Source organism: Telmatherina bonti (assembly GCF_933228915.1).
Source record: "Telmatherina bonti genome assembly, chromosome: 23".
In the NCBI taxonomy this organism is placed as follows: domain Eukaryota; kingdom Metazoa; phylum Chordata; class Actinopteri; order Atheriniformes; family Telmatherinidae; genus Telmatherina; species Telmatherina bonti.
In genome coordinates this window covers 16854658-16996797 of record NC_136632.1, presented here as the reverse complement: position 1 = coordinate 16996797, position 142140 = coordinate 16854658, and the positions used below count along the sequence as shown (strand labels likewise).

Below are 142140 nucleotides of genomic sequence, written 5' to 3'. Positions count from 1 at the left end.
CCAGATTTAATTTCACTTCAAAGCATAAGTGCCTTTTAAAAATCAGATAAATGTAAACATTGTATACATACATACATACATATGTTTTATGCATGAACCTACTAAAGCAAGCTTTCTGAACTACTCTAAACTATGCAGAATATATATTTTGTACTACATAAAAGAAGCTTAATAAAGGAGTAACATTAAAAGCACACTATGTGCATAATTTCCACCACATAAATAAATACAAAAAATGTGCACTTTAGCTGAGACAATACAAGATAACATGAAGGGACCATCCTGATTTCTATGCAGGAGATTGAGCTCAATCTTAGTGCTTTATAAAAAATAAAAAAACACATTTCTCTACTGAGAACCAATTTAAATAATGTTTATCATATCAAACAACCTCAGGTTATAAGTTTTAACCTGAATAGCTCAGGTTACACCATATATATTGTAAGCAAAGATTTCCCACAAGGATTGTTAAAATGTTCAGTCTACAGTTTGACCAACCAGACTAAAAGGACACAATATACTTTGTGACCAAACTAGAGCTAAACCATCAGCTCGTATGGAGCTTCTCAAAGTCTATCCACAAAGATCCCCCTTAATGCAGATGTATGAGATGTGATAATGGTAGTGTGCCATAAACAGAGAAAATGGGGTTAATGCAACTTTATCATTGCATATTTTAAGCAGGGGGATTTGAGTTGACAGTTTTGTTGATCAGGTGAAACACTTGAAGATTAAAGTCAAAATGTTCAAAAAGACACAATTTAGACACCAGTTACTTGTCTAATGACAAGAACTTCTGCGGCAGAACATATTAAAGCAGTATCCTTGGTGGTGTGTTGAGGTTGGCAGCAGACCTTAACTTCTGCATCATTTGGTTTAAATCCTGCGACTCGTACCCAAATAATTAGGTCCACTCGTCTTTTTTTGTTTTTATGGTTTTATAGCCCAAAGACTACTTTGATGGCTACATGCCTGAAGCGTGTGTGGACATGAAATCAGTCTGTTTATTGTAAGACTGCTCAGCTAATGTGGGTCTAAAGCTTATGTTTGATGGAAATGAAAGTGTAAGAGATGCTCCAAAGGCACCTAAGCTGAGTGAGAGAATAGCTCAGGATGATGAAGAACAGGCAGAGAATGTAGAAGCTGCAGCTTCAATTCCATGTTGGGGAAGTGGGCAAGTTTGAGCCTGCCACTCCAAGAAAATAGAAATGTCAAGATGAAAGTGTATCCTGGAAGTCTTCAAAGTTTGTTGCTTGCAGTCAAGTTTAAAATAAAGAGTGGAAGTCTTCATATTGAAGATATGACATGTCAGGAAGATTAGCCGAGTCTGGAAGGAGAAAGATCTCTGCTGTGGAAGACTTGGATTGGGTTCAAACCTGAAGATTTAAGTGATCGGTTTTCACGTCCACCAGCCTAGATTAAAAAAGATTAAAGCACCAGGAGAAAGTTTACATAATTGAAGGGTCCTTGGTGGGGTTGAGAGTAGACTTTAACTTGTGCATCAGCTGATTCAAATGCTGCTACTAGTATTCAAATACTAAAGTCCACTTGTGTATTTTTTTTTCTCACAATTTTATTGCCCAATGACTAAATTGAAGGTAAAAAAAAACTTCCTCGATGGACAGTTCTAATGTCTGACTAAGTATCTAAAAGGTTAGAAGAATAAGGCTACACACCTGGAGCGTGTGAACATTAGATCAAATCTCCTAACTTTAAGACTTTAGAACGTTGGATGGTAAATGAAAGAGTAAGAGATGCTTCAAAGGAACCTGCACCAGCTGTGTGAGCAGATGGCTCAGGTTGATGAAGAACTGGCTGAAGTTGTACAAGCTGGAGGTTCAACTCCCTATTAGGTTGGTGGGAAAGTTTCTGAAAGTCTTAGTTGTGTGAAGGGCTGTTGCTTTCAAAGAATCAAAGTAAAGAGTGAAAGCCTTCATAGTGAATGTGCAACATGCCAGGAAGATTAGTTCAGTCTGATTGGAGGATACTCTTGGGTGTGGACAACAAGGGATCAAACCTTATTAAGTTTTCAAGTCCACGGGCCCAAATGAAGAAGATAAAAGCACAAGGAGAATGTTGAGAAGCACGGCGGGGTTGGCAGAGAACCAAGCTTGCTTGCTTTGGGTGGACAGGAAAATAGATGAAAGGAAAAGAGTGAAGCGTAGGAACATATTTGTTGTTTTGGTTAGTTTAGTGATTCTATGACTATCCTTTTGTGTTTATCATTATTTTTATTCATGCGGGTTGTGCTGTGGTTTTAGTAGTTTTTATTTAAGGGCAAGGCAGCTAATTAGCAATTGGCAACACCTGGTATCTCCTCTCCCTGCCATGAGACTGGAGTGTGGCAGAAGTAAATGGAGGAGACGGACACCTATCAAGAGCAAGAACAGGATGGATACGAAGCAGCTTGGGCAGAAGAAAATTACTGCCAGTGACAGACTGGTGGATTGGAGTGGTGCTGGAGGAATTGCCAGCTGTGCGAGGGAGAAAGAGGAGTAATTCTACGAAACAGATGAGTCTAAAGAAAAGTCTACACATCTTGCCTTGACATCCTAAAAGTGTCTTAGTGCCTCTTGTGTTTTCTAACAGCAACCAACCAGACCAGGGCAGACGATGGTGTTGGTACCATGGCACTTTAGGGAGGACATGTCACTGGATCTTCTGGAGAACATGTTTAAATTTCATTTGGTTTGCAGCTCAAATGAAGGACGGCTACAGTTCAGTCAAAATGTTTCCATGACTAAATGAACTACTTTATAATGAAGCTGCATTTGTTCTGCACGAGAGAACTTACTTTTGATCACGATAGGTTCCCAAACATTAACCTTTAAAATGACCCTTCATCTAAGATTGTCTTCACCAGCTGCTACCTTCATGTGCTGTTTTAGCAGACATTCAGAGTCCATCAGGGCTGAAAATGCTATGGATTTGTAAGAAAGAAATTACACTGTTCATTTGAATCTGGCCACTGATTCACTGTTAATAGTGATAAAGCAGTTTTGTTTTATGCTGTGAAAGCATCTGTTTGGCGGGAGCTCATGTTTGGTGTGTGTTGTCCCATAAGATGATTAAAATGTGAAGCAAAGCATAATTGGTGTGTTCAGCGGCTACAAACCGAGCTGTGACACCCGTAAGTGTTTCTACTAATGTCAGCATAGAAATGCAACAGAGAAAAGCCCCAGTTATAGCAACAAAAATCTGGAACAGCCTCCTTCTGTAGGTTAGACAGGCTAACTCCCTTGCTGTTTTTAAAAGCTGTTTAAAAACATTTTTATTCTTTGGCATTTTAGCAAGACTGAGTTGTCATCTTTGTCCTTGTAGTTTATTTTTAACTGTTCTTTTTCATGTATCTGTCTTGCCATTTTATTTTCTAAAGCTGTTTAAAAACATACAGCTGACCAAAGTGCTGTAGAGATTCAGCAAGTGAATTAAAAGTGCTTTATAAATATGGTAAAAGACTGGAAGTTGGACATAGCAGGTCTGATATGGTTAAAATCCACTGTGCTGAAATGAATTTCCAGATATTTTTATTGATCTGATATTTTTGAATGGTTGTCACATTGGTCTGTTTTTCCACACTGAGGTTTTCCAGACCATGGCTGAATGAGAGGACATAGTTTTATCTGGCAGTGATAATTTCCTCAAAGTTGTCATACAGTCAATTTGAGGCAACCTGAGGTGTCAGACTGCAACAACACCACCAAAGTCTGGTTCATTTGTTAAACCTGGAATCTGTTCTCCATCTTGGAAGATGGATATGCCTCAAGTGGATACAAAGTTTAAAAAAAAAAAAAAAAACTTTCATGTCTCAGTATCAAGCCCCAAGAGAAGCAGAAACATTGGCAAGGCCACCAGAATAAAAGTGTCACTTTCCTTCTATGGGTTTGGAATTTACTCAATTTGTCAACATGTCTCTCCTGCAGTGAATTGAACTAGTGGAAACAGCTGTGGATGATTGAGGCCAAAAGGACTGTCCTGCTATTCATTGATCTTTTCTGCATCTGGGTTCTGGTGCCGCATTAAGTCTGTGGCACGTAGCCACCTGTGTCTAGCTACCACAAGGATTTTGATCTGCTTTTGTGAGCGTGCTGGTCTCTTGTGCAAAATGAACTGTGTGGACTTTAAGATTTCAGCCCGTAAGGTTGCTGCTGGGTCCAAGGACCCAATTGATACATCTGGGAGCCCTCTGACCAGCCTCCATGTGGAGGCTGTGAAAGGTTCACTGCAGCTGGAGCTCCAACCAGTGTAGATGAAGGGAACCAAACAGTCAATAATGGCAAAAGATTTATAAAAACTATTGTGATACTGTTGGCTCCAAGCAGGTAGGTTTAGTCTACTTTAGTTTGACTTTCAGGGTTGTCTCCAGCCTTTAAGGACACCCTGGGCTCTGCCCAGACATAATTTGAAATGAGAACTTCAGGCACTTAATATAAAGTAGCTAATAACACTACTATCCAAGCCTGCATGCTGGAGACGTGCAGAACAATGCTGTTGTGCAGGTTGAAAGTGTTTAAGATGCAAGACCTCATTTTACTGCATTTGTGTATTGAAATTGTAATGAGGGATCCTTAAGGACACAAGATAATCAGCCACATCCACACACAAAGCAATGAAAGTCCAAAGCAAGGTTTTATTAAAAACAGTCTGGTTCAAAGTGGCAGTCCTGAAAAGCTGTTGGAATACAAGATGTGGTTGTTAGACAGGCAGGATACAACAAAGACAAATCAATTCCAACAAGTGCAAGACAAGATAAATCCAGGTAACAAGCCTGGTTTAAAAACAGGAATGCAAAGACTAAAGCTCCATGCTGTATCAAGTTGAGCTCTGCCAACCATCTAGCAGGGAACCAGAAACAGGAGGTTTAACAGTGGAGTATGTAAGATTTTCCCTGTTAGGGTGCATTCATTCCTTTCCAAGTTTCTTGATCTTTCAAAGAGCCACACTTAAAAAACAGTTAAGTCTTTAGTGAAGCTGTATCATGCTAGGAAGAATAGTACAGTTTGATAAGAGGGTGTTCTCTACTGTAGACAGCATAGATTCAAAACTTATCCTTTACAAGCAAATGAACAAGATACAAGCACCAGGACAAGAGCTGGCAACTAAAGAGTCCTCAGTGGTGCAGGTTGGGGTTGGCAGAATGTGCATAGGTCAAACCCAGTGGTGCAGGGAGTAGTTCAAAGCCTGCCTGTTTGCTGGAACCTAGAACTAAAACAAGCTTCCCTCTGTTGTAGACTTAAAAACTAGACCTTTGTGATTTGAACAATTAGGTTTATCAACTCAAACAGGCCAAATGAAAAAAAAGTACCAGAATTGAAAGTTGACTGAAAGCATGCAGGGGTAGTCTCAGTGGTGCATAGGAAGAATCATCCAACAAACAGGAGCCATGGTGCAGGGACTAATGCATTGTATGTGTCTAATGTCTGACTAGTGCAGTTAGTGGCATTAAGGCAGATGGAATACAACAATAACATGCGTCAAAGTGTGGCACCATCAAACTTTAATTTGTACTATACTAGTGTATATACACTAGTATGTAGCATAGATATAATCATCTAGTGTATACAATAGTGTCAGAGAAACTACAATGCAGTTGTTGTGTCCTGATTCATAACCCCTGCTATACAGAGTCCCAGAATTCGGGGAGGGGACACGGCCCCCTCCCCTACCCACATCAGTGAGAAGGTTTTTTTTGATCCAGGTTCCAGCAACAGGCAGGATTCAAACTAGACCATGCACCTACTGGCGACTTACAGATCTTCGGCAATGCCACCATGCCACCAAGGACCCTTCACATTTCTCAATTTTCTCCTGGTGCTTTTATCTTTTTCATTTGGGGTGTTGGCCTTGAAAAGAAATGGTTTGAATCTTAAAGTGTGTTGCCAGGTCACAGGAGAGGGAAGCTTGTTTTGTTCCAGGTTCTTGCACCAAGCAGGATTCAAACTCATGCCATACACCATTGATGACTTGTGCACACCTGCCAACCCCACTACACCACTGAGGATGCTTCAGCTGATAATATTCTCCTAGTGATTTTATCTTGCTCATTTGGGCTGATGCAGTTGAAAAGCAATCGCTTAAAGGATAAGGTTTGCACCCATGTTGTCTACACTACGGAGCACCCTCCTATCAGACTGTGCTAGTCTTCCTAGCGTGAGATACCTTCACTATAAAGACTTTTAACTGTGTTTTAAATGTGACTTCTTGAAACATCAAGAAATTGATAAGGAAGTTACCCTAACAGGGAGTTGAACATGTTTCTAGAACAGCCTTTTCTTCATCACCCTGAGCTATCCTCTCATGCAGCTGTGCTGTCTTTGGAGCATGTTACTCTTTCATTTGCTTCTCCTCTTGTTTGTGTCATGATTACTTCTCTCATCAAGTTCATCTGCTCCACCTGAGCTCCTTGGTTGCTCATCATTTTCACCTGCTTCCTGCTCTACTTAAACCTTCTCCTGTTTCTGGTTCACTACCAGATGGTTGGCAGAGCTCATCTTGTTGATACAGCGTGGAGTTTTTGTCTCCAGATTTCTGTCATCATCCTGGGATTGTTCCCTGGATTTATCTTGTCTGGTACTTGTTGGAATTTGTCTTGTGTTGCCTTTGTTGTATCATGCTCGCCACATGGTCTTGCCTGGGTTTGGACCCGTGCTCAGAACTACCACAGACTATTGCCTTCTCTGCTGGGAAGCAGCTGTTTTCTGCCTCTTGTAATGACCCATGCCTGTCTAACAACCACTTCTCTGTATTCCAGCAGCTTTTCAGGACCACCACTTTGGGCCAGACCCTAATTTTACACTGAACCTCTGTTTTAATAAACCTTACTTTATTAGGACCTTCATTGCTTTGTGTGTGTGTGCGGCTTTTTTACTTTTTTTTTTTTTTTTTTTTTTTGCTTTTTCGCAGGGGGAGGTCCTCAAGGATCCCTCCATTGCAACTTCAATATTTTTTTTTTTTTTTTTTTTTGTCTTACTAAATGTATTTAAAAAAAAAAAAAAAGTCACCTGAAACCTCCACAGCAACACTTGACGCATCTCTTGCATAGAGGCTAGAATAGCATTATTGGCTATTTTATGGTGAGTGCCTGAAGTTATTTATTTAAACAAATATAAAATGGTAGAACCAAACTGCAGACAAACTTGATATATCTGACCCAGTATACCACAGCTCACCACTTTCCACCAGAAATTGTTTCTCCCACCTCTTGCACTGGTGGCCGCCTTTAATCTCATCTCCCGCATCCTATTAACTCTCATCAACCTGTGGCTGCTGAAAAATCCACCACCACCAGTGAGCGTTATTGCAACACATTTGGCTAAATTTGCCTCAAGGGCTGGTCTTGTCAACTTTTTTTTTTTTTTAAATCTCACTTCTTTCTGACGTGAAACCCATGGCCTACTATTGGGACAGGCATTGGCCCTTGGTTGTAATTGGTCCAGCCAAGGATCGCTATGCTGTTCACCCAGTCATGATCACCTTCCATACAGCTTTTCACTTTTTACTTGTTGACCTATGAACAAACAAAACAGGTAACCTGCTCGTTACAGTACTGTTGTTAATGTGATACATGTAACGACTAAAGTGTTCAACAGGTGACTGCCTGCTGTGAAGTCGTATCGCAACCCCAGACTTCGACTGCAATGCTGTGAAGGAAACGTTTAGGCAGAGAAGTTTCTAAATGTTCTGGTGAAAGAGTTTTATTCAGTCCCTGCGCATATTCGTACAGTTAAGATCCCAAATAACGTAAACCCTATAAAGAGTGGATTCATTTTAAGCTGTAATACAACCTAGAAATAAATACAATGGTGGTAGATACCTGTCCCACTGTGTGGAGAAAAAGTAGTTTCACCTCTGAAAAAAAACATGAATGGGTTAGGATCATAAGGTACAGGGGTAGGTGTGTCTTCTTAGAGTCAGTAAGAAGACTTCAGGAGCCTGATTGCAGTTGGATACGGCTGGATACAGATTTATTCCAGTATTCCTGTACAGAGGTATGACATATGTAAGCATGGTCTAGGATAAAGAATAATGCAGTACTCAGTACAAATAAAATACTGATTAAGCTATTTGTATTAAACACAATGAGGTATACAAATGATTAACAAGCATCAGGCCTGATCTGGTGTACTTTGAAATAATAGTAAAACAATGTTGCCATCTACTGGCAGACTTAAACCGAGTGGCCAGATTAGCAAAGTTTTAAGCTAATATTACAACAGAAAAAATAACCTATTTGACTGCACGTATGATGTAGATACCGACGAGTGTAAATATAACGCACAATCATATAAACAGAACAGTCAGAAAACTAACTGCTGCATTAACTATACAGGCTTCAGGAACCTAGCGAAAATACCAGCTACATGCGAGTCAAACAGATAACACAGGAAATTACAAGAATGGTTTTAACTTCCTGTAGGAGATACTGAACTTACATATCATCAGTGACGCACTTTGTGATGTACGCTTATAAACAATACTGCTGAGTGAACTAAGCTTCTGCTTGCAGACTACGTTCACTCCACAGCCAGGTTCCAGACCACGGTGACGCTGTCTCTCTCTATCTGCAGTAGGGTGAAGTGCAGTGCGGTTACAGATTAATCCCTGCCTACAAATAGTTCTGTCTGCTTGGAACATTTGTCTTTCCAACATCACTGCCCCCACATTGGTATGCAATGTGCACTATTCTGCTCCATTGGTCTAGTCACTTGGCATCTCAGGCAATGAGGCAGACAATCAGCCTGCTGTATACTTTGTCTTTTATCTGAATATCCTCTGTCCTGATATGGTCATCGGGTCCTGGGAATACTTTCAACTACTTTCTAATCTGCCAAAGAGATTGAGGTAACTGCGGCTGCACCATCATTACAACTGATTGAACTGTAACAGCAGAAGCAGGAGATCTCCATTTGCCTCTTGTCTGCAAGTTGGGGAAGTAATTTGTTGTAAAAAACAGTCCAAAACTTGTCTGCCAAAACCTGTGAGTGTCTCCGCCTCTGACATTCAAGGATCTCTGACTGCGGTTAAACAACTTGTGGCAATGAACCATCAGGCCGCCCCCTAAACAGACAGTTTGGGGTTACCGGGTCCAAATCAGCTACATTGGCTGATGTGTAGCCCAGGGGCTTGGAGTTGGGTATGGCCTAGGGCTGGGCGATATGACCTTTTAGTAATATCCCGATATTTTTATGCCATGTCACGATGTACGATATATATCTCGATATTTACCTTAGCCTTGAATTAATGCTTTGGTGCATACAATCACATCAGTAAGATGATTTTGTGTCTCCATTAAAACATAATTGTTCATACTGCATTAAGATGTGCTGATTTTAAACATTTATGCCAAAAGGATGAAATTGTAACGAAGCAAACTGATCAAAACCGCATTTATTGAACAGTTAAAGCAGTGGCAGAAACATGTCATTTTAAAACAAAATAAAGTGCCTTTGCATGATGTAATAAATGCAACGTATGAAAATAGGTGCTCTAGGGGGGGACTTTTCAAATGATGAACTATTATAAGGCTTTGCTTTATGGATACGTTTTTGAGTTGTCGTGTATTTTTTTTAATCGCAGAGTTTAGCATAGAAATCAGTCTTATAATACAGGCAGAATGTCCTCGTGTCGTCTCCAATAAACGGCTTCAGCCAGTTTTTAATTCAGGATTTGATTCCCACTGCTTTCTGTACTTTCTAGAAACATGACGAGCTAGATAAATATGCTCGTGTCACACACACAGTGGATGAGGTGAGTAAGTGACAGAGGTTGTGAATGTAAACAAATATAATTAATTATTTTTGCGTGACGTGAAAAACTTTGCAATTTACATCCCGCTCTGCAATCCAGAGCGGGATTAGTGGCGGATTTGGCTGTTCATTGTGACTGTAGGTGGAGTCGTGCAGGTGTCCTCTCTGCTCCTCTGACTGGCTGCAGCTGCAGCCGGAGCGACTGAGTGCTTTAGGACGGGGAGAGACTCTCGTTCTGACAATAACTTTCCAATATGTGCTCTAAAGTCAGTCGCCAAAACACCAGGAAAGTCTCCAATAACTCCTGTAAAAGTTGCTAGATTTGTCGCTAGTCGCTTTTCACAAGAAGTCGCCAGATTTAGCGAGAAAGTGGCTACACGCTGCCTCTCACGACATAGCTCACATTATGTACGTAACTAGGTGCGCTTGCTTTAACTCTCCGTGCAAAGCGGTGCAGAGTCAAAGAGGAGTGAGAAAACCCCGCCCACAGCTAAAAACAACTGCGTGACAACAGGATACTCGAATGTGGCAAATATAGGCATTTTCTATATCGCGCAGGGGACTAACCACGATATCTCGATTATATTCGATATATCGCCCAGCCCTAGTATGGCCTCTGCTTCAATGAGGATCGTCATAAGTACCTCCTCAATTACTGCTTGTAAAACCAATTGTAATATAGAGAGCCGACTTCACCGAGTGGATTTCTCTTTCCTAAGTCCAACCAAAGTTGGGTGCAGCCAGTGGGTTGAAGTGAAATGAGATCAGCTGAGTAGCAAGCTGTTGCTGGAGATCAGGACTTAGGTTGTAAAAAGCTTCTTTTAACTCTCTTACCTCCTCTAAAGTATGTTCCTTGATCCAAGTATAACTTGTACGGTTTGCAGTGTCAAGCTATGAACCTTTGCAAAGCAATGAGGAAGGCTTCTAAATCAAGGGAACCCTTTCATATGTACAGCCGGAGTGGTGAGCTATTTAAAGATAACTCCCCATCTCTTCTCTATCCTTCAGCCCATCTTCACTTGAAGCGGACCAAAGCAGTCAATGCTGCAGGAGTAAAAGGCTGGTTTGAATAATCTAAGTCGAGGTGGTCGTAGGTCAGTCATCACTGCCGTCTTAGATCTCTATCTGTGACGTTCAGGGCATCTGTGCTGATGAAATTTCACTACCTTTCATCCTCTAAGGATCCAAACTTTGCGTCTCGGTTCAGAAAATACCCGTTCAGGCCCAGGATGGCAAAGTTTAGCATCGTATTCCTGGATGAGTAGCTTTGTTAAATGGGGTGCACAGTAGCAGGATCTGGTCTGCTCACACGGCACAACTTTCCTCCCGCTATAATGACTTGATGCGAACATATCAAACTTGGCGAAAAGGCAAAGTAGATGTAGCCTGTACCATCTACGACTTGTAGATGGTACAGGTTTGCACTTTTTGAGGAGTTTGCAGTCATTTGCAAAACTGTCCTGCTGGGCTTTACTGTAAGCGAGCTTCTCTACTGCCTCATATGCACCAGCCGTTGGAGGTACAGTCTAATTAGTAATGCAATTATCTCCCGAGCTAATGATTCCACCAATTCTTGCCATGTGTTGAAAGCCTGGAAACTGAGGGGTGTATTGACTCCACAGAAAACTGAACGCTTGAGTTAAGGTGTGCCCTCAGTGTTATTTAATGAAAGGAATTGTAGAAAAGCCTGCCTAAAGGTTGACACGCTGGCTCTTTAAGGGGCGGAGCCTGGACTACCGTGAGCAGCTTGCCAGGCCAGAGGGGAGAAAAGAAGAGATGAGAAGAGGATTTTCTTCCAGTTAAAGTGTAGTTCGGCACTTTAAGACTTTTTCAGTTTGTTTGTAACCCCACTTGGATGTTTTTGTGCGTGAAGTCCAGTAAGTCAAGTCTAAGTTTGTAACGCAGTTTATTTAGTGGAAGTCTATATTCTTTTGCTTAATTGATGCCATGCACTGTTCACATGAGCAAATCATCCATGGCACAGAGGCAGCTTCATGCACATATAGAAAGCCTGTTTGTGCATTTATGCTAAAACTGTAATATTTTGCATGATTATTTAGTTGCTGATATTTCATTTTTGTCCTTGAACCATACAAGACATGTCAAGTGTAAAGAGGACAAATTGGAACCTTCAGTTGGTTTAATAAACGCTGTTGAAGTTCAAGTGACTCGTTCTTTGGAGTTCTAACCGGACTCACAACAGTGGTTTGAACACTCCAACCAGCACAGCACCGTCACTATCTTTTAAATGGTCCTTCGAGCCGGAGATGACAATTCACTGTTTAAAGATGCAGAACCCAGAGTCAACGGCAACAGACACACGACCTAAACGGAAAGGGGCAGTTCCTTCCTACTTGTATGATTATGACCTGAGTGGTCCAGGATCGCAGGACAAAGTCCGAGCCGCAGTGGAGCCAACAACGTTGGAGCAGCTAACTACAAGATCATCATCACCACCAGCTAGTCAGAGCTTGGATATGGTGAACTTGGAGGATGTAGAGGATTCTTTGGAGTTCTAACCGGACTCACAACAGTGGTTTGAACACTCCAACCAGCACAGCACCGTCACTATCTTTCAGGAGTGCTGGCCACTCCTGAAGAGCTGACCCCAGGAATTTGGGCCCGCAACTCCACTCATTGGGTTCCAAGAGCTCATGCAATGCCTTGCCTCAAGTGAGCTCATCAGCGGGGTTACTTGGAGACTCAATATCTCGCCAAGCAGTAAGATCTGTAAGCTCCTGTATCTCTGCCATGATGGTGTCCATGAATACCTTAAACCTGCATGACTCTGGAGCCATGAGAGGACAGCGGTTGAATCACTCTACGGTATGCTGTGACAAATGGCAAAGGTGAGCTTGGTCTTCAGCAACTTTATTTGGTGAGCCCCTGTCACTGCTGCACACAGCTCTAACTGAAGTATCAATAGTTGTTTCTGAGGTGCTACTCTTGAGCGTGCAAGGAGGAAACTTACATGTACCATCCTGTGAGAATCGTCCCACTGTAGATAGGCGACTGCTCGTTAAACACAAAATATGTGAACGTCTCTCTTGGTCTCAGTCCAGTCCATGTATCACAGAGAGATTTTACTTGAGGCAAATGGTTCAGCTCCTCCTCCCAGCTGTGCCAGGAAATCAACAGATCTTGGGGTAGGTTAATGTCATCCCAGTCTCTCTGTCTGTCCCAAAGCTGTTGGACCAGTACTTTTGCTCATGTGGTGGAGGGAAGTATGTACCCAAGAGGGTTGTACTGACCAGCCCAAACAAAATAGATGTTGCGCATGGTGACAGTGTTACAGGGAACTGATCTGTGCTTGAAGCCAAAGGTATCGGCATCACATTGCCAACTTAGCCCTCAAGTTGACTCAGATTCTTCTGACTTGTTGTGTGCCAACCACAGTTCTAACTCACTTGACCTGATATCTTTTTTTTTTTTGTCATTTAGGTTTTTATTAAGTGTTTTCAATTTCTCAATCAACAAACCAAACAATGATAACAACAATAAATAATAAAAATAAAAAAATAAAAAAAAAGAAATAAAATAAAAGTAATGGCACAATCATGGTATTGTAATCACAGCAAAGTCTTGATTTTTAAGGAATGACATGAAAAAAGTCCATGTTTTGTTAGCTTTGTCCTGGATGTTATGTACCTTAGAAATGAAGATCTCATATGCAGCCGTCTCAGTCATCAGTTTGATCCAATCCTCAAATTTTGGTCTATGAGGACTCTTCCAAATCCGTAGAATCAATCTGAGCGCCACTACAAATGCAGCCACCACAAATCCAAACATTTCCTTTGTAAATGTAGATGGCATAATTGTCTTGTCTCCAAGCAAGCACAACTGTGGCACTGCTGGGATAGGCAAGCCAGTCCATTTTTTCAAATTGCTGATAACCCCCATCCAAAATGGATAGACCAGAGGACATTCCCAGAAACAATGAAGGTATGTCCCAACATCAGTTCCACATTTCCAACATGTATCACTCTGTACTAGTCCCATTTTAAAAAGCTTTGATGGAGTAAAATAATAGCGATGAATAGTTTTGTAGTGAATAAATCTGCTTCTAGTGTCTCTAGTTGCCCAACCCAAATTTGAAATAATGTTGCTCCACACCTCTTCACTAATTTCAGTATGTAAATCTTTTTGCCATGTTTATCTTAGACCATCACATATTGTGGCTTTACTACTCAAAAGATTTTTATAAAACATTGATGCCGACTGAACATTACCTGGCTTATTCAACCATTCTTGTAATGTACTCTCTGTCCGTAATTGATTTAGGCTAACAACTGAGCCCACACTACTTCTAACCTGCAAGTATTTCCAAAAGTCTCCCTTGTCAGTCAAATTAAACGTTTCTTTTAACATACTAAATGACAAAGTCATTATCTCTATACAGATGACCTATTTTATGCACCCCTAGTTCAAGCCATTTCCGCCACAAAATAGGAGACTTTCCAATACGCACTAGAGGGTTATTCCAGACAGAAGAGTAAGTCTGTTTATATGGAGAGAGTCCTAACATTTTATGGGCTTTCGCCCATGCCCATTGAGAGTGTTGTAAGATTGGATTCTGTTGTATTGAATTTGTTGATTTCTGAGAAAGAAACTGGATGATATTAAAGGGATGTACAATTTTCTTTTCAATATTAACCCACCTAAAGTTTGAACCCCCTTTCCAATGCTTAGACAATTTATTCATTTCAAATGCAAGATTATACAGCTCCAGGTCTGGGAGGGCCAGGCCTCCACAAGCCTTCAAAGCTGTGAGTTTTCTTACTCCAATTCTCGCTTTCTTACCATTCCACAGAAATTCCTTGATTAGTGAATTGTATTGTTTAAAAAAGGCATTACTTACTGTTATTGGTATCATCATTGATATGTAGTTAAACTGTGGAGCAACCAGCATTTTAATAGTGTTAATTTTACCCCACAAAGTAAGGTTAAGTAATTTCCACTTATCCAAATTTGTTTTCAGTTTTTTTTTTTAGCAATGGTTCTATATTTATCGAGATGATGTTAGTCAACTCGGAACACAACTTCACACCAAGGTATTTCATTCCCACAGGCACCCATCTGAACTGGAATGGAGAAAGAAGAGGTTGGAAACATCCCTTTGATATCGGCATGGCTTCTGACTTTTGCCAGTTAATATTATAGCCCGATAGTTTTGAAAAATTTTCAATTGTTGATAAAACCTTTGGAACAGAAGAGGAAGGATCTCTAATAAGAAGCAAAATATCATCAGCATAGAGAAACATTTTGTGCTCTTCCGAACTATGTATAACACCTCCAATATTCTTGTTTATTCTAATTGTGGCTGCCAAGGGCTCAAGGAATAAAATGAATAACAGGGGGCTTAACGGGTCACCCTGCTTTGTCCCGCGCTTCAGGCTAAAAAATGGAGACCTGAAACCGTTTGTCAAAACTGCCGCCCTAGGATCTGAGTAGATAACACTCACCCATCGAATTAAGCCCTCTCCAAATCCAAATGCTCTAAGAGTATATTGAAGGAAGCTCCATTCTACTCTATCAAAGGCCTTATGGGCATCCAATGATAAAGCGACAACTGGAGTATGATTATTTTTGTTTAGCCACATAAGGTGCAGAAGACGTCTAATATTATCGGATGATGTTCTACCTTTCACAAACCCTACCTGGTCTGAGTGAACCAAGCATGGTAATATTTTTTCCATTCTAAGGGCAATAACTTTAGTCAATATTTTACAGTCTACATTAATCAGGCTCACTGGCCTATAACTACCTGGATCAGTGGGATCCTTGTCTTTTTTGTAAATAAGAGAGATCAGAGCCTCATTAAATGTATCTGGCATCTTTCCCAATGAAAAGAATTCCTTATAAACTTCTGTTAAAATAGGAGCCAATTTGTCCACAAACTTTTTATAATATTCTGATGGAAACCCATCTAATCCAGGTGATTTTCCCGTTTTCATTAGAGATATAGCCTTTTTCACCTCTTCCACAGTAATGGGACTATCTAAACCTTCCTGTTGGTCCGTAGTCAGTTTTGGCAGGTTAAATTTTGAAAAAAAATCATCACACTTCTGTTTGTCAAATATTACCTCAGATTCATAAAGTTTCTTGTAAAATTCTAAAAATACTTTATTTATGTCACCAGTGCTGGTCTTGAGTTCACCTGTCTCATCTTTAATAGCAGGGATTGTATAGCTCGCCTCTTTTTTTTTAAGCTGTCTTGCTAATAGCCGTCCTGCTTTTTCTCCACTCTCGTAAAAATTGCTATTAAGTCTAAATAGAGCATATTCAACTTTCTTATTGTATATTTCATTAATCTGCAATTTTAAGTCACAAATATGTTTCAATGTAACATCTGAATATTGTAATGATAGCTTCCTCTCCAGTTCCATTAGTTCACTTTCCAAAGCTAAAATCTTTTTTGACTGTTCTCTTTTTTGATTACTGGCATAAGCAATAATCTTACCCCTAATGTAAGCTTTTGATGCCTCCCAAACTGTGGCAATCCTTTCTACTGAACCCATGTTAAATTCAAAAAAGTTATCCAACTCGCCTTCCAATAACTTAAAAAAATTAGGGCTTTGAAGCAAAGACACATTGAGTCTCCATCTACCCTTTTTGACAAGGTCTGGCTCCAAAACTACACCAAAGTGCACAGGGGCATGATCAGTTAAGGCTATAGGTCCTATCGTGCAATCAGAAATATTCTCAACCATATTTTTACTTATTAAAAAATAATCGATTCTAGAGTGTGATTTGTGCTTATGTGAATAAAATGTATATTCTCTATCCCTTGGGTTGACAGTTCTCCATATGTCAACTAATCCAAGGTCTTTCATCATTAATTTAATAGCCATTCTATCTTTCGGTTTGTTTCTGGAGAAAGCGGTTTTATCTATTGCTGCATCTAAAACTTGGTTAAAATCACCGGCAATTATTGTGTTATCACCTGATATGTCTCCCATTATTTTGTTTATTTTATGGAAAAAAATTGCGTCGTCGATATTGGGAGCATAAATATTACATAAATTAATTTTGACTCCATTGATTTTAGCTTCCAAACATATCACTCGGCCTTCAGAATCCTTTTGTTCTTTGATAAAGGAAAAATTTACTTTTTGTGTACTAAGATAGCCACACCATGCTTCTTACTTGTATATGAGCTGTAAAACACCTGCCCAACCCAATCTCGTCTCAACTTGAGCGCCTCTGAATCTGACAAATGTGTTTCTTGTATGAGAGCTATTTGTGTCCGCTGTGATTTTAAATAAGCTAAACATTTTTTAAGCTTAATAGGATTCTGAAGACCATTTACATTCCAGGACGTCACCTTTATACAATTAGCCAATATAAATTACATAATATAATTATAGACCTTGCTGCCCATGCAAAAAGTGAATTGTGCCAAAATTTCGGTGCCAGAAAAAACAACAAACAGAAATAACAACTGACATATACAAACAAAAGAAAAGAACCAATAACTTTGAACATCCCCAAAACTCTCTTTCTAGAGAGAAACCTCCCATAAACACGGCCCATGTGACACACGAGTGGTCGCTCTCAGAGATCTCCTATATCCCTCCATCCCAAACATAACGTAACTCTTCTTTGGTAGCTTTTACCAAGTAATCATAAAATAAAAAATTGGCCCACGGCCACAAAAAGCCATTAATAAAATATAACCATGAAATAAAAACAGCTCGAAAGAGTAGTGTACATATATCACTTACATCTGTATCAAACATTCACATATTCAAAGGAGAGATATAATAAATTGAACACTTTTGATGCTATTGTTCCTCCTGTGAGTGAACAAATAAACGCAAAAAAAAAGATAAAATAAAAGACTACTCACTGTAGACTGTCTGATATGTCCACGTCCAAAATCTCAATGCGAGCAACAAAACTGTGAAGTTTAAGAGTAATTTTGTAATTGCCAGAAAGCCAACTGCTACTACTGCTCCGCTGCCGTGTCCTCCGTTGTTTCCTCTTCATCGTTGTTGTTTAAAAAGGACATGACTTGGCGATGATCGGTAAACTTCATTCGTTTACCTCTCCATGTGAAGCGTAGCTCGGCTGGATATGCCAGTGTAAAACGCACATCCAACGCATGTAACTTCTGCCGAGCCTCGGTGAACTTCTTCCTCTTTTCCGCTGTTTCCCTGGTCATATCAGGAAAAAATGAAAGCTTACATCCCTTCCAGATGATGTTCTCCTTCCTCTTATACTTCTCCCTCGCGGCTGCCAGGACTCGCTCCCGTTCCAGGTAGCTTAAAAACCTCACGATGATAGGCCTCGGAGCCTTGTGGTCCTCTGGCATCGGTACTGGGGTACGGTGCACGCGCTGTAGCTGCACTGGGTCAAGCTCAACACCAAGCACCTCGGCGATTATGTTGCGCACACATTCCCCCACTTTTCCATCTTCCATCTTCTCTTTCACTCCAATCAAACGTAGATTTTGACGCCTGTCTCTGTTAGCCGCGTCTTCGATAGCCTGGTGAAGTTCCACGCATCTTTTAGTGCTTTTATCTGCAGAGTGGCGGAGCTCTCTGTTGTCATCTTCCAGCTCGGAAATGCGGCGCTCTGCCTCGTTCAGCCGCAATAGGACCCCATCCATATCGCTGCGCAGCTCTACTTGACCTGATATCTGCAGGCAACTGGATTATGACATCTGATTCATTGCTGGCCCACTGCCGGATGTTGAATCCTCCACCGTCTAGGAGGCTTCTGAGGTGAAGGACCAACTCCTTTGCTTCTTGTATGGAGGACAGACTCTGTAAACAGTTGTCAATATAGAAACATCTTTCAACAGAGAAATGTTCTTTACTCTCAATGCAAGGATTCAAATTTGAGGGGTCTCATCAGCTCCCCTGAAGTACTGTTGCCAGGTAAGTGAATTTGGGATTATGTTTCAAATCAACCTTTCTCTTCCCATCTAGCTTGTTGTCTTTGAGGCTTAATTGGCTCTAGCTGTCTTGGCACTAGGTTCTCTCTGTAGGGCAAAATGGGGGCATTTTGGGTTGCTGAGGCATATCATATGAAACACTAGGTGGCTCATACTTAGGTTAACACGTCAAAGGCAAAGGTGATGGCTTAATAACTAGATGTTCACCCTGTACAGACCTTGGAGGGTTTCTGCTCAAAGCAGGCTGTGGTGGGGGGTCATGGATTGGGAGTTGGTGACCTGCAGCAGGAACACAGAACCTCATTGGATCTAATGAAGGTGGAGGTTGTACTTTGTGGTTTCTCAAGTGCACAGGTGAGACTGGTGCTCAGGGCATGCAGACAACACTGCAGTGCTCCCATCAGGTAAAGGATGCTGCATCCTGAAGGCTCAAAAGTCCAAAAGGACAACTAATCCAGTTTAAAGGACCAATGAAAAATCCAGAAATGGGTTAGTATTATAAAGCAAGTTTCAAGTGTGGGGGTGTTGTCTTGGAGTGTCAATAAGAAAACTTCAGCAGCCTGATTGCGGTTGCATACTGCTGGATGCAGATTTTTTCTAGTATTACCGTACAGTATATGAAGTACAGAGGTATGATGTATATGTAGGTGTGGTCCAAAGAGGATAAAGAATAATGCAGCACTCAGTACAAATGAAATAATACATATTAAGCAATTTGCATTAAACACAATGAGGTAAACAAGAATTAAACAAGCACCAGGCCTGATCAGGTGTACTTTGAAAGAATAGCAGACTTCAACTGAATGGTGAGGTTAGCAATGTTTTAAGCTAATATTACAACAGAACAAATAACTTCTACTTGACTGCATGTACATTATAGAGATTGGCAGGTGCAAATATAACACACAATCATATAAACAGTGGAACAGTCAGAAAACTAACAATGTACAATAACTGTACATGCTTCAGAAGCCTAGTGAAAATACCAGCTACATGCTAGTCAAACAGATAACACGGGAAAATTACAAAAAGGGGTACTAACATATCGACAGTGATGTCCACCAGCATAAACAATACTGCTGAGTTCACTCAGCTTCTGCTTGCCGACTATTTTGTTTAAAAGTCCACAGGTAGGCTCCAGACCAAGGAGACTGTCTCTACATGCAGCAGAGTGAAGTGCAGTCACAGATTAATCTGTCAGAGTACAAAACAAAACAGCACACAGTCACTCCCAGCAAAAGCCCACCCATCAAAAACAAAGTGTGCGAAACAAAACTAAATACTGTCCAAAATGTGGAAAAGACTCCAAACACAAGTGGAATCAGGGAAAGTGTCCAGCAAAAGGCTCAATATGCTCCTGTTGTAATAAACCAAATCACTGGGCGTCTGTTTGCCGCAATCGCTCTGTAAGTGCAGTTAAAGTGGAGAATGACACAAGTGAAGAAGAAATTCTGGACATTAACTTGACAACAGATGCTGTTTCCATTTCAATGGTGGATGATAAGTGGTTAGTGGACATTGACATTCTGTCTCAAAAAGTGCAGTTTCGGATAGATACAGGTGCAAAGTGCAACACACTGACTCTGACCTGTTATCAATCAGTTGACCACACAGGTGATCTGAAGATGTCCAAAAGAGTTCTCAGAACCTACTCCAACCACAAAATAAAGCCTGTTGCAGCAGTTGACTTCCCACTACAGTACAAAGAGCGCAAGGCCAAAGCTGAGTGTGAAATAGTAGACATTGCACAGGAGAATGTGCTCAGCGGCACATCAGCAGAAGTCTTAGGACTGATTTTGAGACTGGACTCCTTACAAGACAGCAGTATAGCAAAGAAGTCGAGCGAGATTTGTGATACTCCCACAAATCCAAGCACACCTGCTGGTCTAGAAAACTTCCCGGGGCTCGTATGCACCACAGGAACTCTGCCAGGTAAATACACAATAAAAATTGATCCCGATGCAAAACCTGTTGTTCATCCAGTGCGTCGACAGCCAGTTGCTCTGCGAACCAAAATCGTTGCAAAGCTTCATGAGATGGTGAAGGACGGCCACATTGCAAAAGTTGACCAGCCAACGGAGTGGGTCAGCTCCATGGTTGTGGTCACAAACAAGGACAAACTGAGAATCTGCATTAATCCTAGTGACCTGAACAGTGCCATCAAACGGGAGCACTATCCAATGAGAACAATTGAGGAAGTTGTGTCGACTATGCCCAATGCAAAAGTGTTCTCTGTGCTTGATGCAAAGTCAGGATTTCTCCAGATTGAACTAGACGAGGCTTCATCTTTCCTGATGACCTTCAACACTCCAATAGGAAGATACAGATGGCTGAGACTACCTTTCGGCATAAAATGTTCACCAGAGATTTTTCAGCACATCATGGATCAAATGCTTGAGGGCATCTGCGGAGCTACCGGCATCATGGATGACATCCTCATAGCAGCGCCAACCATCAAAGAGCATGACCAAATCCTCAAAAGGGTTGTGGAGAGAGCCACAAGCTATAATCTGAGACTAAACTTCAACAAATGCCACATTCGTCAAACAGCAGTGCCATATGTGGGACATTTGATAACAGCTGATGGACTAAAACCAGACCCTGCAAAGGCTGAGGCTGTAAGGTGCATGCCGCCACCTACAGACAAAGAGGGCGTACGTTGCTTTCTGGGATTTGTTACGGATTTGTCCAAGTTTATTCCCAACTTGAGTGACATCGACGCCCCACTCAGACAGCTTACAAAAGGTGACGTGGAGTTCGCATGGCAACCTGCACAACAGCAGGCATTTGACAAGCTCAAGCATCTGTGCACTCATCACCCAGTACTGAAGTTCTATGATGTGTCCAAACCAGTGGAAATCTATTGTGATGCCAGCAGCACTGGACTGGGAGCCATGCTGGTACAGGACCACCAGCCTGTGGCCTTCTCATCTAGATCTATGACTGACGCTGAGACGCGCTACGCGCAGATTGAGAAGGGAATGCTCTCCATCGTCCATGCCTGCACCAAGTTTCACCACTACATATCCGGGAAACATGTCACTGTGTTTAATGATCACAAACCACTTGAGGATATTTACAGGAAACCATTGCTGTCTACTCCAATGCGCATCCAGAGAATGCGTCTGCGACTTCAGTGGTATGACATCTCTGTCAAGTACAGGAGAGGAAAGGACATGGAGCTTCCGGACACACTGTCGAGAGCACAACTGTCAGACAAAACACCAGAGGCAGGTACATTAGAGTGTGTTTCTATGCTAAGCTTCCTGTCTGTAAGTGATGAGAAATACACTGAGTTACAGCAACACACAAGCGATGAACTGGGCATTCTCCAACAGGTGATACAGCAAGGCTGGCCAGACCACAGGAAAGAAGTGCCCATTCCAGTTCAGCCGTACTGGGACTCAAGAAGTCAACTAGCTGTAACTGATGGAGTTGTCTACAAAGGGATGAGGATTGTAGTTCCCCCCACCATGAGAAAACACATGTTGAATTTCATACATCAGTCTCACCTAGGAATGGTGAAAAGCAAGCAGCGTGCACGTGAGGTATTATATTGGCCAGGTGTGAGTGCAGAGATTGAAAACGTGATCAGAAACTGTGCCACGTGTGCCGAACTTCAGAACAGACTTCCTAAATTGCCTTTAATGACTACAGAAACGCCTGAGCTCCCATTTGAAGTTGTTGCTTCTGATCTGTTCGAGTTTGAGAACAAGCAGTACGTGTTACTAGTGGACTATTACTCTAAGTACATCGAAGTTGACTGGCTAAAAGATCAACGCTGCCACACAACTATAGAGACTCTGAAATCTCAGTTCAGCAGGCATGGCATCCCTGCCATTCTGCGGACCGACAATGGCCCACAGTACATGTCAGAACAGTTCAGAGAGTTCTGCCTGAGCTATGGCATCCAGCACAAAACGTCTTCACCTCACACTCCGCACTCCAACGGTGAAGCAGAGCGGGCAGTGCAAACGGTCAAGAGACTGTGGAGCAAAGCACCGGACAAACATCTTGCACTGTTGGACTACAGAACAACACCACTTGAGTCAGTTGGACTATCACCCGCTCAGCTGCTTATGGGCAGGAGGCCACGCAACAAACTGCCTACTGCTCATGCACTACTCAAACCTATGAACTATGACCCTCTTCAAGTTAAACACCTTGTGGACAAAACCAAGTGCACTCAGAAAAACTACTATGACAGAAGAGCAGCACGTCCCCGCCAATATCTACAACCCGGAGATGAAGTCAGGATGGTACCATATCCTGGAAGTCAGAAGTGGTCCCCTGCAGTCGTTGTACAGCGACACAGTGCTCCTCGGTCCTATCTGGTGGACAGTGGAGGCAAGCTTTATCATTGCACCACCCAACATCTCCACACCAGCACTGCGACTGCCAACCAGTCTCGTCACATCTCAACTGATGAAGAGCCCTGGCAAGAAACACCACAGGTACCAGAAGCTGAGGTGCAGCCACCCTCTTTACCACCTATAACACCCCAACTCTCGCAGGCCCGACCAGATGAACTCTATCGCACCAGGCGTGGCAGAGCAGTGAAACATATGGACAGACTGAAGAAGTATGTGCTAGTAACCTCTGCTTCCAAGTTTAGCTGTGTTATTGGGGGGGGGGAAAAAAAAAAAAAAAAAGTTTGTTTATAGAAAATGTTCAGTCATACAAGCTAATGAGAAAATAAAATTTATTCGCATCTCTAAAGATAAGCTAAATAATAAAGGAAGAAATGTGTCATTGCACTGTTCTACTGTTAAAAAGCTAAGCAATAATATGGGATGGGTATTGAAATATTCTTAGATTATTTTTATTACTGAGAAAGGGAAATGTAATGTATGCATGTAAAGTCACACCTGCCGTTTGGTCCCTTGCCGCTGCCCATAGTTGGGACTGTTCATTAAATGCTTCTTGCTAAAGCCACACGTCTCCTCCGGCTCCCGTACGTACAAATAAGTACATTACACTACATACCTAACAGGTACTTAGGCTACTACAGTATGACAAAATAAAATACCAATTAATCAAAATAAGAGAGTAAAACAGGAAACATACAGGCCATGTTGAGTTGCAGTTCAAAAAATAACATTTTACTGACACCAAAGCCAAACAAGTCAAACCAAATCAATAAACCACTTCTCCCCCCAATTTACCTGTACAAGCTAAATCACAGGTTGCCTTTACTGTTCAAATATGACTGAAATCCTGACCACATCCAGATGTCAAGATTTTGTCAGCCCTAGTCCCACGCTCTGAAAAAAGGAAGGCAAGCCTAAATGGCAGAAGATAATTGCTGTACTGCCTCATGTAACTCATGATTTTGAACAGTTACAATAGCATTCACAAAAACTGAAATGCTGTATTTACTATTTTTCTCTAAAACGACCAAGTACAAAAGACAATACAGTAAAATTGTCATATTATGCCCTTTCTCAATCGTAAAACTATTATTAAAAAAAACACTGTAATAACTCTTCATTCCAGGTTTTCTGAAAGAAACTGAAATAAACATATTCTCAATAAGACCATTTATTTTGTACATTGCAGTAGCTTTTTTTTTTTTAAAAAATCACTACTTGAAATGAAACTATTTCACCTGTCAGTGCGTGGCTGAGAGATGAACAGGCGTCAGGGATACCAGGTCACTATTATAAAATTTGACTCACAAATTGTTTTTGTTTTTTTTTCTTTCATATAACTTTGACAAAAGTGTCTGTTATTGCCGTTTAAAAGGGACTACAAGACAAGAGAGAGAGAGAGAGAGAGAGAGAGAGAGAGAGAGAGAGAGAGAGAGATATGCTTTATTTTGAAATCCGGAAGTAATTGTTGGTGGTGGAGTTGGCTGTGCCACAATATTGATAGTAAAGGCGCACTTGAAATACAGCGTTTTGGCAAGGCTGGCTTTACCACCGATACGGAAGGTATGAAGATGCGGTTAGCATGCCAGTCCGCCCATGTTAACGGCACCAGGTACATCCGTAGATAATTACAAATCAGGGCAATAACTGCATAATAAAGCTTTTCCTAACTATTTATAAAGGTTGCATTTAGTTTTAAATCTACATAACCAATGGTACTTTTCAACCTTAGCTTTTAAAATCTTTAATTTCTGGTAACCATAAATTTAATGCTGTCGAGAGGGCAACTTCTTCGACTAATGCGAGCTGCATTCAAAATCATTAATTGTCCCATTCCCACAATAAATTATAGCTGTTGAACACATCGGAACGCGACTTTTTTTCTGGCGTCTTGAATGTACCCTAATGTAGCGTCACCAACCGGTCCGCTACTATGGTTGCATTTCACCAGCCACACATTCGTTTAAAAAAAAAAAAAAAAAAAGCAGCTCATCAAGTCTTGTGTTTATAAATACCAAATAAAGTAAAATAAAATAAAATGTAAGGACTGACATTTGTAGTTTTTTGGATTATTTGTCATTGTTAATATTTTACAACAAACGATGTTAGTGTGTGTCGAATGTTGCAGACATAAATTCCAACGTTGGTTGATGACATCATCCAACGACACGTCAACCACACGGAAGACGAGGCGACTTCTGTACAGAAACCTGTCAGAGTTTTGTGACTCGTGGATCGTGGTCTAACCGAGATGGGTGAGTGATTTTAAATTACAACTCTCAAAAGTATGTATTCTCCATAGGTACGAATAAACTTGTTAAAAAAATATTAAACACTAAAAATTCCCTGTTTTGTGTCTGCTAATGTTTAACATGAAGAGCTGTTCCCACATAGCCTGCTAATGCTCGCTATTACTAGCGTATCATTTTTTAATGTTTATGCTAAGCTTCAAAGCACATCGGCGCGAAACACTCACAAAATATAGGTGCCAGTATTTAGGACATAGCTATAATTTTGCAATATTAAGAAATAATTTTACAATAACATCGTAAAGCCACTGTAAGCCAACCTCGGCTAGCTTGCTCAACTACATGCTAAATTCTGATTGTGAATCAATGACTTTTTTTGTTTTTTTTTTAATGTTTTTGCGTTGTTTTGACATGAGTGGTTACCACAGATCAGAGTGATTTATTCCAACAAACTTGTTTTGGTCCATCCATTTGTTCAGTCTGTTTCCACTGATTTTTCCACCCGTGTCTGTCCTCTCTAGGTGGCTTCTTCTCCAGTCTCTTTTCTGGCCTGTTTGGCACCAGGGAGATGAGAATTTTGATCCTGGGTTTGGACGGTGCAGGAAAAACAACCATTCTGTACAGGCTTCAGGTTGGAGAAGTGGTCACCACAATTCCCAGTATGTACTGGTCTCCTCTCCTTTACATATTTGTCTTATCAGCTGTTTGATAATCCGACAGTCTAACTGATATTTAAAGCCCCTTTCTGACAAATACCTGATAATGCATGATAATTACAAGCTCAAAAGATAGACAAGATATACATGAAGATGGCATACTTTTTGGGATTCTCAGGAATTAAGTTTTTAGTTTTCAAGCATTTCTTTTTGTCTGAAATACTGCTTGAAACCACAGATTATCTATTAGTGTTTTATGGATTACCAAACTAGATTAAATGAGTGAAGATCAGAGGAAGTTTGAAAACTACAACAGAGACACTTCACAAATAAACACTGATATGGTCATGAGCATGTCATGTCATCTGTGACTATATTCAAGATTAACTTTATTCTCCTACTAGAGGACATGTGTCTTAGACTTTCCCTCTTGCTGCAGACATGGTATTGACAGTACTCGAATTACACACATAGTTACAAGTCCAAGAATAACAACAGACTAATACAATAAATGTAATCACATGTGTAAATGTGTTGTTAAGTAACTATAAAACATCAATTGTAAATGATTTATAAACAGTTGTTAAGAACTAAATAACTGATCTGTCCATGAATGTATCTGTTTATACTTAGATGTTGAATTAACGCATAGATAAAAGATTTCCTCAGTCTATTAAACTTGCAACAAAGTACTGTATCTCCTCCACACCAGAAATTCTTAGTTTTATTATTAGTTGCTGTTTGCTGCAGAAGCAGTCAACTTGAGTGCTCTTTGTAAATGAGCTATCAATTAAAAACAAAGACATTTGTTCGATAAAGCTTAATGCTCTGTATGATACACAAGGGTGAACTGCTCTTTGGGTTGTGGAGCAACATGGCATTATATTTATCATTTAAATGTTTTAAAACCAATGTAAATATTGATCATGAGTTTTGAGCTTTCTAAAAGTGTGAGAGGACACCATGCACTTTGTCATGTGTGGACAAAGTTGTGCAGAGCAACAGTTTTTGTGTGCAGTAAGACAGAAGTACGAGTCAGCATATTTGCTTCAAGCAAAAGATGGCAGGTCTTTTCTGTAGATCAACGCTCTGCCTCTCCTAATGCATGGATAAACTTCTGAAAATGCTTTCTACATGCAGGATATCAGGGCAGATTGTTGTTTCAGTAAGACTAGTTATACTGTTTACAGTGGAGAGGTTTTGGATGAAAATGTGGAAATGATTTGTCATGCTTCCCATAATCAGTATGGAGCAAAAGCATTGTGCACCTGTTAGGCTGATGCCAGCTCATCAGAGGATGTAATGGCAGTGGGATTAAGTGCACATTTTGCGCTTGTGTAGGCTATATTTCTCTTCACGGATTATATTTGGAGCTGTATTGGTGAAGTATGTAGGTAATCAGCTGCACTATACGTAGCTTAGCTGAATTGGAAAAACTGGTTCTTTTACAGGTATTTGAATGACAAATTGCATTCTCCACTAAATCTCCATCCTAAAGTTTCAGGCTTACGAACACTAATCTGGTCAACATTCCTTTTTCAAAACATGCTTTTGAAATGGAGAGCAGCCAAACACGGTTCACCAGTTCTTACTCTGCAGATTTTAATGCATCTAATTTAATATGTACTGTAATGTCAATACCCTGGGGTCTTCCCAGCAACTGTGAAATTAAACAAACCTCTGTTTGACAAATGTCAACAAGGATATCTGTGGTTACATTTCAGCTATTTGTGTTACCTAAACATTTATGTAAATTTAAGTGTAAAGTTGGATAGGTGCAGCATGCTTTGTTTAGCTTGAAGAGTGAATCATTTGCATCGTTTTAATAACCTAACCTTCCTTTTTTTGAGTGTAGCTGGCCTCACTTATCTTATACTTTACAGTGTTCTTGTGTTTGGTAGATGCTACACTGTCGACAAAGCTCAGATCCTTGATGTGCATGTTGTCACAGAGGTTTGGTTCATTTTAAAGTGTTTGCTGAACTCTGTGTTGAATTTCCCATTAACGGTGTGAATCAAGCTGTAGTTTCTCGGCAGAAATAACAAAATAATATCACAGTATTTGCACCACTCTATTTCTTTATTATATCCCTCATGAAGTCATCAGCTGTACAGCAGAAATTAAGCCGTGTTTTCTCTTCACAGCCATTGGTTTTAACGTGGAAACGGTCACATACAAGAACCTGAAGTTCCAGGTGTGGGATCTGGGAGGTCAAACAAGTATCAGGTGGGTGGTAGCTTCACAAACCATCCTGAAGGTTTGTCTCTTACTGGGAATGGCAAGCTTTTGTTGACATTTTTAAACTGTCCAGTTTTGTTTCAGCAAGTTGTCTCCAGTTGATATTTTTCCTCACAAAGAAAATCTCCTTTCATATAATTTTATTCTTGTATTACTTGATTCTCACACCGGCAATTCTTTACTTTTCTGTGCTTCAGACCCTACTGGCGGTGTTATTACTCCAACACAGACGCAGTTATCTACGTTGTTGACAGCAGCGACCGGGACAGAATGGGCATATCAAAGTCTGAACTGGTAGCCATGTTGGAGGTATCCATCTTTTTTTCTAAGCCTCTGTATATTTACCATTGATAGTATTTAAATATTCCATCTTTTTAGGGGTTCATTTGTAAATTGGACCGAAAAAACAGTAAACTTCTCAAGGGATAATTTTGTGATGCCTCGATTGCAGGAAGAAGAACTGAAGAAGGCGATCCTCGTGGTGTTTGCCAACAAACAGGACATGGACCAGGCAATGACGCCAACTGAAGTCGCCAATGCTCTGGGTCTTCCTGCCCTCAAAGATAGAAAATGGCAGATCTTTAAAACCTCGGCGACAAAGGGAACCGGCTTGGATGAAGCTATGGAGTGGTAAGCTACACTAGCTTTAATGGGGTTAGGTTATTAACATGTCTAAAATAAATGGAAAAGGCCAAGGAAACATTCACATTGCTTTTTAATGACACTTGGAAGAGATAGATCTGATAGATCTTGCAGGACCAGCTCACATTTCATTCATCTTCTCTCCTTTTGTATTTACTTTTGCTGAATTATATTTGCTCTGTCTCTTTGCTCATAGGTTGGTGGATTCTCTGAAGACTCGGCAGTAAAGGCTGCCACCCAGTCTGTATATACTCGACCTTTTTCCCCTCTGTCTGACTGACCCATTCCCATTGCCCACTTTCCTTTGGACCAGTTCTTGCACTCCTCTTCTGTCCCAATCTACCTGAAGCCTTGGCTAAGTCCTCCCAATGCCCATTGCCTTTCAAGCTCGGGACTGAGAAAGAAATGCTGCAGTAACGTCTAAACCACAAACATATGAAGATTTTGAGAGAACTGTGCAACAGCATCAGTGGATGATTTGGAAATAAATCCAAGTGCCAGTTGACACCTGCAAACAAACCAGTTAGATCCTGTTATTTTTACAAATCTGTCATTTAAAGAAATTCTCCTTGTTTAAGAAGAATCAATACAAGTCGGATGCATGACAAACAGTAATCACCAGACATGAATGAATATTTTCATGCAGTTATTTGCATTTGGTTTGTACTCGCGTGTGTGAAAACTTGCAGCCAAAATCCATCAGGAGGCAGCGTTTTGCCACGCAAGCACAGACAGGTTAGACGGCACAAGTTTCAGCTCTGCCTCTGAGCTCACGTGTTTGTAATTCTGAGTTGTCAGAAATAACTACTCCGTTTATGTGCAGTTATAGTTTGAATTGATGAAACTTACTTTGTAAATTATACTCTCATTTTCATCAACATATTGCTAAGTTTAAAAAAAAAAAAAAAAAAGCTTTTTTTTCCTCTGCTGTCCTCTAGCCAAATGTTACTACAGCCTGGACTGTTTGTTTAGATCTAGTCTGTCTTGATCCTGTTTTTTTCTTCAATTGATTTATTTGAATAATTACGTGGTAATTTGTTTTTTTCCTTCATTGAAATCCTTGAGTGCAGCTTTGGCATATTAGTGAATGAGTTACTGAACACGAAGTATATGCTCAAAGTTTGATGGTTGCATATTTATATCTGCTTGTACAGTAAAATTGATTCTCAGTAAAGAATGCAATTGTACACATTTTGACACTTGATTTTATATGATATTGGAGGCAAATAACCGAGTCAAAGACTTCACACTCTGCAAGTAAGAATATCAAAGTGGTTTATCAGGAAACCTGTCTGATCTTATTGAAAAAATGATCCATTTAACTGCAGGAATAAATCTGTCGACAATCCTACAGCTGGTTCATGGCAGGGAAAAGTTCAGTTTTAATAGCAATTCACATAAATTAAGAATGAAAAATAAGCTTTCACATGATGTACCATTTCTCTTCTTACACAAGTTGGTTGGATCTCGAGCATGTCTTTTCCACAAACTGACAACCACCAGGGCAGAGTAAGTCTGTGTCTTTTAATTTTATTTCCATTAACCTGGAAATTATTTGGAATAGTAAAACTCATAATGTAACATCATAAGGTAATATCCATGGAAAATGCTACTGATTCACACCCAGTGTCCACCTGTGTCACTCACTGAACCATGGCTAGATCTTTGAGTGCGTGGCTTCGATGCTTCTTGGCTTTATATCCAGGCCGGAGAATCTCGATTTTTCTCTTTTTGGCTTCAATTTTATTCTTGTGCTTCTTGAGTTTCTTCTTTGCAGCGATGTCTGGGTTCGCCACCGCCTGGAGGGAACAAGGACAAAGGAAAAAGCTTGCCATGCCTGTCCATCTTGACACCAATATGTGACTGGATCATAGACCGTATATGAAAGATGGACGGAGCCTCCGGCAGTTTAAAGTGAAGCCTATGAGGAAGTGCATAAAACTGCAGTTCTCCCTTCATCCACTAGGGGCTGGCTCCAAAACAGAGCAAATCCCAATAGACTCCCATGTTAAAAAGGCCAACTTCACAGCAGAAATAAACATGTTTACAGCCTGGTTCAAAAATCCATTTTCCGTTTAATAGACCAGGTTTACCTTCATGACAACTGTGGGGGGAGTGAATTTTTTTCTAACTCACCCGTTTAAAAATAATCTCTAAATTTGGCACATTTAGGGGCGTGTCTTTTTGATTGACAGGTACACAATCTACTGCTTCAAGTTTTTAACCGGTTAACAATGTGATTTAGCTTTAATCTGCTTACCTCCGTTAGCTGGTTAGCTCCTGTTATCTCCAGGTTAGCGCGGTAAGCTCTCAGCCACAGAAAGGTTGGAGTTCACTCGATGTCAATAATCCACCATGACGCTCACATGCCCCCCCCTCTCAGCTCTACCTCTTTGCCCATATTTGTATTTTCCGGACAAGACGACATGTGTGCCCCTGTCAAGGAACCGTAGGAACTGGTAGGAACCGCCCACGAGCTTCAATTTAGCTCTTCAGAAAGCTACAGGTGACGTCACGCAGGCTCCGTCCATCTTTCTATATACAGTCTATGGACTGGTACATGGGAGCTGTTGCTGTTTGGAGTCTGTGTGAACCGTACCTGCATGGCTCTGTGTCGTTTCCGTGCCACTCGCCTCACTGTAAACTCCTTCTGGACAGCCGAGAAGGCCAGTGAGAATCTCTCCAGGCCCACTTGCTTTTTGAGCAGCTCGATCAGTTCCTGCGCCAGGTTCTTCAGCGTGGGATCTGGATGGAGAAAACACCAGTTAAAATCCAGATGAGGAGCTTTTCCCAACCTTTTTCCTCCATGCATGCTCCATTAAGACCTTGGTCTGCGTATGTGCTGTCCAGCTCTCTGTAGAGAGGGGTGATGATGGTTGTCAGATAGGGGCTGAGACGTTCTTTCCCAAGGTCTATGGCCATTGCTCCCAGGAATTTAAACACACATGTTCGCTGTAAAACACCACAAAAAATGATCAGAACAAGGGATCCTCCAACTTGGACACTAGAAAGTCTGGAGTTGATGAAAAGTGGAAATCTTAACTCCTGATTTCATTGCCGACCTTTAGGGGAACTTTAGGAGAATGCGCCGCCTCCCTCTTTGCCATCAGACACAGTTTTTTCATTAACCACAGAAGAGACGGAAGCCTGTCTTCTTTGTCATCATCCTCTTCATCCTCTTCCTTTTCTTTCTCATCCTGATCTTCATCTTCATGCTTCCTGTGCTCCTCTTCCTCCTGCTCCGACTCATCTTCCTGAGCAGTGACTTGAGACTCGGGGGAAATGAGGTAAATTACCTTCCCGACAAACAGCAGGTTCTTGATCACCTGCAGGCGGAGCACAAGATTCCCGTCACATGAAAACATCTGCAGATTTGAAACCATGCTGGGTTGCATCTCGGAGGTTTACGAGCACCTGCTCTCCTGACGACGTGTCTAAGAACTTGGACTGCAGCTGATGGCAGAACGATAACGCCAGCTCTCTTATCTAGAGAGAAAAAGGGGAAGAAATAAGACACAGAACTGAGACTGTTGCACAAAAACAAGCCATCTTTGGCCTTACTTTCTTGTCCAGGTTGCTGCTGATGAAGTCAGTGGCAGCTGGCCGAGATGAAGCATCTCCTCCTCCTCCTCTCCAAATGGAGATCAGCTGCTCCGCCTGCTGAGCTGCAAACAGCTGACCAAAGAGCTGTGAGGCGGTCAGCCACACCCAGCAGTGGGGGTGTCGCAGGTGGGCTTCGATGTGACCTGAACAAGTCAAAGAAAGAAGAGGAGCAAAAATATTTCGATTGTGGAAAGTGGGTGTGTATGAAGATAAATAGGTAATGTGTGTTTACCCCAGAGCCGGCAGAGTGTGTGGTTCGGCTTGCTGAACTCCAGCAGCCTGCAGTGTGTGTTCAGTTTGGAGATGAGAGTCAGATAACTGAACAACAGCCGGTCGGCTCCTTTCTCATCCTCCTCCTCTTCGATCTGAGAATGGCGCATCTTTAGAAATGTTCTTGCTTTTCATTGTGACCTGACTTTGCTTCTGTGGTTACTCACATCTTCATAGTTGTCAGGGTTGAGCTCTCTTTCCAGCAGAGGAAGCAGGTCATCCAGTCGACCGGTGAACTTTTCTTCCTCTACCTCCACAAACAGACCGCACATCTGAGCACCGAGTCGCCGCAAGCTGACCTGGAGCGAAGGGACATTTCACAATTTAAAACTTTGACTGATAGTCTCACAAATAGGGAATAACATTCAAAATAAAATCCCTTTTTCAGTACTTGAAGCAGCTTTTTGATTCTATGATCAGATCAGTCTTGTTACATGCAGTCGAGGGGGTTTGGGGTTTTAAAGTTGTTCCTGAGTGTGATCGAGTTAAGAACAGAGCAATCGGATCTTTTCTTGGATTGCATAGGTTGACCCCGAGAGCAGCACTAGAGGGAGACATGAGCTGGGAGTCTTGTATAGTGAAGCAAAAGATCTGAATGGTTAGATTATGTAATCATTAGGGATGTGACGATATGCTTTTGTCCTGATTGGATCAGATTTTTTCAGTGCCAATTCGATTTGAATTGCGATTCTCACAATTCTTAGTTATTGCTGATTTTGTAGATAAGAAAAAAAAAATGCATAAAACTTTTTTGCTCGTCATTTTTACTTGATTTCCATTAAGAAAAAACAACACAGTTGCCAGATCATAGTTCTGCTGATATAATTCCCAAGATGACAAGTAAAAAGATCAATAAAAATGCTAAAAAATGACAAATTTTAGAATGGATTATTTTGATTTATTTGAAAGAAAAAGAAAAGTTTTTTTTTTTAATTAAAAATTTTTTTTTAAATTTAATTGTAATCATCTTGTTTACCTGAAGATAGACTGTCAAAATCTTTTGATTTTTTTTTTTAAAAAGTCACATGTATCCCTGATCAAGAGAGGTTCTAGAAATGGATCTCCTCAGCAAACGGACAGTATGTATTCAGGAAAAGTTTAACTCTGCTCAGACAGACTGACTTTTAAAAAGAGCAAAAGAAGTGACAGGTATTACAGAAACCCAAATTAAGGAGTATAATTCAATATAAAAATGCTTTTTTTTTTTTTTTATAAACAGAGCCCTATAAAAACTGATATAAGAGTACAGAGTACTGAGTAGGTGTACTGCCTTTGTGGGTGGAAGTGGGACGTTATAAAAGCATCCCAGAAGAAGACAGAGGATGAATGACATTTTCTGTTTTATTGTCCTTCATATCAGGAGATCAGAATTGTGCTGTTTGGGAAAATTCAATGTAAAAAGCCTGATTTGTTCAGGATGGCTGATTCTAGAAACTTAGACAAAGGAATCTGTATCCAGATCAAAAACGATTTTTTTGAGTGCTTTTGTGGTAGTTTCGAATTTATATAGCATATATGGTCATCTTCTTGCTTTGAATGTTAGTAGTGTCATGTAGGCCTAGCGGGCTGGGCACTTAAATAAATTCAATCCATCATGAAGCAGATATACACACCAAAAAAACTCATAACAGGACTTTTTTAGGCCTCCAAGCAAAATATTTAACTGAGGCCATTTCAGCAAAGAAATCTTCATCTCCATCCAAATCTCTAACAGTGAACAGTTAACATTTAATGGTAAAATCGAACAGCTGAGCCCAACTTTTATGGAGGCTACATGTGATGTAATGTGATTTTGGTGTGTCTCGCATAAAACATGCTTTATGGTTACGGAGTGCAGTTTGGAGCCAAATTTTATACTTCCATGAAAGCTTGGAGCTGTTAGTTCTCATGTACCTTTTTTGCATTCAGCCAGGTGTTGACAAAAGAGAAAAGGGTGTTTTGGTGGTTCAGGTCCAGCTTGGTGAGAAGGGTCTTGATGGCCATGGCAGCCATTTTCTTACATCGTGGAGAGTTGTCATTCACCACGACAAGAGCCAGCGGGGTGAAGAACATGCTGCTGTATGTAAACAGCAGTTTCTGAAAGACAAAGTAAACAGGATGCACCGCTTTAAACTGAACAACCGAATCATGTGATATGAGCGAGGGGTCAGAATTTACGAGGCTGATTATGGTTCCTCTTATTTTGGTTGACTTGCATACCTGGGGGAAGGTCTGGAAGATGAACGCCAGCATCTCCAGCGCAGACTCCCTGCCTGTGTCATGCTCATACTGCAGCTGAGCCACCACAAAGTTCAGGTGCCCATTCAGTTTCTTCCCAAGTGGGTAGTCCAAAAGGTACTTCAGATAGATCTGAAACACACAAACACTGGGTTTTTTTCTTTCTTTCTTCCCTTAACCATTAAGAACCCAGCCTGACATATACGATGCATATGTGAGACATTTGGCATCACTTTATGGTTCAAACTTTGCTCAAAATCCTGTGGAACACAATGTTTTTTTTTTTTCTTTCTGTTGACTCCTAATGGACACCAGAAAGATAAAGAATACACTATAAAAATGTTAAAATATCACATGGAAATAAAAACAGTAAATAAATATCCCTAAAAACATTGGTACTTTTTTACTTGACATTTTTGTTGAAGGGACTAATAAAGACGTTCAAAAATTGGACTTATCTGATCATTTTTTTCATGGGTTGGGTCTTTATAGTCTATCAAGGCTGATGTATTGATTTCAGCGTTGCAACCGATCAGAGAAGACATCTGAGTTTTTTACCTGTCGACAGTGGATTCGGATCATAGCGTTGCTGCCGGTCACAGACATATTGGCCACCTTTTTCAGCACCTCCTCCATCTCTGGGACGATGAGCTTCCTGGACAGGATCGCCTGGTGTTCATATAAACACACATGTAAACATACAGCTCATTGGGTGGGACCTTTTATCTTCAGCTCTGCTGGTTACCTTCAGCAGGCCGAAGGCAGTGGCCTGGCGGGACTGGTCGTAGATGTCCTCCTCAGCGTATCCTAGCAGCACTTGAAGTTGGGTCTCAGAGATCTTGTTGCTTTTGATGTTCTTCACCAAAATAGTCATCGTCTGAGAGACGGAATGAATGATAATGTTTCATTTCATGAGGTTTCCTGAATTTAGTGACCTGCAGTTACATGCAACATCTTAAACGTACGAACATCTGTTATAGGAACTGGATTACATGAGGTACCTTGAAGCAGTTCTGGACCAGGTGGTAGTTCTCCCCACGCGCAGCTCCAGCCTTGGAGTAATCCTTCAGCAGGACAAAGAGCTGCTTTGTCATTTGGCCAGCGTTCCGCTCCACAGCTGGCAGAGGGAACTTTAACAGCCAGGTGAATGCCACCAGAGCTTCTGTGATCACCTGTGGGAGTGGGGTGAAGATGGAGAATATGTTTATAAAAAGATAAGCGAGGCTTTAAGCAACCAGGTCAACATCAAATGCTTGTACCTTGACGTGCATGGAGTCGAGACATTCTAGCAATAGCAGAACAAAAGGATCCAGCATCTCCAAAGATGACGCCTCAGATGAATTCACTTTGGATTTCTTCAGACTCAGATGCAGCAGCTGAGAAGCAGATCAACAAATTAGCCTGAAAGATGACAATACGGATAAATAAGTAGTTCTGAAGGAGTGTGCACCTTGAGGCCGGCATCCACCAGGATGTGCATGTTGGTTCGGCTGCTAACTGGAGCTTTCTGACCTCCTCTCTTTGGAGTTGGAGGAAGGAGCAGGCAGCTTGGGGGAGGCAGTCTGGGATTTGGGGGAGGTTTCGCTGATTTCTTATCTCTACAAACAAACACACCACAGGGAATTAGTCGTGCCAGAGCTATTGTGGAAGCCGGTGTTTGCTGCTGTACGCACCGGTCTCTCTTGGTGAGGAGCGGCAGGCTCTGGCTGACCAGGCCGTGGCTCAGCAGTAGGATATCCTGAGATGTCATGCCGCTGTTGTCAAGCAGACCTGCAACCAGTCGCCGCAGTACAGCAGCCACTCGGTTACACACCTTCAAACTGGATGTTGTCTCGAGGATCTGGAGAAAGGAAATGGAAAGAATTGTCATAAAATCTAATATGTTTATTTTTCTAGATCTTTTTTTTTTTTGCTCCAGCATGCCTGCTTCAATCTAGCCTCACCTCTTTCAGTGGCAGGATGAGCTTGGTGATGCTCTCCTTGCTGCAGAACCGCGCCAGAAGCTCATACGAGTCCATGCTCTTGCTGTGCCGGGCCTCCATCAGCTTGGAAACGATGCCCTTAACTTCCTTCTCTTCAGCCACCGACCCAAACAGCTCGTTGTTAAAAATCTGCAAAAAGTAGCAAAGAAAAAGAGGTTACAGATGATAAAGATGGATATAAAAAAGAAAATCTAAAGATTTAAGTTCTAAGTTCTTACATCTATAAGCATTTTCATGCAGGGGTCCAAATCGCCGCTCTTCAGGGTCGGACTGAGTGCGCACAAAAGCTGGTAAACTGTAAATGTCAGCACGTGGACCTGATTAAAGGGAATGAAGAAAGACACAAATGTTTCATTGAGCACTCATTTATGATGTTCTTTGTGACAGTTTCCTGTTTGCGTGTTCCCACCTGATAGCCTTTGACCAGAACAGTCTGCATTTCTTTGAGCAGATACTGCAGATACCTGCAGCCTAAAGTCTCAATGATCTTCACTAGAGTTCCTCTGGCTACGTCCCGGACCTCCTGGAAGCGGTTCCTCAGTATCACACAAACCTTGATCAGAATCCTGGATAAGAAGAAGATGCAAAAGTCATTTTTACCCAATGATCACCCCCCCCCTACTTGGAGGATTCTGCACATGCACAACAGATTCAGCATCACTTGTTATTTTTCCTCCTCTTTCTTGCATGAAATAAAACACACGGACACACACACGGCTGCATACCCGGGCAGGTTGGCCTCCATGATGTGTGGAGGCAGAGTCTGCAACAGTTTGACCATAGCGAAAGCGATTGGTATCCGCACCACCTCTTCATCCTTTACATCCTTTGACTTCACTGCCTTGTGCTCCTCATCACGCTTCACCTAAAGAGAATAAAACACTCCACTGATTTACTGCAGATTAGATATTTTAGCACAACTTCAAATCTCTGAGTGAATATTCATCCTACCTTCGCATTCAGACACTTGTGCAGGCGAGGCAGCACGCTGTTGTTAACAGTCTGGTGGATCATACTGATCAGACTCTCCAGTTCCTCTCTGCTCTGCGGCAGCCCACACGCCACCGCAGCTACCTTAGGGGCTGTCCCTCTTCTGGTTTTAGCTGTGGCCGACCCAGCTGAGATGTCATCCTTTTCACCTTGTGCTGTGTCCGTTTCCATGGGGACGTCAGAAGCAGCAGCCTTACCGTCAACTTCCATGACTTCTTCATCATTACTGGAGTCCAGTTCGTCGGCTGCAGCTTCATTGTCGTCATCGGCTTCAGTCGCAGCGGTTCCAGCTTGTCAAAGAAAGTAGTTTTGGAATTAAACAAAAGCTTTCAGTGATAAAAGACAATAAAGCTGTAAGCAAGAAAAAAATTGAGCATGCAAAGTTATTTAAAATAAATACACAGCAGACAGAAAATGATAAGACTAAAAGACACACCTTCTCTTGCTTTGGCAGCTTCCATTTCTCTGCTGAGAGTTTGGTGGTCGAAGTGGAAAGCCTCCAGCACCGTCACGAGCAAACTGGAATAAAGGATGTGTTGGAAATGACAGAAAAGAAAGCAATTAAAACTTATTTTTTAAAAAAACAAACAAACAAACAAACAAGAAAAGGTAGAGTCATGAAATGAAACACAGAAATAATCCTTTAATAGCAGGCATCCATAAAAAACCCAACCTGACAGCTAGTTTTTGTTCCGCCTGTGCCGTCTGCAGGATGTGGATGAAGTGCTTCAGGTAGTAGAGGTATTTGGACCAGGTCAGCCTGCGGCACACCGCTCCCACCAAATCTACCGACGCCGATGTCATGTTCTCATGCTGCAGAGTGGGAGGAAGGAAAAGTCTAAGCAGTCGAGCTAAGAAACAAGACATAACCTGCACTTTGAAATGAAAAAGGCGTTCCACCTTCAGCATCTTTTCATCCATCAGCGCCGTCATGGCGTATGGCATGATGTAATTCTGAAGAGACCGCGGCGTCATCAACACCGTGCCCTCGGTCAGCTTTTTGGCCAATTTCCTCAGGGCACGACCTCGCCGGTGGATCTACGCAAAAAGGACACATCCACCTGTTAGCACTCGGATACATGAGGGAGAGGAAGGAGGAGCAGAGCCTCATACCTGGATGTGCTTCATGTGCTCAAAGAAATCAGACTCTGGGTCGTTGTAGTCGGTGAGCTGCACCAGATCTCGAAACTCTTTCTTGGAGGGAAAAGTTTTCACAAGGCAGGCAAGGATGGTGGTGTATTCATTCTGCACAGTCTGCTCAAAAACAAGAAATTTTGTTGTTGCTTTTTTTAATTAAAAAAAAGAAAAAGGATAAATTATTTCTAATCTCGGTAAAATGTGTGTAATTTTACCTCGGTCTTGCTGCGGAGCCCCTTGTGGACAGCGTCCAGGATGGTGTGCTGAATTAAATCCTTGTAGATCTTCTCTCCAGCACCGACCGCTGCCAGCTGGCTGATCACTGCAGACATGCACAAGGTGGCATTGTCTGCCAGTGACATGTCACCGATCTGCATCAAAGCAATGGAGAGAGGCAGAAAGAATAAAAAAATAAACAACATGAGGTTGTAGCCAGTAGTTCACACAGTACAATGCTGTATGAATGTACTCACCTCATATGTGTGGAAACTGTTGTATATGACAGTGCTGATGTAGTCCAGGTCCAGACTCTGCATGTCTTTGACTCGCTTGGTGGCATCTTGGAAAGCCATTAGACGCACATCAAAGTAGATTTCATCCAGGTGTCGACTATCGAAGGCGTTAAGCTGGAAAGTGTTGTTGCAGATTTATTACTCTGACTCAGTCTCATAATTTTTTTTGCTAATCTCTTGCATAAATGTCTAAATAACAGATTTTACATGAATGGAAAGAATGAGCTTACCTTTGTTGCTAAATCGGTGATGTATGTGAGCGAAGGGTCCAGATCTGAGAGAGTCTGATAACAAAGCAGTGAAGACAACAGTAAAAAAAAAAGAGCCTTAATTTGTTCATAATTTCGTAAAGTATGGAAAAAGATATTAGTTTAAAATTAGGTGAGTAACTTACAACTATATCCTTTCTCTAAAATCAGTGCAAGGCTTTGTGTCATTGCTAAAGCAAGTAATATAATTGACACACAGACCAAGTGTAGGCTACATAAGATCATTAGAATAAAGTATAATCTTTATAAATCCTGAAGTACATAATAATTTGGTCTTAAAATGTTTTGAATAAACTCAGAATATCAAAAAACATCATGAACAAGTAGGGCTAGCTTGGAAAGGCTGCCTGTTTCCTCTCAACATGGTTTCATGGCTAGTATCTGAATAAACCAGATGACTAGTGGAACAATGTTCTCTGGACATATAAGATCAGAACGGAGATGTTTGGTCATTATATAGAACATTATGTGTGGTGAAAACCAAGGAAAACACACAAACACCTCATGCCATCTATCACACAAAGTAGTTGAGGAATGATGATGCGATGATGAGTGAAAACACGTCAAATCTCCCAAAAACAGAAAAGTCAAGGTGCTGCAGTCGGCTGATCAAAGTCCAGACCAAAAACCAACTGAAAAGTTATGGCAGGACCTTCAGAGAGCTGTGCATAAAAAAATGATGCAAACCTTTATGAACTGAAGCAACACTGTGAGGAAGAACGGACCACAAGTCCCTCCACAATGATGTGTGACTGATATGATCACAGAGAACATGATTACTTCAGGGTACTGCTGCTTTTGGTGGTTCTTCAAGCTGTTGAATCATGGTTTTACCTTTTCGGCATATTTTTTGCATTCTGGCTTATTTTGTGGATATATAACGGCACAGTATTATAAGTCACGTGTTGCTGTTCTACCAGAGGTTGTATTAACCTGATTTTAGCACCTGGAAAAAAGCTAAATTTACATTTTTCTTTTTATTTATTCTTTACTTTTCCTGATAAGTAAAACATTACAACTAAAAAAGGATTAACTTTCTTTTTTTTTCTTCTTTTTTTGAACGACTTTACATAAAGATGAACACGCTGAGTGACGCCGGACTGTTGGCAGAACTGAGACTCCACAACTTTACTTTCAGCTCCACATTTAATAACTTGAATAGAAACTCCAGAAAATACAAGTTCCCTGCCGTACCTGAAAGGTGGTAGTGAGGGCCTTTCTGGGCAGCTTGTTGTGAATGATGGCAAAGAGTTTGCTGAGTGGCCGCAGGAAAGCGGAGGGCTGCTCACACCGCCGCAGCAGGTTCTGTACAGTGGCCAAGATGTCGATCTCCGTCTCCTGAAGAAAAACACACAAAAAAATCTGCTTTTAGAGATCATCTTTAAGCACACACTCAACACCAGACATACATTTGACCCCATTTTTAATCTTTTTTTTTCATGAAAAAATGCTGTAAATTTTTTAAAAAATGAGAAAGTGTGATGAAAGACGTCTTATTGTCTGTGTCGAAAATGAGACGGCAAGTCTTACTTGGGGGTTGTTTCCTCTCTGGAGATAAGGGAGCAGCAAGCTGATAAGCACGGAGCTCTGTTCCTTGTCACTCACAAATCGACTTATCCTGACAGGAAGAGGGAGACATATCAAGCACTGGTGAGATGAGGCATTATGTTGAGCTAGTGCTGATTCAGGAGAACATCTCAGGAACAGTCAACCCAAACTATACATCTCTTTTCTTTTTTTTCCTTTTTTTTTTTAAATAGATATTTTAAATGGCCAAAAGAGCAAACAGCACAGGTAAGTCTGATCCCATCAAGCTGGCGCAGTTTGCTTCAGTGTCCTTATAAACCAGAGGTGTCCAAAGTCGATCCTGAAGGACAGCTGCCCAGCAGGTTTTTGACGTATCCCAGTTCTAACACACCTGCCTTCCATTAAAATGGATCCAGCAGCCAATCAGGTTCTGCCTAATGTCTGATTCTTTGAGTCAGGTGTGTTGGAGCAGGGATGCATGAAAAACCTGCAGGACTGTTGACCCTCGAGACCATGAGAACTGACCAACGTGCAGAGCTGCAGCACCTCTCCCAACGAAATGCAGCAGTTATGAACCCAACATTAAAAACATCTGTGGCCGATGATAAACTCACTTGGAGAGGATGTTGAGCTCTCTGGCCACCTGTGCTCTGAACTTCTTCTTCTTGAGCCGGTCTGTGTTGCATACGACTCCGCCGAGGTAGCGCAGCAGGGTGGAGATGTGAGGCAGCAGCAGTCTGGAGCCTTGAGTTATTGATTCTGAAAAGAAGTAACAAAGTGGACATTTAATAACAAGCAGCAATACTGAGCTTAAAACTGAAGTCGGGGGTTATCTGCAAACCTTCATTGACGACAGCTCCCTGTTCAGGCTGTGGGAACACACAGGCGTTCACAAGGAGCTCAGGCTCGGACTCGGAGGCGACAAAGTCTTCAGTTGTTGCTAGGGACTCAGCTATGTCCATGACAACAGTGATAGTAGCTGGGGATGCGTTTTTAGCGGAGAGGAGGGCAAAGACGTTTAGAAGGATGTCACATTCTGGGTGGTCCGGTCTCTGCTTGGCGAGGAGCGGGAAGTACCTGAAACAGACAAGAAAACGGGAGCAGAAGTCAAACCACTGTATATACTGGTTACCATCTGTAGAAAGATCCAGAATAGATGGACAGATAATGTGATGGAAATAAAGCAGATTTACACCGACCTGGGATTTTTGCACCATACGTGGATGAGTTTGAGCAGAGGTGTGGGGGAGTAGGGGCTCTCTGTGGGGAGGCGACACACCTGCAAATCAAAGAAATAAAAGGTTTTTAGTAAAACTAAGCTGTTTGGTTACAGACAACAAATGCAATGACATCTAAAGTTTAACTAAAGGATGCACCTGAGGCCAGATCACAGCCCGGAACACGGCATCAATCTCATCCGGGCTGAAAGCGTACGAGTCAAAGCCGTCAAAGAAGTCTTGGATTCTCAGGATCCCGAGTCTCCTCAGGTTCTTCAGAGGACTTATGCATCCCGCTCGCAGCTGTCAGAGTAGACACGATGCTCTTTAAAAGTTCATACTGTACAGAGAAGAATAAGGAATAAAAAAATAACCCCATTTACCTGATCCCTGGTGTCCAGGATGGTGGATACAGAAGCAGTGACACACAGAAGGATCTGCAGCAATTTGGGCAGGTAGATGTGGATCAGGTGGCCCAGTTTCTCGATCAACACATTGATGATGTTCAGCAGGCTGTGCTGACGGCCCAGTGGCAGAACGGCAGCCATGTCTGTCTCAGATACAGCCCTGTCCACTGCAGCCAGGCATGAACCTGGAGATACAGGGAGAGGAGACTATGGATCAAATGTGGATTTTTTTCTTGTTTTAAATTTTTACCATATAAGCCAGTAAAGGACTTTAATTACTACATGAAATAGTTTGCTTCACATCTACAGGAATTTATAAAGAGTAAATATTTGTCCTTTTTTTTTTTTTCTTTTTATATGTTAAATTTTTAGCCTTTCATAAGTTCTTGAACCATTTGATCAGTTCCCAAACTGACTGCTGCATGACAACACACATCCTTTCCAACACACAACTCTTTCCTGTCCTCTCCACCACAACCGGTCGAGGCAGATGGCTGCCCTCCCTGACCGGGTTGTGCCAGAGGTTTTTCCTTCCTGTTAAAAAGGAGTGTTTTCTTTTCAACCGTGACGTTGTGCATGATCAGGATGAGGTCTTGGATTGAAGTCAAGATTTAATGCAGTCTGTTGGGTTTTCCTTAACTAGGCTATTTATCATGAACTGGCACGAACTGACGTGTTTGTGAAGGTGTCCTGAGACGCACTGCTGTGAAGTGGCGCGATACAAATAGAGCTGAATTGAATCCAGTCATAAAAAATCCAATACAAACACACAGTAGTTGTAGTTTCTTGAACAAAGTGTTAATTTTCTACCACCAAAGTGTCCTACCTTGGCTATGATGGCAGACGGGCTCCAGAAGTAGGTCAATGAACATTCCCAACTCCTCAGCCTGGCAGCCTGCCAGGAAACGCAAGATGATCGAGGAGCGGGAGGCAGAACTTGCCTTTCCTTGAAACTTGCTGCCAGCTTTACTCCGCAGACGGCCAAACAGGATCCTGTGTCACACACAGCAAACAAGTGGCTGTTAAAAGTTTTAAAAACTATAGCTATGACATTAATTTGTTTAAATAAAAAGAAAAAACAAAGGGAAATTACTTAAATGTCAATGATGTATAATTAAGATGATCTAGAAATTATCTATTATTTATCCGGAACAAAATGTGAAAGGGGAGGTAATGTTGCCAAAGATATTGAAAAATAAAGTAAGACAAAAACAGCTATTTAATCATTTCAAGTGGCCTCATGAAAAGCTTTCTATAAAAGTAACAGCAGCAGCAGAGGATGAGATTGACTTTATATAAGCTGTTAAAAAGTCTATATGACTATAGGAAGCAATCGAGGCTGGGAAAACAACTGCAAGACTCATATCTCCAACAAAAAAAAAAAGCCATAAGTAAAGTGAATATACTTAATATATGAATTTGGAAATTTAAAGATCTATACATTTTCTGTACAAAATATATGCTGAAATAAGGTCCATCGCATCTTTTGTAAACAATGCTGCTTCTCACGAGTAGAACAAGTTAATCTATGAGCATGCTTGTTTTTTTGTTTTTATTTATGTGTAACTTGAAAGGAGTTATTTTATAATCCAGTAAATAATAAACAACTTCTCATGTTGCTATGGTAACTATGACGCTACAGCTCACAGCTAGCTTGGTATAGACTAGCATAGCAACTGGAAATAAGTGAAATTAGAGAATAAGTGTTATTAGAAAGACTAGAATGAATAAAAAAAAAAGTGTTTAAACTCAGAGGTAAAAGTTAAGGACAAAGTTTAATAGCCATTTATCCACTTTTAGCTTTTACACTGGTATAGCTAACCAACTGTTAGCATTACTTTTATATTTGTGTTCATGTTAAGATTGGCCAAATATTTTACATACATATTTATTTTTACAAATCAGGATCTGACAGGTTAGTGTGCTATAAAACAAAAATAAAAAAAATAAAAGTGCTTCTCCATTGGATCCTCCCAGTTACCCACAGGGAGTTTAACAAACTGCTTGGTGTGACATGAAAGCAGAACTTTATGTACAGTCCATGTTTTCAAATATGTACTGTACCTCATGAGAAGTGGTATAAGTCTCTCCCTGTGGGATGCATCAACGACTCCGGTCTCCTCAGAAATGTTAAAATGAACAATCTCTTCTTTGAAGTGCTTATCTTCAAGTAGCCTCTCAAGGTTCTCCCTGTACAGACAGAAACACAGATATGAAGGCTGAAATACTTAGGTCTCAAAACAGTCTTCCCACGCAGTCACCATCCTGAAAGTAGGTCGGTGTCACAACAAGATCTGGAACAAAGCTCAACTCATGGAGGAATCAGTGACGGGAACCACTCTTCTGTCTCCAGCTTGGTTAATGTGTGGTAAAATGATAGTTTAATAACATTCAATAGAGGCTGGAATCCTTGACAATATGAGTATTCAGGTGGGAGTTGGCATTCCTACATCTGTAATCATAGAGGGTTGATGATAAGAGCCATAAGTTAGCAAAGAGACCAACAATGACTCTACTGAAGTATAGAAGGAACTGTAGATCACTGCTGCCAGTGAAATAATACTGTACATTTGTTCTCCTCGATCATAGCCCCTGAAACATTCGGAAACAGACTCATCAGTAATGCTCTGGCAACCAATGACTGTGAAATTAGAAACATAAAGAGCAAGCAACAGAAATATGTCAGATTGGTTGCAAAGAGCCTGACAGTGCTGCATCAAATACCTCCTTTCATTAGTTTGGCTGCAAGCATGTTTACATGGTAGTGCTTCATTTGTATGGAAGTCAGTGACTCTGGCAACTATAGTTGACAACCTAACCGGGATCTTTGCATCTGGTACAGGGGTGGGCAACTCCAGTCCTTGAGGGCTGCAGTCCTGCAAGTGTACAAACTTTCCCTGCTGCAACACACTGGACTCAAATCAATGGCTAATTAGCAGACCGGAGCAGAGATTAATGTAAAGCGCTGTACTAGTCTGCTTATAAGATCTGATGGGAGTCAACTGTGTTGCAGCAGGGAAACACCAAACACTTGCAGGACTGCAGCACTCAAGGACTGGAGTTGTCCACCCCTGATTTGGTTTAAATAAACATCAAATTTGCCCTGGTCAACCTTTTTGTTGTTAGTTGTGTAGCAGTATGTCTCACATTAAATCAAACTTTATTTGTATAGCACCTTTCATACACAAGCATATCAAAGTGCTTAACATAAAAATAAAAGCAGTTTCACACTTAAAAACACACACACACACACACAACCCAACCCTCCCCCTGACCATTAATGCCAAAACAAAAAATAACTTTAGGATTTTGTCATCTGTATCTGGTTTACACAACCTCCTGTCAAAGAAAAGTCCTGACCACCAAACCACCAATCTGCCAGTAATAACAGGGAACAGACAACAAGTCAGCAACGACAAACAGTGTTGATCTCTGATCAACATCATTTGACAACCTCTTGCAAACATTTAGTGCCAGCATGCTGACCCCTTGTTTACTGTTGCAGAAACACACACAACCTGATGTGAGCTGGTTGCCAAACAACAAGCCAATGAAAATTTACATTTCAGTTGCCTAGCAATGTTGGTTGCTAGTGGTAACCAATCAGTCTACACTCCAGTGACTGAAGCCTAAAGTCATTTTCTTACTTGTAAGGTACAATGTTAGGATCTTTGTATGTGAGAACACAGTCCAGTGCTACTCGCTGAATTTGCTGATCCTGATGGCAGATCAACTGAAAACCAAGTCAGAGAAGAAGAAAGTCATTATGCTGCTTTTATGCCTGGAAAATATTCAACTTAGTGTGTTGTAATTAGAAAAATGATGAGATTTATGTTCAAGCATCTAGTTTGAAAACAGGAAATGTGTGTTATAAGCTGGAGGACTACCTGGTGATAAAGCTCACTAAGGCTGCTTTCCAAATAGAGAGCCCGAGGGTTGGTGAATTTGGCAAAAACCTTCAGATGGGAAATAAGCTGTCTGTGGAAGAGAAGACAAAAACAAACAATCGAAATTTTTGCGGTGACGCGGCATTTTCACATGCAAAACACTGATAGGATTAAAATGTTTGCAACCAAAAACGCAAACGAGAAACTGATAATGCAAAGTTTTTTTTAGCTTGAAGAAAAATTGAAATGATGTTGTAAAGATAACAATCAGAGTCTTATCACTCAGAATAATGAAGTTATTGTGTATGAAAAAGGCTTCACTGGTTTCAGATGTCTCACTTTGCAGCAACCCTTCTTGGAAGCGCCTTCTTCTGTTCTGCACTTCCCTCCTCTGCATCCTTTTCCTCTTCCTTCTCATCTTCCAGCTCCACGGCCATTTCCGAATCCTCCTGAGCAGCATCGCTTCTTTTCCTCAAGTCCTGAGTGGGAGCCACCAGCAGGTCGGCTGGGTAAAACTCGTTCCTGTCCAAGAAACATCCACATCCAATACTTTGCACCACAGTTCAGGAAATTACATCTTTTGCCCCCCCCCCCCCCCCCCCCCCCATCCTCCCCCCTATATGGCAAAAACTCAATACTGACTTGATAAATCTGAGCAGCAGCGGGCTCAGTTCTCGGCTGCGAGGTTCCACCCTTTCAGGGAACTGGGCCATGGCTCGCCACAGCAGGCTGCGGAAGTTAGGGAAGTCGGTTCTTTCATTGGGATCCGAGGTCAACTTGAGCTGCTCTAAGAACAGCACCCCCACATCGCCACTGTCAATGACATCACAGCCTGGCTCGCTCTGCAGGTTTAACTCCTCTTTCCTCTCATCTTCATCGTCCTCTTGCAATTCCTCTTCTATTGCAAAAAGCACAAAGGGAATCTGGTTTCAAAGTATTCACGACTGAATATATCCACCAGGGTGACATGAAAGATAAAGACTTAAAATCTAACTTGTGCTGCACCAAAGTACAAGTCATGCAGGCTTCCTTACCAGCCAGCCCTGCCACCATCTCCAGATGTTCATAGTAGACACTCCAGAAGTCCTTATTCTCCATCCCTTTGGCATGGCTCCTGTTGAGAAAAGAAACTCATTTATGCTAATTATAGTGAATGCACACTATATTATATTAATATCTGTACAATAACATAAGGAAATGTTTGTAAAAGTGCTGCGCTTTCCCTCTAAGTCCTATTAGCACTTCTTCATAAAGATCGCTTTGGAGCATGTTATGTCTCTTACTCTTGAGATTGCCCCATGAACACAGCCTCTTTATTGTTTCAGCATGCCCTTGCATAATAAACCCATTCACTCTGTAATTTTGTTAGTAGCACATATTTCTTTGTTGTTGTTGTCGTCCCTTTTTTTTTTTTGTCTGGTTGTTTTTGTTTTCACTCTTGTCTCAATTTCCATTTTATTTTGTTTTAATTTTTTAAAAAATTTTTTATTATTATTATTTTATTTTTATTTATTTTTTATCTTTTTTTTCTCCTCTTTCTTTCTCTTTTGTTGTCCTGGTGTATGTATCAGATGTGTATGATAATACTTAGTATGTGCAGCTATGCGCCCCATAACTTCTTCTGATACTGTCATCGTCTTTCAATGTTTCATATTTGTACTTGGAAAAAATTATAAATAAATCATACATAAAGATCGCTTTGCTCAAATATAGAGAAAAAGACAATGCACAGCACTGTAAATACTCAGTAATGTCTGACATGAAAAGGCATGAACAACAACCATCCTGTGATGCATTTAAACATTATGAACGTGTGTGTACAGGATTCCTTAATACTCACACAAGAAGTTCAATGACTGCATCCCACAGAGGTCTGAAGTTGACAAACAGCATTGCAATAAGATATCGCAGCGGCACCTGAGGTGGAGAAACATCGAGAACAGCCTGAGCAACGCTGTGTGCAGCGGAAACCACTGGATGGGATCAGAAATGCTTCACAGTTTGTCACTTTATTAATTAATGCAAGTCAACATCACAAATTTTTAAAAGATACATAAAGTCATGTTACAACAGCAGGAATTTGGGTGATCAACTCTCCTTTAAAAGAATATATTAGACGTCACATCAAAGCAGCAAATTGTCAGTGTCTTCTGCTTGTCTGTACCTGCTGGAAGGTGCCCGGTGGTCCCTGTGGAAGGCTGCGCTGAACCAGGTCGTGTCTCAGTTTCCGCAGGTGAAGCAGCTTTTCTCTGTAGTCCTGCACCGAGGCTGGGACCAGCTCCGCCTGTAGGCAGACTGCAAACACTGGCTGCACCTCCACGCTTTCTTCACCCTGGATGGATGCGGCAGACATTTGCACAAATAAATACACCGGCTGATTGTTTATCACCACCAGCTTTAATGAGAGCGAGTGCATGGAGTATCAGACATACCTCAGCCTGTGGGGGGAGCTTGGCTTCAAACTGGGAGAAGATCCTCAGAGTCAGCAGGCGAATCTGAACGGGAACAATCAGTTCCACAACATTAAGCAGCAACCAAACAAAGTCCAGAAAAGGTTATAGAAAATAACTTGTCATTTCAGTAAAAACATCCCAACTTTGAGTTTAAGTGATGTTGCTCCTTTCCTTTGACCAACCTTTGAAATGTTGGAGGAGAGGTTGGTTTGAAGCATCTCATGGAGTTCCAGCAAGGCACTGTGGGATAGGTACTCGGAGACGCCGCTGAGTGACAGGCGGGTGTAGTACAAGTCTCCCAGAAGCAAAGCCGACAGATCAGTCGGGAACTTCCTGTAATGATCATGAAGACAGTGACTAAAAGTTAGAGGAACTATTAAGGTATGGTCGATCTGAAAAAAAAAAAAAACAACAACAACAATTGCATCAACACATTTCTTACCGTAAGATTGAGTTGACTTTGTCCACAGCAACCAGTAAGAGAAGCTGGGCAGAGCTGTCCAGAGAGAGGAGGCAGCTAAGTGCCTGTCTGGCTACAAAAAGAGCAGCTGTAGGGCGGAGGGGAGCAGAGAGAAGTTTTCATCTTAGATACATTCATTTTATTTCCAACTTCATATCTTTGTTGAATTACACCCTTTTTTTCAAGGATATACGATCAACAATGATAAATAATAAACAATCTGCCAGTACACACATTGACACAACCCCACTGGAAAGTGCTGTAGTGGAACAATAACTGTGTTTGTATTGTGTGCGACAGCAACTTTAACAGTCTACAGTATTTTTATCATCGCCACGCTGTCACTGGGAGACAACTAAACACTATCTGCACAAAAGCTGCGGTGTTCTAACGCAGAAATACAACCGATCATTGGAGATAAATACATCCCTACACATTTCTACTGGATTATAACACATAATCGAGAGGGACAACATCAGGGGTGTCCAAAGTCAGTCCTCAAAGGACGCTGTCCTGCAGGTTTTCCATGTATTCCTCCTTCCAGCAAACCTGGCTTTCACTAAATGGATCCAACAACCAATCAGGTTCTGCACAATGAGTGATTAATTTGAGTCAGATGTGTTGGAAAAGGGGTAAAACCTGGGGGATTGTTAGTCCTCGAGGACTGGAGCCGGGGCATGCCTGGACTACATAGTCACAGACCTTTAAAAAAAAAAAACAAAAAAAAAAACACAACATCAAAAAACAAAACAAAACAGGAAATCACAAACCTTTCCCCATTTTCCCAGTCTCAATTTCACACAGGAGGTGGTTTAGGAAAGCTGCTACAGCAGGAACAACAACAGAAGGAGGCAGAGGTCTGGGAAAGGAGGAGCAGCAGGTTCAACAACCAGAAACAATTTTTCATACATTAAAATATAACAAAAAAAAACCATTCTGTGATTAAAATGTGACCACTATAAACCAACATCTCTTCACTTTAGTTCGTAATATTATGTCAAATGATACATCATGGATATATTATGTATCTAAGTATTAGAGGGGTCTTACCTGAGGTGTGGCAGTAGCACCAGCGCGGCCCACGGCAGCGACAGGTTAGTGATGGACTGGTTCTGCTCATCTGGAAGCTTGATGAGTGACAGCACCAGCTCTGGAACAGCTGTTTGCTCCGATGGTCCACTGCTCGCCTCACCAGACTCCTTACAGACTCCTCTGCAGGAGGAGAAAATATATTCACCACACAAAATAACCTAATCATGCTTGTTCTTTTCTTTTTTTTTTTTTAAGTGGGTAAAACAAAATCTCACCCTGCGGTCTGTCCTGTGAAGAGCAATGAGTAGGTCTCAAACGCCATGGAGCCATCAGTAGGGGGTGGGGCTTTGGCGAGGATTAGATTGACCAGCACATCCAGACCACAGTGGCGAGTCAGATCATCACCACGAGTAATCAGACCAGTGGTGAAGTGCAGCAGGCTGGGTAGGAACAGCTGAAGGAGAGAGAGAGGGTTAGTCAGGGGCAACACAAGAAACTGATAGTGTGAACCATACTGGTGTGGACTTACCAGTTCAAACTGCTTCATGGTGAACATCTCCTTGGTAAACTCCAGAATCAGATCATGCCCCAAAGAGCTGTTAAAGACCTGATGGAGAGGTAACCAGAACGTCAACAAAATTACTAGGGGTGGGAAAATTGAATCGAACAATCGGAAATCTGGATTTTTTTCCTTCACAATATATTTTTTTGTTTAAAAAAATTATTATTTTTCAAATAAAAAATAATCCACTATAAAATGTGTCATTTAATTGATCCTTTTACTTGTCTTCTTGGGCATTATAGCAGAATGATGATCTGGCTACTGTGTTGTTTTTGCCTCATTGAAATGAAGAGAAATGACAAGCAAAAAAAAAAAAAAAAGTTTTACACATTTTTGTTTTGTTTTTAATCTGCAAAAATCAGCAATATTCGAGAATTGTGAGAATTGCAATTTAAATTGAATCGGCACCCAAAAAATTGGAATCGGATTGAAACAAAAGCATATTGTCACAGCCCTACAAATTACACACTCATTTAAAGCTGATTGTGTGTGTGTGTGTGTGTGTGTGTGTGTGTGTGTACGCTGCATAAGAGGTCCATGCAGTTTCTTACAACTAAGACTCTGATTGGCTACCGCAGCTTGGTCTCAAATCAGCTGTCGACCAAATCAACGAGCCAGACGTGAGCACACAGGGTCAGCTCTGTCAACTTAAGACTGGATGCACAGTAAAAGCAGCAAGCTGCTTCAGAGCGCCCACAACACACACACACCTTTTGGACAGTCTCCTGTATTAGCGCTGTGGGCAAGCTGATGTTCTCCCCCAGCAGCAGAGAGGAGGTGATCTGAAGGAGAAGGCGGGAGCAGGAGGCTGACAGCGATGAGTTCTGAATCAGCTGCAGCGCTGTCTGTAGATTGAACGATGCAGAATTTTACACAAGCTGCATGAGGCACCATTGCAGCTTCAATAAGAAAACACACCAGCTGCAGTGAAATTCTACACATCTGGAGTTTCCTCTTACCTGGCAGACCGCCTCTGGCTTGGTGACTTTGGTTCCATCCCTGTGGGACACTAGGGTATGGAGGATGAACAGTAGCCTCTCCAGCTGCTCCATGGCAAGCTCAGCGTCTTCTCCCTTCGCCTTTACGACAGCCAGGACCTCCCCAACACTAATCTGCACACAGGGGACATCAACCAAGACTCAGACGGGAGTGATCATGAGCAGCTATGTAGCTTTCTAAGTGCTTGTCCTGTTTTCCTAACCGTAACTACAAAAGCCAGACAGTTGTTTGTATGAAGCCTCACCTGTAGGGATTCCCAAAAAACCAGGAAGTGCTCCCTGTCCACATGACTCGCAGCAGCCTGTGCCATGTGATCCAGAGCGTCCCTTACAGCATCCCAAGGTAGAGCGACTCCTTGGCTGGTTATTGGACCAAGCTTGCGCAATGCAACAGAGAGAGCCTGGAAAGATTTACAGCACAGAAACAAACATTGTCATTTCACACCGTATCTGATCAGGTATTCAAAAAAAAAAAAGCTGTGTATCAAGGATCCTCGGCAATATTACAGCTGGGTTGGAAGGATCAATGAATTGATCTGCATCCATTTAAAATTTTTACAGATGGGAGGTGAGGTCTTCCCTCTAAAATCAGCTTCTCTCTCTCAGAGTTAATATCAAATTGTGTTTTTTCATTTACCATTGGATTACATTAACCTGTGACGTGTTTAGCAGCTTAATACCCCTCATATGATCAACCACCGCTAAGACACTGAGCTCTGCCATGGTACATAAACACAGAATGATTTCATGTCTAAATAAATCGATGACAGACTGGTAAATGCAGACAAGGCTCTTTGGAACATTATATTCCACAAGTGCACATCATATCAGATTATTATAGTAATCTGATTACTCCCAGATATCTGATCAAGATGGCTGTGTAAACAGGCTCAGTGTTTTTATAAAAATGGTTATTTAAGAATGTCTTTATTATTCATAAAAAATTAGAACAAATCAAATTAAGCCATTCTGAATCAAATCCATCTATTGTCAGAGCTGCTTTGTCCATATCAGGGTAGCGGGAAAATAGAGCCTATCCCAGCAATCATTGGGTGAGAGGCAGGATACACCCTGGACATGTCACCAGTCCATCATAGTGTGAACAAAATCAATGCAGAAAAATTAGCTCTACACAGTTCCACTGTGTCATTTACACAATAGATTTCCACTCTGCATATCAAAAAACTCACTGCTGCAGTACAGGAGTGGAACATATTTCGGACTCCTTTGCACATCTCAAACAGCAGCTGACCGGCTCCCTCGACCTTGTCAGGGTGCTGCTCCAGGTCTGAGAACACGTCCGTCAGCAAGGTGTCAAAATCTGGAACCTGAAGGACGACATGAAATGTTGCTTTAACAATAAATACAGACACAGTTTTATATTTTATACAAAAATAATTACCAGACAACAGCTGCACACAATCCAAACTTACAAGAAAGGAAGCCATTAATTCATGATTTCATTATATCTGATCAGGGTTGAATAACCCACCTTTCTCATCAAAAAGGAGAAGCTCTCAGCTGCAAACTTGCGGATGTGTTCCTTCTTGTGGGCCAACAGTGTGCTGTACAAACTGCAGAGAAGATACATGCATTCTTTTCAAGGCATAGTCACACATTTTGCTTCATAATTTCCTTCATCTACAAACAGTGTACACTGCAACACAGACGTGTACATCATGGAAAAATGCTCACCAGGTGTCTCCACTGTTAAACTCACCTGTAGATATTGGTCATGTCCTTCACCATGACCCTCCACAAGTACTTATAGAGGTAGGAGAGGCAAGTGAAAGCCCACTCCAGCAGCTCTGTGTCCTTTGTGTCGAGAAGTGAGGTGATCAGAATGAAGAAGTCAGGGAAATGTGGGTAGAAGTCTGTCTGCAGGTCCCTGGCCAACTGAACTACCAAGCTGGGGGAAGAATAAACCAAACTTTACCACCATGACACAAATATTGTAAAATCTTCTTGGTAACTATATAAAAATGAACGACTGAAAAAAAACAAAAAAAAAAACCCCAGCATCGATATGAAAGACTTACTCCAGCAGGGGTTGGTAAGCCAAGCTGTTTTTGACAGCCAGATGTGTCTTCAGACTCTCTACTATGGCCTTCTGATGGAAAACCAGCATGTTGAATGACTGGCTCTTGCTGGATACCTCTTTCAGAAAGGCAGCTATGAGGGGGAAAAAAAATGCATCAGATTTTTGAGAAGCAAACACAAACCTCCCCTCCTGTTCTGCATGCTGCCTACTTCCAGGTGAAAACATCGCAAATATGCGGCATTTATACATACTAAAATGTTCTGTCAGGTTCAGGTCTCTCCATTTTGTCAGCCCTTCAGAAAAATATGTTTCTACTTCCTGCAAAGGGAGAAAAACCAATCTGCTTCAGGAACACAGAACATGCATTTACCAGTATTCCCATATTAAAGAGAAGAGCAATAGTTTACAAACCTCGTCGTAAGATCCAGTTCTATCAATCCGATGGATGACATCAATATTGACATTGGCAAGTCTTTCAGCAAAAGTGAGAAACTGATAGAAACAAGGCAGAAGTTTTACAAACCTGGATTACAAGTCATGTCTTCAGATTTTGTCGAATTAAACGCAATTTTATCATAAAAAGTACATCAGTCATCTTGATATCTTTTTTAATCTGTGAGATTTTATTGGCAACATCACTTTTTATCTACATAGGTTTTAGTATAAGGCTGGATTACGTTTCTGAATCCTCACCCTGAAGGTGTTCTCTGACTTGTGATACGAAGACTTGGATTTAATCTTCATCTTTGCTTCAGACCTCAAATGGAAGAAAAAAGTATTCCGAAAACCGGCGCTGGATTTAAAAAAGTCATGTAAACAATAGTTTGTTGCTTCTTTATACTGTGGTTAATACTACAACTGTTTATACACACGCCGACACACGGGTGTAGCCATGATGAGCAAAGCATCATGGGAAAATATCACCGCGTGGTTGACCCACCAAAGAAGAAAGAAATAGAGAGAAGACGCTTCATAGTACTTCCGGCTTCGTTTTCCAGCTTCCGCTTCTCGTTATTTCAATAATTTACCTGTAAAATTGATAAATAAATACTTATATAAATAAACGCTGACATACATATTTGTGCATGTTAAACATATGTGAAAAAAGAATTGGTTGTAATATTGGGTGTCATCCTGCATCAGGGTAAATCAGTCTTTACGCTTCAGCCTACCAACCCCACATCTTGATCGATGGAGTTGAACAAGATTCCCAGTACACTGCAATTAAAAGTCCCATTTCCCACTCGATTACTCAGAGGTTTGTGTCTTTCCATGTGAAAGTGTTGAACTATTCTATTTATATTTTGTTTCAAAGAAGGCAGGATATACTGTTTTAAAGTCATCCAATAGTTTTCGATGTTTTCTGAAGGTTTTCTCCAGTATTTCTTCTTTACATTTCTTAGACTTTTTGCACTCATTTCCAGTCCAGTTTTTAACACTCACTATAATCTTTCATTATCATTTTTTTTATTTTCTTCATCTTAAACTATTGTTTTGGCATAAACTATAGAGAGTTTAAAACACACACACACATACACACACACAATTGGAGCCACTGCTAAAGAAGGAAAAGATGTCTAGTTTCGTCAAATGACAAGAATTGGACAGGGACAGCAGGGGTGACTGGTGTTATGGAGGGATAAAACCTTTTCCTAGGCAAACACATCAAATACGTCTTGGAAAGTCCTTCAAGAACTCTTGAAAACTCATCTTGAAGGTGAAGAAATGACAGGAAAGATTGTCTGAGATGCTTCAGACTTAATGAAGCATCAAGGTTTTCATTTCAAAAACAGATTCTCAAGATAATCAGAAATGGAAGCAATAGCTTCATATTATGCATTTCATTCACAATATCCTTTTCAATAAAGAAGCATAAAGCTTAAGAGCTTGATGCAGCACTGTTACTAGAAAGTAAATACAAAAGTACCTTAATAAGATTTATGTTACAAACAGGCTTCTTTTAAATATTTATTCCAACCTCTTTAAATAAAGGCATGATTTGTAAAACTATTTAGATTATTATTGTTAAAAAAAAAAAGCAGCTGATATCCCAAATATTTTCTGCCCATTTGGTTACACATGTACCTTTTCTGGATCTCTTCCCTCTCCTTCTTTCTCTCCCTCACATAAGAACACACACACACACTTAAAAGGTTTCGGTCTGTGGTCCTCCTCTCAGCTCAGTGTTGAGTGAGCAGGTGATGTGCCAGGACTTCCATTTAGTTACAGTGGACAGTTTGAGTTGTTTTTTTCAAATAGTCTGATTTTATTTGAAGTTTTCCACTAAAATGTCAGGGCACTCGCCGGTCGTTGGCACCTTTGCCATAGCAGATTATGTGGTTTTTGCTCTCATGTTAGTGGTGTCTGCTGCCGTTGGGGTCTACTACGCCTGGACTGACAGGAACCAGACAAGCTCTAGGGACTTTTTAATGGGGGGCCGCAGGCTGACAGCACTCCCGGTCTCACTGTCCCTGAGTGCCAGCTTCATGTCAGCCATCACTGTGCTCTCTAACCCTGCTGAGGTAAGAAAGACTGACCAGACACAAAAAATGCTAAATCCTAAATATCCCATTCACTGAACACAAACATTGCATCAGTAATTCATTATTGCTGTGTAGGTATACCGTTATGGAGCCAACATTGGATTTTATGCTCTCTCGTATACAATAACAATGCTGATCACCTCTGAGGTCTTTCTCCCTGTGTTCTACAAGCTAGCCATCACCAGTACTTATGAGGTCAGTATGGTTTGGTTTTTAAGATGCTTTGTGTTAGTATGTGTCTGTGAGTGTGTATGGTGTGTAAATTTCAAAAGTTTTGCAACTCCATTTAACTTAGTTTGTGTAAAAAAAAAAAAAAAAACAGTTTACGGTCAGAGATACCGAGTTCCAGTATTTGACTGCTGTTTTCTTACTGTACAAATAATAGACTGATAATAGTGTTGGCAAAAATGTAACTCAAACACAAAAGAGCTTGGAATGATCTGCCTGATATGAAATCAGCTAAAAATATGAGAAAAAAGATCGAAAGAAAAAAAAAGAAAAAAGTGGATGTTATAGAGTGGGCTATGAATCTCCTGAGTCATAAAATAAGGAGTAAAAGCAGTTAAAATTAGAGTAAGAAGTGAGATAATCAATGAGTATAAAAAATTTTTTGCTAAAATTATCAGAGATATCTTGTGATTGGCTGCCTAAGAAACAGAGACTCAAAGTGGGGTTCCTATTTGAGGTCAACAGCTGGTCATCAAGATTTTGCAACTAGAAAAAAATGAATAAAAACAGTAAAGATCAGAAAGACTTTCTGTATATGAATGTGAGAAATAAGTTTACATGCTAGTTTGACAATGATGTCACAATTGTAACCACATACTGGTAACTGACTGGTGTCTTTCCAGACATGATAAAATATCCCAGATATTACCTGATACTATCTTTAGCTAATAACTTTAGATATCATCTCTAGCTTTGAACATGTTCACTAGCTAACTTACCTGAAGTCATCAGCTACAGTCATTAAACAATTAATGCCCAATTAATGTGGTCACAATTACTGAGACCCTGAAGTTGAGTAAGTAAGTATATAAGGTGGATGGATGGATGGATGGATGGATGGATGGATAACACAATGGTGACATAATAAAATGACACCTGAACAAACTGTACAAACTTTTCCACAACTTCGTACATTTTAAAATATCAGTTGTTCTGTTTGGTTTGCAATTGAATGTAAAAAGACATGAAAAGTGTTCATAGATGTTCAGACTGAGTTCATTACAAAGTAAATAGAAAGTATCATGTCAACCTACATAAGAGTGTAAACCACAACAGAATATTAACCCTTTATTAGACAAGTGACTGTTTTTTGTCACTTTGTTTTCTTTCATTTTCAGCATAAAACAATTTAAAAATGTAACAACAGAATGGAGGTCTTGGTACATACCAGAAGGACGATTTTAGGTTAAAATGTCTAATTTCAAGGTATTTCATTGAGTATTTCATTGAGAAGCAGCACAAACTTGAACAACATGAGTTGTTTTGACTTATAGATGTAAGCTGACCTAAATATATAACTGAGTTGAATTTGAGATCCTACTTTGAGTTACCATCTTAATTTAGGTTCACAACAAAGCTCTTATTTGAGTCTGCTCAAAACATTCTTTGCAGCTGCTTGTTATAATTTTACAAATTCACTTGACTTTTTTTTTTTTTTTTAATTTTGAATTGCAAAATGGCTGATGAAATTCTTATCTTTCTGATTCTGTCACATTGTCTGTTCATGTTGGTCTGTTTCTACCAAGTATCTGGAGCTGCGTTTCAACAGAGCAACCCGTCTGCTGGGAACGGTGCTCTTCATTGTTCAGACGGTGAGTAAGAGGCCAGTCATCAAATAATAACAGCACTTTGACCTCTGAGTAAAACCACAAAACTTGTCACCTGCTGATGTTTTTTTTCTTATCTTTTGTCATAGATCCTCTACACAGGAATTGTCATTTATGCTCCAGCTCTTGCTTTAAACCAAGGTATGCTGGTTTCAATCCACAATGGTCATACATTCCCACATAAAGATATTTTAAGCAACTTGGTTTTGCCCTGTTGACTAAACCATGATTTGTAATATTTCCCCCAGTGACTGGCATGGATCTGTGGGGCGCGGTCATTTCAACTGGTGTGGTTTGTACCTTTTACTGCACAATGGTAGGTAACAAAATTAGCAAGTGAACAAAGTTAAAAAAAAAATTTAAAAAAAAAGTGATACCACTTTGTGCGCTTTAACCCAGTACACACATCTCATGTGGTTTACTTTATTGCAGGGTGGTCTGAAGGCAGTGGTGTGGACAGATGTAATCCAAGTAAGCCTCAATATGGAAAATGCCATAATGTGTGGTTGGTGCAGTTAAGCCATTTTCACAGCAGATATTGTGACTTACAGTCGTGGGACAAGCAAAGATGTACTTTTAAAGGTTGCATCAATGTGGTATGTTTAGTTTTTTTTGTGCAGGTTCTACAACAAACATCTGCAGGTACAGAAATAGAAAGAAAACCTCATTGATATGCCTCAGATTATTTTACTACTTCTAGTCAAAGTCTCTGCTATAAATAATATTATAGCCTATGTTACAATAAATTATTAGATCAGGACTTGCTGATCTCCCCTTTTTAACGACACTGCAGAACTTTTGTCATTTTCTGCGTCACGCGCCCCCTATCTACGACTCATTCAGCATCCATCTCCCATCCCTGCCCGACCTGTTGTCTCTCTCCGGCCCGCAAAAGACGATCTTACACTGACTCTCATTTAGTCTCTTTCTCTCTTTTAATCTTCTTTCCTTTTTTTTTTTTTTTTTACTTAAACTGCAACAGTGCGCATTTAAAACAGGCAGTGTGTTTACATCCATTTTCTCGTGTGTGAAGTGAAACTCTGCTGAAAAAGTTGTATAGTGTGATTTCCCAGCCTCGGGACGCTGCAGAAATGCATATGATAGATGTCACTGTGTCTTTAAACAAATCCAGGAATCACAATGCTTAACATGGTATCGTTTTGATTGTTTGAAGCAAGATTTAAACTGGGGCATGAATCAGATCAAGTATAAATAATTACTAATTTTCCCTTTCAGCTTGATGTCATGCTTTCAGGCTTCATAACTGTAATAATCATGTCTGGTCGGACAAGCTGGGTTAGTGGCTCTGAAACTGTCTAGCTTTGGGACATGGGGCCACCAGATTACTTTGCAGAGTGTTACAGTAGCTCTTGAAGCTTTCACTCCGAAAGACAGCTAGAGCTACTATCGTCCAAATGTGTCATACTGCTTGTCTGGAAGCTCCCGAAACCACCAGGACCTTTAGAGCCAGCCTCCCAAGGCTCACATGAGCTCTTACGTCTCAGAAAATCCAAGCAGTTTTGATAAGCAGTCAATAATAAATAACTTTCCCCACCAGCTTGGTGTCATGCTTGCAGGTTTCATAGCTGTGATCATCCGGTCTGTGGTCTTACAAGGTGGAGTCATCAACATAATCTCAGACTCTCAACATGGAGGAAGACTAAATTTTTGGGAGTGAGTATGTCAGAAAATACGAAATTGAATGATTTTATAAAAGAGCTTTATAGAAGATTAAGGCGTGCCATGCTTACCATAACAAGATGTTTGTACTGAAACCCAACCAGATAGTTTTTAATGTCTAACCAAATAAGGTGAAATTGAAAAGCATGAAAACAAAAATCTAATTGACAAAGTTCAGAGTTGCCGATACCATGTTAGTCCTTGACCCAATTTATAGACCATTGTTAGTGGCTGATAAGAGCCTTAAACATTTATATGATAAATTTGGTTACTTTTCACTTAACTACTGTCAGAAGTGGTCCACTATACAGTATTTACACTTTGACCCAAAGACCCACAAACACAATGGGCAGGAATGTCAATAATTCACATGTTAACTCCTGGATCTTCAAAGTTCAAACATCCCCATGAAGATCTGATTGTCATTTAACCATTGCATTAACCATTGCATTGTGCCACTGAACAATAAACAAAATGGTATAAGATTTCAAACATACATGAAAAAAAAGTACTAAGTTTACCTCAGTGATAAACAGGACAAGAAAATGATACCAGTCAATTTCTAAAAAATAATTATATTGCATAAATATGACAGTATAATGTTTTATACATATTTCTTTAGAATAGTTTAAGTTAAGTGTGTCTGCACATATCTATAGAGATAAAATATTGCATGTAAAAAATGTAACACAGATTTTTATTAATTTATTCATCAAAAAAGATTTTTAAAAAAATGAAAGACTAATGAAAAAACCCCATAGAAATGTGGAACATGCACAGACTTTTTGTACTAATATAACTGATGTACATTTCCTTGTTGGCAGGCTGGGCTAAAGGGAAGAATGCCGCCTCTGTAGCAAACAACCCACAACACCTTTGTGGATAACAGCAAAATATAAATCTTTTTTAGAATATGCCATAAAGTTAGTATTAAGTTAGTATTAAGTTGTTATTAAGTTGGTACTTAAAATAATGACACATTTGTGATTAGCCATGAACTAACCTCACTTTTGAAAATGCCCCAAACAATGCTCAAAATCCTCAAATATACAAACTAATCTTCTTTGTTTTCACCAGTTTTGATGCAAACCCTCTGAGGAGAAACACATTTTGGACTTTAACTATTGGAGGGACATTTATTTGGACAAGTGTCTATGGGATCAACCAAGCCCAGGTTCAGAGATACATCTCCTGCAAGACTATGACTCATGCCAGACTGTAAGTTCACAAAACAGGGTTATTTAGGTGACGCAACTCGTTCTTAAAGAAAAGACACACATACAGACAATAAAGTGATCAACTTCACATCAAAATATACTGTCATAAGAGACTAAGATGACCATTTGTCTAGGTTTTCATGTATGTTTACCATCCTTTACTATGTGTCCTTTATTATTTCTAGCTCCTTGTACATCAACCTGTTAGGCCTGTGGTCCATCTTGCTGTCCTCAGTGTTTGCAGGAATGTGCCTCTACTCAGTCTATAAGAGCTGTGATCCATGGTCCACAGGACTCATTTCTGCTCCTGATCAGGTACAAATCTGCTGGGACTTTTTTCTACATTAGAATTTCAGGTTTCATCTTGTGACTTTCAAAACATCAGCATCAACTTTAGTGATCATGTCTGCATGTCAAGAACCATTGAAGGAGCCGGCTTATTATTTACAGTTGTGCTCATATGTATTCATCCCCTTTCATTGAAGAAAAATCTGAATTTACAACAGTCCCTCAAATAACTGGAGACTTAAAAAAGGAACAATAACTAAAAATGTGCAAAAATATAAATATATAGAACAAAAATATAATATATAATATAATATATATATATCATATAAGACACTGTTTTTTCATTTAATTGAGTTGAAGAAAGAAAGAAAAAACAAATTGGTCCTGGACAAATTAGAGCACTTTTCTGTTGAACAGTGGGACAAAATACCTGTCAACAGTTGCAGAAGTCTGACTGAGAGGAACAGAAAACACCTGACTGTAGCGGAAACATTAAAGGAATGTTCAGCAAAATATTCATTTATGAGTGATGTAATAGGTAATAAATTATCTTATTTGTTTGCCTTTAAAAAGAAACATTTCTATTGAACCAGAATTAGAAAATAATTAAATGATTTTCAAAATTTTTTTTATTTATAATTGCTTTAGTCAAATTCAGCTTATTTTACAGGCAGCTCTTTTTTCCTTCTTCAATGAAAGAGTGTGAATAAATGTGAGCACAACTGTATGTAAACTCACTTTGACTCTTCCTCTGCAGCTGATGCCATATTTGGTGATGGACATCTTGGCGGACTACCCTGGCCTTCCTGGATTATTTGTCGCAGCAGCATATAGTGGATCCCTAAGGTACTATTTAAGATAAATGCTATTTATTTTCAACAAACCCACAATGTTTAACATGATAACTGCATTCCCTTTTACTTTAGCAGTTTGTGTTATTGCTATTTGCATGAGCAGGATGGTTGTATATTAGTTCTTTGACTAAACTGCTTTGGGGCAATTGAAACCCTCAGCACAGTGTCGTCCAGTATCAATGCACTGGCTGCGGTGACAGTAGAGGACATCATTAAACCGTACACCAGCATGTCTGAGAAACATCTGTCGTGGATTTCAAAAGGGATGAGTGAGTGAATAACCTGCATCTACAGTGTATTAACTAAATAATTTGTCAAAAGCTCACCTGCAAGGTAACAAAATCTCTTAAAGTCTTTCCAATGAATGTTGTTTGCAGGTCTTTTCTATGGAGTTTTGTGCATTGGGATGGCTGGACTGGCCTCCCTGATGGGGGGCATCCTGCAGGTAGAATGGATCTGGAACACATTAAATCATGGTTAATTATATATATTTTTTGTAGCTTTATAATTTTATGTGAGACTTGGTTTGCAATTCACATGTATTTCCTCACATAAAGGCAACCATCAGTATTTTTGGGGTCATTGGTGGTCCGCTGCTCGGCTTGTTCACACTGGGCATCCTCTGTCCGTTTGCCAACTCCAAAGTAAGTCTATCCTCCGTTAATTGTAGGTTTTAGTGTCAGTCGCAGCGACCAATGCCAAGATTTTAAAGGACATCAGCCTGCTCTCTCTCCTGCTGAATCGTTTTAGCATCTAAATTGTCTTGTAGGGAGCTTTGTCAGGTCTTGTGTCAGGGCTGGTTGTGTCTCTGTGGTTGGGAATCGGGGCCCAGATATACCCTCCCCCGCATACGATGAGCCGGCCTCTCCCGTTGGCCACTAACGGCTGTAACTTCACCTCAAGCAGCATCAACTGGACCTTCACCGCTCTCCCAACACAACAAAGCTCCACCACTGCAACTCCAGTTCACATTGATGCCAAGTCAGTGTCACAATAATTATGGTTATTAGTAATTAGTAATAATTATTAGTGATTATTGATTTGACGTTAACGTTTGAGCAGCTTTGGTTTAAGGACACTAATGTTAATAATCAGAGGTGTATAAAGTAGAAGTAAAAGTAAATTAAAAGTCAGACGTTGATTTTGGACCTACTTGTGTATCGAGAGCAGGTGTTTTCACTAAAAAGCTCACCTACTTTGCAGCAGCTGGATTATACACCTCTGTTCATACAAAGTAATTCATGGAAATTCTGCAGAAGTAGAATGCAAATTAAGATATCTGTGATAAAGAGTTAAACATATTCTTTCAAAATGCATCCTCAAAAAACCTGTTGTGCATTGAGTTTTTACCAGAACACTGATAAGAAACATTTTAACAGTCTGAATAGTTTGTTCTGTACTTGCAGTTTTCATTCCTTGTCTTAATGTACCCATGTCTCCCCCCACCAGGCCTTTATTTGCAGACTGGTACTCCTTGTCCTACCTTTACTTCAGTCCAGTTGGAACCATTATAGCTATTGGCGTGGGGCTGATAGTCAGTGCAATATCAGGCAAGTAACACTTTCTTAATAAACATTTGGAATCTCAAATAACACTGTCGTGCTGTTTTCTAATGAGCTTTATGTTTCTGCGTTGTTTTGTGTTTTAATGCAAATTCAAGGAGGCTGTAAGCTGAAAGTGGAGCCCAGGCTGACAATAAATAAAGAAGATACAACTCTTTATTACTTGATAAAGTGCTTCAAAGGCAGAGTAAGTACTGCTTTGGTGAACAAAGAACAAACATGACAAAGAATAACTTTTAAGTCTGTTTTGTGAACTTCCCTGTTTAGGTCAAGAGGCGCAGTGGGAAGCTTGATCTGAAGAACAGAGAGAAGAAATTCGGCAACACTAATCCTGCTTTCGATGATGTCGAGCTGGACTTGACAAAAAGCAGTTGCGCTCCATGAAATGTATATCATACAGCAGATTATGTAATAATGGGCGAAGAAAATGATTTTTCGCAAGTTGATAAAAGAACTGAAACAATGCTGTGAGTGTCAAAAACAAAACAAGAAAAACCCACAAAGCTAAATTCACCTTGAATTTTTCTTACTTTTTGTGTTTGTCAGGCTAATTGCACTCAATCTTTTGGAAATGTAGAGTTGTTGAGCTTGACTTCACAGCAGCGTGCATAAAGAATGCAAAGAGGAATCATAATTTATGCAAAGAGAAAGAAAAAAAAAGTCAGTAAAGTACAAATGAAGAGATTCTCAAGGCTCAGTCATCAGTACAGAAACTGCTGAAGGGGTTTATCTTGTGAGGAGCGTTTACTGGGAAAACAAATATTTTGTGCAATGAAACTTGAGTTATTCTTTGATGAAATGTACATAATATGACCATAAGATTATCACAATGAAAAACATGTCAGCTTATGCATGTTTTTCCATGTTTTCTGGTTTATCTGTCAAGTTTAAAATCCACAATCCCCTTCTACGACGTCACCCACAGGTCAAAGAAATAAAGATGTACAAGTTGTTTTTTTTTAGGATTTTCATTCAAAAAGAACACAACTAATCCAGTAATCTGGAATAATTTATGGGGATTTTTACAGCAACCTATTCTATCATGTTACATTTCGTGCATTTCCTTGTACGGTTTCACTTTCCGGGCTGTGCATCCCAGCCAGAGTGGGCATGTTTTCCACCACAACCATTTAAACTGAAACCTTTTGCACTTAAAAGAACTGGTGACCCACTATTACCTCTCAGAGGACAACAGTCTGCTTTTGTTTCAAAGATGTATCCATGAAGATGTTTAGTTGGACTGACAAGTTTAACCTATTTAGTTTCCCTAAAGATCCAGTTATCTTGTGAATTTATATTTCCATGCCAACAAGACAGTCCTAAACATGTTTCACATCTGCCGAGTACAATGATGACTTTGCAGGGAGACTGAAACCTAAAGTTTAGACTGATTCATTAGAGGATCTGAACCAAAAAAAGTAAGTAAACTGTTCTGACTTTATGCCTATTATAAGATTTTATTACTAACATCATGGGTAGATGTGTGGAAAGGGGATAACATACTTTGTGCTGATATATCAACAACTGCTCAAAAGCACAGTGCAAAACAAAAGCAACTATAGTTTACACACACTTCAAATGTTGTTTGCAAAGAAAAGCTATAAGCAATTTAGCCTTAGGCAACAATGGGGAAGTGTGTAAGCATCATTACGTCTTCAGATATTTGCAGAACGATATTTTTGTTTTGCTTAAAATTTTACCTCACTTCTTGCACCAATCATTAGGAGAGTATAAATAACCTGAAAGATCGGTGATATTACACAATGCAAGGGATAAGTAACAAAAAACAGCATTTTACAATGAGTAGAAACACATCCATCATCCTTTATCAAGTCCATGGAAATTCTATCAACCAGAAAATACTTGATAGAAACCATCTTGTTCAGTACTGCCCCCCCCCCCAGGAGGAAGCTGTGCTTCATTCTGAAATATTTACAAAATATTTGGATTCATGGTGGGGATAAAGCTAATTTAGAGGTACCCAAGATAAATAATAAAATGACTGTAAATCAAAGGTCCACTTTAGAAGGAGAGAGGGAGAAGGAGGCTAAATTGAGAGAAAAGAAAGACGTCTTAGAAAATATGACCCACTTTCCATCTGAGTCAGGCAACCTTGTAAATAGAAAACCTGTAGGTTGTACTTTAAGCAATTTGCCCTCCTGGTCTGCAATTGTGTTTGCTTAAATTACCTTCAAAAACCCATAAAACTGCATTTAGTACAAACTGTTCTTTTCCTGTCCGCTTTTCATGAGATAAAAAAGTGTTAAAACAAAGTTAAAATCTGGATAATTATTATCTAAGTTATACGTGTGTGTGTGTGTGTGTTTGTCTGTGTGAATGTGTCCAGATCTATACATGACGTACTGTATCCGTCTGAAATGCTAAGAACACACATATACAAATACTGTAATTTTGATGATGTAGGGGACCGCCCAGTTAAACACGTTGAAAAACCAGGAGTGCTGCTTTCAGTGTTGCAGTAACTTCTTGAAAAATGTCAGGGAACACACAGGGAGCTCACCCCCTTGGCATCGCTGACTATGCAGTGTTTGTCCTGATGCTGGTGGTCTCTGCAGGCATTGGGGTCTATTATGCATGGGTGGACAGAAGGCAGAAAAGTTCCAGCAACTATTTGATTGCCGGCCGCAAACTAACCGCCCTGCCTGTGTCTATGTCCCTGACCGTCAGCATCATGTCATCCGTCACAGTGTTGTCTAACCCAGCTGAGGTAAGGTAACAGGACTGAAGCTTTCACCCATCTCTGGATGTGTGAGTTGATGTTATTCCCTGCTATTTTCTTTTCTTTTCTTTAGACATAGAGAGGCAGCTCAGTATGCTGCACTTGAAATGCTCAACAGTTGCTTATCACTAGATCTGGTTAAGGATATGTTGTTTTTAGAGAGATTTGGAAAAATGGGAATAATACTTATAGATACTAGATTGTTTTCTGGTTTTTACACAGCAAACATTAAAGATAGATGAATAAACAGTCCTGTTGCAGCTCCAGTTTAAAGCGAGATACACATTCTGATTTTTTTTTATTGCAGTTCTCAGTTGTCTCATAATTTATTCAACTTTCCCTTTGCCCCCACTTTTGTTTCATTTGATTTTTTTTTTTTCACCTTGCGGACTTTTGTACTGGTCCTACATACTGGTCCTGTGAATCAGTCCATGTTTGCTTTATGTTCCCAGGCTCTGTTACTTTGTGACTAGCTTTCCAGGCTTTTACTCACGTATTTGTATTATAACATTTAATATACCCTTTAATATTTGTATTGTAACCAGTTTGTTTTTGTTATGTTTTTTTAACCATTGCCTCATCTTTGACAGCATTGTTTGCTTCTGATTTTTGACATTCCCATTGATTTATTTACTTCAGTCTTTCCTTTAACAGTAATTGTTTCCCCTTGCTGAATGTTTTGAATCCAGCTTCACTTAATAAACGACAACTGTAGATGTGTTTGTTGTTTGGGTCTCACATTTAGTTATTACATGGTTGTATGAAATCATAAAGATATGTAGCTTAACATACTGTAAATAACTTTTAAATATACAAATCCTTGAAGCATGATTTGTGCTTAAATAACGCTAATATATTTTTATTTATTGACTCATTAATGTCATTAATATCTGAGACATGGACATGGCCATTGGGTCTGAAATGATAAGCCGCCCTTGATGTGATAAAACTGTCGGTCTCTATTAGACTTCAAAAAAGTCTCATTCTCTTTTAAAATAAATTTTGTCCACAGGAAAAAAAAGTTATGAAATGTCTTTTGTGACATTGTTCTTTTTGAGGAATTTCACAAAAAGTCTGTGACAAACCAAAAAACGCCTTTTCTTTAGGTGTACAGCTTTGGAGCTATTTATGGACTCATCGGCATCGCCTATGTTCTTGCAATCGTGATCACATCTGAGACCTTTCTCCCCGTCTTCTACAGGCTGGGCATCACCAGCACCTATGAAGTAAGTACGTTTCTGTTTCCAGGTTCAATCTCACAAAGAGGAAACTTGATAAGTTTTCATACTTTGCATGTTATGATGTGAAGGGATGTTGTACAATAACAAAAGCAAAGTTTACATTACCATTAATGTTTTTTTTTTTTTTTTTTACCTTTTCCAAAGTACCTGGAGCTGCGTTTTAATAGAGCAACCCGTCTGCTGGGAACTGTGATCTTCATCTTTCAGACGGTGAGTGACAGCCAGTGTCATCATGAGGCTACATTTCCACGTCTAGTTAAAATCTACCAAATCCTCGTTCTGTTGATTATTACCCATGACTTTCTCTGTCACAGACCCTCTTTACTGGAGTCTGTATTTATGGCCCTGCTTTAGCTTTAAACCAAGGTATTTCTATAATACTAAACTGCAGCATTGACTCACATCTACAGTTTTCATCGCTCAGTTTAGTCTCTCTTCCTCTCTGGGCAGTTGTAGGTATCAACATATGGGTTGGAATTACTTCAACAGCCTGCGTTTGTACTTTTTACTGTACATTGGTAAGTAGATAAATATGTTAAAAAACACACACACACACACACACACACACACACACTGAGCTGCTGTAATTAATATGCAGTATTTAAATACTATCTAGTACATTAACTGGTCAAAAGTTGAAGTACCAGTCAGAAGTTTGGACACACTTTCCATTTAGATTTAATGGGAAAATGTGTCAAAATGCTGACTTATACTGTATATTCAAGTGGGATTTGAATGTCAGCATAATTTCCACTTCTGTATTTATACCCTCTCAGTTTTGTTATTTGCTTTAAATGGACACGCTTTTGCAGTGGTTTTTTCATCATCTATTGTTGCAGGGTGGGTTGAAGGCGGTGGTGTGGACTGATGTGTTCCAGGTAGGTTTCCTGTATTACAGCACAGCAGTGTCTTTGCATACACAGACACATTTAATCAAATTTCTTCAAATCTATGCACATTATTTTCACTTATTGTTACACAGCAACATGAAAAGAGCATAGTGCTGAAAAAAAGAAAAAAGGACATAAAAAGAAACTGATTAATAATTAATTTTATCCTTTAGATTGGAATAATGCTCTCAGGCTTCCTGGCAGTTATCGTCAAAGCTGTGCTCGTACAAGGTGGAGTCTCCACCATCATTTCAGATGCACAACAAGGTGGAAGACTCAACTTTTGGGAGTAAATTTATATTTATAATTAAAAAGAATTAATACACAAATTTAGTAGGATATTTTCAGGGGGAAAAAAACCAACTCTTTCCATCATTCTATCTTTTTTCTCCCAGCTTTGACTTAAACCCTCTGAGGAGACACACTTTTTGGACCTTAGTTGTTGGAGGTACGGTTGTCTGGACTACTGTGTATGGGACCTCGCCAGCTTCCATTCAGCGATATATCTCCTGCAAGAACATCACTCATGCCAGACTGTGAGTTGTGCTTTTAGAGAAAGGAATTCATTACTATGACTCGTCTCTTCTGAGATTTATTTGACCTCATTTCAGTAATTAAGTAAACTTTATTTGTATAGCGTGTTTCACAGACACAAAGTGACAAATCGCTGCAATACAAACATAAAATGTTTTAAAGACCTAACAAAAGATTATTGTTTTCCATCCTGATAACCTAAAACCAGCCAGTTGAAAAAGAGACCATGCTTCATTTTCATATCTACTTATGTATTTGTTTATTTATTTTATGTTTATTTGCAGAGCTGTTTTCATCAACTTGTTAGGTCTTTGCTCTTTCCTGGTATGCGTGGTGTTTGCTGGACTATGCCTCTACTCGGTCTACAAAAACTGTGACCCATTGATGGCTGGTCTGGTTTCTTCTAATGATCAGGTACTACACTGAGTAGTGTTTGTTTTCTCTTTTTCCTTTTCTTTTGTAAAAGATGCAGCAAACACACACATATGGGTGTATGCGTGGCAATAGATGAGTTTGAATGCTTCAATTTTGTATTTGCATTTATGTGAAAAGTTTAATCCTGTAAGAGAACTGAGGATTTTTTTCAAAGAAATTGTGAAAATGTTTCTGGAATCCAAAAAGGATGTTGCCTGAAAGTGGTCAGAGATAAAGACGTGCAGTAAATAAGAAAAATGTCACAAGGTTTGACCAGCATTTGTGATGCGAGTAAATTTACACATCTCATTCAAAAAATGAAAAGGTGTAATACCAGCCCCCCTCCACCTTCCCCCCAATAAATCTTTGCTAGGTCAAGTGTCCGTAAACTGGAGGTCTAAAGTTTTGGTTTTCTGGAGAAACGGGTCTCAATCAGTTAATCTACTCGGTGCAGTATTGCTACTTTGGTGCGAAGGAAGTTAATTTACTTTTTTTTTTTTTTTTTTCTTTTCTTTACAGCTGATACCAAATCTGGTCATGGAAATCTTGAAAGGCAATCCTGGCGTTCCAGGACTTTTCCTTGCTGCTGTATACAGCGGTTCTCTCAGGTTTTTACTCTGCTACTTTCATGTGTTACTCAATGTCCAAATATTCAGCAGGAATTTTAACCTGTGATATAATGTTTTGTCCTTGCTTCAACAATTATGTATAATCTCATAAATGCTGAGTCAGACCTTCAAAATAAATTAAACATATTTTTTCATTCACTGCCCCTCCAGCACAATTTCCTCCTCCATCAATGTCCTGGCTGCAGTCACGGTCGAGGACTTGATCAAACCGTACACCAAATTATCTGAGAAATATCTGCTCCTCATGTCCAAAGGGCTGAGTAAGTGGCTTGTAATGGTTTCTTTTAAATATACACAATGCATGAGAGGATTTCTCAATCTGAAAACTAAGCAAAGCTGATGATAAATTCTTGGTACGGACAGAAATCTCAGTTTTGACTTTGTGTTGTCGCAGGTTTATTTTATGGGATTTCCTGCATTGCCATGGCTGGACTTGCATCAACAATGGGACAAATGATGCAGGTTGTTTAATGCTGTATATTGTTTTCAAATTCATATGTATGGAAAACATTGGAGGAATCATTTTCTTTAAACTATTCCAACTATTTCTGAGACAAAATTTTGTTGATTTTCTAAAACAGGCAGTAACTATCATTGGTGGAGTGACCGGCGGTCCTTTGTTGGGCCTCTTCTCTCTGGGCATGCTCTGTCCATTTGCCAATTCTAAAGTAAGTCAATCCTGCTGCTGACAAACTGGTTGAAATGAGAACCACGTAAATCAAATTATTCCTCCACAATCTTGAAAATGACTAAAAGTCAAAGCTCAGGTTACATGTAAAATATCATCAAATATAAAGAGCACTCTTACCTCCTTAATATAACATCTGAGATGAGAGCACAGTGTTTGTGTTCATGTCATGTGAAAGAGAAAGTACATTTTAAGTCAAGACGTTGTGCAAATTCATTCGTCCCTATCGTAGAAAGGAGCTGTGGTCATGAACACCTGTTGAGGACCAAAACACTTGAGTACATTTGATTAGCGGCAGCTGGCTGCTACTTGCGCTCTTGACTCCTGTAGAAGCAGGAAGGTTAGATGTTTTATCACATTACTTCTGCATTTTACTTGTTTTTATAAAATGTAATTGCTGTTCATCTGAGGTAGTATTTACGGGATTAAACAACTTTGTAAGGACCACATGATTTATATCAACGCTTAGAAATGACAGATAAAAACTTTACTCCATGTGTTTTGGTCACAGGGAGGTTTATCGGGTCTTGTGTCAGGGTTCACTGTGGCCTTGGGCATTGGTCTGGGAGAAATGATATCCCCTTCTCCTCCTGAGATGACCCGACCACTGCCACTGACCACTGAGGGTTGTAACTTCACCATTGCTGGTGGACACAACTGGACTTCGACTGCTGTTCCAACAGAACAAAGCTCATTTATCACAACCCCTTTGCAGGACGATGACATGTGAGTTTGTTACTTTCTGTGATGAATGACTGAAAAAATTGTCTTTTTAACAGAAGTGTATGTTCAATGTATTCAAACATTCTGTAAAATCCAACTTGGCAGAAAGTGATATGTGTTTATTTTTCTCACCATGAGGCCTCTACTGGAGGGTAAATGGCACTCTCCCTCTTACCTTTATTTCTGTCTTATTGGAGTTGTTGTTGCTCTGACTGTGGGAATGACAGTCAGCCTCTTGACAGGTAAAGAAATAATCTTTTCATCTATTTCAACACTAGTTGTAGAAACGAAGCAATATTGCAGCATAACTGCCATCACATACTCCCGCTGGATATTTCAGGAGGCTGGAAGGAGAAGGTGGAGCCAAGACTTATGTTAAAGAAGGAAGACACTGCTTGCTACAACCTCTTGAAATCCATTAAAGACTTTGTAAGTGTTGCAGCGGAGGAGATGTATGAAAAGTTACTGGTTTTAAACAGCGGCTGACTTCTGATTTTTCCCTTTTCAGGTTAAAAGAAGATCAAAGAAATGTCACCCGACATTACCAGGAGATGGCAACATAAACCCAGCTTTCTGCGATACAGAGAAATGACAAAAACTAGCTGGTTTGTCATATTTACGCAAAAACTCAATGTTAGGAAAAGATGGATTGGAAAGAGCAGCTTTTTTTTTTTTTTTTTTTTTAAACAAAAAAAGGTGATGAGTATGTTTTTTTTTTTTTTTTTATTATTTAATTTCCAATGAACTATTAAATCAAAGATATTTTATGTTTTCACATATCAATTTCATGTCATAGGCACATCCATTCCCACAAAAAGTCTCAGCACGTTGCCTGCAGGTACAGTACAGTACAGAATATGGCCCTGCATTTTTTTTTGGTGTAAAAAAACAAAACAAAACATAGATGTCCTTGGAAAAATGGTGTCACAAGACAATGGACATTGTTTTTAAACCTCCTTTTTCTTTTGGATTATTGCTGCAGTAGCTGAAGTGTAAATGAACTTGACTAGAGCACTAAAACAGCCAGTACCATCAGAAAACCTCCCAGTGTTTTATCATGACATGACAAAAAAAAAATAGTTGCACTGTATTTCTTGTCAAATGGTTTCCTACAGTAATCTCCAAACTATGTGGTTATAAGAGCATTTAATAAATGTGTTTAATGCTGTCAGACATCTACAAACACAACTAACTTTGGCTTCAGCCACTGCTCTTTACACACAAGCATCATGAATTTGTTTTATAGATGCAAATTGACAAGTATAACCAAGTGGACATGAAGAAAAAAAAGTCTCAGGTTCATTCTGTCTGCATTGTAACACATATTCTTCCATCCTCCTTAACTTTCCATACTGTACCCTTCTTATGATTTAGGGATGTCATACAAAGAGCATGACTGGGTAATATTTCTACACGTGTAACCTCCATTTCAAGATGAAAACATTCGATAAAACTTGACCCAGCTGGTAAAAGTGTGGATGAAATATTAAAAAATAAACCAAATGACTTGTACTTGAATACTTTCATCTTGCAGTTTTTCCACTTTCACAAGAGAAAACTATACAAGGAGACATGCATTGCTTTGCTCATCACCAAAATACTGCTTACATAGATTTTAATCAGAAAAACTTAGCAATATTTGGCTTTTTGTAAGATCACAGAACGTACATACAGGTAAACCTAAATTAAATTTCTCTAAACCTCTGAATGCACATGTACAATTTCAGTATTTATTGCAGAACATGCCGCTTTATAACAAATTAACCACACAAAACCAAATCTAAAAGAATAAAAACAAGATAAAAGAAATACCGTAACCAGTTTTAGAAAAATTGACTTTTTTTTTTTTTTTTACACCATATATACTCTGTATCATGAAAACATGATCACTGTGGAAAGCGTAAAATGAAATGGTAAAAAAATTTGTGAAAAAGGACATTTGTTCAAACATTTTTGTTTTATTATGATGGAGGATGTGGACATGAATAAAATCTGTAAATATTTATAACATGTTTTCTAAATGGCGCTGATGCACAGTCATGTACACTTGCTTTTCAAAGAATTTGACCACATATATACAAATATATACAGTTAAAAACATTTCAACGCTGGAGAAAGTCTGTAGAACATGATTAAGTCAGTTGAACAAAACTTAAGCACACAATCACCTACAGATCCAACAAACTGGATTTGAGATGGCCCAACCTGATAAAAGGTTTGTTTGCACCAGAATAAATATGTCAAAAAGAGCCAATTAGGGTCTCCTGTCTCTTTTGGAACGATGTTTGCATGTAAATACAAAACACTGTTTAAATTGTGTTATACTGTCTAGCACTTAAATATGGAACACAAATTCCCTTTTGAGGCAAAGAATTGATTTAGGCTTTTCTGTATTTGGTAAAGGACTTAAATAAATGTATAAATGAACAAGAATGATTTGCTGAATACCACTGACTGGTTATACTATGGTTCACTGGCAACGCGTCACTGTGCATCTTATTACTTTTCAGGCTCATAGTACCTCTTCTTCATGGCTCGGTATTTTCTGAGGAAATAGAGAGCTTCTAGCTCCTTGATGACAAAGTCCCCTCTCGCCACCAGCTGTTTGATTTTTTCGGGATCGGTGACGTCTCTGTTCTTCATGAAGGCAGATTTTAGACGCTCTCTGAAATAAGCTGCTCCTTGAGGATATTCACGACCAAGATACAGCAGCTGCACGAAGACGAGACACGCATCAAACAGCTGTCGCACTCTGAAAAAACGGAGTTTTATACTTTCACTTTACTCACATTTTTGTACAACCTTATAACTTCCCCCCTTAAAGGGTTGGCCATGTCAGGAAAGGTGGGCGCCCTTCACGTTTCTGAAACAACAGAGACCTGAAGTTAACGTCACTGAAGCTGGGTAAAAATCCCAATATGGCTGGCTTTCAAGTTTGAATTTTCTCCTCCACTTTATCTGACATTCTGTGAAAACTCACACTAACTTAAAATATATACTTGCATGTAGTTTTATCGACGCTGTGAGCCACTAAAGAAACGTCTCCTTCTCACTTTGTCCTTAGCTCAATATGTACACACTGCCGTATATCGCATCGTTGCGTCGCAAATGAAAACAGAACAGCGCTTGCGCATGGATTTCTATGGTAACTAGATGCTTGGGTTTGTTTGAGCGAGAAGATGGTAAGTTTTTTTTTTTTTTCCCAATAAACGTCACCAATCTGATCATGTTGAAAGGCTAGTTCTGCAGCTATATAACTTGGTTTTTATTTTTAAAGCTATCAATTTATTTATTCTGTAGAAGCAGGATATATTATGCTGGGTTTTTTTTTGTTTTTTTTCTTAAAAACTCGAGTTAATGTTTTTCAGCATGCTTTACTGTAACTTTGTCCGTTTTCTCCTTTAAATGATAGCCACCCAAGAACAAAAAGGTATGAAAGGAAGTCAGCACATTCCCTGTTTGCTCATTTGGATTTATGAAGGCAGTTAAGTATTTAGCTATTTGTAGGAAGGAGAAGAGTTTTTACATGTTTCTCTACTTGTCAGCAATTTCCCAGCAATTAACCCACTTTCTAAGTAGTCCAGACTGATCGTGACCTGTTGGTTAAACACTAATTTGTAATGTGTTGATCCTTGAAAGTCATCCAAAAAGGGACGCAAACTTACCAAGGCCCAGAAGGCACAGCTACAGCAAGAGGAGGAGGAGAGGAGGCTGCGAGAGGAAGGTCATCCTGACATCTCTTATTATTAAACCAGAACTAACTAGTACTTACTGGACTCTGCAGTGATACAGTGAAGATGTCTGTTGATATGGTGTTTGTTTATGTGCAGAGGTGATGCCGTGCGTGTTTTGTGCTTTTCTACAGAAGAAGCCCGACTGCAGGCAGAAAGAGAGGAACAGGAGAGATTAGAAAGAGAGAGGAAGCAGAGGGAGATAGAAAGACTGGAACTGAAGGTAACAATCCAGTGAACCACATCCTAAACTGGCACTGTGGCCTCACAGCCAGAAGGTCATGGGTTCAAGCCTCTGCTGGGGGAGAGGCTTGAACTGTGGTCTTTTTGTGTGGAGCTTGCATGTTCATACTGCATGCAGTCTGGCTCTCTCCCACGCATGTTTGGTTAAATGTTTACTCCTAATTACCCATAGGAGTTAGTGTGAATGGTTGTTTGTTTCACTGTGTTGACCCTGTGATGGACTGGTAACCTGTCCAGGATGTACCTGCCTCTCAGGTACATCCTGCCTGGGATTGGCTCCATCTTCCCCTCAACACTTAGATTAATTGGTTCAGAAAATGACATGACACACCCCAAAACTTGAAGATTATCTGCTCAAACAATTAGGTTATCACTGCTGTTGCTCATGGGTTGGTTTTGTTAACAGGACCTGGATCGCAGAGACGATGAGCTAAACGAACTGCGCCATCTACTGGAGGAGAACCATGCTGCAGTCAGCAAATGGAAGCATGATGCTGAGGAGACAGCCATGGTGTGTCAAAATATTCCACGTTTTTTTCCTTAAATAAAATCATGTCTAGACTTTACTGTAAAAGTTCTGTCTTGGTAGTTGCACTTGTGCTAAAAGTGACACTACAAGTGTCCCACAAAGATTCCTGGTGTCTAATTCTAACAATGCTTTGAGGGTCAGTGGGAGCGATACATGCGTTGTGATGGTGCACCTGACCCAGCAGTGCAGCGTGAGATCAACACATACATCAGCTTGTGGAAAGATGACCCAGAGACCAATATCATGCAGGTGCTCAAGGAATGCAAGCTTGCTCTCCAGGTCCCTGTTGTTTGTGCACTAATAACCATATGTTATATAATCATCACGATGTTTAGTCGTTTTCTTTAGAGGCAAATTGGTCAGTCGATGTGCATCTAAGAATTCAAATACATGAATTAAAAAAAATAATCCATTGTCAGTGCATTTATGCAGAACACCTACTGAAACAGAAAATGTCCTTTCCATTTTTTTAAACAGTTGGTTGAGGACCTGGAAGATTTGTTAAAAAAGGCTTCAGATCCATTAGATGTGCAGAAATACAAGGAGTCACTCATAAATTTGCAGGAGCTAATCCAGTCCAAACACAACCTCACCTCTGAGGATATCCTTAAGGTGCAACAGACACAAACTTGAAGTTCAGTCTCAATCTAAAATGTGTCTTTGAACAGGACTATTATTTTGTGTCGTGAATATTTCTGATCACAGAGAGCCTGTGAGAACATCGACATGGAGACGGGGAACATGCAAACTGTGATCAGAGATGACAACATGACACTGTGTCTCTGGGCCAACCTCAAGAAGAATCCAAGGTGTGTGTGTGTGTGTGTGTGTGTGTGTGTGTGTCAAAGGGTGTGAAATCCAATATTAAGGTTTGCTTTCTCTTGGACTGCACCTAAACGTTCACTCCAACTGACAAACACAAACTGTCATCTAGACTCACTGAAGTAGTATTTCTCTGATTCATCCAGGTTTAAAGGATTAAACTTCGAAGAGGTCGGTCTTGGTTTTTCACTCCCCCAAAAGCTGGCCGTCAGTGGAATCGCTGTACGGATCCTTCATACACACTACGACCACCTGTCTATGCTGGCGAGGATTACTCACCAGGAAATACACACACGCAGTTGCAGGTAGAGGGAGTTTTCTTTATTGTACCAAACAAACTGCTTTAGGAATACAGAAGAGTTGATAACACAAACTATTTACTTTCAGGTGTCTTGTAGGAGACAAGGAAGAAATGGAAGATGTGGATTTACCTGATCAGGGGGAGGCAGCAAAAAGCGTGGGAGGAGTGGAGGATGATAATGCCATGCAGCAGCAGCAGCAGCAGACAGCAAATGAGGAGGTTCAGTCCATCCAAGAGTCAGATGGGAGGAAGGTAGGATGAATAAATTGCCTGCTGTTTTGGTTTCTGATATATTAACCGTGATGCTTCGCATCTTACTGTTTATATCTCAGAGTGCTGCAAGTATACGGTCAAGTAAGAGCAGTCCACAGCTTTCAGAAAGCAGAAGGAGCCAGATACTCACACAGGTGGAGGCATTAGGTGGTAAGTGGCATGTCCTGGCTGTCCAATAATTTAAAAAAAACCCAAAACAAACAAAAACAACAAAAAAGAAAAAAACGGGCAAAGATTATATATCTGCTGAAATGATTGTACTTGTATCCACTAATATTAAAATTACTATGAGATGACTAGTTGTAAAAGTTGTAAACAGTCTTTTCTCTCTCTTTCCAGCTGAAAGCAACCTGATTACCCCTGAGTCGCCTCAAACATTAACAGACCATGGTACCCAGATAGTTGATCTGATGCAATACACGCCTCTGGGAGGGAATTTCTACTACGACGCGTTTCACCTCCCTCCTCAAGCTCATACGGTTAACAGCTGGGAAATTAGACAGGTGAAGAGGAAAGAGTTTCTGCCTGCACCAGCACTGCTAGCTAACGTTGACTTCACAAAACAACACTCTGAATGCTTGTTTTTTTTTTAGCTGTTGAACACAGGTCTGAGGGTGTTCGAATACCCCCCAAAGGATTTCAACTCCGATGACACGGCTCTGAACAGCCCCCTTGTTGGGGTGTCTGTGACACTGCCTGAATTTGTTGTCTTTTTAAAAACTCCACAAGTAGCACGCTGGGATGCTGCAGGTACTTACACCGTGTACTATGTAAAAGTATAAATAAAATGAAATAAAATTTGAAAGATCTGGCTTTTGAAAACAAAGTTCACAGACATTAAAACAGTTTTTTTTCCTTACAGGAAAGCAGTGGAGGATGGATGGTATAACTGATGTTTCCTATGAGGAAGCTGAAGCTAAAATCTCCTTCAAGATGGACTCTTTCCAACCCTTTGTACTGATGCAGGAAACGTACGCTAACCTTCCCTTTGAGAGCTGGGAGCTCTGTCCACTGGGCCAAGACTCTGCTGTTTTCACCATTTATGGGGCATTCATCAACCTCAGCATCACCATTCAGGCAAGGGACTGATATTACATGTAACACAAGAACTAAACAAAATATATATCAAGAGCTTCCTCCTGACTAACAGTTTGTGTGTGTGTGTGTGTGTGTTACAGAATAATCTGTGCATGCTACAGTCAGAGCCGGAGAAAGGCCTTTCCCACCTCTTGGGGAAGTGGATGAGGGGACATGTCCTGCAAAAAGCCATGCTAAACTCAGGGATCAACATCTTTGTGAATGATTACACAGACAAATATATAAGCAGCTGTGACAAGGTGTGCATCTTTTGATAAAGTCTGAATTTAAAAAAAAACCAGAATGGTCTTCTTGGATTTGGTTTTATGTGCAGTTGCACACAAAAATCTGAAAAAAGTAACATGCAAAACATGTTAAAGCTGTTGAACCAGTTTCATTGGACACAATGTATCTGTATTCTGTATTTGTGCGACCTCAAGCATTAGCAATACTGACATTTAAACCAAGTTATTTTGAACTGAGCGGGAACTCAAAAACTGTTTGATTTTGCTCCTGCACAGGACCCTCTTACAGAATATGCAGCCTATGAACAGATGGCCCTGTTTGCCTCTGCCTGTGCTTTTTCATGGAGTAAATGGAATGCCAAATGTGGACCTGAGCATCTGGTCATGCAGGTAAAATTATTCATTTTTGCATTTTATTTTCTCCCAGATGTAGAATAAACTGTAGTCACACACAAAGTGAAGGAGGATTCTAACCTGCTGCAGCTGAACAATTAGCTGCTGACATTTACTCATGCATGGCAGGAAAGTTATCTCTGAAATAGGGAAGAATGCAACTGACACATTGTCAAGACAAAACTGAACCTCGATCTCTTTTCAGTCAATGGGGAAACAAACAATTCTCCACAAATATAAATCTTAATTTTTTCTGTTTACCAATTTGCCGCTGTCTCTGGCAGGTATGCGAGCATCTCGACTCCACTTCTGTACCTGAAAGTTCATGGAGTCTGTACCTGTTTGGTGCTCAAAGGTGTCAAAAACTGGAAATCACAGAGAAGAGTGAAACTTTCTCCTCTGACTTTCACCCTGGCAGCGAGTTTCACTCCACTTTCATCCACATGCTTCAGGACAACATGAGCCCTGACGGAGTCGCCAGAACCAGAAAATCTCATCACTTGTTTGTAAACACAGTACAAAGCCTGCTCTGTGCCACTCGACCTCTGGTTTATTCCAAATCTGTGTGATTAACCTAATGAATTACCATAAAGGCCTCACTCTGAAATGGTTTTCTGAACTGATGCAAGAACACAAATGTACTTTAGAATAGGCTACTTTATTGGTGCAAAAATCCACGCATCATCTTTGGAACATACAAAAAGTGTATGACATTGAAAACTGTGACAACCACAGAAAGATAAGACTTTGGTTTTAAAACTAACGTACAATTTTACAACACTGGTCTAAAGTTTGGACCCACCTGAATATTATAGTGTGTTCAAATTTTAGACTGGTATTGGTCTACTCTGGCTTAAAAATAAAGATACATCTTCTTACTAAAAACTGAAGAAACTCATATATATTTCTGAAACAGACATTACAGGTTTATTACCAGTGTTGACAGATTTGGGTTGCAACACATACGCTTTATCCACCGAGTTACTGAGTGTAAAATTCCATGAAAAAGGCTGGCAGACCCCTGTATCCTCAGGTAAATGAAATGTCTTAAAAAGCCTGAAGGACTGAGAGACGACTCGGTGCCATTATTGTCCACACAGCGACGACATGATCGGGCAGCAATGTGCCAACTTTCATGATCAAACCTGGTTTGAAAGATTGTGGTAGATCCATGTAGCAGCAGCCCTGACAGCGTCACTTTAAGGACACTGGTCTCTATCACTGCCCATCTGTTTTTTTCCTTGTAAACACAGACATGCATACACACAGACTAACTAAAATCAGCAAATGTGATGTGATGCATAAAATCCTCAACAGGGTGAACTACCTCTCCAAAGCCTGGCCTGTGCTGTTGATGCAAGTCTTGTTTTCAGGCACCAGTAAACATCCCAACAGTCTTTGCTCATGAGTATCCCACTCCCTTCCCCCCAGTCATCTCCCCAGTGCACAGGCACTCTGCAGAGGGGTGATGGAAGTAGCACCACCCTCCCCACTGGACTTGGGTTAAACAGGGGGCTGTCCGTTATGCCGGAGTCCAGTGTACGGCCACAACAGCTGCTGAAGGGTCATCCAGGAGTCCCCTGTCCCCACGGGGGCTGCATCGACTGCTGGTTGCATCACCAGACTAGCCAGCAGTGCCAGGAGACCTATGCAAAACAAATAACGACATGCAGCAACATTTTGAAAGTGGATTAGTCATAACTAGAAACGGTCTAAAACATGGTTGCTAAAGTCAGTCCTCCAGAGACGCTGTCCTGCAGGTTTTTTTATGCATCCCTGTTCAAACACACCTTTTTTCCCCCCTCATTTTATTCATTTATTTTTCCACAGGTTAGAACTCCATGGACTTCCCTGGTATTTGCCCAACTATTTGCCTTTAAAAGGCTCTTGTGGCATCAGGTGAATAAAGGGTCTTCTAATGTTTTATTTAAAAGAAAATGAAATATGTTCCACAATAATGTTTTTCATAGTGATGGTGTCCTACTGTCACTTTGCCAACAGCGATGCACTAATTGTGGTCTAATTCACAGATTCTGGTCCAACAGAATCTGTCACCAACAATAGATTTTCAGTCCTAACAAAATGCTTTACGTAACAGAAGAATCTTGACTTGTTTATCATTTAGAAAAATGATCAAATACCACAAGTCATCACGTGGAAAAACTAAGAAGACAAACCTAAACTGTTTATCTGCAGTTTGCTAAATGCCATGTGGACAAACCAGTCAGCTGTGAGGGAAAGGATTGTGGATGATCAGATTGTGGATGGAAGTTCTTGGTTTTAAAGAGAAGTGATATTTGGAGAAGGGAAATCACTGGACCACAGTAAGCTTGTGGGTAAAACTGTTTGAATAAGAACAGGAAATATAACATGTCTGAACAGATTTCAGCAACTTGACTTTAACGCCACCATTATCAACCATTCCACCCTAACTCGTTTTTTTGGAGAAGCATAAAGTTTATGTGAGGAAACCCAAAGAGACCTCAGAGATGGGATGTCAATGTGACTAATCAGTTGGTGTTTAGTTTATCGTTGTATAGCGGGTTAACACTATGCAATAAAACACTCTTATTCAATTATGCAAAAAAAAAAAAAAAAAAAGTGACCCAAAAACAGAAAATATCTGAAAATCATCAAAATCATCTAAAGTGAGTCCTTTTATTTCTATAAAATTGTACTTGTAATTATGTTTACTATCTACAACAGTTAAAAAACAAAAAAAAAATGGAAGCGAAAACATGAACATACCTGCTAGCACGATTACAATGGCCAGCCAGAGCCACAGCCCCCTGCTTCCCCTGGCTGCGGCTGCAGTTGTCGCCCGAGAACTAATCGCACTATGGGAAAGAGTCTGGGCCATCCCTGGATCTGTAGATGTGGGGCTGGATGAAGGACATGGACTGAAGCAAAGAGAATAAAATGTGACTTCAGGATCAACAGAAAATGTGATAAGATGGTTGGACATAGAAAAAGAAAAAAAAACATGTTACAATGTAAAGCAAGCATACAAGTTACCAAAAGCGAGTTGCAATGGGAGTCCATATTCACAAAAAATTGTGTTAAAAACTGAACACTCGTTTGTGGTAACTTATGCAATCAACAGCAAGCAGTGAGTTAACTGCGGCTTCAATTAAAAACAAGAGGCAGATATATTGAAGCTCTGTTAATGATGAAAAAACATTCAAATGATCGCAGTGGACAGCACAATGAAAAAGCTGTTAACAGCAGTTGGCTTGTAGATTAGAGGAGGACTTGTTAGGCAAAGCCAGCAGACACTTTCAGCCTGAAAGACTTAAGTGATAATGACAGTCAGTGCAGAGTTGCAAGCAGCCTCTCACCAACACTCTGGGGATCAATTCAGACATTTTGCTTGTTTTCACATTTAATCTTTAAAAAAAAACAAAAAAAAAAACAGGATGCAGAAGCACTTCCCACTTTGCCGTCTCCTCCCTTCACACTTACAGCATTACAAAAAGCTCGTCCTGACTCCTGAGTGATGTGGAGCGAGGAAAGGAGAAGATGATAGTTCAGATTAAATTTACTTGCATAGAACACTTAGTTCCCCCACATAACAACACAATCCAAGGGGATTAATGTGCAACAACAAAAAGAGACACAAATAGAAAAGAAAGAAATGGTTCAGGTGGCTGAACATGTTAGTAAATGACAGAAAAGTACGCCAAGTAAAGATGAATGGGTCATTAGATGGTTTGCACAAGCAAGAAAGACCTTTAGCTCCGTGCACCACACTTGAACTGCAGTTTGCAAAATTTTTGTAACATTGATCTGAAGCCAGTAAACATATGTTTTTTTTTTCGCAGTTAGTGCAGTCAGAACATTGTGATGACAAGATTTGAAGCCATTCAACCCCAAGAGCAAAGAAGCTGGCCAGCCAACATAACATAATGAAAGAGCTTTGTCACTTTGGAGGTTCCATAGTTTCACCCAAATTCCTGTTTCAAAAGTAAAACTCTTGCATTAAATAAAAACAGACTTGTATTTCTATTCGATATTTAACATTTTCTGACAAACTGGAATTGTGGCACATGGAGCGCTAAATAGCACAGCAGTAACTATAGTGCCTGAGCAGATGCAGGATACCTGTAAAATTAAAGCAAAGTAGCAGCTATTGGTGGTGTAAAACTGTCAGTAACAGCACACCTGTGTTTTCTAAAACAGTAATATGTCACGGCTGAACGCCAATCATAATAAAACATTCAGGTTACAGCTAGTGGAACCTCAGTGCGGGGAAGTGAGCATCTCTTTCACTATGCAGTCAACCTTGTACTTTTGCTGGCAGTGATGCTGCAGCAGGGTGGTGGTGGGCTTTTGGTTGGACTAACGTCTTTAGGGGCAGAATGAGGGAGGTGATTTTGCTGCCCAGCTCACTGAGACTGGACCTCCTCCTTTCTACCACAGACTCCTCTTTCCGCTCGTCGTCCGACCAGCAGCTTGTGCTTCTGCAGGCTGTCCTGTGGGCATGCATGGTCAGGCATTCACAAACACACTATTCAGTAGCTTATTCACATACATGTACACTTACATAACCACAGTGACGATGCAAGCACATGCACACATTTACATGTCACGAATGTGTACAAACAACAAAAAAAAAAAAAAAAGAAAAAAAAAGAAAAGCTGGCTGAAGCAGATACGACACCCCTGATGTACTGAGACAATTATGGAAAATAAAGTTCATAGCTTAGAAATGAGTTTTTGCAACATGGTGCACTCCCAGCTGGGCAAAATAAACACCTTAGGATTAAAGCATGAAGCTGCAAAGCAGTGTCAGAACCTGGAAGATCTTTAGAGTTTAAATGCTTCAATTTTTTTTAAAATCTTTACTAGAGCTTTAAAATTTCCTCAGAAAAAACAAAATAAACGAAAAAATAAAACACACTTCTGTGGTCCACTTTTTTTTTTTTTTTTTTTTTTTAAATAGCACCTGGTGCCATTAACACATAAGGATGGAATGAAATAATCAGAGTGCACCAGCACTCAGGTTTTAATAGGTTAAAAATGACTAAACACAAATGCTTTTTGTGCATCTTCATACAATACAGAGAAATATAGAAATGTAGGCTTCTGATAGACACTTCCCCATGCAAAGGTTGATGGACCAGATGCATCAAAGATAGCTGCCATGTGGTTTTGTCTCATCATCACTGCTTCTTTTTCAGTTTTACATTTTTGCTGACCAACTTTGCTTTTTTTGTGCATCGTTTCAGCAAAAATATAAATCTGCCAGAATTCTTACAGCTTTTCATGCTGTTCCCTTACATGATACTCCCCACTGCCAATCGTCTCATTGGAGTAAAATATACATATATATAAAAAAACATTAGGAATAAGAAATGATGCCATTCTCTTTTTCACTACAAATTATTTCCCCACAAACATAGTATACGCCAGTATTTCCCAGAAGCAGTGAGTGAAGATGTTGCACCTTAATGCTGCCATCGTTGTGCACCAGGATGAGTTGTGAAAATAGACCAGTGTAACGCAGCCAGAATGCTATCCATCTCCTTGGCATGTCTTACCCCTTCATCATGACAGCAGGCTCTTCAGTGTCAACCCAGGCCGCAGAGCTAACAAAGCGTTTTAGTGGGGGACGTGTCGTACTCTTCCCAGCCACATTCCTGAAAACCACCGTTATCACATAGGGGTATAACAATAACCCTCTTGTCAAAGTTCACCAAGCCTTGATGACCTGAATTAACGGCTGTGGCCCACAACAGAAGAAAATGCGTCAAGTACAGGAAGAAAAACAGTCTTTTTGCCTTTACTGTATTCACACTGCTCTTTACTTGGAGACAAAAGCCTTTTCAGTGTTGTATGATGCGATAATCCAGGACACAGCATGTTAGAGAAACACACAGACAGAATGACACCTACCATGGGGATCGTCGAGTCAGTCTTTCCGCTTCAGCCTCGGAGCCATCTTGTGTTTTGGCCTATGATAGCAAATATGACACTAATTAAACAAATATTGATTTGGCAAACATGTTTTACAAACAAAACTCAACAAGCCCTAAAAGTACACAAATCTGACCTATGTTTAACATACTGAATCTAATTGTTTTTGGGCTTGTAGTTTAAGTACAATCTGACAAATTTCCAGCTCTCTATCAGTAGTTCACAACCTGGGACCTGCTGCCAAAGACCACAGGGGCATCTGGCCGTTGTGTTTCTGATTAAACTAAGTACGGCCCCGACTCTATGTAGAACTGAATTTTTCCACAACACATTTCATCTTGCGACCGTTAGACTCACCCATCATCAATCTATTGAAGTGTAGCTGGATGTTTGAGCTGTGTCTACATTATATGTATCTACACTCTTGACTGGTTCTCTAGGTTTTGGGGTTTTTCCTCCCCCGTTTCTTTATCCCATCAGTCTTTGGAGCAACTAACTGAAAGATGAAGGGTTTAAGCTCAAATAAACATGATTACAGCAAGCTTCTGGTCCATCTACTGTGCTGTCTTTTCACACCGCCTCATCTCTCATGACAAAAACGTATAGTTTAGAAAAAAAAAAAAATCAGGTAGAAAAAAGTGCGAAGTGATTAATAATTGACGATTCTTACCAAGTCAAAGTGCATGTTGCTGCCACCAGCACGGGGAATCCCTGCTATGCTAACTCGCCTTGCTGATGACTGGGGGGGGGCACATGTACAGGACAAAAAAAAAAAAAAACTTCAGTGAAACAGATCTAGCTTATTAAAACTTAAAGCCCACATAAATCTTAAGTAAATGGTGCACCATAATGCAGCTAACCTTGTAGTATTGTGATGAAGACTGCTTCTTGCCACGGAAATCATCTAGAAATAGGAACATAGTTACTTTGTGTGCAGGGAATTTAGGTGTACAATATGCATCACATTTTCCACACTTGCCTTATTAACAAATTGACAAGACATATTTAATCGAATTTGATAAGAGGGATTGCTAGTACCAGTATTGCACTTTATCCTAGAAACCATCTGTTTAGCTTCCGTAATACATATCTCATCATTCATAGCTTTCTGTGATGAAAACTAGAAAACCTGAAGTCCGAATGGTTATAATAACCAAATGGTTCATTTCAAATGCAACACATTTTGGTGGTCTCCTCATAAATATTGACACTTAATAAAAGCAACATTAAAAGTTTGAAACGTCATTTAGAAAATGAAGGTTTCTGTGGGAAGAACATTTCTAACCTTTTTCTGTTTGTGATCCAAAGGACCTCTCATTCTGCATGAGAGCTTCTCTCAGCTCCAGAAGCTCGGCGTGCTCCTTAGTGTATGTCCTCCTCAGGTTCTCCACATGCTGAATCATCACCTCCACCGCTTTGCCGATACGATTCTCCTGTCGTTTCCGAAAACAACAACATTGAAATCATCGTTACAGCTTTTCCCTTTATCCTGTTGTACAAAATAATTACAAGGGCAAATTTCCGGTAGTCACACAGAATGTCATGGTAATCCACAGCTGACCTGATGAATAGCTCCTAACATTTCAGAGCGACTGGACACCCTGGTCATGGACTGGTTAAGAATTTCTAGGTTTTTCTGCAGCCTCTGGATGATCTCCATGGACTGGCTGTCATCTTCACACAAAGGAATCAGAGCCTGAGGACATGTGAGGAAACGTGTTATACCAGCATCATGAAGTCATCTAGGCTGTCGTTTTACTCCAACATGAGGCTTCTGCAGTCAGCTGTCAAGTCATTTATAACCAAAAACCATACATTATCTTGCTAAACATCATGTACTTGTCTGCACTACAACATATGCTGAAGCATTTACAGCAGTATGAGAGCTTCACACTTCTAGCACATTTGTTTACTAATCTAAACAATCCAACATATCAGGTGGTTGAAAAATCTCATTTGATGAATCATTCATCTCATCATAACTTAGGAAAATGTAAAATAAAAAAAATTTAAAAAAAACGGTAATTTTTTCAGGTGTTTGTAAAAAGTCTTAGCTAATAACACACCTGCAGCAAGCCCTGGCAGCTGGACACTTCTCTGCGGACATTCTCCTCAGCAAGGTCGCGTGACCTCTCCTCCAGACGGAGCCTCTTCTCCAGGGTAAACATGTCACACTTGAAACCCAGTGCCAGCCGCTGGAACTCTGCCTGATAAAAAGTACAAAGGATTCAGTTTGGTACACTGACAAACAACTGCTGTCTGCAGACAATATGGGGCATTTCCTTGATTTGTTAAGATAGGATTCCCCTCTTTAAGATCACTTGACTGTGCTAGTAGACAAAAGGTACACCAGTTGATAAATGAATAAAATCCCTCAGATTTGAAGACATTTTGCTAAACCAAGCGGTTTATTAGCTGTAAATACTCAATTTACATGTATGGATTTCTGATGTGTTTGATATTTTCAAGATTTCCCCCCCAAACTGTGCTGTAGCGACAATAAAAAAATTTAAAAACTGCTTTTAAATATAACACGGTCTTCCCTATTCCTCTGAGGAACATATTTTAAATGTATATATACCTCAATCTCCTTGTCGCTCTGTGACAAGCTGAAAAAACAAACAAAACATTAAATCAGACGCATTCTCAGAAGTGCACCTGAAAGATGGACTTAAACCAAGTTCCAGTAACAATTCACCATCTTACCTGTTCTTGTTCTCTTTGCTAGTGTCATTGGTATCAGCTGATGCGAAATCATTTGCAGGTAAATCAAGCAGAAACAAATTACTAAGATGACCATAATTTCCATTTAAAGACAGAAATCGTTTCTGATATTTATTTTGTACAAATTACTTCACAATGAACATAATGCACATACATTTCCTCTCGGGAACAATGCTGGTTTCGCTTTGTTCATCCTGAGCCTTGTGTTTCTCCTTGACCTCCATGCTGGGTGTCAGCTCCTGAAAAGAGCGCACAAACATTTCCTTCTGTGCCTCAGTCTCCCCGTCCTGCTTCGATATCTCCAATCCAACATTCCCCTCAGCATCCATTCTGCTCTTTCTCTTCCTTATCCTCCACTTGTCTTTACATACTGAGGACTTTCAGATCCAAAGTATTACTCTGCATACGTTTCATGGATTCAGAATGATCCGATCTTTAACTAGAGCTAAAAATCAAGTTATGCTTCCAGTTCTTCCCTTATTCCTGTTTTATACACACGCAGTCACACAGCAGGAAAGACAACATTTCTCTTGAGTTTGCAATCACGCTCAGGTTTCGAAACGCCAATCGCACAGGCTTGCTGCAGACACAGGAATTTAATCATATTGCCTCCATCTCAACCTACACTACAAATCTTGGAACCTCATCAAAAGGAACTCAGACGTTTTTTTTTTTAGACAAATCATATCAGATGAAAACTTAGGTTTTCAACTTCACTGTCATGCAAGTAAACCTTCCACTAAATGAAAGCTGAGTATTTTCTTTCAACGCTATTTTTAAAGAAGAAATGGCATTAATCCATTTTAGCAACATTTTGGATGGATTTTAAGTGAAACTACTAATCAAACAATTGGCTGAATATAAACTGGGAGAAAAGTCAGGTCTTACCAGTTCCTTTTCTATTTTTGCCACTGAAAAAGCTGCCCTGTTTGGACACTAACCTCTGGATTGGTGGGATCAGAGGTTGAGCTGTTCATTCCACTCCCTGATTGGCTGTCAGCTATGAAGGATGACCCTGGCGGAGGCGAGCTGCTTTCAGAGGAGTCTGGACCACTCCGGATGAACCCGTCTGTCCCTACAAAATGACTTGCTGAGTGAGTGGGCAAAGTCACACATAGGCGTAAGAAAGTGTAAACAAACTGCCAAAACGAAGTTACCAGTTGCTCTCTCTCTCTCTCTCTCTCTCTCTCTCACACACTCTCACACACTCTCACACACACAGATCTGAAAGTGTGCCTTCCTACCTGCTACACTGGCTGAAATTGTTGGAGGCACAGCTGTGTTGTCCTGTACACTTTCTTCTTCCTCCACCAGCACAGGTAACAGGCTTGTGCTGAAAAGAATTGCACCACGGCTTATTATAGCATTTACACAAAGCAAACCTTACGCTTAAAACAAGCATTCGTTTGCTAAGAACCGGAGTTTAAAGCTACCTGTTCACAGTGAACAACTCACCTGTCCTCTGCTGCTGATCTGTCTGTAGAATGGTCCCGGGTTAGTCTCTGAAAAAGACAACAAAGGCCGAACAAGATGGCACTGATGTGAAAACAAAGATTGTTGTGCAGTGTTTTCTGTTCCGAGTTACAATGAGTAAAAGAACCCACTGATGTATATAAGATTCAGCGTACCTGTCCCATGGCAGTGAAATCGTGTCTAAGCTGTACAGAATGTGAGAGAGATTGGGCTGATTCCTTACATAATGTGGAGTTACATGAAGAGCTCTGCAACTCTGAGTGTGCATGGCTGAAAGGGGGGCTCAGTTCACACTGGCACAAAGCTAAGTAGTGGAGGCGGACTGAGTGTGCATGCGGTAGTATGAGCACACACACATTGGAGCTAGGTGCTCAGAGCAATGCACTAGGATTTTGTCTAATGAGTGCAGGCAACATCTGTTCTGACACCAAGTTATTAAACTAATTTATTTCCGTCAGCACAATCAAATAACTAGTCATAACCCTAATAAATGTTGTGAGATGAAAGTAACAAGTGACCCTTGACAATGTAAATCTACCATGACAACATGATTTCATTTCCTGTCTTTCTGCTCACTTAGACAAGCACAGCTTGTAACATCCTATGTTACACAGAATAAAGTTATCTAATAGATAATGTTTTCTCTCAAGATACATTTGGATGAAACACTCAAGGCTTCTTCATTTAAATATTAAAACAACAATTTGAATACATCCAAATAACCAGCTCCCAAATGGCTGAACTGCTCCAAGCCAGGAGTTGCTTGGGAACTATCAGAGATTCTTCAATTGGACCTAAACCTGTTGGTGACTACGCTTCCTTGAGCATAAAAGACCATTTGCTGACAATTGAACACACACACACACACACACACACCAGGATCTGTGATCATTAGCTCTCTAAAAGCCATCTTTGGGAAGGCTGGCGGCGCAGTATATCACCATTATTCAGCTAAGGTTCTGAATAAAATAAGCTCATACATTTAGTGGTGTGTGCAAAGCTAGCAGTGGTCCAACAATATCCAGTCAGGCAGGTATGTTTTCTTTTAAATGTCTTCCTGCTTATTTCTTATTTCAGTTGTCTTAGTATATTTTCTGAGTCCTGTTTCAATGTATGTTTGTATATAAATATTTTGAAATAAAAAAAGTTGATCACAAAACAGCTCAGTATTCAGAATAATCAGTCCACACAGAAATCCACGAGATTTAAAATAGCTAAATTAGTTAACGGAGAGAAAACTTTAAAAAAAAAAAAAAAAAAAAAAAAAAAAAAAGCGTAATTTATGAAGCAAAATATTGTTTTCTATTGTTATTCCTATTTCAGCCCCTTTGGTTTATGGGGTATGAAAAAATCTTTTTATTGCTTACCATACAGCTCTACATAAAACTGAGGAAACCTGAAGTAGTTTTAAGCCAACCTGGAAACTTTAGAAGTCACAAGTAATATCACACGTACTGTACTTGCCTCCTCCAACAACAGCGTTCAGGTATGGTGACAACTCATCGATTCTTTCCACAATTTCCCATCTTCCGTCTTAATCCTACCATCCTTACCTTCACCTCAAAGGCAAGGATTCCCTCATACACTGAAAAAATCCTGGCCACGCCTGGCCCATTGAGACACCCCCCTTCATAAGAACACACCTACCCTCACTCAACAAAGACACACACGAAGCAGCAACTGAGGCTGATGTTTGTGCCAAAAAGAGGAAGGGGAAGCAGCGGGGGCTGAAGAGAACAGAGGAAACTGTAACCCTTTATGCATTTTAACACTTCTCTTCCGATACTAACCTTATGATGGCTCATGTCTGCTTCACTCTGGTCTGCCTCTCCTTTCTCTTCGCTGTTGTGTTCTCCACTGATCGACAGGTTGCTGACCACAGTTGAAAGGTCAAAGGTCAAATGTCAGGCACTAGTCATTTTGATATTTTTGACTCATAGACGCAGTTACGACACATCTAATCAGCTGTTACAGAATGTAAGTGAGAATATGATGAGCAACAGCCTCTCCGTTTGGAGGTGGACTGTGCCTATGCAAAGCATGACCACACAGATACTTATTAGCGTTAGCACTCCTCCCACCGCCAGGAAAGCACTAGTTTGACTACCAAATGTGGTCAAAGTCATAGGGAAATGATGAAACTCAGTAAAGTGGTAACCTTGGTTGTGAGATATCAGCATGAAATTTAGCAAGACCAGTTTGTAATGCAATAAAAATTAGCAAGACACTAGATTCTATTCTATTAGATGGTGGTGCACGATTAAACACTCAATGCGGCAGATTTTTTTTGTGCCACAAGTTGAGATTTTAAACTTGGATTGCATGTCCAGACATTTAATGACCTGTAGGACATAAAAACAGAGCAATGATGTAGGATGTCACATCTCTGTCTTGACTTTTAACACTGCTGTAAAAAAAACAAAAAAACAACACACCAGCAATCCGATTCTACAGTTTTTACACACATTTTAAATGCCCAAAATTCAATTAACATTTTTTTTTCCCCACAGGAAACATTGCTTACTTTGGTGTCCTCTAGTGGTACACAGAAAAACACACTTCAGTAGACAGCAACAAAAAGGTCCCATCCCATTTCCTCCCTATGGCCATAAACTGTAATTTTGCACTATGAGCTGCTTCTTTTCTTCAATAGGGTTATTTACCAACCAAAATTGTCCCAAATACCTATATCATCACTAACCCCTGGTACCTGAAGGAACTATGCATCTCTGCAAAATGTAGAGGTGATGACAATGTATCAAACTGGGAATTGGCTGAAATATTTGTTCTTAAAAAGCAGATTCACCTCTCACTCTGGGTCAGTGTCTCATCAGGTCCATGTGCTGTGCTGTTAGTAGACACCATTTCAGCTTCTGTGGGTGGGATGGCAACAGGTTCAATGGTTTGGTCCTGTTCAGATGATGTACTCAGACTCTGTGCTGGATCACAGGAGTCAAACCCAGTCCTCATTTCACCTGCTGGAAGAAGATATAAATGGGTTCAGTCAAGAGGAAACATCTGTAGCTAACTATTACTGATGAGAGTTAAGTTTGTGCATTATCGCATTGAAAGTCACCAAATTATGATTTTCCACAATTCACCCACATTTAAAGTTTAGAAACAAACCAAAACAGAACAATTACAGCTATATTCACACATACCGAAAAGAATTACATTTCCATTTCACAAGATGTAGAAAAGCTTCATCACCTCAAACAAACGGCTTAAAAATGAGTCAGGAAATGACTCACTCTTGGGTGAAGTAAATAGACACATTAGAACTGCAGTCAAGCTGACAGAAGCGGCAGAAGAAAGTGAAACAAAGAGGAGGAGGTCTTACTGTTGTTCTGTGAGTAGGACAGATCAGGGAGAGCATCCGCCTCTGGGTGTCTTATGCTGACAGCTTGTGAGTGGGCGCTCAGTGGTACTGCTGCCTCCTCCTGAAAAATCACACATGCAGAAACAAGAGAAATATGAACAGGAATGAAGAAATCAAATAAGTAAAGCACATAAAATATATGGCAAACAACCAGCAGAGAATCAGTCAGCAGAAGCAAATCTTTGTCAAATAAGAGGTGCTTGCACGACACGACAAAAAGCTGAAAGCTGACAGCACAAAGCTCTTGCCTTGTCAGTCATGAATCTTTTAAACGGTCCCGAATTACCATCCTCTTCATAGAAAACCCCAAAGAAAAGCCTTTGTTACAGCATTTATGCAATATAAACACATCAACTTTGACATGAAATGATCTGAGCAAGTGAGAGCAATTTATAAAATCCAAAAATAAGAAAAGATCACAAGACATTGAGACGAGGTTCCCCCCCCCCTCCTTTTTTTTTAATTTCAGTGAGTTAATGGTTTCATCACTGACATTCTATATAAGGAAGAAGACAGCTTCAGTACAAATATGCAGCCTGCTGCCTGTGTGCAGAGGCTTATGATATGTGAAAAGCTATTTGGTAGGCAAATGACTGAAGGAAAAAGGAAAAAGACAAACCATGCTATAGACACTGAAGGAAAACACATTGGAATTATTGTTCCCAAGGGCAGAAAGGGTTTGAAATATGTAACTTGACCACAGAGGTGTGACACAGATGCGTGAGACATGTGAAAATGCGAACCAGCGTTAACAAGTTACACGTGATCGACAAGTTTCAAACTCAATTCAACTTCTTTCTTTTTAATCAATCTCTTTTTCAAGTGAATTGTTTCAAAATACCACAAACATGGCAATATGTGTATCAACTTGTAGAAAAATATTTTCCGTTTGGCCCGTGGAGGTTGTTAATTAGAGCTTTAACAACTTCCTACTTCCTGACTGCAACTGTAGGATGCTGTTGCTTGGAATGATTGTTTTGTTTGCAAAAGGAAGCTTTTGCAACTTGAATTAGACTCAGGAATTCTGCATCAGATCATTTTAGCAGCAAGTTTCTTCTTGCCACCGCACATTTGCAAACCTGTCTGTTGCTTCATAAACTGTAAAGCAGTCTAAGAAGCTGGTGGTTCAGAGCCTTACACAAGAAACTGTCAGAAACATTTGTTTCAGAAGGATTTGACTGATTAAAAAAAAAAAAATTAGTTTCAGCTTTCATATTATTCCTGAATAAATCCCAAACGTATAAAATGTCAACCCCAGCACAACTTAAAACCTGATAAACACCTCGTACTTCATATGCAGCTCAAACTACAACTTAAATTTCTTACATTTAAATCTGTGTTTACCTGCAGAGGCTGAAAATCCACCTCTGGCTCAGATTCAGTGCAGGCTGCAGAGTCTGTAACACACAGTAATGATAAATAAATGAGTTAGGAAGAAATTAAGGATTCCTGACAGGCTGGAACTGATAAAAGCAAACAAGTGGATCATTGAGAACCTAAAGCTCAATAAATCCAGGTGCTAAAGGTCACAGGAATTCCCCGTTACCATAAAAGGGAAAAGTGATTATGTACAGAACTGGGCTGAAGGAGGGGCAGAAAGGTTAAAACATCCTGCATGGCGAAGGTGGCATTAATGACCACATTCACAGTCTTATTTTCGGTTTCTCTGCTCCCCGGCCACTCATGCAGGCAGAGAATGGGGATTACTGAGCTCACTTCATGGCCTTAAGACCACTCGTCCACCTGGCCATAGAAGGACCTTGAGAGGAAAAGATTTCTCAAACTGTGTTGACACACACACACTCACAATCTTCGGAGGCTTTGGACCACAACAACCATAGAAGGTAGGGGTCTACTTCCCAGGACCACAGAGTGTGCGTATCCTTTCAGCCAGTAAGAGAGTGTGTGCGCGCTTTTCTGAGCTCCCCAAAATGGATTATTGAATCCTAATCCACTCACTCCCTCTCTTACACACAAACTTGTGTAATGTATTGTGGAAAAAAGTGAAACATTGACTGCTCTACTGTTCCCATGTAAACATTGTGTCTTTATAATTATGTTTTTTTAAAAAAGTATTGCTGTTAATACAAACAAGTCATCACCTAAAGTGGAGTTGTTAATAATAAATGCAGTCACACTGAAAGTTGCATAAGCCACACACACACACACACACACACACACACACACACACACACACACACACACACACACACACACACACACACACTCAGTTTTAATGTGGTGTCCATTTTTACTGTTTGAGGTAGATGTCAGAGAAGCTGTTTGCTAAATTTACAGTAAAAACATGTTTCAAATTAATGTCACATTAGCAACATTACACCTTTCAACGTACCATATTCACTAAAACTAGAGCTTACCAGTTAGGATTAATGACATTTCTACATGATTCCTGCAGCTGAGTGGAACTGCTCATTGAAGTTGCAAACTGGATCATAAAAAGCCACTGATCGCCACCAGTAGAACAGAAACGCATCCAATGAGCTGCAGCACTGCCACAGCAGAAAAGTTGATTTGAATTAAAATATTCAGCCAGGATGCAGGAGCTGAGTGAAGCACATGCAGTGTTCACACCATTTTCCTGGTGTCAGGATGACCTCAACCCAAATGGCTTTGAACCGAAGTAGAAGAGTGAGCACAGACATCACAGCACAAATCAACTTCAGGCCATTTTGTAATTTCCGTTCAGAGATTAACTTTCATCATTTCATCATGTTTCTGCATACTGGATATCAACAGATATCAAGGATGATCTCTCTAAATAAGGTTGGTCTAATTATTGATTGGATGGCTTACTGCCATTGTTTGACAGACATAATTATTAAAAGGCTAAGTACTGGGATATTCCCTCTTCTAATACTCAGCTTTCCCTAAAATATCCCTGGACACTTAATATGCTAATAGTCACCTAGAACCTACATCAGCTCCAAAGCAGTGTTTCTGTTTTAACTTTTGACTATTTTTTCCCCTTAAATCAGAGGCTGCAACACCTTCATTAATGTTTCCACTCACCTGGACCTCCTTCCACGATGCCCTGTTCAGTCTGGGCCTCCACAGAGACAGCAAATAGAGGAGTTGATGCATCCCTTACTTCTCCATGTCCTGCTGTGTCCACCACCATCCACTTCTCTTCTCCATCCTCCTCTTCCCCTCTGTTTGTAAATTTATCCACCGTTTCCTCAGTCCTGTCCTCCACCCGACTGTTCTGTGTCCAGCAGTTTCTCTCTGACAGTTCACTCTTCAGAAAATCTTGAAGAGCAAACTCCTCATCCCAGTCCAAGTCATCTCCAGGCTAAAACACAACAATACAAGGTTCAAACAAAGCTGCAAGGCATTTTAGAACTCTACACGACCTAATTTAAAGCAGGAATATTTGCATTTGCAGTAAAGGATAGTGCCAGATTCTTCAGAGAAGTGGGGGGCATGTTTGTTTGTTTTATATATATATATATATATATATATATATATATATATATATATATATATATATATATATATATATATATATATATATATATAAAATGAATTTTCTTATGTGCACTGGGGAAGGTGGGAATTATAAATTAACATTGAGATTGCAAAAGAAGATGAACTACAATCTGTCCAGTTTTATAAGGTCTTTCCCAAATACAGATAAATATTAAGTAATCTACTTTTTTTGAGCTACTATTACTGAAGGTGACCTCCCTGTAAGCAAATCTGTTCTCCCACCAAGCTGTTTTTTTCCTCTAACAATAGTGCTGTAATATTCAAGCATACATAAGTGTATGTAGAGTTGTGTGCAGCATGTAGGTGTGTTGTCTCATGAGATTCTGTTTGTGTGTACGGGGGTGCTCATGTCCACTTCATCCACCAACTCGCACTTTACATTTCTCTACCAGATACTCCATCTGTTGGATCGCAGTACAAGTTGCATAACTGCTCTCTAAGTAAACCAGTTGATGGCCTTTTGTCAGAGTATCCAAAAAAAAAAAAAACGGAAGGTAAAAATCTGATGTGCACAATCACAGCTAAAATTCCTCCAAAGTTAGTTTGACTTTGACACCAGTGACGAATTGCACAATGAAATGATGTAAGATACACTGTCCTATTTCAGTATTACAAACACAAAAAAAACGATTAAGTAATTATTTAAAGTAGTTTCTGCAGTAGTTAATGCAATGCAGAATTTTAAGTTGAATCATATTCAAGCCAATCGCGCCCCCCCCCCCCAGCGTGTCAGACCTCCTCATCTGGTGCAGGTGTCTGGCATGAGGCCTCTCTGCTGTCCTGAGGTGTCTTTAGCTGCTCCAGCTCCTCACACAGCTGTCGCTGCTGGTTCTTCTGCTCCTGCACCCTGCAACATAAAATACTCTTTACACCAAAATAATTACTGGTATTTTAAGAAACAAAAAGGTGGTTCATGCACATAAATGATCAAAGCATTATTAGCTGCACAAGCTTTACAAAACAAATGCACAGACAGCCTAAATGACAGTACAGTGGACATACTGTACCCAATCCGCAGGCCCATGCAGTGTCCCATTCTGTTGCCCAGGGTGACCAACGCCAGTTCTCTGACTGGCCTCGTACTGGTTTATTTCACTTCACTTTTGTAGATCCTGCTCTTAACCTTACACTGAACACACCCTTAAAGTCAAAGTTATGATATCAGGGTTATAATATAGTCCAGACTTTCAACAATCACCCCCAAAATCTCCAGAACAGGAGAAAAAAACAAAAACAAACAAACTACACCTCCCACAAGCACTTTTTTCAGTTTAATATCAAAGCTCCAGAGATCACCCTGGCAACAGAGGAGTACATCCCATCTGGACAGTCTGAGCACCTATCCCTCTATGGTTTGATACCACAACAGTCTGGCTCTTTTATACATCTGAAGGGGGTGGCCGTTTCCATGCTAACACATCCAAACAGACACACATACAGCACAAGGCAAATCCATCCACACACACACAGTCAGTCCAAAATCCAGGAATGGCCCGGATCCAAATCCACTGAGGCGGGCCTTTTAAGGTCAACAAGGTCAAGTTGAATGAAAGGCCTTTCCCATAGTCAGTGCAACTGACTGCCCAACTGAGACACAGCACCAGCAGGTAGGGACACTCAGCTCAGAGGCAAAGCAGGGATACTGCATTGAGTAAGATCTTTTCATATATAGACAGTGATGAAGCTCAAAATGTGCAGTCCATGTGTTTAAGCAGTTAAAAGAACAAAGAATGTAACAGGACAACTATAGGCTACTCAGCGTCTGAAGACACTGCCGATGTGTTTCTGTGTGTGCAGACACCTTAGAATAAAGGCTTTTAACTTTACTTACTTATACTAAAGAGTTTAATTCAGCCAATAAGATAAATGTCTTGGAAAAACATCTATTCCTGTGGAATGCCACTTGTCATTTCCACAAACAACAAACCACCAAACACTGCAGACAACAAAGATCTACTTACCTGGCTGACAGGTGGAGGATCTCAGTCCGGGACCTCCTCATGTTACTGGCCATTTTGATCAGCTCGTGCTCTAATGAGTCTGTGTACTGGGAGAGCTGGTCCAGGCTGACAACCCAGTCTGCCCTTCTTGCGTCCAGCTCAGCCTCCACAGTCTATGGGAAGATAAGGCTGGGGGTCAGCCTCTTGCTTGGGTGAAAGGCCTCAGGCTGCTATACAGCAACTGGGTCTCCCCCAAAAGTTATGACCCCTAACTAACAAAATCATTTCAGCCAGCAGAGTGAAGTACCAACAGAACACAGTCTTGTGCCGTTACAGCTCAAGTCTAATTGTTTCTGTCTCATTTGGTGTATTTTCTGCTGCATGGCAGTACGTGGCTGATGAATGTGGAATGGCAATAATGCAAGAGGAGGGGGAAAGAGAACATTCACAGAGAGAGAGAAATACAGAGAGAGTGAGGGAGAAGGGGAGTGGGTTGTGTTCAGAGAGCAGCGCTGACTAAACAGCACCGCTTGGACGGGGCGCCTGTTAGAGAGTTATATAAGAGAGATCTCTAGAGGAGAAATAGTGGGCGGTAAGGAGAGAGAAAGCAGACAGAAAGAAAAAGTCCAACCAGTGGACTAACAGGAAGATGATCATCAAATATAGAATTGTTTATTATTTGTGTTAAATTAATTTTTGAAATGACAGATTTACAATCAGATTAATTAGGATATTCCACTAAAACAGCATCAAGTTTTCCTTTTTTTCCCCATTTTCAACTATTTTTTTAGTAATCTGGTTGGATTCTCATCGATTCTTCTAATTGTTTTTGGGAAGTTACATGTAGAAAATAAGTGTTCAGACATCAGCCAATTACAGAATATGACTGTTGAGACAATAAAAACTTAATTTCCAATCGCCACCTCCTCTCCTGCCATGCATGTCTCCGCTAAAAGCTTTTTACACTGCTTCTTCAGTACTGTCAAGATTTGTTCCTAAAATCCACTGACGCAACGGTCTCCTGTAGAGTCGTGCAGAAGTGTGAATGTGTGCATATGTTAAGTATCCCAATAGTGAGAGAGAATGACTTGATCTGCTTTTAAAAACAACACACAAGAATTCATGATACAAATATTTAAGGTTCATTTCTAAAGCTGGCATCAGTTAAAAGTGTGTGTCTGACCTGAAGGCCGGCATCATTGCTGACACCCAACAAGCCTCTTACAGTAGACAAAACAGAGCTGGTTTCTTCTTTGAAATCCATTTTCTAGAAGGAAAAGATGGAGCTTTGTGTTAAAGAAAAACCCCGAAAGAGAAAATTAAACACTTTTAACAGCAAACCCGTTCATTTAGCATTAGACGTAAAGAAACAAATTGATCATGTAAACATGAAAGATTTTTAACCTCATATTCCAGGCAAGATCTGTGGAAAACTGAAGATGGTGTTAAGCTCTTTGTGATACTCAACAATTATGTCTTTTATATATTTAATTTACACGAGAAATTCCTTGCTAATAAAGCAGACACATGCAAATAATTTAGACAACTCTTTAAAGCAAAATTCACTTGTTTTTCTTCTCTCTGCATCATTACCGTTGGGAAATGATTAACATTAACAAACCAAACACTACACTGGGAAGTTCTCCAGTCTGTGTTTCACATAAAATCCCTCTAAATTACCAGTTTATTGAGGACGCTTCTGAACTCCAGAGCCATGTGTTCAGGGTTGGGCCCCTGCAACATCACCAACACCTCTCTGTCCAGCGTTTCATCCAGTGGTGAAGCCAAGCTCATGGTGTTGGCCAAATGATCAACTCCATGGGAAGCCTGTGAGGATTATAGATCAATAACAATAAGCAAAAGATAAACAGTTTCTGTTTAGTGTAAAGTGTCTGGATTGTGCCAAGCATGTTTCATGTGGACGACTACATGTTGGTCATGTTCTATCAATCAGTTGTGACCAGTGCTCTCTTTTATGCTGCAGTGTGCTAACTGCATGAAACAACAAGAGGCTGGAGAACAATAATGGATAACAGCAACCCCCCCCACCCCTCCATGGATTGCTGTTGGAGCAAAGGAGCTATCGCAGCAGCCGACTTCCCTCGCACCACTGTAGAACGAAGCGTTTCAGGAGATCTTTTATTCCCACAGCCATTAGACTACATCATAAAACCGCCACATGTACATTCATTTACCAGAGAGAGAGGCATATTTTAAGAGTGACTTATGTTGTTTTTAATGTGATTTTATTATAACCTATGTTTGTGTGTTCCATTATTCATTTTTAATATGCACTTGGTGAGAGGTGGAAGAGTAAGTGTTTTTTTTGAGTCGCTGGATATTTTGAATATCTATCTATCTATCTATATCTAACTGTTAATACAATGCTTTGTATCGGTTTCTGAATATGTAAAACATGGGAGAAATTAAGCAAGAATCTTCTCTGAAATGCAGCTGGGATGAGAGCTGCTATAACTCATGATTACACAACACAACTCATTTTTAATCACTGTCTGGTGCAAGTGTGTTTAGACATTTACATTTTAACGAATAAAAAGACTTTTTAGAAATGTAGCAGCAACTCAGGTGACTGAAACAGTGCACTGAGAAAAGAATGTCTGAAAGTCAACATGAGAAAAAGAAGTTCAGGTAAAGAGACTACAGACCACAAGGAGAGAAAGAAATGAGCTTTTTCCCCACAGACACTGCAACATAATTCTGCAAAGAAGACATTCGTTCCTTTCCTCATATTAGCTGCTTCACACTGTCAAAAGAGAGGCGGCTTACAGTCATCTCAAGGTGTGCTTCGAACAACATGACAGCGTTTCCTATCAGACAATCCTGCTCCCAACCCGAGAATCATTGGAGTCTCCTGCTCCATTCTGCCTTTAAGTGTGCCTCACAGAGTGGCAAACTTTAACAGCCATAACCATTACACCTTCAGCTGACTGTGTGAAAAGAGTGAAAAAATATAAAAGAAGTTGAGCAAATGAAAGAAAGCAGAGGGGTGCTGACCTCCAGTGGTGACTGTGCCAGAGCCAGCTCAGTCTGCAGGGACCCCAAGCTGCTCTGGTTCAACCTGTAAGCCCCCGTCAAAGACAGACTGGTACTGTGGGAGACAGGAAGATGGGAATGGGGAAATATTGTTTGACGAATTTATAAATAAAAAGATAAACTGAGAAAGTAAAATAAAACTTCTTGAATAAAACCACAACCCTAAATGTCAATGTCAAACTTTTGGTTTCATGCTTTTTTTTGTCTGGTGTCCTCACCCAGCCAGGTCTGGTAGGATCATCTGAATCTGGTTCTCCAGCTTGCCTTTTTCCACTCTCAACAGCTGGAGTCAACAACAGATAACAGAACATTTATAGCCAATGCTTTCCTCATTTCACAACCCTGGCTATGAGGTCTGAGGTCAAAACACAGCAGGTGATCTATTTCTCACAAGCAGACTCTAAACTCAACTGATATTGATAAGGAGCTGCTGATGGAGTAAAACTAACACCCTAAAAACAAATGTATTCTCATGGAAAACGTAAAAAAAAAAAAAAAAAAAAAATCTATTTTCAACAAAGGATTTTAACGGAGGGGTGATGGAAATAACATGATTTTCTGCAAAGTTTTAAAGAAACAATCCTGACAGCCAAAGGTGGGAGGAACATGTAAAATGTCTTCTTTGGCTTGCGGCAAAAGCAAGCAGAGATCAGACCATGCAAAGCCAGTAAACAAGCCTGGATGAAAAGCAGTGAGTATTTTTGATGTGCAGCCGATGTGATGGAGCTGAATTCACCGACCTGAGTGATGGCAGAGTATTCCTCTACTGCTGCCTTCAGCTCATCTGTCTGTCTGTTCTTCTGCAGGAGGTAAGCAACGCAAGTTTAAGTTGCTCAGAAAAATACATTTGCACTGTATTTGCCTTCAGAAAAATAAAAAAAATTAGATGAATAAATTTAGTTTGGGTTCTTGGAAATGCAGTTTTAACTCATTCATGGAAAAAAAACAAAAAACACCAGGACTTTTACAAACCGCTTTACGGGAAACTAAAAAGAAGACTTAAAACATACAGGTCACTGACCTCTAATATCACAGATTCTTTTTCACTAATGATGGCATCAAAAGAGTGAATCTGCACCTGGAGATAGAAAAATAGCAGTTGAATAAAATCACAATACATAAATACACTAATACGCAACACTGCATTCATATTTAACAGTATTCCTGAAAAGGCTGAGCCACATTTTTAGTGATGAGGCCTTTTTTTTTTTTTTAAGGCAAATGGATGAATAAAGGTCTGAGGCAGCTAGATAAAAAAAAAAAAAAAAAGAGCAGAAATGAGGCATAATAAAGTGAAGCAAAGCATAATTAATCATTTTGGACAGAGTGAAGATACCTGAAGGTCAGCATTAATATCAAACAGCTCCTTTATCTTCCTCTGAAGATCATCTGTCTCCATGGTGATCTTGAAGTTCTGAGGAGCCAACGGAGGTGAGATGAAGCAGACAGATGCTTGTGACTTCATGCACTGCTCATAATCTTTGTATTTGTGGAGAGTTATGGTTTGTAAAGATAGGTTGTTGATTTCCATTGGTACAATACCTCCTCCTGAAGAGATGCAATCTTGGCAATAAGACTCTGATTTTCTTTTTCCTAAAAATAAATGAGTGCGATAATCATTCCATCCCTATTACCTGCTATCTTGCGTACCAAGTGGCCACATATTTAGGATATTAAAAAAAAATGTACTGCTTAAAAATACACCAATTACATTTTAGAATATGTTGTAATGTTGGTTAGAAGCTAACTGTCATCTGTAGCCATGACTACATGTGACAAGGGAGTTGAGCTGTCACAAACAGTTTAACTCAACCTTGCTATATTTTCGAAAAGTTTTCAAAACTATGATCCAACACGTAGATTTGAGTCAGCATAATAAAATGCAAAAGACAAAAATAGTTCCGTTTTAGTCCGTCTAGCTGTACTGACCACATTTTTGCTGTGTGCTGAGGCGCGTGCCCTGCTTTCTTCTGTGCAGCTCAGACTGGCCTTCATCTCCTCTACTTCCTCCTTCAGCATCTTCTCCTTCTGTGCAAGCTGTTGATTTCTGTAGCACAAGGCAGCCGAGGTAAACAACTGGAGGGTGTTTCTACAGGCGTCAAGCCAGATGCTCTTATTTTATTTCAACTTTTTACACTTGCAATGAGTGTAAAGTTTGCATAAATTGTTTTTAGAATGTAAAACACAGTGTTGCTCTGTGAATGAAAAGGGCTTTATAAATAAAATATCAATCTGTTACAGTACGTCTTTCAGGAATAAAACATCTTACACCCTGGCTTGGTTGCGCAGTTCCTCGTTTTCTTCTGCAAGCTTCTGGTTGCTTTCCTCCATGCCCTCCACCACCTGCTTCAGCTTTCTTACTTCCTCCTGAAGCTTCTGATTACTCATCTGAAGGTCAGTCACGCAGTACACCAGCTCTGATGTTTCACTGGGGAGGAAGACACAAACATGCATTTAAAAAAAGGCATGTTAAGAGTGGATTTCTATGAAGGACATACATGTGTTGGGTGTCTCAGAAACAAAATAGAAGGTGCTAAAACTGCATTTCTACAAGCAGGAGCAAACTTTTCCTTACAATTCTGCTCTGGATGCCTCCCCTCCAAAGGCCTCCAAGCTTCCTGAGGTCATATTTAGCAGCGTGGACCTCCTGGCTGAAGAAAACAAAGATCCCAAATATAAGATACACTGGAGCTTCATGGAGAGTGAGTACTGAATATATGTAGGGTTGGAGTGATTCCATGGACACACACCAGACACACTGTCTCTGAGTTTTACTGAGTCCTCCTGGTTGATGTCATCGGCTGGTTCTTCTCTAAAGGAAGGGACAGGGGGGAGAGAAAGCTACATTTTAAATGATTGAATACATTTTTTGTGTTAAAATGATGATTGTCTGCCACTTGTCTGTTGCTTCTACATTATGAGAATGATTGGCTTTATTTTTTAATGCCCAAAAAACTGAATTGCCAACAAAAACAGAAGAACTCTTCAGTACATTTCTACTAAAAACCACTCATCTGATGTACAACCCACCGGACTCATGACGATAATGGACCATGGTCAAGTCCTGAGGTATCTAAACATGGACGTGATATAGGTGGTGCAAGGTTAGCGGAAAAATCTCAGCTACACGTTCTGGCCATCCACACAGAAAGACAATCTTCTAAAGGACATCTCTTTCATACATCTGAGACAGATTCTGAACAGCTAAAATATAACTGCACAAATGCCACGGGAGCTTTTTTTTTATGGTTAACTGTGGTCAGTTTCCTTTTAGAGCTCTAAATAAGTGATAAAACAACAAAACAAAAAGGGAGTGTGGCATGTATATTTAGAAGCTGCTGTTGTGCAACTACAACATGTGATCACAAGAGCTCTCAATTCAAGTGCAAAAACAGAACGAAGGGCCAAATCTACCATTTGGTACAGATAAATGTAGATGACCACATCCAGTAACTGCAGTGGTTGATCTCAGGATCCTCTTTGTAATAAAAACATCTTCCTGACATCCAATCAGATGAACATCCAACGTTATGCACAACATAAACCAACTTAAAAGAAAAAAACAACAAAAAAAGAAAAAAAAAAATTCCCAGACCAACTCATGATCAGGATTCTTTAAAAGGATAAAGTTAATTTGAGGCTAAAAAAAAAAAAGGTTTAAAACAACTTATGGGCAGAAACATGCAACAGTGACAGAATGGCTGAGTGTTGCATTTGAATGCAGCAACTAACTGTTTCAGTCAGTGCACACAGATATACCAGGTGTTTAGAAAGTCTCTTTACATATTAACAAATCTATTAATAAGCAATTGAATAAGTGATTATCAGGAAATTATTACAAAAGGAGCAGATAATTACATTCATTTTTTATATCAGTTTCCTCTGACTATCTTGGTCGTCCACTCCTCCTTATATCAAACAAGGTCCCCGTCTGTACAAATCTCTTGTGGCATACACAAATTAAGGGACATGCTGATGAATCACTTCCATAATTATTCCCGTAGTTTTGATGATTGTGTGCATTCAAATTTGTTTCAAGGAACCAAAATTACTCATTTGAGGAGCAGCCATTTTTTAGGGTTTATTAAACAGACTGTTTCTTTAAAAGAGTACCTGAAATACACCAATGAAATGCTATTTAAAACCTTGATAACAACAAAGTACACAGATAAAAATTAGATGATTATGTCATCACTTGTCTTCGTCATACTTTTTTAAAAAGTGTAAAGAGACTTCATGGACATCCTGTATTATCTGCTCAAATGCAGCAAAACTAACTCAAAGGCACAGGTGGGTCCATAACATTACAAAACACTCAGCCAATGGACAAGAGGCTTCAAGTAGAACAGTGGGAAGGTCTGCAATGGCTAAATAACATAAAGCTACATTTCTATCAGTGACAAAACTCCATGAAGAAATGCCACAAACAAGCAGCCTGGCAAGATAGAGCTGTTTTTATCTCTACTTTCTCCACATAACACAGACCGAACAAGAAAAAGACAGCAAACAGAACATTACCCTTCAAAACGAATGGTATTAAAGGAAAATTAGAGCTTAACATTTCCTATCAAAAATGACTACTGTAAATACTGGTACCAAAATATGCACAGCTGTCCTGAAGTTAATATCTTAAACTGAGCCTGCAAAAGCCCCGATCTGCCCTCAAGTACCCGTTATTGCGGCAGTCATCAATCCACTCCCTCATGACAGCATGGTAAGTGTCCAGATCGATGGAGACATCTTTGTGTTCTGGGTCCAGCATGTTACAAAGCTCTTCCAGTCCACTGTCTTCTGAGGAACGACAGGTGGTGTGTCGCAAATAGTCCACAATATGAGACACATAAACCTTCCCTGGAAGAGCAAAGAGTATTTCAGAGAAAAATCATATCTGCTTCCTTTCTTTTAACACTCATATGTTGTAGAAATATGTTTTGTTACAGATGTAGGCGTAGAAGGGAAGTGCTGTGTGACCACGGTGATAATTGTGATCCACTGTTTTAGTAGTTGTGTTCACACATTTCTCTGTGCAGATTTGACTGTTTTCAAAGTGGTCTGCACTCTACCAATGCACTCCTGTCCCATTATGAAGCTACCAGACCCCTCAGGTCATCTGCATCTGTTTTTTTATTTTATTATTATTATTATTTTTAATCAGTTCCAAGAGTCAAAACAAGACATGGAGAAGCTGCATTCAGCTTCTATACTCATGTCTGGAACAAACTCCCAGAAAGCCTCAGATCAGCTTATTTAAATTGAGGTAAAAGATCCACCTGTTCTCCGCTGCATTTCACTAGCTTTTATTCAAAGTTATTTTAGGTTCATTTCAATTCCAAATCTGCATGTTTCTTTACTAAATGTCATTTTTTTCCCCCTTGCTTTCATGTTTTTACTTTTAAATTATGCTTCTATTTTTTTCTTATGTTTTATTGTCTCTGTACTTCAAATCACTGTTGTTGAATTGTGCTATATAAATAAACTTGCCTTGCCTTACCAGGAATGTTCCACTCCACTGGTCTGAACTAAGCGTTCAACGCCCTCATCTTTCACAGTTCATGAACATAGGTCAACAACATCAATAACATGCAAGCCCACAAATGAATTTCTGCATTTGTTTATCTAAAGTCTTCCACTCCAAAACAGTACAACACTAGTTAGATAATTCTCTTTAATATTGAGAAGCAAATATCTGACAGCTATTCTTTCATACAATCTCATAGTGAGGTTATTATTAAGAATGACTCAGAATAATCATTTAGGAGACTTTGGAAAGCCATTGCCTCAGTTTTGTATTTTCCTACTGAATTTTTTATATGACCTTGTTATCATGAAGGTGAGAGAACATTGTTTCAGTTCATTATACATCCATATATGAGGACTTGACAAATAAAATGTGTCTGAATGTTAAAATATTCCAACATGGCCTCCTACTTACACCTTGCAAGTGATACCCTCCGCTTCATCTGCAGGATATGGCTCAGTTCAGAAAAGCAATAAAGAGTTGGTAACACAGAAACATCAGAGCAGAGCAGCCCGTATTCCAGCTGTGTCTGAATAATTGTGCTTTCATTTTATTTAGTTGGGCACAAAAACTGTTCCATCAAGTTGGCGCTGAAAAGTCAAGTCGGTAATTACTTCACTCGCTTAAATCTCTGGAAACCTGCTTATTTTGTGTGAAAAAGGATTGCCTCGTGTGATTTGATCCCTTTGAATTAATTGGTGCTTGTTCAAATGTAATCCAACAAAGGGCTGACAGACTTTAAAAGTATTCTGTTATTTTCTTAATTTCTCAAAAAATTACTTGGAACTGAATAACAAATCTACACCAGGTATTCAGTCTATTTAAAACACTGACTGACTTGTCTGTAAAATTTCTCTCACAGCATCAGAGTTTCCTCATCAGCCATGTCTCCTAATGGGCTTCCGTTGTTCAGGTCACCTGTGTGAGAGGACTTTATATATTAATCTGATCATTCTCAACAACAGTGATCAGATTGCAACATGGAACTTTGCATATTGATAAGAGAATTTTAAATCATCTCAACAACAGCAGTGATCCAGATGGAACATCTGCATATCTAACATCAGGAATCATTGATATAATTAGCTGTCATGGTGACTAATTGTTGATAATGTCGATAACAGCTAAATTAATGAAGAGCATTAAACTTCAGACTGAATGAAAATATGAATGTTATTATTTTAAAGCTGTTAATTTCTGTTGCAAGTAACTTCCGAATGAGTGATGATGAAAGACTGACCCAGGTGATTTGCCTCAATCTCCATTGCAGCTGCTTTGTTGTAAACCCAAATCAAGCTGAAGTTGCTTGTTATGGTTTTGTTTTTCAGGCAGGGTAATGGGGAAATACCAGATTAATCACATATCACAGTTTCTGAAACAACCTTCTGTTTGCATTCCTGCCAAGATCTTCATATATTTTCTGTCTGAATGTCTGAGGATCATTTAAAAACACCAATGTTATCGCAATTGTTTCTTAGTCTTATTTGGCCTTTATCGCCAAAAACTTTCACTACTCACCTTTAACAACAAGTAACTCCTGAATTTTAACGGTTTAATCAACCTTTCATTTTTTATGTCTGGCCAGTTTTTTTAGACATTCTTCTACAATCACCCACAACAGGCGAAAATGCTCAATTTGGTTTATTCTTGGACTAAGTGAAACCTGAACTGGATCTTGACTTATGTCCAGACATTGTACAGAAAGTAAAAGTTAAATGGAAGGAAATGGAAATCCTTCATAAAACATTAAAATAATCCACCATCAGGCTGGTGTTCGACTTACTGGAAAACCATCACATGATGGAGCAGATGATAGCAAGCGTGTGGGTGTGTAAGCAAGAGTGGGCGTACCTCTACGCTGTGTGTCACAGGCATGAAATATGGTATCGAGCAGATTCTCTTCACAGATGAGACTGATTTCTGCCATATTCTTCCTGTTTTCAGAGGCAACTGAGGGTCCTGAAGAAGCATGAAAACAACACACACACAAAAAAGAGACTGTATCTAACTGTGCAGCACAGAAGGCACATGACACATTTTCCTTCAGGCAAAGTAATAACGAACAGAATAATGGCCAGACATCATTTATTAAGACTCAGTGAGGGAAAAGTCATTTTAAGGCTAAATCTATTCAGCTTTTCTTTATGATTATTAATCCAGCCATGATTTACTAAGATTTTCTTTATTCCCAGGAAAATCTTTCCACTTTGTTTTTGCAAAATCAATTTCCTCTAAGAGACCAAATCAGAGACAATACATAACAAATTTAGTTGTATTCATATAAAATACACATTCAGAAAATTACTGCTGGCTAATTCTGAGCGGTTTTTCTTCAAGGCCCCTAAAAGATCACGACAAGCCAGAAAGTAGACAAAGAAAGTCTGAGGGTGTCCTGGAGTATTTGAGGAAGGCTGCACGGTACTAGAAAAAAAAGAAAAAAAATATAGGGATTTTCAACAGATGACTTGAAGAGCAAATTAACTATGCTGCACTCCTGACATCTTATTGGAAATTGACCTGCACTGATCTTACCTTCTTTTACATTAGCAAGAAACAAACTGTGTGTCAGGTATTCTTAAAATTTATTTGAAAAAAACAAAACAGTAAAACAAATGGTAATTTGTTTCCTATGTTGCAGGACCTGCAGTGTGACGATTGCACACACATACATTGTGATGTATTGTGCAGCTCTAACTGGGAGTATAGCAACAAACCTCTGACTTTGTGGGGTGCAGTCTCTGTGGATTACGTTTCACTTCCCATAGATGCCACGATGTGTGATCATACAGATACCTGAGGAGTTTGAAGGCCAGGTAAACACCTCAGAGTTCTTATGTTCTTATTGTGAGATCTTACTAAAGAGTGTTAATGGGTCTTGGTGCAGTGTTGCTGGAGGACTCTGCAGCTGTATGGATGGATTTTGCCATGTGGAGCATGCGACTGGTCCCATAATTGGATGCAATCAGTTGGTTTCTTTTATAGGATATGTATGAATTGGCTCGAAATGATGTGTATGTTGATTCGTGTATGTAAAGTGCCCTGTGACAACATTGCTGTGAAATGGCGCAATACAAATAAAGTTGAATTGAAGTTGAATTGTATAATGTTAAGGTAGGTGGTGATAAAAGTTATATCCATGTGAATACTAGAATGCAGGTTATTCTAAATTAATATTTCATTTCAAAATGGGCAAAATTACTTTTCCTGTCAGTGGTTTTGGAGATGCAGCTCATCAGGGTACAAATATGTCATTAACTCTGATGAGAAAATATGGTTATTTAGTTAGATATTAAGCTTTTTTGTAGAGATTTTAATGCTGGCATAATAATTTATCCCAGTTTAAATTAAAAATTATTGCATTTGCCCATTTCATTAAGCGGCTCGATTCCTCCTCAGCATTATCATCTTTCTGCTACATCTCTGCAGCAGATCCAAATGCTCCTTATTTGAAAGGAAAATGTTGAGTAAATTACAGTGAACACTTTTAGGATTTAGTAAACATCCATATTATATTTAAAGGACTTCTGTCAAATACAAAATACTTTGCATGAGACTTATTAACTCCTGATCTGAAAGCTCAGGATCAAGCTCCTTCATGAATCACAGTAATTTTCTTTTGCTGTTGTTTTTGACAGTCAGGATTTAAAAAAAAAAAAAAAAGGCTGACCCCTACCGTCATCTCCCATGGAAAGCCTTTTCACCACCAGAGCTGGGTAAAGCAGCTCACATTCAGTTGAACTTGTTGCATCTGCAGAGCAAAAGTTGAGATTGTAGGAGATGGTGCTGTGGCTCGGGGTGAAGGTACGAGACAGAGGCGGGCTCTTTGTTGTGGTGTCACTTTCAGACTGCACCGAGTGAGGTCCTCGTGTGAATGTAAAATAAGGGGAGTCCTTCGACTGGCCTGCTGGTGTTGAACAATGCCTCTGCCATGTCTTAATTTGTCTTAAATCTTTCCCATCAGCACCCCTCCTCTCCCCTAGAGTGCTTGTAATAGTGTATGTGATGTTTGCTGCGGTGGAAGAGTTGCAAGTCGGAGTTGAGACAGGGGTCGATGGACCCAGGCCACTCCTCTGAGAAGCTGCTGAGCTCTGCATCCCCATCCCTCTCTCCTCCTTCACCCTCTCCCCCTTATCTCTGTGAAAGGTCCCCTTCTTCAGGATGCTTTCCAGGTTGTGCCTGAGGCCGCACTGAGGGCTGTCGTAACTGCTGGAGGAAAGTTTGGGAATCTGGAAAGGTGAATTAGGTTCTCGATCACCGCGCCACTGAATGGTCTGAAGCTTGCGGCAGATACTGTCCACGGGGTTGTGACGACGCGAAGACTGAGAAGTGTAATAGTCCATGCTGTTGATGGAGGGGCCGCAGTACTGGCTTCCTGACTAGAGGAGAGGCTGAAGTCTGCGGAAAGAAGAAAAGATTTATTTGCATCATGAATTTAAAGAAACAGACAAATGAACAGGGGTTTAAAGAAGAAAAGCTGATGGAAGTTTAGTGTAGAAATAAAGTGCCAACTTACAGATGATGCTAAGTTTTTTTTTCTTATTTGTTTTCAAACAAATATGGAAGCTTAGGTCATTACGTCAGGCATCAGATGGCTTCTTAGTGCTTTGCTGTGGCACTTCTTTGATAAACCTCTGCACTGTCACAAGATTTATTTCTATCCAGTAATGCATTAATTTTTTCTTTAACTAAAATTTTCCATTTAAGATGGATCCAACCATCGTACAATGCCTTCTCCAGCACATCCCAGGAATTCTCAATGGGGTTCAAGTCTGGACTCTGTGACGGCCAGTCCATGTGTGAAAATGATGTCATACTCCCTGGAGCACTCTTTCAGAAGAATCCTGACTTTGTCATTTTGGAAAATGTTTGCGTCACTAGTGAAGAAAAAAATTCATTGATAGAAGGAGCTCGTCATTCAGTATATTCAGGTAGTTTAAAATTATTTCGTTTTGGCATTTCTTTTACTGATATAATTGAAATCCTTTATAAAGACATAAATAGCTCTATAATAAATCAAACAAAATACAACAAATAGATTTGAGATAAAATGTGAAATGAGACCCAGTTTCTCTCTTCCCATTTCTTTTGGAAGGGACGGTCTTTGCTATGTGCAATGTGGGCAACCTTTTTGGTAGGGAGCGTCACCACTCCCTACGAGTGACGTGATTATGCATGTAATGAAACACTTTTTATCATCCTCTTGCTAATATGCTGCTACTTAACCACAGAATATATTAGTTTGTGTTTGCAACACAACATGTGCAGGTTCACATGTTAGTCTGGGACTTTGGTAAACAATAGTACATCCTGACTGGAGTATTTAATGCTATACATGGGTCTATGCCTACTTACATCACTAATATAACATTCATGTGATGTCAGAATACACTGACATGACATTTTGGAAGCTTTATGATGCTTTTTGAATAATTTGTAGTTTGTTATGCTTAGTTAATAATGTGATGTTAACAAACGATAATTTGTGCATTATTATGGTTTATTTTATTTGGGTAAATGATGTATGTTAAGTAAGATCTAATTTACATATAGTAACTTAATTGTAAATTCAGGGGCACTTCTGAAATATTTTAAAGCAGCTCCAACTGGCCAAATATGTCCAAAATGTCACAGGCATCTCTCTCTGGACTTGCCATTATCAGCATCGATCATACAACTGCACAACAGATATCATGATGATGTAAATGATGATTTTTCATCATCAAACGTCAGAAAAGTCAGGTTTTAGATTACATTTGCTCTTTCATGTGGTCAAGCACTGCCTGATGACCCAAACACATTTTAATGCAAGTTGTAAATAGTTGTAAACAACTTTTGCATTTAAAAATATATTGAATAAAACATCATCAATAATGTAATATGCTTGTGTTGTGTATGCATGTGTGGTGTTGGTGGTGGCATGATAGGTGGTTTGCCCAGGGCGCCAAACTCGTCAGGACCGCCTCTGTCTATTGGTCACAGAACTACTGGCATTAAGTGTTTTTCAAGATCACAAATTAAAAGATTTAAAGATTTTTGACAGAGAAATTAAAATTGCACAACTGGCAAATGCCAATTTTACTTCTGCAGGATAAAGAACAAGTCTCTCTTGCTTTAACATTGGATGAGGAGCTTTCCCTTGCGTCAGGTCTGAGGCTTAGCATCTCAAAATGTGAAATTTTACTAACTGTGAAACTTGTGGATATCTAGGAATTCACAAAACCAAAAATGCAACAGACAATAGTTAAATATACATCCAAGTAAGCCAAAAAAAAAAAAACAAAAAAAAAAACAAAAACAAAAAAAAACCCCAAACAAAATAAAAAACCAAACATGATAAATTCTTGGTTGCAAAGAGACTTAGGTAGATAAAACTCTTATTTAAGGCAGATAGTCTCATTTTGTTTATCTGTCTCTTTCACTGTTTATCAATGATAGGATATTTAAAGAAATAATTCAAAATTCTGCTAGATTTTATACGGAAAAATAAACCACATAAACTGAAAGGAATGAGGTTCTCTCAAAAATATCTATGTAGAAAAACTTCTCAAGGACCACATTGTTTTCAGCGCCATGGCAACTAAATGTAGAGACGTGCTGGAAAACCCAAACATGCGTTCATATGAAGAAGGAAAAACTGCGGAGCTAACTTGTGTGTCTCATGGATAATTAACACTGTAAAACTGTAAAAAGCTCCGAAAACATGAAACAGCCCCTTTAAGAGAGGTAAAAGGATGGTTAAGTCCTATTTCAGACTGCATACCAGCACGGAAGTGAATTAGAATAATATCCATATGTTCGTCTCATTGGTGAGAAAGAAGCAAGAAAGCCTTATTTAAATTTCTGCATTTACATTAGTTTTGTTTTTTTTTTTTTTTTTTTAAGAAAAAAGGAGGCACACACACAAATTTGTTTTCCAAATTAGGAAATTAGGAAAAACAACCAAGTAAGTTTTAAATGATTTAGAAAACATTGTAATATTTTCCGGAAGCGAGTTTGGTCTACCAAATCAGCAGGAAAAAAAAACAACAAATTATAAAAAGATTAAATAATCACAGAATAATTTTCATATTAAAAAATTTTTAAAAATGCAAAAACAGACATACCTCGCTGTTTTTCCTTCTCGTTTATATCTTGCATAAACGAGAAACAGTTTATTTAACTCCTTAATCTCAACTACGCAAACGTCCTCGCTGAAATGTTTGGTCAGACTCATAACGTGAGCACGTGCGCAGGTAGCGGCTGTCTCTGCGCGAGACGCCCGGAATTATAACCTGTGCAGGAGCTCCTGCCGGGGAAAATGAGCCAGCACCCCCTCCCTGTGGCTAGAGGAAGACATGACACCCTAAATAGCTGGAATTTTATTTATTTATTTATTCATTTTATTCATCTATCTATCCATCTATCCATCTGTCTATCTGCCTATCTATCTATCTATCTATCTATCTATCTATCTATCTATCTATCTATCTATCTATCTATCTATCTATCCATCCATCCATCCATCCATCCATTTCGGGCAAAAACCTGGACATGAATTTGAAGCAGCAATATTTTAACCAACTCCTCTGCAATATGTCGATGAGGCCTTCAACTGTTCACTCAAAACCGACAGAAAATCTCCCATATCACAACACCATGAACGTCCAAATCAATTCAAAATAAGTCAAAAGATCAAACTAAATTGGTTAATGTGATTTTTGGTGCCTGCACAATACAATGGTTCGACTGGTTTCCACCCCAGCGAGCAGTAAGCGGTTTAACTTAGAGGCGCAAAGCCTGCTTTAGTTCATCACAGTGCCTTAGGGTCAGACGTCTCCTCTGCTCTGAAGGTAAACCACCTAGTAGTGCATTGCTGCATGTATTGGTTGTGTAATATTAGTATGAGCAACTACACATTAAATAGCGTGTGTTAAAAAGACAATGTATTGCTGTAAATAGACATTCTCCTCTATCCTTAAGTCATAATTAGCTCTGGCAGTATTCCTCTTACACCTAGATTTTAAAATATATCTTCTGAGGTGTCATGTCTCCATCAGTGAAATTAAAATTATTTCCTTTTTTTATGGCCTTGTATGACTGTATTGCTCAGGATGATTCATTTACTTACAGGGAAACAACCTCCTCTGTTCACTATCCATATGGCTGACAGCATACAAAGCTTTAAGGTAATGATAGCAGTTGTGTTAATGTGTCCTGTTGGATTGCTGTATACAGTATCCGCAAAACAAGTCTGTGTGAAGATCACTGCCTAAATGATTAAAATGACTCCAATGTGTCTTACCCTCAGTAACTGTTCCAGGTGTAGCATCTTGATTGTTCCTCAGTTTCTTGACACTTAAAAATCCCCCCTGTTGCTCCACGTGGAAGATATTTCAGCACCACAGCTTGCCGTCATGCTACCAAGAGTGGTTGCTGTGGGGCTTTTCGAGCCACAGTCAACACCATTTCTGTTGTCACAACACGCAGATGAGAAATTAACTCAAAGACATGGCAGCACTTGATTCAATCTGCTTGTTGTTTAGGATTGGATTGAGCTCTCAGTTTCAATGTCAACACTGTGATATCCATCCTGGTCCCCTGTTGTTACAAGGGAAGGGGGTGGAGGAGGGTATCCAGCGTCCACTCTGGTACTTGTCCTCCTCTTGCTCCTGCACAGCCTGGTCAGCAGAATCCACTTTCCCAGCTCACGCTAAGTAGCTGGAGCTTTGCTTGTTTTCTGACCCTGAGCGTCTGAGCAGTAGACAGCAGGTTCAGATAGAGATTAGAGTGGACATGTGCAGCCAAAACACACACACACACACACACACACACACACACACACACACACTCCTAGGGAGGAGTTTTGGCTTTTGTTATTTTACATTTGTGTCCATACTTTTGCTTCCATTTAAATGAGTTACTGCATTGTTTTCACAGTAATTTACCTGTTATATGGACCACGGTTTAAACTATAGTGTTAAATTAAACCTGTTCCACGCCACTTTGATTAGTACATAAAACACATTTTATATGAATGCAGTGAACTTGATTCCTCCTTTACTTTACTGTTCTCTTATGCATTCACTCAGATTCATATTTACAGCCATATAATCCCAGTCAAACTCCACCTGCACTATGTGTGCATTATCAGTGATACGCAGTGAAAAAGGATTATGGGTCATTTGTCGAACAAAGAGCTCCGTCACTGTTCCATGACTGCCAGGCCTGCAGCGGTTGTTTCACCAGGTAAGAGGTCAAAGTAGCTGTGAAGTAAAACAATGAGATTGTCTGTGTGTCTGTAGATCTAAAAAAAGACAGGAAGTCACAACAAACAAACTAAATGTGAGTTTTCAAAAAAGCATTTAAAAAGACTGCGTTACTCTGACAGATGTCTTGTGGTACTGTATTGTACTGTAATCTGGGATTACAGTGCAAGTAAAGTTCTGCACCAGGAGGGAGGATATGAAGGGCCGGTCTAATCCGAAGAGATAACTGACTGCTGGGCAGCTGGAGGTGTCTCTTTAAACGAGGGATCACATGACTTAGTCTTGGTGGACAGCAGGAAAGAACAGCTCTTCCAACTGTCTCTGTTTTTCTTCTCTTTCTCACAGAGCATCATAAATCTCACACATCCCTCAGATTGGCACTTCTGTAACCTGAATGATACACATCCTGTGCTATTCTGCTCTTATATTATTAGAAAAAGTAGATGTTTCAAGACAATGGGAAGTGAACTGGTCACACTTCTGACCTTTGTTTAAAAAAGAAAAAAAAAAAAATCAGATAAAGCTGAGATAATTTGGAACATGAAAATGACAATATTTATGGCATATTCTTTAGTTTATACATCATTTCATTCCTTGAAGAAAGTTTGAAAAATAAAACTTTAACCAATTTATAATGTTTCTATTTGTTTTCACAAGATGCGAGAAACGTTTGGCATTGACATGTTTAAGGTGATAAGTTTTTTTTCTTTATTTTTGCTGAAAATACATTCTGTAAATGTGCAACAATACACAGTTATTTTGGTTTTATTTTTCCTTTCAAAACTATTTGTATTTCCTTTATGGGACAGGTCCGGACTGCATGCAGGCCAGTCCTGTACCCAAATCCTCTTCTTCCTGTGTCATTCAATTCAATTCAGTTCAACTTTATTTATATAGCGTCAAATCACAGCAATGCCATCTCAAGACGCTTTACAGACAGAAAAAAAAACATAATGAAGGCCCATTCATAATAGCCTATATAAGGAAACCAACAGATTGAGTTCGAGGGTCCAACTCAATCTCCCATCCTGAGCAAGCACACTGGCGATGGTGGGAAGGAAAAAACTCCCTTTTAACAGGAAGGAAACCTCCGGCAGAACCCGGCTCAGGACAGGCAGCCATCTGCCTCTGCTGTGTGGGGGGAAGAGGACAGAAAGACAACAGACAACAGGAACTGCTACTCCCAGCCAGGGAGACCTGCTGAGACAGGAGACATACATGTTAAGAATGCAACACTGTTATTGCGGGGGGGGGGATAAAAGAGAGAGATAAAGAGAAAGAAGCTCAGTGTATCAGGAAATGTCCCTCAGCGGTCTAAACCTATAGCAGCATAACTAAGGGATGCTAACCATCCCTAGCTATAGGACCTATCAAAAAGATAAGTCTTCAGCCTAGTCTTAAAGGTGGGGGGGCTCTCTTATTCCATAAGAGAGGGGCCTGATAACCAAAGGCTCTGCCTCCTGCTCGGCTCTTTGAGACTCTAGGAACCACAAGTAAGCCTGCAGTCTGGGAACGAAGTACTCTGCTTGGTATATAGGAACTATGAGGTCTTATATACATAAATATATATATATATATATATGTATATATATATATATATATATATATATATATATATATATATATATATATATATATATATATATATATATATATATATATATATAGATAGATAGATATATTGTTCCACACAGAAAGTCCTCGTAGCTTCACAGAGTCTGCTTGTGAGCTGGCCTGCTGCTTGTCAGTGTGGCTGGACATGCCCCAACAAGTTGCAACAACATTAATTCTCCACCAGCAGAGGGTGCTGTTGGACTTTGACCTGTAGGGCTTTCTTACACGGAGAGCTTTATATGGAAGGAGAAGGATTTTAAAATCTATTCTAGATTCAACAGGCAGCCAATGAAGAGAGGCTAAAATTGGCCTTGCATACTGTATAGAATGTGATTGCACATTGTCTTGTTGAAAAATGCATGGATGGTTAGGATGATTGAAATAAAATGCTGACAATGTTCTCTTTCTGTTCTGTGTTTTAAAACCAGGCAGCTGACCTGGTTATCCAGCTGTCCTCTGCTCCGAAGGCCAAATCCAGTGTTGTTGACTTTGGGACAGTCTTCACAGACCACATGCTGACCATAGAGTGGAGTGCAGCGGAGGGATGGCAGGCTCCGGTCATCAGGCCGTTTGGAAACTTGTCACTCCACCCGGCCTGTTCATCACTGCATTATGGCATTCAGGTGTAGAAGCGTTCAGAAGTAGACAGGAAGGGCAAGGCCAGAGGGATGGCCTGGAAGGTGGTGGGAAGTGGGAGTGGCTGTGATTTCAATGTACAGGCCACCCCTAAAATCTGACATGTTTTACATGATCACAGATTTGGTGAGCATCATTTTATTTGATGTTTTTAACATTTTTCTCTTCGTGTCAGTTGTTTGAAGGCTTAAAAGTGTATCGAGGTGATGACAGTCAACTGCGCCTCTTCAGACCGATGCTAAACATGAGCCGCATGGCAAACTCTGCGAGGAGGGCATGTCTACCTGTAAGATGGACACAAAGCAGAAACAAGAACTCAATCGACACTGATAACCACATAACACCTTGTTTTATGTTGTCTTTTGCCTTTTTCCCACCTCCAGACCTTTGATCAGTCAGAGTTGCTGGAGTGTATCAGGAGGTTGGTAGAGGTGGATCAGGACTGGGTGCCTCACTCAGACTCAGCCAGTCTGTACATAAGACCGACATTTATTAGCACTGAAGTGAGGACAGTCTCAGAATGCTGCAGATCTTTGAGGAAATGAAAAGTTTTTAAATGTTAAAAGAGCTTTCTTTTGTTTCTCCCCTTCATGTGACAACGACAGCCCTCTCTGGGTGTTAAGAAGCCTTCCCGTGCCTTGCTGTATGTGATTATCAGTCATGCCGGCTCTTACTTCAGCACTGAGGCAGGAGCCCTCTCGCTGTGGGCCGACCCAAAGTACACACGGGCTTGGAAAGGAGGAACTGGAGACTGCAAGATGGGAGGGTATTGCATTTGTTGGTTTATAATCTGCTTTATATACTTTCTCATTCAAACATATGTTCTAAATATGATTAGATCTTCCAATTATAAAGACAATGAATATGCTGCAGTCTAAACAACATTATGGCAGTAGGTGTTCTTGATTCTGCAGGAACTATGGATGTTCTCTTTTCGCTCAGTATGAGGCAATGGATTATAGATGCCAGCAAGTGCTGTGGCTGTATGGAGAGGATCACCAAATCACTGAGGCAGGAAGCATGAACATATTCCTGTACTGGATCAATGAGGATGGAGGTGTGCATCCTATGCATTTTACTGAGTATTGTTTGGATTATTTTTAATGTGTAAAATAATGTCTTGTTTTATTAGAGGAGGAATTAGCAACTCCACCACTGGATGGCATCATTCTCCCAGGTGTCACCCGACAGAGCATCCTGGAACTAACCAGGAAATGGGTTAGAAAGATAACAATTAGTAAAAAAAAATCATACTGCTCTGATAAGACAAAAAGAAACCTTATTCAGCACTGATGATACACCCTGTAAAGTCAACATGGACATTTACATTTTCTGAAATGTTGCGTTTAATGTTAAATGTTAAATGTTGTGTTTAAGGTTGAGATAAAAGTGACAGAATGCTACCTCACCATGGGCCAACTTTGCCTTGCTCTGGAGCAGCAGCGTGTCAAAGAAATGTTTGGCTCTGGCACTGCCTGCATGATCTGCCCCATAGGAAACATTGTCTACCAGGGAAAGGTAAGAAAGAGTCACAGGCAAACTTTTGTTGTCATACAAATAGGTAAAAAATGAAAGGAAAACATTTAACTGAATCCATCTGCAAAAAGATCAGCCAGCTTTGTTTTCTTTTCTTAGACTGAATGTACATTTTTCTAAAATAGCTATATACTGTAGTGTATTTTTTTTGCTGAAAAAATGGCAAATATAATATAATATAATATAATATAATATAATATAATATAATATAATATAATATAATATAATATAATATAATATAATATAATATAATATAATATAATATAGTTCCAAAAAAAAGGTGATCCAGACCACCACCAAAATTAAATCAGTTCTTCCTTTTTACATTTCCAACAACTCCTGAAAATTTCATGAAAATCTTTCCATAACCTTTTGAGTTATCTTAAACAAATATAGACAAACAGACAAACGTCGGTAAAAACTTAACCTCCTTGGTGAGGTCATAAAAGGAATCTTGAAGGAATTTTTCACCAGAGGAATGCTAAATGGCTTTTTTGACTTCAAAAGCTGCTCAAACAAGTCTTCATCATGCACTGCAGAGTCCAACTTGATCTCAAATAGACAGAAAGACACTGGGCACATCACTGTGGCCAGTCACTCCATATTTTTCAGCAGCTGTAGGCGACCATGAATGTCAGGTTTCTGAATAGGAAAGGAAATCTGACTATTATCAGTGTCGTGTTCAAAATGAATCAATGAATGCTTTATTTCAAACATGTGCAAGAAAGTAAACTGAAAAAAAAAGAAAATAATCAAAAACTATTCAACTTTACCAACTATTAAATCAACTATTAAAATGCATAAAATAATATTCTATTCTATTCTACAGTAATTTAGCAGACAGTTTTATCCAAAGCAATATCACTGTTTACAATAAAATCTAAAACATCAAGCACATGAAGCAGTACAAAATTTAGACTAAAAAATTTTTAAAAACAGTTTGTATTATAAATGTGTTTGCATGTCTGTATGTGTAGACAAGAGATGTGTACGTGTGTGTGCGTGCATGTGCACAGATCACTTTGTGCGTGCGTCATTGATTGGGATCTGGATTTGTTGCATTTAATCTTTACAGACCTGTTGCAGTTTCAGCCATCCCTCTACATGCTCTGTCACCTCTCGAGTTCACATGGTGTAATGTGTTCCGTAGCTTCATTCCGATCACTGAAAAGGATGGTTGACCAAATGCAGTTTGATGCTCTGCGATGAGCGAGACTTACTTACTGCAACCCTTGTCCCAACTCCTCCACTTTATTTACGCTTCCAGATACTATTTCTTGTGCAATATTAATTATAAGGGAAACAGACTGTCTTTTGCTTCAAGATAACTTAAAAAAAAGTTAAAAAAAAAAAAAAAAAACAACAAAAAAACCCCAATTAGTCTTAAGGTAAATAAATCATCTATTTAAAATATATATCATGTTTTGAAAATTTACATTTTGATAAATTAGTGGACTCATTCTCAGACTTTATGAAGTTTATTGCTTTGATTTATGATACTACTAACTAACTGTAACATGAACTGTTTTCTTGAAACTGCCAGAGCCCCGTGGCTTCTTATTTTCATAACATATTGTGTTTACTTAATATTCAGCATGCTCTTCTTATTTGTTCTATTAAGAAGATTACATAATTACAATATTAATGATTAAATTATTTAAATTATGTTTTAGAGCTTACAAATCCCCTGTCAGGATGATGAACTACTGCTGACTTCACGGATTGCAAAAGAACTGGCAGATATTCAGGTTGGTACACACACACACACACACACACACACACACACACACACACACACACACACACACACACACACACACACACACACACACACACACACACTCCCACAGAGGAAGCAATACAGAAGCACCTCAGCTTTGCAACAGCTGGTTGCACGTCTGTGTTCTTTACACTCCTATCACCTTCAGGATCCTCCATCTATGTACTAATATGTTGCTCTGATGTCTCCAGCAATGTGTCAAACTTGGTTTAACAGCATCTTAGAAAATACTAATCCAAGTGGAGGTGAGGTACTAGCAATGCAGAGAACAGGTTGCACTGAGGAAAAAACAAACAACAAAAAAAACAGAAAGTTCACGTTACTAAATTGAATAATGACTCCAGCTATGAAACCAACACCTAACCAACACCCCCCCCTCCATATATTAAAACCATCTTACATCTGCATTATTGCATTGCAGCACTGGTTATTATGCTCCTCGATAAAATTCTAATTATCAGTTTTCTGCAAGAACATCATAAGTCAGATATGTTATTAGAGACTGAGTAATGACTTGGTCATATGGCCCTGCTTACAAAAATGTTGAGTCTCCTCAGCACTGCAGGTTTATACAGGTTCATAATGTTTTTAGATGACGGCCTGATTTGTGTTAACGAATGTGTATTGCCATGCCGTGAACCTATTAGTTGACATAAAACTTTGAATGTGATTTTTTCCCTCAGTTTTATGAGGAAATGACCTTATATGGATGCGATTCTACGATTTGTGTAGATTTCTCATTAGTTGTATCTTTAAAAATTCTAGCTTGTGGTCTGTCCTCAGAGGTGACTTTTTCAACTAACTGTAATAGTCCACGTCAAAGCAATTAATTACAAATATTACATATAATGCCAAGCACAGAAAAAAGGTCTTGTTGGTTTTTAATACATCATGGTTAAAGTCAAATTGTTCCAGAAGAAGCTACGAAATTAAAATCACTTTAAGACCTAAAGTTAAAACGCTTTTAGCAAAGGCTTGTAATGTTGCATGTCTCACTCATGTAAGCAAAAAATAAAACTCTACACATGAATTTCAGTGGAGTAGGTGAACTGTCAAATCCATGCAATGTTTGAAGTTTTGCTTTATGTCACATTTATAAGAAAAAATTAGGACGATGAATTATTCCTGCAAATTGACGTCTTGGCAGTTTAAAGAGCAAAGTCTCACAGACTTTTTGCAAAACATAAAAAAAGAATTTGTGACAGATTCATCTTCTTGGGCATAGCTTTTTGTTTCATTGCAAGGGTGTGAACACAGTTTGATTCCAGCTCAGCACGTTTTACACTTTGACTTTGTTTTCAGCTGTTTGGTTTGTTTTCAGCATCAAAATGTACTTGGTTAGGGTTACTTGCTCAATGAAAACATAATGTCTTCCCTTGGGTGAAAAATGAAGTTTAGAGACTGCAAAAGCAAGTGTGCTTGTTACGCAGTGAAAATACTATCTTTAATTAACTAAGGCACTGAATACAAATACATGGACCCCAGAACAGACTGGTACATGGCAATGTGGAAAGAAGTAACCGAGGCAAGAATAAATGGAATCACTGACCACACGTCACCAGAATATCTGGCAGTGAGCTGTAAAACAAAAACAAGGAGTGTATATACTTGGGAAGGCAGTCAAAGCAGGTGGGAAGAATATACCAAGGGGACAAAGGCTGTTAGGAAAGTCTGTAATAAAAAAAAAAAAGGAAAAAAGGTGAAAATGAGAAAAAAAAATTGCAAACTTGAGGTAAGATGCAAAGAATAAAGGCAAAACACAAACCTTGAGGTATGCAATTTTGAATGTCTTGTGAGTTCACTGATGATTAATGAATGTTTTACTGTAGCAAATTACAACTTGTTTGAGTTTAAATTAGTGTTCAATAAAGACTCCCTATTTAATGTCTGTCAATCTGTTTAGTTAAATAGTTTGTCCCCTGATCTAAAGATTTTGTTTCTGAGGAGGTGAAGTCCCACTATTTCTCTCCTTCATGACGTTGAGATATGAACCGTTGGACACATGATTTTATACAAGGCTTTTGCTGCTTGAGCTCAAAGGAATTTCCTTCTTCATATGAATTCCACAAACTACACTTATTTACTTTCAATCACCCCAGTTTAGTTTGCTTTGGTTTGCGCAAAACAGAAAATATCAACAAGTTATTTCTACATTGTTACTGGATGTTTATGAAAGTCGGTTGCAGCAGCACAGTCATACTTTATTTTCACTATAATATGACACACTGGCAAGTTGTGTGTTCCAATATATCACCAGGTTTTTTCTATGTCAGTTACCCTTCACCTGGGACAGTCCGAACACATCTCTGCCTTTAAACCTGCATTCTATTAAATGGCCAATAGAGGGCGACGTCTTCACAAGGAAATTTTTCTAGCATCACAGCATCACTCTTCTTAGTACAGTTAGAGTTAATCGATCAACTCTGTAAGCAATTCTAAAATTTCTATGTTTTAAGTCACTTGTTTAGATTTTGCTTGCATACAACATGATTGTTATAAAATGCATTATGGTCCCATTTGAAATGAAATAAATAACAAGGCAGAGTAGACAGCAGGTAACTTGTAATAGACAAACTTCTTCAATTCTTTATCAGAGCTTTCTCCGTGTCGACCTCTCAACACTTAACACTTAAAAGAGACTGGAACCAGAACATCACACAAGAGTCAAATGTAAAACCTCGAACCAGAAACCTGCCTTTTTACAATAATTCACACATTACTTGCTAGACTGGGTTGTTCATTTAGGGTAAGATTGCTGTAATAGTCTGCTGTAAACACCATTAAGTCCTATCAGCAAATACATTTTTCCCATCTTAATAATCACCTCTAAACTCTTAGTTTATACGCTTATCGCTTAAACTATTTTTTTGTTTAGCTCTCTTTCTTCTTTTCTTGGCTTTCTGTTGTTTTATTTTCTCTGTCAGGCAATTAGCATTTGTACTCTCTTCATCATCGAAGATGTTTATGCATGTACAGGCTATAAATGCTGCACCTCCTAATGTGATATCATCTCCCTTTGTCCAAAGTACTTCAGAGCGTGAGCTGCAGAGAGCGACAGTTGTTGGCCTCATGTTGGAGCGTGCAGAGTGGGAGATAGGGGCAAGACAAACTCCTCAATTCTGTCTTTAAGCTTGTTGTAATTGCACAAACCCAATTATTGCCTCAGCCTTTTGTGATCTTCAAAGCCAAGATGCTGCAAATGAGGCCATGAACAAGTGAGAGAGGAGGCGGAGGAAGATTTGTGGGGGAGGGAGGGAGGGAGGGGGGCAGCGAAGCTTAATGAACAATAAAATCGACAAAATACTGGAAAATGCTGCGCTCCTTCTGCAATGCCGTTAAATCTGTTGATATTTCATTTGAAGAAAAGCAATAGTCCCCCCCCCCCCCCCCCCACCTCACACACATACATACACAGTCCTCCCTCCCATTACTCCCGAAGACAACATTGTGCAACAAACAAACGAGTGGTCTGAGGCAGCAGATGAAAGATGGGTTTACTAAGTCGCCCTGCTGTTCCTCTTTCAAGTTAATTAGAAATCACATTCTTTTGTTTCCCCTTCGCAGGCGTTTATTTACTTTCTCACTTCAACCATTAGAACAAATTTGCAACATGAGACACAAATAATTGGATTTGTCTCCTCGGCTGTCATGGATTGGGGAGCATTTTGTTTTGATTTTTCCTATAGTTCCTTCTTTTCTGTTGTGTTTAGTTCTGCTGTGACTTGAGTTTGCAGATTCGCTCGCAGATATTTGAGTTAATTTTTTCCATTTGTATTTTGCCCGCAAATAAGCATGAGATGCTGGAAAAGTTTAGTGCTTAGTGGCTTAAGTTTTTTGCTAATTTATTTATTTATTTGCCTATTTTTAATTGCTTGGAGTTGGAAGGTTTTAATGTAACCTTTGTGCAACCTTTGCTCTCTTACAGCATGGCCGCTCGCCAAGCAACTGGACCTTCCTCGTGTAGGACTGCATCAGTAGACTGAAATGACCTAATGGTTTGATATGATAAAAGACCAAAGAACCACAATGCATGTGCAGTAATATGAAAACATTGTGCAATAATTTGACTCTAAGAGCAACATGCAAGAACTTAAGTTGTTGCTAAAATGGCTTCAAGTGGCACATCATATTACATTTTATGAAACTTAAATTAAAGACAAACATGCAGCGCTCTAAAGTACGTAGGCTGATGTCTCATGCAATCTAACATAATAATTTCCAGTAACGCCGTCATCATTACTGGTTTATCCTACTTTTTGCTTACTTTTACAACCATCATGCAAGGGAGCGCTGTAGCTTTGAGACAAGATGCAGAAAAGAAAACAGGAACAGCTTTATATAATGTACAATACATGGAAGAACGGCAAAAGTGCTGGAAGGTGACTTGAGCTTGTGGGTCTGGTTCATTCTTTTTAAAAAGATGCAATAAAAATAATTTTCTCAGAGTATTTTAGAGGTGGACTTTTTTTCCCCACTGAAACAAAACTTGGAGGAGTTTGCTTCGCGTGAACACTAAAATCAGAGAACTTTGCAAACAAAGCTCTTATTAGTTTTAAGAAGTTTTCACTTCTCATGAAACTGCAGTCTGTGTCAAGCCTTGGTAAAAGCCAAAAAAAACTTCGACTGGATCCACGTTAGCTGTTATAATGACTCAAAGTAAACTGGTTGCAGTTTTAAATTCCACATTTAGACATTAAACTGTACATCTTATCTTCATATCATGATGGTCTGAGTGAGAGAGCGAAGACAAAAAAAAAAGACAGACAAAAGACAGAAAGCAACAGCTGTACAACCTGAACAGAGAAAGCAGATCAGCAGCTTGCTACACATCTAAAGAAACAGGACAGAAAACACCTTGCAGCGTTTTTAAGAAAAGAAAGCAGACAATCATCTGGAGCACCTTTACGAAGAAAACCATCACCACCATGGGACACCAAGAATACCCAGACCCAGCTGGACAACCACCAGGATTCCCCCAATCCTCCTTTCTGACCTTTGTTTTATTACAGTTGTTCTGTTTTATGATGCTTAATTAGTTTTTCTTGTTAAACTGCTGATGTAAAAGTGTAAAATCACATAAAACAGGGGTCTCAAACTCTGGTCCTTAAAGATCACTGTCCTGAAGGATATAAAGAAATAGGCTGTTATTTAGAACTCGAAGCAGGGAAACATCTAAAACAGGAAATAGGCCCTCAGACCGGGGCTGGAGTTCAACGACGTACAACAGAGTCAGTATTCATCAGTTGTTTTTAGATGGGAATTATTTTGTTCAAGACAAAGAATCTGTGCACTTAGATATCTGTATGTTGTGCTCCATTTTATTTATCTTGAGGAAACATAAAACAAATGAGCATTTGCTACTAAGTGGAAGCGAGACCTAATTTTTTAGACATGATGTCTGAAAGATGCGCCCTCGTTTCTACTCAGTAGCTTATTGTTTAAAAGTTTGAAGTTATGGAAGTAAAACTTTATGACTCTGGCTGTATGTTCGAAAATATTATAACACTGAAACATTAATCTTGAACCAGGCAGAAACAAGGCTGGATTATCCTATGGCCATTATGGGCACAGGCGCAGGGGCCCACATCCCGTAGGGGATACACCAGCAGTTTGGAAATTAAACAAAATGTACATAAAAGCCAGATAGTTACACCAAAGTGTCTAGTGTATTGCTACTGGTACCGCTGGCTGAGAGATGTTAGAAATGTGGTTTCACAGTGTATCATTCACAATTTTTACAATGTTATGGTGTGGAACGGGGCCCCAGGAACACTCTGGGCCCATGGGTCTGTGCACTTTTAATTCGGCCCTGGGTGGAAACCTCTCAGATGTATGACAGATCTAAACTGCTCTAAAAAACTGTACTTTAGGACAATGCAGCCCACAGAAATGTGAAGAAGCTAAGTCTATACAAAGCTATTGAGATTACTTGGCCAAGGAGTAAGTTTGACATGCCGCTTCGCCGTTCTATAATCCATCTATAATTTATTTTCCACTCGGATTCTTTCATTGCAGGTTCAGCCATCTTTATTCCTTGGTACATCATCTTTGTGGCAAACAAAACAGCATCAACTCATGCCCTTGTGGTCAAAACCCCTTGCTCTTCCGGACCACACATCTGACATACCCTCTTTATTTGCACGTCACCTGCCCAGGTAGCAATACAGCACCCCATAACAGCAGCAAGTTGAATAACAGTTGAACAATCAGCTCCTATAAAATGAGAAACAACTTTCTTCATCATTTGAAGACTTCATTGATGAAACCTCGCTTTCTGCACTCAGGTTGTCTGCAGTTTTTTTTGGTTGCATTTAATTGTAGGAATGATTTTGCCGGAGGAAGTCAAGTGGACCTCTGGAATATAAGTCCAGAATCCTCTCAGGAGTCAGAGCCAGGCTCTACAGAGACATTTCCACAATCCTTAATGATGTTGTAGAGAGCGTCCTACACACACATGTGCATGCACAGACACACACACTTAGAGAACCTGGAACAGAACCAAAGCCATCAGCATAATGGAGTCATAACAGTAAGCCATCAAACTGGAGAGCACTTGGCTGCACACACACTCACACACACACACACACACATACATACATGTGCTCAACATAATTCAGGACACACAGGACTATTTGGAAAAAAAAAATCATCTGAAGGTAAGTAGTATTCACAGTTAGACTAACCCCTCATTAATCTTGTTCATATCAGTGCATACCTTGAATGTGTGTGTATAAGTGTGTGTTCTTGTAAGGGGAAGCACACACGTGTGCTGGTTGAATTTAATGTCTTTGTGGAAACAACTAATTTTGGCAGCAGCTCCTTGTGTGCAGTGGCACAGCTGGTGTGGCACTAAAGCAAGACAACTGTACGCACACATACACACGTGCACACACACAACACTGAGTCTTGAAAATGCCAAACACCATCTAGCCTGCGTAATCTAAGCCACCTTCAATGTTTAAGACCGCTCTCCTTTCCTTTCTCTTGCCTCTATTGCAATTAAATGCTTCTAACAATTTGTTTAGTAATCATTAGTTATGGATTAGCGTCTAACGCGCTGTAATTCTTGCCCACAGGGATAATTAAAATTACATCTAATCTAATTTGAATATTATCTAGACAGGTGATTGTGTTGGGGCATGTTGGATGCTTTAATCAGAAACTGTCATGGGAGCGTCAAACAGCGAATAAGAATGGATTTTTCAGGGTCATTAACCTTGAGTTGACAAGTTTTTTGGAGAAGTATCATCAAGACCGATTGAATAAAAAGCATGCTGGCAATTTAGAGGAGTAGAGAGATTAACTTTCTTTGATAATAATTTCCCAGAAGTTTTAGTGCTTTCACATTGCGATTTAGGACGGAGTAGCATCGACACCCAAACAAAGCAATATCTAACTGCATGTATCAGTGTTAGCTTGATCCCTTTAAGTTTTATTATCGCTGAGAGTTCAGATTTGTTGCCAAAGAATCTCTCTTCCGCTCAGCTCGTATCTTTCCCAGCTCCTCCAGTTTTCTTCCCTCCCTCTGCCTCGCCGTCAAGCAGCCTAACACCACCACCACTCCACCCTCCATCACTGAAACCAGGGACCCTGTCAGGCCGCTCCCATTCAGCCTGAAGAAGGCGATGATGTTTTAATTGTCACTTCTCATTAAGGCAGCCGTGACATTCGAGCAGAGACAGAGGGGAAGCGGTGGGCATAATCAGGGGAAATTAAGAGAAAGAGAGAGGAAAGGAGAAAGAGAGAGATATGGCACCCATTCAGCCACTAAGAGTGGTATTTGGCTCAGAGCAGTGTGCCTCCCTCTCCTCCCTTTGCTCTCTCTCACCCGGCCAGGGCGTGATCTGATTTGACAAGCGCAATGGTGTCATATTGAGTTTGTCCAATTTGAAATTCTAATTAATGAACTCGGCGCCACTTTGTGTTTTTGTCGTTGTTGTTGTGTTCTTGGTCTTGTTCTTCTCCCTGTTCTCGGGTCAGTTTGTCTTCTATTTGTCTTTTCTTTCACTTTTTTTTTTCCTTCCCTCGCTCTTCCAGGCTCCTTTAATATGGATGGTATGGCCGCACCGCCGGTTGCTCTGGGTAATATTGTAATCTCACAGTACACCGCATGATATCAGTTGCTTAGGGTCACGCTATTAAAATCAAACTGTGTGTTTGTAGTTATTTTGTTTGTATTTGCCTCTTGAACGTATCGCACAGAATCTTAATGAAGAAACAAAAGGAGGAGCAATGACTTCTGATTGCTGATGCTGAAGGGCAGAAGAGAGGTCGTTTTTTCTTTCCAGAACATTAAACATTTATTATTTACTTTATATGAAATCCACCCATCCATTATATGTCAGTACAATGTGACAAGTTATTTTAAGTGCTGGACCTCCATAAACTAAAAATAGTAATGATAACAAAAAAGAATAAAATGAACCATTCGACAAATTTATAAGAGAATATTTCATAATAATGTCTGAATGTCTCTTTTGTTTTGTTTTTGTTGGGAAGTTTATACATTTTATGAAGATAAACTTCAAGATTTTTTTCTCTATAAATGATACAAATGATAATTCAGCGGTATCATTCTCAACCTGAGAAACCCGTCACATCTTTTCTCTCCAGCTGGTGGTGCTCTCTGCCCACAAACCATACACCTTGACACAGCTGTGTTCCACGGAGGGACAGATCTGTGAAAAAGGGAGAGGAAGTGAGTTTTTGGAGGCCCGCCAATCATGATGAAAAACCACTGCAGAACGAATCTATTTGCATGGCCATCTTAATCCATGAACACAACGGTGGCATCATTTAATCACAAAATCATCATGACTGCTATCAACATCATCCTCTTCTCCCTCACCTCCCCCTCAGCTGCGTTAATAAAATATGTATTTTTATTTTTTTTTTGTAAATAAGAGCTCATGATTAAGAGCAGATTAGCGCGCCTTCAGTTGGACAGACAGACCGTGATGGGTTTTGTTAACACGAGAGTAACACTGGGTGTCAGTTGTGTGCGTCTGACATTACATCATCATTATCCTCCTGCCGCTCATGTTATCGCTCATGGCTTAGAGTTTTAGGGTACTTTTTAACAGCAGCACTGCTTAAGAGCTTAGAGTGGATGGACGGGTAGATGGATGGATGAAGATCAGGCACATTCACACACATATGCACAGAGAGATCAGTGTCACTCACACGGCTTCAACACCAAAGCCTGATTTGCTTTGTGGTGAAAGCAGTTTTATTTCTCACCAGTGTTGTAATGGAGATGCTCCACTGTCACACAGCACTTGTGTTGAACAGGAGAAAAAAAAGCCATTTTGCTGTATGCTCAGGCACTACTCACTCATAACTAAAAAAGATGCAATACTGTGCTGTTAATAGCTGCATAAGTTTTGATGCTGAGAGAATTAGAGTTCGAATGCCGTAAACCAAAAGAGACCACTTTAAGTGCTTAAATTCTTGTCAGAAGAGGCATTGACTGATCCCAAATTCTTCCTGCGGAGGAGACTGTCAGCTTAAATCCATGGGAGCATTGTGAATACTCTCCAGGAGAATTAAAACAACCTTTTCTTTGAAGCACCAAAGAATACACACCTTTTAAAATAGAAGTTGCTTCAAATCTTGATTTAGTTGAATGCTTCTTTTTCTTTTTTTTTGTTTTTAGTTTACTTGTTCAAATTCACACTGAAAGCTTCCTTATTTCACTTTAAGTTTATAAAACGTTTTTTGCTGTACAACAAATCAGAACTTAATTATTCAGGTCATCATATTTCTCCACTGCAAACAGGATGATTGCTTGATTCTGGTTGTCATCCAATAAAATAGCAAGACGTTTCATCCCGCCTTCTCAGCAAAGGAACAGTAAGGAACATCTTATTTTTTAAGACGTTTGCTGTTCTTGAAGATGTCAAACGTGTTGTTATAAAAAGCAGCATCACTTGGTTAAAAACCATCCAGGATCTTTGCTTTCATTATGCCCCACTTAAAACTCCCACTCCATCCTCCACTCCCATCTACAGTGTCCCACTCAAACTCTGCATCTTTCTGCTGTGAGCATTGTGTCTGGAAAAAATAAAATGTTAAACTTCAAAAATATATAGGATAAGTTTGAATAAAATTTAACCCTGTATTTTAAAAGATGAACTAGTTACAATTTTGCATTTTAACCAATAAAGCTGCCAAAATCCTGCACCACGGCGACCAAATATAGCAGAATGTTTGACATGCCAGGAGATTATTGTGTTCAAACTGTACAGTGTGAATAGATGCCCTGAAATTGTTTCCCAAATTAATTTAAAAAGAAGTTAAGAAAGAAATAATCATGAATCAGCAGCAGGACTTACATGCTGTCACACAAGCTTCTAAAACAGCAAAGCTTTTTCTGAGACTGTATGACATAAGCGGCTCGCATGAACCCCTATTTTGATAGTCACATATGTGGTTCTTCGATTTTATTAACTACTTCAATATGGTCCTCTGAAAAAAAAAAAAAAAGAAGCCCCCCCCCCCCATGATCTACAATCATTTGAAAGTAAGATTATTTGTGTGTTAATTACCTTAGAAAAAGCTTCTTGCAGTCACAGATGACACAAATTGACTGACAGCGGGGGTACCATGGAAAGCTTTTTGTGAAGAAAGTGCTTCCTCATCATTAGGTGTGATGAGTAAGATCGATTGGAAATGTGGAAAAATTATGAGGACTTGTTCGCGTTGGGGGGTAAGCCTATTAAAAACAGTCAAAAGGAAAATCCTCAACTTGTCTCTGGAAGTAGAGAAGGTTTTTATTTGTCTAACATGCTTGGAAGGAAATTATTAGAGTTCAAATTGTCCTTTAAAATACCTTCATGCTTGTGCTTTGCTTCGGTTAGTCGCTGGGCATGGAGCATGAGCCTTATTCCTAGGTGGGCACATTCTGTCTTGTAGTGCAGGACACCTACTTATTATTCAGCGGTGTGCTGAATATTTGTGTGCATGTGTGTGTGTGTGTGTGAATCACATGAAGACGTTGGTCCTGACGGTGAGTAATGTTCTCCAGGCCCGGCGGCAGGCACTGCTCTGTCTCCCTGCAGGTGGGAGTGAGTCACATGCGCGCACACACACACGCGTGCAGTGTCACCCATTCTGTGCTCAGTGTGCCAGCCCAACAACCACGACAGCCAACTGGCCAATGAACAACTATCTATCTGTCTGTGGAGCAACTACACATATTACCACAGCAGCTACAGTCAGGTTTGCTTTCTCTGAATTTGTTTGTACCCCCTATCCCTTCTATTACACACACACACACACACACACACACACACACACACACACACACACACACACACACACACACACACACACACACACACATGCAGACATAAACACAGTCATTGTCTCTTATTACTCACACAAGTGTGACACATCCCTGTCAAATGTCAACTCAAATTAATGTGGAAAGAAGGTACCTTTCTCCTTCCTCTCTATGCCTCTACCTTGCCTGTGCGTTGGCTTTTCAAAATTCATATTTTACTTACAATCTTACTGTCACAAGTCTACATGCAAACAACATTTAAACAAGTAAAATTATGTTGGAGGAGGAGTAGACAGTAATAAAATTGTGCTTAATAAAAAAATGGCATATAATTTCCTTTGGTTTATTCTCATTTTTGTGGTGAAAGTGCAGAAGAAGCCATTGATTTCTTTCTGTCACCACATCATTTTATCTCCTTACAGTAATGTATTTTCTACCAGGACTGGCACAGTAACAGATTTTTTGCACAATATTATGGCCAAAAAGTACTCAGAAAAATAATATTCTCACAATATCAACAATAAATCTAAAAAATACATATTTTATTGTCAGAATAATTGACTTTTTAATTGAGAAAAAATTTAATTTCCAAATTTATTTACACATCACTTTGTTCTGGTAGCTTAACGATACTTCAAATAGGTCAAAGGACATTTGAAAGAAAAAAATCAATTTGTCATTGCAAAAAATTGTTTAATAGTAATTTTTTTTCCTAATAAATTTAAATTTAATGACATTATTGTCTGTATTATCAATGCAGTATAAAGAAATAATTGTTTTTAAAAAAAATGACAATCATATTATCAGCAGGGGTCTCAAACTCCAGTCCTTGAGGGTGCAACCTGGCAGGTTTTCGTTGGTCTAACACACCAGACTGACATGAATGGATCACTGTGAGGAAGATGATAAGAAGTTTTTTATTTCTTTTATTTAAATCAGGCGTGTTAAAACAGGGAAACAAACAAAAACCTGATGGATTGCTGCCAGTGAGGATTGGAATTTGAGAACCTGGGTATATAGTAAGAGCCATATTTTCCACAGATGTATTTTATGAAAGTTTGGTAATTGGTTGCCTGTTTCTGTTGTCTGGTAATGAGCTCTAATGCCCGGGTGTAAACCAGAGTAATTCACAAAGATGGACACAACGTAACTTCAGCTGCGCAGTCATCACAAATCATCGTAGCAAATTAAATGACCATCTCATAACTCTTAACTGATGGGTCTATCCATCAACTGTGGGCATGTGTGCGTGTGCTTGTGATGCACAGACTGCTGCATGAGCCTGTGCATGTGAGACGCCCCTTTCAATCATTTCCTAATCAGATATCATAATTTGCTCCAGTAGAATATTGAAATATGTCTGCCGTTATTTGTATCCCTCCATCATGGTTGGGTAAACGATGATGTGACAGGCATGAATAACCTACCAGACGCGACTTGACAGTGTGAGCGAGTGTGCGCGTGTTTGTAGATGTGAGTGTTTGCTTTCGTCTGCACATATTTAAGTGTGTTTTAATGATGTTCTGTGGAATCTGCGATGTATGGTTGCCTCAGAGCGCGGATAAAACAGTTAAACACAGTAATTGCCATTTACTCTCAGCTGTGCTTGTGTTCCCATGGGAAAGCACAACACTTAACGGGTAGCACACACACACACACACACACACACACATTCAAGCACACACGCACATTCATATATAGTACCTTCTTTTTCTTCTCTTTGTACAGTCAACTCAGCTTATTGTACAGGTTTAATATGAAAGGATTAGGACTTTTAAAGAAAATAAAATACATGATAATGTACTCCTCACCAAGTTTTAAAACTGCAAAAAGACAATCAGAAATTAACACAAGACATATTCCACAGTGTCATCAGGTATTTAACAAAAGCAAAGCTGAAATTCAGATGCAGTTTATGTTATCCTAAGTACACTCTTTCAGCCAGGTGCTGCAAATCAAACGTATTTACCTAAAGATCATTAGCAAGTATAATAAATATAAAAAGCAGAGGTCTTGGTTGTCTGGAGATTTTAAATGTGTTTTAATATGATGCCAAGGAGGAAAGACATCAGCAATGATCATACAGTAAAGTAGTTCAGTGTAGTGGCTGAAGTGGTAGAGTCGCTTGTCTTGTGACCAGACGGTCTGCAGTTCGAGTCCTGTTCCCCTAAGTTGCTGCAGCCCCAACAGGGATAAAAGCAGAGAGTTGCACCAGTATAGAGCATCCAGAGTAAAACATGTGCCAAAAAGTTCAACTGTGCGATGATTTGCTGTGAGGACACTTTCAACAGGACAAGACAAACAACAACTCTGTAGTTCTGATTGGAAGACAGTTAACAAGTTTCCTAGTAGCCGATGTCCGAGTAAGCTCACCTGAAGGTTGGACTATGCAAGCCTAAGAGAACATGTAAAAGAACAAGCACTACATGTTCGATTTCAGAAAATATTGAACAAGTATGGTGTGCTGACTTTTTTAACACCATTGCAACACGGTTTACTTTTACAAAGTTGCATTACACCACAAGACTTCCGGAACAATGTCCTTTGAACTGGCAAGACCAAAGGAGAGATGTCTGATCACAATGCAGAGCACCATGTTTAGTGAAAACCAGCACACGACAAACATACCTTACCAGGTGGAGGTGGAAAGATCGTTGACACGTTGAAGTCAAAGAGCCGAATCATGAACACCTCTGTATACCAGAGTATTCTGTTGTCAAATGTGAGGCCATCTCATTGACAGCGGAAGTTTGGCTTGATCCTTAACTGGAACAAGCAGTTAAGAAAATGAGTGGATATAGTTACAAACACTTAAACACTAAGTGTATATAATACAGTTGCAGTTAAAATGAGGTTTATTGGCAAAATGTACAAAATAGTGAAACGAATCAAACAAGAAACATTTAAATAGCTCAACACAACTCATACCATCAGAGTTTTCTCCAAATCAAACAGAAAATGCCACTTTCAATGACAACTGCAGTCCCAAAATTAATCAGCCCCTTGAATAGCAAATCAAGGGGAGGTCTCAAGCACACTGGATGCCACGAGTCAAGGTTGAATTCAGTCAAGTATTGGAAGTCCTGAGAAAAAAAGTGATGATCTCTGCCAGAATCTGGTGTCTGGCTATGCTTCACCTTTCCAGCAGGTCAAAAAAGAAAAAAAGGTGCTCTAGATACCAAAGATGCTTGTCATGAAGGGGTTAAATCATTTTGAGACTGCGATGGTCACTGAAAGCTGAATGAGGAGAAACCTCTCATGTTGTGCTGAGCTACTTAAATGGTTCTTGGTTTGTTTTGTTTCTTTTAAATTGTAGAGACATTTAGGACCTATTCTTTTTATCTGTGGAGAAATATATGATCTAAATGTGCATTTACAGATATCTTAGCATGTAGAAGGACAAAAAAAAAAATCTATTTTATTTTTACCCCGTGTATCTGTGTGTGTGTGTGGTGGAGTTGACTGAGTTCCTCAGTGTGTGATTAGGTGATCAGTGCTTTATATTCCCCACAGAGGAATAAAGAAAGTACTTCCCCTGAAAAACAACAGCACACAAAGGGTCCTTTGACAAGGCAATGCATGTGTGTGTGTGTGTGTGTGTGTTTGAGGAAGGGGGGTTGGCAGTACAGGTCTTGGACCCTCTGAACTCCCAACCCACTGCTCACAAGGCCTGACAGTACCGTGTATGTGTAAGTAAAGACAACATTACTCAGCCTGCTGGAGCTGGACTCAAAAGCTAAAGAAAGAAGTCTGTTTTCACACGAGCGTGCTATTAATGACACAGTGGTGATGCTGTTTGCAAGTTCATTGTATCTCAGTTGTTACTGATCATTATGTGTGAACAGTTTTTGTTACATTCCAGAAGTTATTTTGTCGTTAATTTGGACTTTTTTTCCCCCCTCCATTCATTAGTGTTGATTCCAAATACAGAAGGCAACTGTTTTCAGTGAAAAACCCCCCTGTGTGCTTCATGCCCTGCAAGTTAGCAGCACACTGGTGAACACGATGAACCATTGAGTGGGGAAGAAGTCACACACTTTTCTTAAAACTCAAATTAAACCAAAATAGAACTGAAAGGAGAGACGATATTGGACTTAATTTGTGGCATGCCCACAAATATAACCAGCTGAATGCCGATATTTCCCTGACTTAACTGGAAGTCCAAATTAGGAACTTGGGAGTGGATACATGGTCCGTTTAGTTGTTCTTTTAGGTTTTTTGTTTTCTTTGGTTCGCACCGTGAAATATGACACAATTGAGAGTTTATGGCACAAGGCAAACTGTGGCTTACAGCTTTGCATGTAGATTCTAACATTACAACATGACTTCAACATAGTCTTCCTGAATAAATGCAGTTGTACATGTTGATCTGTCTTTCTTGTCCTCTCCACCCCAACCGTTAAAGGCAGATGGCTGCCCTCCCTGAGCCGGGTTCTGCCAGAGGTTTTCTTACTGTTAAAAGGGAGTTTATTGCTTCCCACTGCCGCCTCGTGCATACCAAGGATGGGGAATTGGATCGAAGTAATAATTCGATGCAATCAGTTGGTTTCTATGATAAGCTATGTATGAATTGGCTTGAAATGATGTGTATGTTGATTCGTGTCTGTAAAGTGCCCTGTGACAACATTGTTGTGAAGTGGCGCTATACAAATTTTAAAGTTGAATTGAATTGAATTGAACATACAACATCCAGCATCACAAAGACCCCACTCATACATAGATGTACAAATCAACTTCGTGGAGTTGGTCTTTAAAGACTGCATGAAGAAAAGTGTCTTACAAAAGACTTAACTTTAACTTTTTTTTTCTCTAGAAGTTGCTATTTTAAAGTAATTGCCAATGAGGCTGTGCAATATCATGATCCTGAAGTGTGAATCCTATGCATTTGCAAAGACTACTACGGTGTGCATACCTTAAGTGTATCTATTAACTTTGTATGAACCTCTTCCACCAAACAGAATACAATCGACAGCATATTCTGCCAACATCAGAAGGTTGCCAAGGCCTGGGGATGAACATGGAAATCTCTTTAGTCCTATAACCTCTAATCAAGAGGCTTCAGCTTGATACTAACTTCAGACCTCTTGTTTTCCGCTTTAAATTAAATTCAGTTCAATTCATTACTTTATTTTCATTTATACTTGTTCTTGGGTTTTGGACAGGGGTGTCTAACTGAATTTCTTTACGCCACAATCCTGCAGGTTTTCATTGTATCCCTTCTCCAACATACATGACTCAAATGAATGAGTCATTGCACAGAACTTAATAGGCTGATCCATTTAATACAACTCTAACATGTTAATGCAGGGATATATTGAAAATCTACAAAGTGGCCCCTGAATTCTGACTTTGGACACCAACGTTTAAGGTTTAGTTATTCAACCTATTTAAACTACTTGGTCAGAATCAGTAAGAGTCAGACTGAAGAAACTACACAAATATTTTAGAAATTTTGCAATTAACCCTTGTAAGTATTTACTGACACATTTCTCAGCTCCTCTGCCAGTAGTTTTACTTCTTTAAGGTCACAAAAAATAAATTAGAACAAATCCTTCAAAAGTTCTGGTCAATAGCATCTTGTACTGCCAAAGGTATGAATTGACCTTTAACCAATCAGATCATTAGAATTTGCAATGTTGGGTATATTCTTTAACTTTCTTAGGCATTCTAGTTGGATTTGACAGCTTGTTGTGTGTTGGTGCAGTTGATACAGCTGTTGTTTAGACAGCACTTTTTATGTTGGGCTGCTTAATGTGTGAAGAACAATAAGAAACAATATTCACGTTAGATGCTATATTGAATATCATTTACTGTAACTGGTGCTTAGTTTGAGGTGTAAGCAACGTTGTGAGTTTACTCTTCATTCTTAACTGTGATCTATTTGTGATAGAGTATTCTGTCTGACGGCATATGACATTTCTATCATTGCAAAACTTTGGTTATTAAATCAAATGACAGTAGCATTTATACCTACTGTCATAGTGTGATGATTCAAGGTTGTTTTTAAATAAGGAGGGTTGTTGTGAAGACCCAGGTGTGAATATATGTTCCTTCCTGCTTGATGAACTGATCCATGCTGTCATTTTGAAAGATAACGGATTGTTCGAATAGTTTGTTCCCAAGTGGCTAAAGCATTAAAAAATTGATCTGGTTTAAAGATCTAATGTAAATTGTCTGATAAACCCAAAGTATCCTATATACATTAAATTAAATACTATCTGATGACAGAAGAGATAACAGAATTTGCTTTAGTGTTTCTGCATTCACTCAATTCAATTCAATTCAACTTTATTTATATAGCGTCAAATCACGGCAATGCCATCTCAAGACGCTTTACAGACGGAGAGGAAAACATAATGAAAGGCTATTCATAATAGCCTATATAAGGAAACCCATCCTGAGCAAGCACACTGGCAACAGTGGGAAGGAAAAAAACTCCCTTTTAACAGGAAGGAAACCTCCGGCAGAACCCGGCTCAAGGACAGGCAGCCATCTGCCTCTGCTGTGTGGGGGGAAGAGGACAGAAAGACAACAGACAACAGGAACTGCCACTCCCGGCCAGGGAGACCTGCTGAGATAGGAGACATACATGTTAATGATGCAACACTGTTATTGCGGGGGGGGGGGGATAAAAGAGAGAGATAAAGAGAAAGAAGCTCAGTGTATCAGGAAATGTCCCTCAGCAGTTTAAATCTATAGCAGCATAACTGAGGGATGCTAACCATCCCTAGCTATAGGACTTATCAAAAAGATAAGTCTTCAGCCTAGTCTTAAAGGTGGGGAGGGTGTCTGCTTCCCTAACACTAACTGGAAGCTTATTCCATCCTGCTCGGCTCTTTGAGACTCTAGGAACCACAAGTAAGCCTGCCGTCTGGGAATGAAGTACTCTGGTTGGTATATAAGGAACTATGAGGTCTTTGATATATAGTGGTGCCTGGCTGTGGAGGGCTTTATATGTAAGGAGAATGATTTTAAATTCTATTCTAGATTCAACAGGCAGCCAATGAAGAGAGGCTAAAACTGGAGAAATACGATCTGTCCTGCTGGTTCAGGTCAGGACTCTGGCTGCAGAATTCTGGATCAGCTGAAGGCTTTTTAGGGCATATTTAGGACAGCCCAGTAATAGAGAGTTACAGTAATCTAGTCTCGAAGTCACAAAAGCGTGAATCAGTTTTTCTGCATCACTCTGAGACAGAATGTCCCTAATTTTGGCTATATTACGTAAATGAAAGAAGGCTGTTTTAGTAACCTGCTTAATATGTGGGCCAAAAGACAGGTCCGAGTCAAATATTACTCCAAGGTTTCTCACTGTAGCACTGGAAGCTAAAGTAATGCCAACCAGGTTCATTACAAAACTGGAAAATTTAGCTCTGAGTTTTTCAGATCCAATGAGAATTATTTCAGTCTTATCTGAGTTTAAGAGGAGAAAATTTCTTGACATCCAAGTCTTTATGTCTATGAGACAATTTTGTAGCCTATTGGGCTGATTTGTTTCATCTGGTTTAAAGGAAATGTATATTTGAGTATCATCTGCATAACAATGAAAGTTTATTCCATGCTGTCTAATAATTTTGCCTAAAGGGAGCATATATAGCGTGAAGAGTACTGGTCCAAGTACAGAACCTTGAGGAACTCCATGACTTACTAGTTTGTGAGGAGGACTTGTCATTTACATGAACAAACTGAAGTCTATCAGATAAATATGATTTAAACCAGCTTAATGCTGTACCTGTAATTCCAACTACCTGTTCTAGTCTTTGTAACAGAATGTTATGATCGACTGTATCAAATGCAGCACTAAGATCAAGTAAGATAAATTTGGACACAAGTCCTTTGTCTGAGGCCATAAGAAGGTCATTAGTAACTTTCACCAATGCCGTCTCAGTGCTATGATGAGCTCTAAATCCTGACTGAAACTCTTCGAATAAATTATTTCTGCTTAGGTGGGCATGTAGCTGAGCTGAAACTATTTTCTCCAGAATTTTGGACATAAACGGGAGGTTAGATATAGGTCTATAATTTGCTATCACCTCTGGATCCAGAGATTGCTTTTTAAGTTAAGGCTTGATTACAGCAGTTTTAAATGATTGTGGTACATATCCTGTCACTAAAGACATATTGATAAGATTTAGTAGTGATGTATTAATTAAAGGGAAAATGTCCTTAAATAGGCTCGTTGGGAGAGGGTCTAAGATACAGGTGGATAGTTTAGGTGAAGCTATTATTTTAGTTAATTCAGAGGGTTGGACAGGACAGAAACTATTTAGACACAAGTCAGATCCTGGTTCTAAGGATGCTTCGGAGACCAAAACAGGCTCAACATTATAGGTAGAAGTATTGCGAATTTGATCTCTAATAGTGTCAATTTTATTCCTGAAAAAATACATGAAATCATCACAGCTAAGTCAGAAAGGAATACATGGCTCAACAGCGCTCCGGCTCCTAGTAAGCCTAGCTACAGTGCTGAAAAGAAACTGAGGGTTGTTTTTGTTTTCCTCTGTCAATGATGAATAATAAGCTGTTCTTGCCACACGTAAGGCTTTTTTTTAATACAATAAAACTTTCTTTCCAGGTTAAGTGAGACTCCTCTAATCCTGATGAACGCCATCTGTTTTCCAAACGCCTTGACGCCTGTTTTAGAGCTCGAAGCTGGGAATTAAACCAGGGAACCTTCATAATCTTACCTAATTTCTTCTTCTTTAGGTGGGCAACATTATC

General features: G+C 39.8%; 7 protein-coding genes across 10 annotated transcripts; 4 read left to right on the top strand and 3 right to left on the bottom strand.

Moving 5' to 3' along the window:
* Nucleotides 1-25156: 25156 nt before the first annotated feature.
* On the top strand, nt 25157-29982 carry arl1 (ADP-ribosylation factor-like 1). The gene is made up of 6 exons (XM_079262988.1): nt 25157-25270; nt 25786-25923; nt 28065-28146; nt 28356-28467; nt 28610-28788; nt 28997-29982. Exons 1-6 carry the CDS (start codon nt 25267-25269, stop codon nt 29025-29027), a joined length of 546 nt encoding a protein of 181 aa, XP_079119114.1. The 5' UTR covers nt 25157-25266; the 3' UTR covers nt 29028-29982.
* Nucleotides 29983-30164: 182 nt separating this feature from the next.
* utp20 (UTP20 small subunit processome component) lies at nt 30165-55181 on the bottom strand. The gene is made up of 61 exons (XM_079262987.1): nt 55058-55181; nt 54776-54856; nt 54616-54682; nt 54363-54495; nt 54044-54232; nt 53816-53897; nt 53514-53651; nt 52569-52724; nt 52285-52437; nt 52036-52170; nt 51293-51370; nt 51039-51217; nt 50782-50943; nt 50502-50590; nt 49714-49819; nt 49454-49604; nt 49251-49313; nt 48983-49150; nt 48659-48735; nt 47853-47932; nt 47461-47716; nt 47158-47340; nt 46819-46909; nt 46579-46664; nt 44996-45121; nt 43758-43924; nt 42908-43116; nt 42684-42827; nt 42507-42586; nt 42149-42384; nt 41922-42066; nt 41311-41398; nt 40975-41118; nt 39742-39795; nt 39473-39625; nt 39215-39370; nt 38976-39116; nt 38763-38900; nt 38536-38675; nt 38299-38381; nt 37824-38152; nt 37598-37737; nt 37282-37438; nt 37091-37189; nt 36834-37001; nt 36564-36730; nt 36341-36488; nt 36150-36266; nt 35892-36062; nt 35636-35767; nt 35449-35559; nt 34873-35022; nt 34567-34749; nt 32841-32972; nt 32636-32768; nt 32362-32546; nt 32215-32286; nt 31863-32126; nt 31626-31752; nt 31400-31545; nt 30165-30599 (listed from the first exon to the last, which is right to left on the bottom strand). Exons 1-61 carry the CDS (start codon nt 55106-55108, stop codon nt 30444-30446), a joined length of 8445 nt encoding a protein of 2814 aa, XP_079119113.1. The 5' UTR covers nt 55109-55181; the 3' UTR covers nt 30165-30443.
* Nucleotides 55182-56652: 1471 nt separating this feature from the next.
* Nucleotides 56653-72765, top strand: LOC306773356 (sodium-coupled monocarboxylate transporter 1-like; the record flags this gene model as incomplete). Its single annotated transcript, XM_079263145.1, has 27 exons — nt 56653-56886; nt 56983-57102; nt 58662-58727; nt 58832-58883; nt 58991-59058; nt 59175-59213; nt 60301-60416; nt 61500-61640; nt 61825-61954; nt 62685-62773; nt 62941-63050; nt 63159-63226; nt 63339-63425; nt 63551-63768; nt 64231-64331; nt 64442-64530; nt 64611-64713; nt 66845-67071; nt 68190-68309; nt 68469-68534; nt 69388-69438; nt 70682-70770; nt 70942-71051; nt 71186-71253; nt 71373-71459; nt 71991-72205; nt 72711-72765. 27 exons carry the CDS (start codon nt 56653-56655, stop codon nt 72763-72765), a joined length of 2919 nt encoding a protein of 972 aa, XP_079119271.1.
* A 231-nt stretch (nt 72766-72996) lies between these two features.
* lyrm5a (LYR motif containing 5a) lies at nt 72997-75281 on the bottom strand. 4 transcript variants are annotated; one of them, XM_079263442.1, is made up of 3 exons: nt 75206-75281; nt 74992-75065; nt 72997-74914 (listed from the first exon to the last, which is right to left on the bottom strand). In XM_079263442.1, the coding sequence occupies exons 2-3, from the start codon at nt 75034-75036 to the stop codon at nt 74702-74704; spliced, it is 258 nt and encodes an 85-aa protein (XP_079119568.1). In that variant the 5' UTR covers nt 75037-75065; nt 75206-75281; the 3' UTR covers nt 72997-74701. The 4 variants fall into 4 exon arrangements, with proteins under 4 accessions (XP_079119568.1, XP_079119570.1, XP_079119571.1 ...); XM_079263444.1 differs by having other exon boundaries at nt 75189-75260; XM_079263445.1 differs by having other exon boundaries at nt 75202-75254.
* Nucleotides 75035-80385, top strand: dnai7 (dynein axonemal intermediate chain 7; the record flags this gene model as incomplete). The annotated part of the gene is made up of 17 exons (XM_079263144.1): nt 75035-75046; nt 75615-75632; nt 75842-75926; nt 76068-76156; nt 76583-76687; nt 76847-76984; nt 77183-77317; nt 77411-77514; nt 77674-77832; nt 77915-78080; nt 78161-78251; nt 78441-78604; nt 78695-78851; nt 78964-79178; nt 79280-79438; nt 79700-79813; nt 80101-80385. 17 exons carry the CDS (start codon nt 75035-75037, stop codon nt 80383-80385), a joined length of 2196 nt encoding a protein of 731 aa, XP_079119270.1.
* A 934-nt stretch (nt 80386-81319) lies between these two features.
* Nucleotides 81320-111667, bottom strand: lrmp (lymphoid-restricted membrane protein; the record flags this gene model as incomplete). Its single annotated transcript, XM_079263142.1, has 38 exons — nt 81320-81462; nt 82565-82716; nt 83279-83305; nt 84160-84288; nt 85357-85455; nt 85712-85770; nt 86403-86471; nt 86593-86636; nt 87018-87165; nt 87294-87428; nt 87799-87939; nt 88314-88341; nt 88439-88475; nt 88611-88695; nt 89398-89546; nt 89701-89789; nt 89912-89958; nt 91720-91801; nt 92736-92904; nt 93270-93369; nt 94653-94705; nt 96339-96618; nt 97551-97662; nt 98777-98928; nt 100436-100582; nt 101771-101864; nt 102028-102092; nt 102550-102609; nt 102831-102887; nt 103146-103223; nt 103352-103402; nt 103739-103856; nt 104079-104237; nt 104385-104460; nt 104560-104621; nt 106480-106660; nt 109179-109286; nt 111001-111667. 38 exons carry the CDS (start codon nt 111665-111667, stop codon nt 81320-81322), a joined length of 4452 nt encoding a protein of 1483 aa, XP_079119268.1.
* A 3798-nt stretch (nt 111668-115465) lies between these two features.
* Nucleotides 115466-126102, top strand: bcat1 (branched chain amino-acid transaminase 1, cytosolic; the record flags this gene model as incomplete). The annotated part of the gene is made up of 10 exons (XM_079263271.1): nt 115466-115492; nt 118615-118809; nt 118998-119108; nt 119206-119325; nt 119428-119588; nt 119737-119879; nt 119955-120040; nt 120200-120340; nt 122032-122106; nt 126064-126102. 10 exons carry the CDS (start codon nt 115466-115468, stop codon nt 126100-126102), a joined length of 1098 nt encoding a protein of 365 aa, XP_079119397.1.
* Between the last annotated feature and the right edge of the window lie 16038 nt (nt 126103-142140).

What these genes read in the sequence shown, in the direction of transcription:
- utp20 (XM_079262987.1), bottom strand. Translation starts at nt 55,108, where the DNA reads ATGAAGATTAAATCCAAGTCTTCGTATCACAAGTCAGAGAACACCTTC. An exon ending in AGTCAGAGAACACCTTCAGG is followed by an intron (nt 54,857 to 55,057) that starts GTGAGGATTCAG and finishes TGTTTCTATCAG; the next exon opens with TTTCTCACTTTTGCTGAAAG. An exon ending in AACGACACAGAGCCATGCAG is followed by an intron (nt 30,600 to 31,399) that starts GTACGGTTCACA and finishes TGTTCCCTCCAG; the next exon opens with GCGGTGGCGAACCCAGACAT.
- lyrm5a (XM_079263442.1), bottom strand. Translation starts at nt 75,036, where the DNA reads ATGGCCAACCCTTTAAGGGGGGAAGTTATAAGGTTGTACAAAAAT. An exon ending in TTATAAGGTTGTACAAAAAT is followed by an intron (nt 74,915 to 74,991) that starts GTGAGTAAAGTG and finishes GTCTTCGTGCAG; the next exon opens with CTGCTGTATCTTGGTCGTGA.
- arl1 (XM_079262988.1), top strand. An exon ending in AACTGGTAGCCATGTTGGAG is followed by an intron (nt 28,468 to 28,609) that starts GTATCCATCTTT and finishes CCTCGATTGCAG; the next exon opens with GAAGAAGAACTGAAGAAGGC. An exon ending in TTGGATGAAGCTATGGAGTG is followed by an intron (nt 28,789 to 28,996) that starts GTAAGCTACACT and finishes CTTTGCTCATAG; the next exon opens with GTTGGTGGATTCTCTGAAGA.